This window comes from Ranitomeya imitator, chromosome 2 (assembly GCF_032444005.1).
Source record: "Ranitomeya imitator isolate aRanImi1 chromosome 2, aRanImi1.pri, whole genome shotgun sequence".
NCBI classification, from domain to species: Eukaryota; Metazoa; Chordata; class Amphibia; order Anura; family Dendrobatidae; genus Ranitomeya; species Ranitomeya imitator.
The window spans coordinates 332,822,655-332,929,558 of record NC_091283.1 but is presented as its reverse complement, the minus strand read 5'-3'; the positions used below and the strand labels follow the sequence as shown (position 1 = coordinate 332,929,558).

Below are 106,904 nucleotides of genomic sequence, written 5' to 3'. Positions count from 1 at the left end.
AAATCAAAATTTAAACGAGACACAGAAGACTATATTGCTAACAAAGTCTATAATTGGAATATGAAACCGCACTCGATTCTAAAAAAACAAGTACAGAGACGGGATCTTGTTAAAGGAAAAGTGAGCTTCAGAGATAAAGACTACTCCTCGGATATTTCTTCCTTTTTTTCCACCACAGAGGAACTTTCTGATTCATCAGTAGGCTCCACAAATAGCACATATTCAATGCAGCAGAGATCAGTTCCTAATATTCCGAGTACTAGTGGAGCGATTCCAAAAAACGCAGGAAACGTGCAGGCCGGAAGCACAAGAGGAAGAAAATATCCAACTCGGAACAGGAATCCCCGCCACTACTAGAGGCTCCAGTGTGGAATTTATCCAGCTATGTGATCTCGGAAGAACAGATAGCAATTCTCAGCAAGGGATTAAGCTTTTCTCCAACTATTGACTTTGATATATTTAAAACCTTACTTGACTTGAATAAATTTGCACGTAACCTGACAGTAAAATGCCATTTTCTTTCAGATGCTGCTAGTGAAAATGCTGTACGTATAGAGAATCTTGATTATTCCACTACTGATAATATATGCATGTTTTATGAACAAAAAGCACTTCTCAGTTTAAAAGCGTTGGAGAGAGAATCTTTTTTAGGTTCTGTCTCTCTTAATGATTCTTTTCCTGTCAGTAATCCATCTTTTTATCCATTGAAATCCAGACCAGTAGTCTTGGATCAATTTCAGGACCTTGTTGAAAAGGAATTAGTCGATCTGAATAAATCTGTTTTAGATTCCAAAACTAACTATTCTAATCTGACAAAAAAGGAAAGACAAGCGCTGAAAGAGCTGCATGATAACCAGGATCTTATAATAAGACAATCAGATAAAGGAGGCACTATTGTGTTACTAGACGCAGGGCTGTATAAAAAACTGAATTTACAAGACTTGGAAAATAAGGAGATGTATTCTGAACTTAGTTCTAACCCTACCGAAGAATTTAACTCACTGTTGCACAACCTATTACAGGAAGGTATACATATGAATGTTATTGACGATAGAATAGTAGAATTTTTAAAAAATGATCATCCAGTCACACCAATTTATCATTCATTCCCTAAAATACACAAAAATGTGTTTCCTCCCCCAATGAGACCAATAGTTGCAGGTATTGGTTCCATAGGGGAAAGATTGGGATCTTGGGTGGACCATTACCTGCAACCATTGGTGCAAAATACCCCTAGCTTTATACGTGATTCAAAATATGTAACTTCAGTTGTTGATCAATTTTACTGGAAGGAAGAATATGCATGGCTTACATGTGATGTGGTAGGCTTATATCCATCAATTCCCTATTCAGTGGCATTGTCGAGTTTGTCATACTATCTGGATACATACTCTCCCTACAATAATGATACAAAAAGTTTTCTAATATCTGCAGTGGACTTCTTACTTAATCACAATTATTTTTGTTTTGACAATAGGTTTTTCAGACAACTAACGGGAGTGAGTATGGGCGCCAAATTTCCGCCTTCTTTAGCGAATATTGTTATGTTGAAATGGGAAGAGAGCCATATCTACAATGATGATAATGATATATGCAAACATATTGTATGGTATGGTCGCTATATAGACGACCTGATCCTAGTATGGAGGGGTTCACAGGAGGAAGTGACTAAATTTGTTGATCATATCAATAATAATAATTTTAATTTAAAATTCACCCATTCCTTTCAGAAAAAAACACACCAATGTTTTGGATTTGAATCTCTCAGGTAATACACTAAAACATACTGTTGAGATTACTCCCTATAGAAAACCTACCTCAAGTAATTCAATTCTTAGAGCCAATTCCTGCCATCCAAATCATGTCATAAATAACATTCCTTATGGTGAACTTATCAGAACAAGAAGGAATTGCTCTGATAATGACGTCTTTTTGGCAGAGACAGAGAAAACCTGTGAGCGTCTTTCTCATAGAGGGTATCCTAAATGGAATCTGGACAAAGCACGTAGAAAAATCTCCAAAGTAGATCGCAAAAATTTATTAACAACGAAAAATTATAAATCTACCTATAATAATCCCCAGAAAAACAACAATAATGTAGTATTCAGTACCCCATATAGCTCACAATACAGGCAGATCGTGGATATTGTCAAGAATCATTTACCCATGCTAAAACAAGATGACAAATTAAAACGAATTTTAATACAGAGCGATATCAAATTCGTTGCTAAACGAGCTCCCACCTTGGGCTCGATCCTATCTCCAAGCCTATTCTCCAGCTCTCTACGGGACACTAACAGAGCTACATGGCTCAACGCCACAGGGTTTTTTAGATGTGGAGCCACTCATTGCAAAACATGTAACTATGTGCATAAAACTAACAAATTCTCATCTTTTCACAACCATAAACAATTTGATATACATGACTACATTAATTGTAACACCAAAAATGTAGTGTATTTAGTAGAATGTATTACATGTAAAGTTCAGTACATAGGCTGCACTACATGGCCACTTAAAGTACGAGTGAGACGGCATCTATCAGATGCAGTGAATTCTAAAGCCCTCTCTGCCTCAGCTGTGTCCAGACACTTTTACAACGTGCACAAAGGTAACCTAACTAGTCTCAGATTCTGTGGAATAGAAAAGGTTTACAAACCTCCGAGAGGAGGGAATTTACAGCAGAAACTTTTTAATCGGGAAACGTATTGGATGTTTATGTTAGACACACGTATTCCCTATGGCCTCAATGCTAGACATGATTTAATAAAGCAATATTAATTAATGTTCAAGTATGATCTAGCAATGTCTCTCAAGGGTATTTCATATATCAATCTGTTATTTTTATGATTACTTTAACTGGTAATTCCCCTTTTTCTTTCCCTTTTTTTTTTTGCTTTTTTTTTTTTTTTTTTGCATTCTTAATTGTTTGTCCAATCAATGCCTTGTGCACACTATATATATATATATATATATATATATATATATATATATATATATGCTCTTATTGCACTACTAGGTAGATCATGAGTAAGACTTCATAGTTGAAACGCGTTGATCCTCCTCACTGGTGTGCCAGGTGTTTGCTATGTAAAGATTTTTCTTGTTGAAGAACTTTTTATCGCTTTAGTTGTTTAAAAAAGTCTCACAAATTCTGAACTGCCTCCACCTCCAGCTGGATCATTTCTCTTTTTGTCTTCATTTGCTGTGGGCGCTCACCCCGAACCTTGCTGGGCGTTGGCAGGTCTGGAGATTTCGTCTAAGACCGGTAAGCTGACTACATTCCTTTTTTCTTTAGTTATTCATTGTGAGTTTTTTAGTCGTGCTACTACCGAGTCTGTTATCCCTCTGAATCTGACTTTAAGGACAAGTCATTCATATCATAGCATATAAACACCTTCCTCCTCTTGTTTTTTTTTATATATATCTTTTGAAACATGGATCCTCAACATACGAACTTTATAGACATAGATGACCATACAAACAGACTTAATAAAGTAGCCTCAGTGTTCAGTAGTGAAACACCTGATATAGTAACTGAAACTGATGAACTGAGAACCCTCATGCTACTATTAGAAAAGAAAATGGCTAAAGAGATGAAAACATGGTGGGACTGGACTACTTTGAAAACATATGAATCAAAAAATATGATTCCTAGAGGACTACGTTTAAAAAAAGTTCCTACAAAGATTTTTAATGAGGATTTTGAAAAAGAATGGTACTCTATTTTGAGTCAATGCTCCCTTAAACTCATCTCTTTGATAATTAAGTATGAGGACATGGAAATAAACAATATTAAACAGGACATTAAGAGTTTGCAACGCTCTTTGGAGGGGCACACCAGTTCAAAAGATTTTAATTTTTATAATGATAGATTGAAGACGAACATTACCAAGTTGGAAAATCAAATTATGGACATAAAAAAATCAAAATTTAAACGAGACACAGAAGACTATATTGCTAACAAAGTCTATAATTGGAATATGAAACCGCACTCGATTCTAAAAAAACAAGTACAGAGACGGGATCTTGTTAAAGGAAAAGTGAGTTTCAGAGATAAAGACTACTCCTCGGATATTTCTTCCTTTTTTTCCACCACAGAGGAACTTTCTGATTCATCAGTAGGCTCCACAAATAGCACATATTCAATGCAGCAGAGATCAGTTCCTAATATTCCGAGTGCTAGTGGAGCGATTCCAAAAAACGCAGGAAACGTGCAGGCCGGAAGCACAAGAGGAAGAAAATATCCAACTCGGAACAGGAATCGCCGCCACTACTAGAGGCTCCAGTGTGGAATTTATCCAGCTATGTGATCTCGGAAGAACAGATAGCAATTCTCAGCAAGGGATTAAGCTTTTCTCCAACTATTGACTTTGATATATTTAAAACCTTACTTGACTTGAATAAATTTGCACGTAACCTGACAGTAAAATGCCATTTTCTTTCAGATGCTGCTAGTGAAAATGCTGTACGTATAGAGAATCTTGATTATTCCACTACTGATAATATACGCATGTTTTATGAACAAAAAGCACTTCTCAGTTTAAAAGCGTTGGAGAGAGAATCTTTTTTAGGTTCTGTCTCTCTTAATGATTCTTTTCCTGTCAGTAATCCATCTTTTTATCCATTGAAATCCAGACCAGTAGTCTTGGATCAATTTCAGGACCTAGTTGAAAAGAAATTAGTCGATCTGAATAAATCTGTTTTAGATTCCAAAACTAACTATTCTAATCTGACAAAAAAGGAAAGACAAGCGCTGAAAGAGCTGCATGATAACCAGGATCTGATAATAAGACAATCAGATAAAGGAGGCACTATTGTGTTACTAGACGCAGGGCTGTATAAAAAACTGAATTTACAAGACTTGGAAAATAAGGAGATGTATTCTGAACTTAGTTCTAACCCTACCGAAGAATTTAACTCACTGTTGCACAACCTATTACAGGAAGGTGTACATATGAATGTTATTGACGATAGAATAGTAGAATTTTTAAAAAACGATCATCCAGTCACACCAATTTATCATTCATTCCCTAAAATACACAAAAATGTGTTTCCTCCCCCAATGAGACCAATAGTTGCAGGCATTGGTTCCATAGGGGAAAGATTGGGATCTTGGGTGGACCATTACCTGCAACCATTGGTGCAAAATACCCCTAGCTTCATACGTGATTCAAAATATGTAACTTCAGTTTTTGATTAATTTTACTGGAAGGAAGAATATGAATGGCTTACATGTGATGTGGTAGGCTTATATCCATCAATTCCCTATTCAGTGGCATTGTCGAGTTTGTCATACTATCTGGATACATACTCTCCCTACAATAATGATACAAAAAGTTTTCTAATATCTGCAGTGGACTTCTTACTTAATCACAATTATTTTTGTTTTGACAATAGGTTTTTCAGACAACTAACGGGAGTGAGTATGGGCGCTAAATTTTCGCCTTCTTTAGCGAATATTGTTATGTTGAAATGGGAAGAGAGCCATATCTACAATGATGATAATGATATATGCAAACATATTGTATGGTATGGTCGCTATATAGACGACCTGATCCTAGTATGGAGGGGTTCACAGGAGGAAGTGACTAAATTTGTTGATCATATCAATAATAATAATAATTTTAATTTAAAATTCACCCATTCCTTTCAGAAAAAAACACACCAATTTTTTGGATTTGAATCTCTCAGGTAATACACTAAAACATACTGTTGAGATTACTCCCTATAGAAAACCTACCTCAAGTAATTCAATTCTTAGAGCCAATTCCTGCCATCCAAATCATGTCATAAATAACATTCCTTATGGTGAACTTATCAGAACAAGAAGGAATTGCTCTGATAATGACGTCTTTTTGGCAGAGACAGAGAAAACCTGTGAGCGTCTTTCTCATAGAGGGTTGTTATGAACTGGTGATTCAGAAACACAATAGACCTGGTGGTTAAGAGCACACAAAGTGACCTGATAGTTAATAATAACATAGGACGAGCTCTGGGACGTGGGAACTCTGCTGACCGCAATCCCTAATCCTATCACACCACACTAGAGGTAGCCGTGGAGCGCTCCTGACCAGACCTAGGCACCTCGGGCACAGCCTGAGAAACTAGCTAGCCCTGAAGATAGAAAAATAAGCCTACCTTGCCTCAGAGAAATTCCCCAAAGGAAAAGGCAGCCCCCCACATATAATGACTGTGAGTAAAGATGAAAATACAAACACAGAGATGAAATAGGTTTTAGCAAAGTGAGGCCCGACTTACTGAATAGACCGAGGATAGGAAAGATAGCTTTGCGGTCAGCACAAAAACCTACAAACAACCAAGCAGAGGGCGCAAAAAGACCCTCCGCACCGACTAACGGTACGGAGGTGCTTCCTCTGCGTCCCAGAGCTTCCAGCAAGCAAGAAAAACCAATATAGCAAGCTGGACAGAAAAAATAGCAAACAAAAGTAACACAAGCAGAACTTAGCTTATGCAGTGAAGACAGGCCACAAGAACGATCCAGGAGAGAGCAAGACCAATACTGGAACATTGACTGGAGGCCAGGAACAAAGAACTAGGTGGAGTTAAATAGAGCAGCACCTAACGACTTAACCTTGTCACCTGAGGAAGGAAACTCAGAAGCCGCAGCCCCACTCACATCCACCAGAGGAAGCTCATAGACAGAACCAGCCGCAGTACTACTCATGACCACAGGAGGGAGCTTGACCACAGAATTCACAACAGAGGGTATCCTAAATGGAATCTGGACAAAGCACGTAGAAAAATCTCCAAAGTAGATCGCAAAAATTTATTAACAACGAAAAATTATAAATCTACTTATAATAATCCCCAGAAAAACAACAATAATGTAGTATTCAGTACCCCATATAGCTCACAATACAGGCAGATCGTGGATATTGTCAAGAATCATTTACCCATGCTAAAACAAGATGACAAATTAAAACGAATTTTAATACAGAGCGATATCAAATTCGTTGCTAAACGAGCTCCCACCTTGGGCTCGATCCTATCTCCAAGCCTATTCTCCAGCTCTCTACGGGACACTAACAGAGCTACATGGCTCAACGCCACAGGGTTTTTTAGATGTGGAGCCACTCGTTGCAAAACATGTAACTATGTGCATAAAACTAACAAATTCTCATCTTTTCACAACCATAAACAATTTGATATACATGACTACATTAATTGTAACACCGAAAATGTAGTGTATTTAGTAGAATGTATTACATGTAAAGTTCAGTAAATAGGCTGCACTACATGTCCACTTAAAGTACGAGTGAGACGGCATCTATCAGATGCAGTGAATTCTAAAGCCCTCTCTGCCTCAGCTGTGTCCACTTTTAAAACGTGCACAAAGGTAACCTAACTAGTCTCAGATTCTGTGGAATAGAAAAGGTTTACAAACCTCCGAGAGGAGGGAATTTACAGCAGAAACTTTTTAATCGGGAAACGTATTGGATGTTTATGTTAGACACACGTATTCCCTATGACCTCAATGCTAGACATGATTTAATAAAGCAATATTAATTAATGTTCAAGTATGTTCTAGCAATGTCTCTCAAGGGTATTTCATATATCAATCTGTTATTTTTATGATTACTTTAACTGGTAATTCCCCTTTTTCTTTCCCCTTTTTTTTTTTTTTTGCATTTTTAATTGTTTTTCCAATCAATGCCTTGTGCACACTATATATATATGCTCTTATTGCACTATTAGGTAGATCATGAGTAAGACTTCATAGTTGAAACGCGTTGATCCTCCTCACTGGTGTGCCAGGTGTTTGCTATGTAAAGATTTTTCTTGTTGAAGAACTTTTTATCGCTTTAGTTGTCTAATAAAGTCTCACAAAGTCTGAACTGCCTCCACCTCCAGCTGGATCATTTCTCTTTTTGTCTTCATTTGCTGTGGGCGCTCACCCCGAACCGTGCTGGGCGTTGGCAGGTCTGGGGATTTCGTCTAAGACCGGTAAGCTGACTACATTCCTTTTTTCTTTAGTTATTCATTGTGAGTTTTTTAGTCGTGCTACTACCGAGTCTGTTATCCCTCTGAATCTGACTTTAAGGACAAGTCATTCATATCATAGCATATAAACACCTTCCTCCTCTTGGTTTTTTTTATATATATCTTTTGAAACATGGATCCTCAACATACGAACTTTATAGACATAGATGACCATACAAACAGACTTAATAAAGTAGCCTCAGTGTTCAGTAGTGAAACACCTGATATAGTAACTGAAACTGATGAACTGAGAACCCTCATGCTACTATTAGAAAAGAAAATGGCTAAAGAGATGAAAACATGGTGGGACTGGACTACTTTGAAAACATATGAATCAAAAAATATGATTCCTAGAGGACTACGTTTAAAAAAAGTTCCTACAAAGATTTTTAATGAGGATTTTGAAAAAGAATGGTACTCTATTTTGAGTCAATGCTCCCTTAAACTCATCTCTTTGATAATTAAGTATGAGGACATGGAAATAAACAATATTAAACAGGACATTAAGAGTTTGCAACGCTCTTTGGAGGGGCACACCAGTTCAAAAGATTTTAATTTTTATAATGATAGATTGAAGACGAACATTACCAAGTTGGAAAATCAAATTATGGACATAAAAAAATCAAAATTTAAACGAGACACAGAAGACTATATTGCTAACAAAGTCTATAATTGGAATATGAAACCGCACTCGATTCTAAAAAAACAAGTACAGAGATGGGATCTTGTTAAAGGAAAAGTGAGTTTCAGAGATAAAGACTACTCCTCGGATATTTCTTCCTTTTTTTCCACCACAGAGGAACTTTCTGATTCATCAGTAGGCTCCACAAATAGCACATATTCAATGCAGCAGAGATCAGTTTCTTAATATTCCGAGTGCTAGTGGAGCGATTCCAAAAAACGCAGGAAACGTGCAGGCCGGAAGCACAAGAGGAAGAAAATATCCAACTCGGAACAGGAATCGCCGCCACTACTAGAGGCTCCAGTGTGGAATTTATCCAGCTATGTGATCTCGGAAGAACAGATAGCAATTCTCAGCAAGGGATTAAGCTTTTCTCCAACTATTGACTTTGATATATTTAAAACCTTACTTGACTTGAATAAATTTGCACGTAACCTGACAGTAAAATGCCATTTTCTTTCAGATGCTGCTATGCTGTACGTATAGAGAATCTTGATTATTCCACTACTGATAATATACGCATGTTTTATGAACAAAAAGCACTTCTCAGTTTAAAAGCGTTGGAGAGGAGGAAGTGACTAAATTTGTTGATCATATCAATAATAATAATTTTAATTTAAAATTCACCCATTCCTTTCAGAAAAAAACACACCAATTTTTTGGATTTGAATCTCTCAGGTAATACACTAAAACATACTGTTGAGATTACTCCCTATAGAAAACCTACCTCAAGTAATTCAATTCTTAGAGCCAATTCCTGCCATCCAAATCATGTCATAAATAACATTCCTTATGGTGAACTTATCAGAACAAGAAGGAATTGCTCTGATAATGACGTCTTTTTGGCAGAGACAGAGAAAACCTGTGAGCGTCTTTCTCATAGAGGGTATCCTAAATGGAATCTGGACAAAGCACGTAGAAAAATCTCCAAAGTAGATCGCAAAAATTTATTAACAACGAAAAATTATAAATCTACTTATAATGATCCCCAGAAAAACAACAATAATGTAGTATTCAGTACCCCATATAGCTCACAATACAGGCAGATCGTGGATATTGTCAAGAATCATTTACCCATGCTAAAACAAGATGACAAATTAAAACGAATTTTAATACAGAGCGATATCAAATTCGTTGCTAAACGAGCTCCCACCTTGGGCTCGATCCTATCTCCAAGCCTATTCTCCAGCTCTCTACGGGACACTAACAGAGCTACATAGCTCAACGCCACAGGGTTTTTTTAGATGTGGAGCCACTCGTTGCAAAACATGTAACTATGTGCATAAAACTAACAAATTCTCATCTTTTCACAACCATAAACAATTTGATATACATGACTACATTAATTGTAACACCGAAAATGTAGTGTATTTAGTAGAATGTATTACATGTAAAGTTCAGTACATAGGCTGCACTACATGTCCACTTAAAGTACGAGTGAGACGACATCTATCAGATGCAGCGAATTCTAAAGCCCTCTCTGCCTCAGCTGTGTCCAGACACTTTTACAACGTGCACAAAGGTAACCTAACTAGTCTCAGATTCTGTGGAATAGAAAAGGTTTACAAACCTCCGAGAGGAGGGAATTTACAGCAGAAACTTTTTAATCGGGAAACGTATTGGATGTTTATGTTAGACACACGTATTCCCTATGGCCTCAATGCTAGACATGATTTAATAAAGCAATATTAATTAATGTTCAAGTATATTCTAGCAATGTCTCTCAAGGGTATTTCATATATCAATCTGTTATTTTTATGATTACTTTAACTGGTAATTCCCCTTTTTCTTTCCCTTTTTTTTTTGCTTTTTTTTTTGCATTTTTAATTGTTTGTCCAATCAATGCCTTGTGCACACTATATATATATATATATATATATATATATATATATATATATATATATATATGCTATTATTGCACTATTAGGTAGATCATGAGTAAGACTTCATAGTTGAAACGCGTTGATCCTCCTCACTGGTGTGCCAGGTGTTTGCTATGTAAAGATTTTTCTTGTTGAAGAACTTTTTATCGCTTTAGTTGTCTAATAAAGTTTCACAAAGTCTGAACTGCCTCCACCTCCAGCTGGATCATTTCTCTTTTTGTCACAATAGTTGTTGTCCAATTTATCCCGAGTACACTGATGTGCCATATGTGGGGGTAAACCACTGTTTGGGCGCACGGCAGAGCTCGGAAGGGAAGGAGCGCTGTTTTGGAATGCAGACTTTGATAGAATGGTCTGTGGGCGTTATGTTGCGAATGCAGAGCCCCTGATGTACCTAAACAGTAGTAACCCCCACAAGTGACCCCATTTTGGAAACTAGACCCCCAAGGAACTTATCTAGATGTGTGGTGAGAACTTTGAATGCCCAAGTGCTTCACAGAAGTTTAGAATGCAGAGTCGTGAAAATAAAAAATATTTTTTTTCCACAAAAAAGATTTTGTAGCCCCCAAGTTTTTATTTTCACAAGGGTAACAGGAGAAATTGGATCCCAAAAGTTGTTGTCCAATTTAACCCGAGTATGCTGATGCCCCATATGTGGGGGTAACCCACTGTTTGGGCGCACGGCAGAGCTCGGAAGCGAAGGAGCGCTGTTTTGGAATGCAGACTTAGATAGAATCGTCTGTGGGCGTTATGTTGCGTTTGCAGAGCCCCTGATGTACCTAAACAGTAGTAACCCCCCACAAGTGACCCCATTTTGGAAACTAGACCCCCCAAGGAACTTATCTAGATGTGTGGTGAGAACTTTGAATGCCCAAGTGCTTCACAGAAGTTTAGAATGCAGAGTCGTGAAAATAAAAAAATATTTTGTTTTCCACAAAAAGATTTTGTAGCCCCCAAGTTTTTATTTTCACAAGGGTAACAGGAGACATTGGACCCCAAAAGTCGTTGTCCAATTTATCCCGAGTATGCTGATGCCCCATATGTGGGGGTAACCCACTGTTTGGGCGCACGGCAGAGCTCAGAAGGGAGGGAGCACCGTTTGACTTTTTGAGCGCAAAATTGGCTGTCGTGTTTGGAGACCCCCTGATGTAACTAAACAGTGGAAACCCCCCAATTCTAGCTCCAACCCTAACCCCAACACACCCCTAACCCTAATCCCAACCCGATCAATAATCCTAATCACTAACCCTAACGATAATCACAACCCTTACCCCAAAACAACCCTAATGTCAACCCTAACCATAACCCTAATCAAAACCCTAAATCCAACACACCCCTAATCCTAATCTCAACCCTAACCTCAAACCTAACCCTAATCCCAATACACCCCTAATCACAACCCTAACCTTAACCCTAATCCCAAACCTAACCCTAATCCCAAGCGTAACCCTAATGCCAACCCTAACCCTAATACCAACTCTAATCCAAACCCTAACCCCAAATCTAACCCTAACCCTAGCCCTAAGGCTACTTTCACACTTGCGTCGTTTGGCATCCGTCACAATCCGTCATTTTGGACAACAAAAAACGGATCTTCCAAATGTTCCCGCAGGATGCGTTTTTTTGCCCATAGACTTTTATTGCCAACGGATCAGTTGTGTTTTGGCGGACAGTCGGCACAAAAAACGTTCAATGTAACTTTTTTTGTACGTCGCGTCCGCCATTTCTGACCGCGCATGCGTGGCCGTAACTCCGCCCCCTCCTCCCCAGGACATAGATTGGGCAGTGGATGCATTGAAAAACTACATCCGCTGCCCACGTTGTGCACAATTTTCACAACGTGCGTCGGTATGTCGGGCCGACGCATTGCGACGGCCCCGTACTGACGTAAGTGTGAAAGAACCCTAACCCTGAATTTAGCCCCAACCCTAAATGTAGCCCCAACCCTAACCCTAGCCCCAACCCTAGCCCTAACCCTATCTCTAGCCCTAACCCTAGCCCTAACCCTAGCCCTAACCCTAGCCGTAACCCTAGCCCTAACCCTAGCCCTAACCCTAATTTTAGCCCCAACTGCTCTTCTCCTGTCGGCCGGCAGATGGCGATAGATGGCGGGCGCATTGCACATGCGCCCACTATTTTCTTTTCCCCGGCAGCCAGGAGGAGCAGCAGGAGGAACCAGGGACAACGGTGAGTATGATAGGGTCCCCGAATCCCCCTATTTCTCTGTCCTCTGATGTGCGATCACATCAGAGGACAGAGAATTACACTTTGATTTTTTTTTTTTTTTTTTGCGGTCGCCGGTAAACAGTTAATTACCGGCGATCGCAAAACAGGGGTCGGTGAAACCGACCTCGATCATGTTCTTTGGGGTCTCGGCTACCCCCGGCAGCCGAGACCCCAAAGATTCTCCAGGTGCCGGCCGGCGGGCGTACTGCGCATGCGCCCGCCATTTTGAAGATGGCGGCGCCCACCGGGAGCCACGAGGAGCACCGGGGGAGATAGGTGAGTATCGGGGGGCTACCTGGGACCCCTTTACTCTGTCCTCTGATGTGCGATCACATCGGAGGACAGAGAAATTAAAAAGAGATCGCGTTTTTGTTTTTTTTGCGATCGCCGGTAAACGGTTAATTACCGGCGATCGCAAATGCGGGGTCGGTTAAAAAACCCCCGAATCATGTTCTCTGGGGTCTCGGCTACCCCCGGCAGCCGAGACCCCGGAGAAAATCCGACTCTGGGGGGCGCTATTCACTTTTTCCACAGCGCCGTTAATTAACCGCTGTGGTTTAAGTACCCTTAACGGCCGCCGTTAAAAGGCGTATCGGCGGTCGCTAAGGGGTTAATATACATGTATTCTTATTCTTTGTATGTGAAATATGTAGTTTCAACGTCTATGTGTGTCACAGTCTGAGTGACAGATGACAGATTAGCGTATGAGCAGCTGCTAAGAGTGAAGTCAATGTAAGAGTGACTATAGCGTGGAATGTGAAATGTGCAGTATGACAGAGGCCTCATGATTTATGGTATGTTGGGAAAAAGAAAAACTTGTGTTTATGGGAAATAAGATTCAGTTAAATTATTAGAATATTAAGATATTTTTAAATATTATTTACTCAACATATATTTCTATATTTATTTAGTAATTATTATGTCTTGATTTAGTTAATAGTGAATAAGTACAATCACACATCAATATGGTTTATCAAGAAAATCTACAGTTAGAACATTTTTATTATAATTTTATGATATTCAGGTTTTTTTTTAATAGTTACATAGATGAGTACACATCTTCAAACAAATATATGGCACAAGCTGATATGACAGTTATAAAATTAATTATTTTTAATTTTGGTTTTTACAAATTAATTTTTTCATAAAATAATATTTGTTGATATTAACCCCTTTCTGCCATTAGACGTACTATTGCGTCCATGTGGGGTGGGCTTTACTTCCCAAGGACGCAATAGTACGTCATATGCGATCGGCAGCGCTCACGGGGGGAGCGCCGCCGATCGCGGCCGGGTGTCAGCTGTTTATCGCAGCTGACATCCGGCACTATGTGCCAGGAGCGGTCACGGACTGCCCCCGGCACATTAACCCCCGGCACACCGCGATCAAAGATGATCGCGATGTGCCGGCGGTACAGGGAAGCACCGCGCAGGGAGGGGGCTCCTTGCGGGCTTCCCTGAGCCCCCCGCAGCAACGCGATGTGATCGCGTTGCTGCGAGGGTCTCACCTCCCTCCCTGCTCCCTCCAGCCCCGGATCCAAGATGGCCGCGGATCCGGGTCCTGCAGGGAGGGAGGTGGCTTCACAGAGCCTGCTCAGAGCAGGCACTGTGAAGCAGCCTGCACTCCTATCAGATCAGTGATCTGACAGAGTGCTGTGCAAACTGTCAGATCACTGATCTGTGATGTCCCCCCCTGGGACAAAGTAAAAAAGTAAAAAAAAAAATTTCAAATGTGTAAAAAAAAAATAAAAAAAAATATTCCAAAATAATGAAAAAAAAAATAAAAATATTATTCCCATAAATACATTTCTTTATCTAAATAAAAAAAACAAAACAATAAAAGTACACATATTTAGTATCGCCGCGTCCGTAACGGCCCGACCTATAAAACTGGCCCACTAGTTAACCCCTTCAGTAAACACCGTAAGAAAAAAAAAAAAAAAACGAGGCAAAAAACAACGCTTGATAATCATACCGCCGAACAAAAAGTGGAATAACACGCGATCAAAAAGACAGATATAACTAACCATGGTACCGCTGAAAACGTCATCTTGTCCCGCAAAAAACGAGCCGCCATACAGCATCATCAGCAAAAAAATAAAAAAGTTATAGTCCTGAGAATAAAGCGATGCAAAAATAATTATTTTTTCTATAAAATAGTTTTTATCGTATAAAAGCGCCAAAACATAAAAAAATGATATAAATGAGGTGTCGCTGTAATCGTACTGACCCGAAGAATAAAACTGCTTCATCAATTTTACCAAACGCGGAACGGTATAAACGCCTCCCCCAAAAGAAATTCATGAATAGCTGGTTTTTGGTCATTCTTCCTCACAAAAATCGGAATAAAAAGCGATCAAAAAATGTCACGTGCCCGAAAATGTTACCAATAAAAACATCAACTCGTCCCGCAAAAACCAAGACCTCACATGACTCTGTGGACCAGAATATAGAAAAATTATAGCTCTCAAAATGTGGTAACGCAAAAAATATTTTTTGCAATAAAAAGCGTCTTTCAGTGTGTGACGGCTGCCAATCATAAAAATCCGCTAAAAAACCCGCTATAAAAGTAAATCAAACCCCCCTTCATCACCCCCTTAGTTAGGGAAAAATTAAAAAAATGTATTTATTTCCATTTTCCCATTAGGGCTAGGGTTAGGGCTAGGGTTAGGGCTAGGGTTAGGGCTAGGGTTAGGGCTAGGGCTAGGGTTAGGGCTAGGGTTAGGGCTAGGGTTAGGGCTAGGGTTAGGGCTAGGGTTAGGGCTAAGGTTAGGGCTAGGGTTAGGGCTAGGGTTAGGGTTAGGGTTAGGGCTAGGGTTAGGGCTAGGGTTAGGGTTAGGGCTAGGGTTAGGGCTAGGGCTAGGGTTAGGGCTAGGGTTAGGGCTAGGGTTAGGGCTAGGGCTACAGTTTGGGTTGGGGCTAAAGTTACAGTTAGGGTTTAGATTACATTTACAGTTGGGAATAGGGTTGGGATTAGGGTTAGGGGTGTGTCAGGGTTAGAGGTGTGGTTAGGGTTACCATTGGGATTAGGGTTAGGGATGTGTTTGGATTAGGGTTTCAGTTATAATTGGGGGGTTTCCACTGTTTAGGCACATCAGGGGCTCTCCAAACGCGACATGGCGTCCGATCTCAATTCCAGCCAATTCTGCGTTGAAAAAGTAAAACAGTGCTTCTTCCCTTCCGAGCTCTCCCGTGTGCCCAAGCAGGGGTTTACCCCAACATATGGGGTATCAGCGTACTCAGGACAAATAGGACAACAACTTTTGGGGTCCAATTTCTCCTGCTACCCTTGGGAAAATACAAAACTCGGGGCTAAAACATATTTTTTGTGGGAAAAAAAAAGATTTTTTATTTTCACGGCTCTGCGTTATAAACTGTAGTGAAACACTTGGGGGTTCAAAGTTCTCACAACACATCTAGATTAGTTCCCTGGGGGGTCTAGTTTCCAATATGGGGTCACTTGTGGGGGGTTTCTACTGTTTAGGTACATTAGGGGTTCTGCAAACGCAATGTGACGTCTGCAGACCATTCCATCTAAGTCTGCATTCCAAATGGCGCTCCTTCCCTTCCGAGCTCTGCCATGCGCTCAAACGTTGGTTTCCCCCAACATACGGGGTATCAGCGTACTCAGGACAAATTGGACAACAACTTTTGGGGTCGAATTTCTCCTCTTACCCTCGGGAAAATACAAAACTGGGGGCTAAAAAATAATTTTGGGGGGAAAGATTTTTTTTTTTAATTTTCACGGCTCTGCGTTACAAACTGTAGTGAAACACTTGGGGGTTCAAAGCTATCACAACACATCTAGATGAGTTCCTTAGGGGGTCTAGTTTCCAAAATGGTGTCACTTGTGGGAGGTTTCTACTGTTTAGGTACATTAGGGGCTCTGCAAATGCAATGTGACACCTGCAGACCATTCCATCTAAGTCCTCATTCCAAATGGAGCTCCTTCCCTTCCGAGCCCTCCCATGCGCCCAAACAGTGGTTCCCCCCCACATATGGGGTATCAGCGCACTCAGGACAAATTGGACAACAAATTGTGGGGTCGAATTTCTCCTTTTACCCTCGGAAAAATACAAAACTGGGGGCTAAAAAATAATTTTTGTGGGAAAAAATTTTTGTTTTATTTTTACGGCTCTCCATTATAAACTTCTGTGAAGCCCTTGGTGGGTCAAAGCGCTCAGCACACATCTAGATAAGTTCCTAAGGGGGTCTACTTTCCAAAATGGTGTCACTTGTGGGGGGTTTCTACTGTTTAGGTACATTAGGGGCTCTGCAAACGCAATGTGACACCTGCAGACCATTCCATCTAAGTCTGCATTCAAATGGCACTCCTTCCCTTCTGAGCCCTCCCATGTGCCCAAACAGTGGTTCCCCCCACATATGGTGTATCATCGCACTCAGGACAAATTGGGCAACAAATTTTGGGGTCCAATTTCTCCTGTTACCCTCAGGAAAATACAAAACTGGGGGCTAAAAAAATAATTTTTGTGGGAAAAAAATTTTGTTTTATTTTTACGGCTCTGCATTATAAACTTCTGTGAAGCACTTGGTGGGTCAAAGTGCTCACCACACCTCTAGATAAGTTCCTTAGGGGGTCTACTTTCCAAAATGGTGTCATTTGTGGGGGGTTTCAATGTTTAGGCACATCAGTGGCTCTTCAAACGCAACATGGCGTCCCATCTCAATTCCTGTCAATTTTGCTTTGAACAGTCAAACGGCGCTCCTTCCCTTCCGAGCTCTCCCATCCACCCAAACAGTGGTTTACCCCCACATATGGGGTATCCGCGTACTCAGGACAAATTGTACAACAACTTTTGGGGTCCAATTTCTTCTCTTACCCTTGGGAAAATAAAAAATTGGGGGCGAAAAGATAATTTTTGTGAAAAAATATGATTTTTTATTTTTACGGTTCTACATTATAAACTTCTGTGAAGCACTTGGTGGGTCAAAGTGCTCACCACACCTCTAGATAAATTCCTTAGGGGGTCTACTTTCCAAAATGGTGTCACTTGTGGGGGGTTTCAATGTTTAGGCACATCAGTGGCTCTTCAAACGCAACATGATGTCCCATCTCAATTCCTGTCAATTTTGCATTGAAAAGTCAAACGGCGCTCCTTCCCTTCCGAGCTCTCCCATCCGCCCAAACAGTGGTTTACCCCCACATATGGGCTATCAGCGTACTCAGGACAAATTGTACAACAACTTTTGGGGTCCAATTTCTTCTCTTACCCTTGGGAAAATAAAAAATTGGGGGCGAAAAGATAATTTTTGTGAAAAAATATGATTTTTTATTTTTACGGTTCTACATTATAAACTTCTGTGAAGCACTTGTTGGGTCAAAGTGCTCACCACACCTCTAGATAAGTTCCTTAGGGGGTCTACTTTCCAAAATGGTGTCACTTGTGGGGGGTTTCAATGTTTAGCCACATCAGGGGCTCTCCAAACGAAACATGGCGTCCCATCTCAATTCCAGTCAATTTTGCATTGAAAAGTCAAATGGCACTCCTTCGCTTCCGAGCTCTGCCATGCGCCCAAACAGTGGTTTACCCCCACATGTGGGGTATTGGCATACTCAGGACAAATTGTACAACAATGTTTGGGGTCCATTTTCTCCTGTTACCCTTGGTAAAATAAAACAAATTGGAGCTGAATTACATTTTTTGTGAAAAAAAGTTAAATGTTCATTTTTATTTAAACATTCAAAAAATTCCTGTGAAGCACCAGAAGGGTTAATAAACTTCTTGAATATGGTTTTGAGCACCTTGAGGGGTGTAGTTTTTAGAATGGTGTCACACTTGGGTATTTTCTATCATATAGACCCCTCAAAATGACTTCAAATGAGATGTGGTCCCTAAAATAAAATGGTGTTGTAGAAATGAGAAATTGCTGGTCAACTTTTAACCCTTATAACTCCCTAACAAAAAAAAATTTTGGTTCCAAAATTGTGCTGATGTAAAGTAGACATGTGGGAAATGTTACTTATTAAGTATTTTGTGTGACATATCTCTGTGATTTAATTGCATAAAAATTCAAAGTTGGAAAATTGCGAAATTTTCATAATTTTCGCCAAATTTCCGTTTTTTTCACAAATAAACGCAGGTACTATCAAATAATTTTTACCATTGTCATGAAGAACAATATGTCACGAGAAAACAATGTCAGAATCACCAGGATCCATTGAAGCGTTCCAGAGTTATAACCTCATAAAGGGACAGTGGTCAGAATTGTAAAAATTGGCCCGGTCATTAACGTGCAAACCACCCTTGGGGGTAAAGGGGTTAAGGGGGAAATGTGTTTTGATCCAGATTACATCATCACATTTCATCAATACCTCTTTTTCACACATTTTAATAAAAAAAAAATATGAATAAGGTATTATTGAGTATAACAACGTTAAGTATTATAAAAGTCATTTTTTTTTCTCTAATGAAGGTTATTATATGCAAAGCTGCATAATTTCAATATTTTGGTAATCCAAGGTTATGACAACATCTAGATAATGGAAATATTAAAGGGAATGTGTTATTGAGACATGACCTCAGCATTTGTCATAAATATATAAAGGCGTTATTTTTATTCTCATTTTTATTTTTCATTTTTCACTTTTTCTTCTTAATTTTTATTTTTTAGCTCAAGAAGAAAAATAATATTTAATAAAGTAATGTCTATACAAGAATATTGCTTTATTAAATATCATGAGCAAATGGTTTCATTATATAAGGAATGTTTCAATTCTAAGTTAAATACGACAATTCTTTCACTCATTCATTCATTTATTCATATATATTCTTATTTTGGTTCATGGCTACACATTCTTACATATTATTGTTCTAATAAATATAGTTTATTAATAAAGTTTTAATAAAGATGAAAAAAAATACTTGTTACATAATAAGACACACTGACATCTATGGGTTCAAAAAGAAATTACACCTATAACATAAAAATGTCCTATCACATGAAGAATATGGTTAATAATGTATTATCATTTATTATTATTATCACTTTATTTTATTTTTCCAAATATGAATTCCATATTAATATTCTGATAATAATTATATGGATATTATTGATTGCTATGGTACGCTGTGATATTATAAGTTAGGAAAATTACCAGATTTGGTATAGAATAGAGAATGAAGACTTCAATTAAGATACTGAAGTTACAACTTTTCATATTTCTAAATTCAATTCATTCTTAAAAATTGCAAGAAAAAAAAGCCGTTATCCAGAAGTTCCACAAGATAACAATGCTATGATTTCTGAGTAATAATAGACTGTGTCAAATACAATTCATGTCACCACTCACGACTGCAGCATCCATCACTGACAAATATTAGTACAGTATCAAAGATGAACTGTGTTATTATGTTTTATCATGTTCCAGTGGTTTCCTATCACCTATAAGACTTCCATGAAAGCTGGTGAACAATCAGGTAATTGTCAGGACGCTACAACCCTAACATGTGTCCTGTGCACTAAGGACTGGTTATGGTGCTATGTTTAGCAAGGAAGAGTCAATGTAACCCTTGCTGTGCTGACCAAAGATGTCACACCTGTTCCAAGACCAATGCGGATGATATGGAAGGATTCCAGATGATTTCCAAGGCAAGCCAATGTAAGTCCAGGTCTCTAAAGGTGACACTGCACAGATATTAAAGCTACATTTCATCTATGAACTTTGTTTTCTTATCAACATTTGAATTTATGGACTTTGATTGACACATGACACACAGTCTCTACAATATCTACATGCTATCATCTATTTCAAAAGAATTATAATAAAGATTGTTTTAAAATAACCAAGAAGAAGACACCAAGATGAAGACCAGATGACATCAGATGATGATCAGACCTGAGATGCTTCAAGTAGATATAGGGAAGTATAATCATATATTTTATATGAATATTAGTCACGGCTTACCATAACATGAATTTACATATCATTATATTATTGAGTACGTATAACAATATTATTATTATTTTTATTAAATTATTTTGCCAAAGAAGAAAGAAGATCTTATTAATTTGAGGGTTCCAATCAATGCCTGTCACCCTCTGCTGTCTACCGGGGTCTTAACCAGGTAGCGTGCAGTCATCCTGCTGCCACGCTGTTCCACGTGATTCTCTCACGCTTCTCGGGCTCTTTCTTCTACAGTGCCTCCTGCACTTTCTTGCCAGCTCCCTCCGGGGGCAAACCCATCCTGGTGACGGACATCTTTGTTTAGCATTGCAGTCTCTGTAGGGGGTGGATCAGAGCCGGACTGGGACTAAAATTCAGCCCTGGCATTTGAAGTTACACAGGCCCACTTGCCACATGGTGACTGTATAATATCTTTGTACACTTGTAGGTTACAAGAAGTGAGGGGAGTGTAACTTGACTATATAACATATAATCACAGCTGTATCCAGCATTACAGGTCAGTCCTATTTATTGTTTTTGATGCAGTACCAAGAAAAGCCGCTACTTTACCTGCATAACTGGATGTCATAGATAATGAAGGGATTGAGATGACCAAAGGCTATGGAACCTCATTCTGATGCTCCATAAACTTTGCCTACAGCCACTTTTGGTTCCGCTGCGCAGCACGAGACCTGGTAACTCTGAAGAGCGGTGACATCAGTAATGTCACCGCTCTTCAGATATTCTGGGTCTTGCGTGGGGCTCGACGACTGTGAAGAGCGGTATTGTTACTACCATCACCGCTCTTCAGAGTCGCTGGGTCTCGCCAGGTCTGGGCTAGTACTGGGGGTGTCTGATAGACACCTCTCCATTACTTACACCAGGGATTGATAGCAGTTGACATTACGCAGCTGACATCAACCCTAAAAATCATTACACATACCAGAATTAAATGCTCTGGTGGCTGGAAAAAGCAGTAGAGTTAGCGCTATTCCCAGGTGCCGGGTGCTAACTACAACTGTCATCATCCTTGCCTGGTCTCCCTGTGAAGCATTTCTCCTGTATTTACATGCGCTGATCTCAGGCCGCTAAACGAGTGTGATCGACAATACTGAAGTCGTTCGCTTGTTTCCCGGCCTCTTTACACCAACTGAGAAAGAAAGAAGGGAACAGAACAATCACAATTAGATCAATCTGTCCCCATACAGTATCATGTTATCAGCAGCACATCTACAGTTTACACCGGCGATGTGCTGCTGAGAACAAGGATTTCTGTTCCCACATAAACAATCCAATCACTCGATGAATAGGCAGCATTTTGCTTGTTTAGTATAATACACCCCATAGTCCTCCATATATTATAATGTGCACCTCAGTCCTCCATATAGTATAATACACTCCTCAGTCCTCCATATAGTAGAATACACTCCTCCATATAGTATAATGCACTCCTCATAGTCCTCCATATAGTATAATACACTCCTCATAGTCATTCATGTAGTATAATACACTCCTCAGTCCTCCATAGAGTATAATACACTCCTCAGTCCTCCATATAGTATAATATGCTCCTCATAGTCCTCTATATATTAAAATACACTGCAATTCCTCCATATAGTATAATACACTCCTCAGTCCTCCATATAGTATAATGTGCTGCCACAGTCCTCTATATAGTATAATACACTCCTCAGTTCTCCAAATAGTATAACACATTCCTCATAGTGCTCCATATAGTATAATGCCCCGCAATTGTCATCCATGTAGTACAATTCACTTCCCATGGTATAATGCACCCCATAGTTCTTCATATAGTATAATGTATTCCCCATAGTCCTCGATACAGTATAATGCAGCCCACATATAGTATAATGATGCCACCCCAGAGTATAATGCAGCCACCCCACAGAATATATTGTAGCCCCCTGAGTATAATGTAACCCCCCAGAGAATATAATGCAGCCTCTGCATATATAATATATGGTAGCCCCTCCACAGAATATAATACAGCATCCCATAGAATGTAATACAGCCCCCCATAGAATGTAATACAGCCCACCTCCCCATAGAATATAATACAGCCCCCATAGAATATAATGTAGCCCCAGATAATGTAATTAACCCCCCATAGAATGTAATACAGCCCCTCATAGAATGTAATACAGCCCTCCACATAGAATGTAATACAGCTCCCCATAGAATGTAATGCAGCCAGCCCCATAGAATGTAATGCAGCACAGCCCCCATAGAATGTAATACAGCACAGCCCCCATAGAATGTAATGCAGCACAGCCCCCATAGAATGTAATGCAGCACAGCCCCCATAGAATGTAATGCAGCACAGCCCCAATAGAATGTAATACAGCACAGCCCCATAGAATGTAATGCAGCACAGCCCCCATAGAATGCAATGCAGCCAGCCCCCATAGAATGTAATGCAGCCAGCCCCCATAGAATGTACTGCAGCACAACCCCAATAGAATGTAATACAGCACAGCCCCATAGAATATAATGCAGCACAGCCCCCATAGAATGCAATGCAGCCAGCCCCCATAGAATATAATGCAGCCAGCCCCCATAGAATGTAATACAGCACAGCCCCCATTGAATGTAATGCAGCACAGCCCCCATAGAATGTAATGCAGCACAGTCCCCATAGAATGTAATACAGCACCCCCCATAGAATGTAATACAGCACAGCCCCCATAGAATGTAATGCAGCCAGTCCCCATAGAATGTAATGCAGCCAGCCCCCCATAGAATGTAATGCAGCCCGCCCCAATAGAATGTAATAAATCCCCCCATAGAATGTAATACAGCACAGCGCCTATAGAATGTAATACAGCCCCCCAATAGCCCCACAATCCAGTTATCACTCATTGATATATTTAAAAAAAAACTCTCCTCACCCCTCCTCATGCCCAGCGCTGCTCCCAGGTCTGGTCTCAGCAGCTGCAGTCTGCCCGCCCGACACACAGCAGGTATGCGGTGATATGACGTCATCGTGCGCCCGCAGTGTCAGAGGCAGAGTGGGGAATGATGGGAGAAGGAGCGACAGCAGACGCTCTCTCCTCCATCATTGCATTCAACTGTACAGGCATAATAGATGCCGGTATAGTTGAATGCGGCGGCGCTGGCTGGAGGGTGAGTGGAGGTGAATTACAAGCCATTGTTCTTCAGATGGACATCTAGTCTCAGGCCTAAATGGAGTGCCTCCAGACACCAGGACTTTCTCCTAAATCTAAGGACGCCATCTAGGGGAAGATGATGACCACTACAATCATAATATCTCATTACCAGAAGATTAGACACTCACCTACAAAGGATACCGGAGCAAGGGTGGAGTCACGGCTTGTATGTGGGTGTGGATGTGTATTGGTATATCAGTATATATATAAAGATCAGTTATATATCTCTCTCTTTCTGAAGACATCCGTGGTGGATAAGTATGCAGATTATTTAGAGTGAAATTAGTACAAATACATACTAGTATTTGTATATTCTCTAATTATAGGACATTGAAGGAAGGATTTATTATCTACTTTATCTGAATTTTCTTATTATCATCACCTTAATGTTATTTTATTAAATTTTTTTTTATTATTTTGAGTTTGGATAATTGATTATATAGGAGATACTTAGGGTTGGATAGCCAACAGGAAATTGGAACCAACACCAGTACACACTTTGTTTTTCACAGAATGTACCAAACTGTTCATTTGGCCACTCCCAACATTTCTGCTATCTCTTTGATGAATTTGAATAAAAGAGAAAAAATAGCATATGGACGGCACTGCCCCAACTAAATCCATAATCTTCAGGAAAGCCGATACTAAAAAGCTATATCATGTCAGCAACAGCCATGGCATCTGCAGACCCGTTGAAGCGCAAGGACCGCGCGAAATGGCCGTCGTCTGCCCTACTCGCACGAGCTCCTTTTCTTCTCCCCCGGACATGAAGTTTTAATTGTGAAGACTCAATAAAATTTGCTACTTTGAAGATTGGTGAGTGCATTCTGCTTTTTTCTTTTGCTACCTGGATCTTTGATGAATTTAATCCTTTTATTCAGCAGAATGATGGTCTGTTTCACTTCCATTGAGAACTACTTTCCGTGTTATGAGTTCACAGCAATAGCTTCCAAATACAAATGCCACACCTGGAATCAGCTCCAGACCTTTTACTTGCATAATTGATGATGGATTAACGAGAGAAGAGCCCATGCAGTTAATAATGGTGCTTTTGAGATAATTGTCCCATTAATTTTTGTCCCTTGAAAAAGAGGCAGCTCCATATTAAAGAACATTAATTCCTAAACCCTTACTTCATTAGCTGAAGACTACAAATAAATATTAAACAACAGCCACAAAATAAATGGATTTCATCAACCCAAGTATCATTTTAATCAGTGTAATGGCACCAGCCTGACAGTGTGTGTAGTTTACTGAGCAAAGTACCGCTGACAGGTTTGCTTTAAATGGATTTTCCAATGAACAAAACTTCATTTTAATAAATAGATCTGGAAATAATAATAGGTTTCACAAATAAAAGTGCTTAAATAAAATGTTCCTGTGCCGAGATAATCTTATAAATGTGTCCCTGCTGATTACTGGGGGTGGGGGGGGGAAGAAGACAACGGTCTTGTAAGGAGTGCTAGGGCAGAGAATGGGTCCAGACCACAGAAATTAGAAGGCACAAACCTTTATTGTCCACTATGTATATAAGAAGACAGTGTGGTCTTGTAAGGAGTGCTAGGGCAGAGAATGGGTCCAGACCACAGAAATTAGAAAGCACAAGCCTTTATTATCCACTATGGATATAAGAAGACAGCGCAGTCTTGTAAGGAGTGCTAGAGCAGAGAATGGGTCCAGACAACAGAAATTACAAGGTACAAACCTTTATTATCCACTATGGCTGATAGTGGATAATAAAGGTTTGTGCCTTCTAATTTCTGTGGTCTGGACCCATTCTCTGCCCTAGCATTCCTTACAAGACCGCGCTGTCTTCTTTTCCCCTTCACATATCTCTCTCTGAGGGTGCGCGACAGGAGCTGCTCTGGGCGAGACGATCTAAAAATCCCAACACCAACCACAGCTACAGGACCTGCGGTCGTGCGGTCACGTGTCTCCAGGACCTACCATCACATGACTCCAAGCGTGCAATACAGGAGGACCTGATGCCAGCAGTGTGTCTCACCGCTGTGCCCGGAACAGACTGGACCACGCTTCACCAGGCGCCATAGCCCTCCTTTCCTCACTCACCACCGGGGTTATGCAGGGATGCATAACTCTAGGTTAGTGGCCTCTTGGCTCAGTTACCAGCATTTTTTCTAGATCTCTAATGGTCCTGCTCATGTGCGATCCCTTTTCTCATTTTTTTTCTGCCTGCTGAGTGCTGTGTAATGGCTGTGTCTGATCTTACAGGAACATGGTCTGATGCAACCACATCTCCTGAGCAGAGGAGGAATCAAAAGTCGTTATACAGACATTACAGCAGGGGATCACAGCTGATGCTTTCCTTGAAGTAAAACATTGTTTAAGAACAGGCAGGGAAATGTTTTACCTCGCAGAAAGATGTAATGTGTGCATCTTATTTTGCTTCTTCTCCTGCCCAAGAAATGTGGTATGATCAGACCATGTCCCAGCACGGTCAGACACAGCCATTACAAAGTACACAGCCAGGGCACATTTATAAGATTATTTTAGCACAGGAACATTTTATTCAAAAACATCCAATTGTGGAGCGTATTATTATTCCAAGATCTGTTGATTAAAATGAACTTTTGTTCGTGGGGAAAATCCCTTTAAATTAAAGCTGAGAGTTTGGCACTTTACACCCAGATTGTGTCACTGTCCAAATATTTTCTAGACTTCACTAACTAAATTCTCAAAAAATGTCGGCAGTAACCCATCCAATTCACACAGGCAAAGAAATCAAACCATAGATAGGCAAAGAAATCAAACCATAGATAGGCAAAGAAATTAAACCATAGATGGCCATACATTAAGTTATATGTAATAATGAGAAAAGACGCAGAGAAAAATTATTGAACTCGCTTACCTATAATACATTTTTTTATGCAAAAGCCTTTGTTGGTGATGATGACAGTTTCAAGATGCCTCCTTTATGGAGAAACTAGTCGCATGCATTGCTCAGGTGTGATTTTCGTCTATTCTTCCACACAAACTTTCTTCAAATCCTGAACATCCCGTGTGCTCCTAGGAACTCTGAGCTTTAGTTCCTTCCATAAATTTTCTATTGGATTCAGGCCAGGTGATTCTACCAGCTATATTTTCTTTATCTGAAACCAACTGAGAGTTTCCTTGACTGTGTTTGGAATCATTGTCTTGCTGAAATATTAACCCTCATTTCATCTTCATCATCCTGGTAGATGTCAGCATATTTTTAACAAGAATGTCTCTGAACATTTGTCCATTCACCCTTCCTTCAAATAGCTGAAGTTTGCCAGTGCCGTATACTGAAAAACAGCCCCACACCATGATGTTCCCACCTCCAAACTTCACGGTTGGTATGGTGTTTTGGTGGTGATATGCAGTGCCTTTTGGCCTCCAAACATGGTGTGTATTATGGCATCCAAAGACTTCAATTTTGGCCTCATCTGACCAGACTATATTGTCCCAGTATTTACGAAAGGCTATTATGTTACACTATTATGCTACACTATTAAGAAAAGAAAGAAAACCTTTATATTTTTCTTTTGTGCAGGCAGATATGGTATTGATGTTTCACTAATACGTGATGCACAATTTTTGTTTAAGATAATGTTATATAATTCAATGATGATGCAATTGTGTATCAGATTCATTTGTAACTTCTCAGAAAGTTGGATAAGAAATGTATGAAAGAGAGAATATACATCTTTTTCTATGGGTATGTATCAATTAACTGCTAGTGTTTTACCTGTGAAAATGTGCAGCTGTTTGCTAGCTTGCTATACCTTGTAACTAACTCACCATGGTCTCAAATGAGACAGATTATTTTTCTCCTTTTTTTCTATGCAGAAATAATCTTCTTCAAAAAGCTGCCGAAACAGCATGGTAAATAAGATATTGTAACCTTTTGTAAGCAATGTCTGAAGTTGAGTATGCAATCATCAAACTTTTTAAGAACGAAGTGAAAAGCATTGCGTCAACTTTGTATGTTTCATTACTATATACACTGCTAAAAAAAATTAAGGGAACACTTAAACAACAGAATATAACTCCAAGTAGATCAAACTTCTGTGAAATCAAACTGTCCACTTAGGAAGCAACACTGTTTGACAATGAATTTCACATGATGTTGTGCAAATGGAATAGACTACACATGGAAATTATTGGCAATTATCAAGACACACTCAATAAAGGAGTGTTTCTTCAGGTGGGGACCTGTTGTGAATTCTGCTCTTGGGCTCCCTCCGGTGGTTGAAAGTGGCACTTTTGTGAGTTCTGCTCTTGGGCTCCCTCCGGTGGTTTTAAGTGGTATGGCTGCTCCTTGGATTTAGCAGTCTGCAGCTGCTTCCACTGATTGTCTTTCTGCTCGGCTATTTATGCCTGGCTCTGTCTTCAGCCAGTGCCACTTGTCAATGGTTCCTGGTTGGATTCACATCTCTTTGGATTTCCCTGTTATCCTGACCAGTTCAGCAAAGCTAAGTCCTTGCTTGCTCTTTTCTGTCCACAGGTTGTGGACTTATCCGTTCTGTGCTTTCTATGTTTGTCCAGCTTGTCAGTATGAATTAATTCTGTGTAACTGGAAGCTCTGGGAAGCAGATTTACCCTCCACACCTTTAGTCAGGTGTGCAGATTTTTGTAAACTCTGTGTGGATTTTTTGTAGTGTTTTATACTGACCGCACAGTATGCCATCCTGTCCTATCTAGCTAGCTAGACTGGCCTCCTGTGCTCATCCTGGTTTCATTCTGTGTATGTCATTTCCCTCTCCACTCACAGTCATTACTTGTGGGGGGCTATCTATCCTTTGGGGATTTTCTCTGAGGCAAGATAGTTTTCCTGTTTCTATCTTTAGGGGTAGTTAGTTCTCAGGCTGTGACGAGGTGCCTAGGGAGTGTCAGGAGCATCCCACGGCTACTTCTAGTGTTGTGTTGAGCTTAGGGACTGCGGTCAGTACAGGTACCACTTCCTTCAGAGCTCGTCCCATGTTGCTCCTAAACCACCAGATCATAACAGTACAAGTGGCCAAAAATGAATTAAATGCATCTCAAAAGAAGGAAAAAATTCTGAGCCATTTTTTTTTTCTGTGCTCTGTTCTGTCTTTTTTTTCCTCTTGATCTCTGGGTGGTTCAGGATTTATGCTCTGGCATGGATGTTCAGGGTTTGTTTTCTCGTGTGGATCAACCTGCTGCAAGAGTACAGAGTATCCAAGATTATGTGGTCCAGACTCCGGCTTTGGAGCCTAGAATTCCTACTCCTGATTTGTTTTTTGGTGACAGATCCAAGTTTTTGAACTTTAAAAATAACTGCAAATTGTTTTTTGCTTTGAAACCCCGTTCTTCTGGTGATCCCATTCAGCAAGTTAAAATCATCATACCCTTGCTGCGTGGTGACCCTCAGGACTGGGCATTCTCCCTTGAATCAGGGGATCCGGCATTGCTGAATGTAGACGCATTTTTTCAAGCGCTCGGATTATTGTATGACGAACCTAATTCTGTGGATCATGCAGAAAAAACCCTGTTGGCCCTGTGTCAAAGTCAGGAAGCGGCAGAATTATATTGCCTGAAATTTAGGAAATGGTCTGTGCTCACTAAATGGAATGAGGATGCTCTGGCTGCTATTTTCAGAAAAGGTCTTTCTGAAGCCCTTAAAGATGTTATGGTGGGCTTCCATACGCCTACTGGTTTGAGCGAATCTATGTCTCTAGCCATTCAGATTGATCGGCGTCTGCGCGAGCGCAAAGCTATGCACCATATGTGTTGTGAATTCTGTGGCAGAGTTCACTCCTGTGGTCACAAGTGGTACTTCGGCTGATTCTCTCTGGGATCTTCCGTTTGTGGAGGAAAGTGGTACTGCAGCTTCTGAGTTTCCTCCCTCAGGTGATCTGGTGAGCTCGTTAGCTTCTTCTCTACTTAACTCCACCTGATGCTTTGATCTATGCTTCCTGTCAATGTTCCAGTGTGGGACTTGTTTTTTCCCTGGATCATTCATGTGGCCTGCTGCTCTGCAAAGCTAAGTTTTGCTTATGTTATTTTGTTGCTATTTTTCTGTCCAGCTTGCTTTATTGGTTTTTCTCGCCTGCTGGAAGCTCTGAGACACAGAGGGACCACCTCCGTACCGTTAGTCGGTGCGGAGGGTCTTTTTGTCCCCTCTGCGTGGTTTTTTATAGGTTTTTGTGCTGACCGCAAAGTTATCTTCCCTATCCTCGTTCTGTTCAGCTAGTCGGGCCTCACTTTGCTAAATCTGTTTCATCTCTATGTTTGTGTTTTCATCTTACTCACAGTCATTATATGTGGGGGGCTGCCTTTTCCTTTGGGGAATTTCTCTGAGGCAAGGTAGGCTTATTTTTCTATCTTCAGGATTAGCTAGTTTCTCAGGCTGTGACGAGGCGCCTAGGTTCTGGTCAGGAGCGCTCCACGGCTACCTTTAGTGTGGTTTGATAGGCTTAGGGATTGCGGTCTGCAGAGTTCCCATGTCTCAGAGCTCGTTCTATTATTTTGGGTTATTGTCAGTTCACTGTATGTGCTCTGACCTCCATGTCCATTGTGATTCTGAATTGCCTTTCATAACACATATGGCAGTGTCCTCTGAGCAAAGTCCTGAACCTATGCAATGTGATAGGACTTTGACTAGAACAGAACGGCAGGAATTCAGACGTCAGAATAGGCTGTGTTTTTACTGTGGTGATTCTGCTCATGTTATTTCTGTTTGCCCTAAACGTACTAGGAGGGTCGCTAGGTCTCTTACCATTAGTACTGTACAGCCTAAATTTCTTTTATCTGTGACCCTGATTTGCTCATTGTCGTCCTTTTCTGTCATGGCATTTGTGGATTCAGGCGCTGCCCTGAACTTAATGGACTTAGAATTCACCAGGCGCTGTGGTTTTTCCTTGCAGCCTTTGCAGAGCCCTATTCCTTTGAGGGGCATTGATGCTACACCATTGGCCAAGGATAAACCTCAGTACTGGACGCAGATGACCATGTACATGGCTCCTGCACATCAGGAAAATTGCAGTTTTCTGGTGTTGCATAACCTGCATGATGTTGTTGTACTGGGTTTTCCATGGTTACAGGAACATAATCCGGTGCTGGATTGGAAAATTATGTCTGTGACTAGTTGGGGTTGTCAAGGGGTACATAGTGACGTTCCTTTGATGTCAAATTCCTCTTCCCCCTCTTCTGAGGTCCCTGAGTTTTTGTCGGATTTCCAGGATGTATTTGATGAACTCAAGTCCAGTTCCCTTCCTCCACATAGGGACTGTGATTGTGCTATTAACTTGATTCCTGGTTGTAAGTTCCCTAAGGGCCGACTTTTCAATCTGTCTGTGCCAGAGCATGCCGCCATGCGGAGCTATGTTAAGGAATCTTTGGAGAAGGGGCATATTTGGCCGTCTTCGTCACCATTGGGAGCGGGTTTCTTTTTTGTTGCTAAGAAGGATGGCTCCTTGAGACCCTGTATAGATTATCGCCTTCTTAATAAGATCATGGTCAAATTCCAATACCCCTTGCCTTTGCTTTCTGATTTGTTTGCTCAGATTAAGGGGGCTAGTTGGTTTACTAAGATTGATCTCCAAGGGGCATATAATCTTGTTCGTATTAACCCCTTTACCCCCAAGGGTGGTTTGCACGTCAATGACCAGGCCACTTTTTACAATTCTGACCACTGTCCCTTTATGAGGTTATAACTCTGGAACGCTTCAACGGATCCTGGTGATTCTGACATTGTTTTCTCGTGAGATATTGTACTTCATGATATTGGTACAATTTCTTTGATAGTACCTGCGTTTATTTGTGAAAAAAATGGAAATTTGGCAAAAATTATGAAAATTTCGCAATTTTCAAACTTTGAATTTTTATGCAATTAAATCACAGAGATATGTCACACAAAATACTTAATAAGTAACATTTCCCACATGTCTACTTTACATCAGCATAATTTTGGAACCAAATTTTTTTTTGTTAGGGAGTTATAAGGGTTAAAATTTGGCCAGCAATTTCTCATTTTTACAACACCATTTTTTTTTAGGGACCACATCTCATTTGAAGTCATTTTGAGGGGTCTATATGATAGAAAATACCCAAGTGTGACACCATTCTAAAAACTGCACCCCTCAAGGTGCTCAAAACCACATTCAAGAAGTTTATTAACCCTTCAGGTGTTTCATAGGAATTTTTGGAATGTTTAAATAAAAATGAACATTTAACTTTTTTTCACAAAAAATTTACTTCAGCTCCAATTTGTTTTATTTTACCAAGGGTAACAGGAGAAAATGGACCCCAAAAGTTGTTGTACAATTTGTCCTGAGTACGCCGATACCCCATATGTGGGGGTAAACCACTGTTTGGGCGCATGACAGAGCTTGGAAGCGAAGGAGGGCAATTTGACTTTTCAATGCAAAATTGACAGGAATTGAGATGGGACGCCATGTTGCGTTTGGAGAGCCACTGATGTGCCTAAACATTGAAACCCCCCACAAGTGACACCATTTTGGAAAGTAGACCCCCTAAGGAACTTATCTAGAGGTGTGGTGAGCACTTTGACCCACCAAGCGCTTCACAGAAGTTTATAATGCAGAATCGTAAAAATAAAAAATCATATTTTTTCACAAAAATTATATTTTTGCCCCCAATATTTTATTTTTCCAAGGGTAAGAGAAGAAATTGGACCTCAAAAGTTGTTGTACAATTTGTCCTGAGTACGCTGATACCCCATATGTGGGGGTAAACCACTGTTTGGGCACATGGTAGAGCTCGGAAGGGATGGAGCACCGTTTGACTTTTCATGCCAAAATTGACAGGAATTGAGATGGGACGCCATGTTGCATTTGGAGAGCCACTGATGTGTCTAAACATTGAAATCCCCCACAAGTGACACCATTTTGGAAAGTAGACCCCCTAAGGAACTTATCTGGATGTGTGGTGAGCATTTTGACCCACCAAGGGCTTCACAGAAGTTTATAATGCAGAGCCATAAAAATAAAACAAAATTTTTTTCCCACAAAAATTATTTTTTAGCCCCCAATTTTGTATTTTCCCTAGGGTAACAGGAGAAATTGGACCCCAAAAGTTGGGGACGCCATGTTGCCTTTGGAGAGCCACTGATGTGCCTAAACATTGAAATCCCCCACAAGTGACACCATTTTGGAAAGTAGAACCCCTAAGGAATTACCTGGATGTGTGGTGAGCATTTTGACCCACCAAGGGCTTCACAGAAGTTTATAATGCAGAGCCATCAAAATAAAACAAAATTTTTTTCCCACAAAAATTATTTTTTAGCCCCCAATTTTGTATTTTCCCTAGGGTAACAGGAGAAATTGGACCCCAAAAGTTGTCCAATTTGTCCTGAGTACGCTGGGGGGGAACCACCATTTGGGCGCATGGGAGGGCTCGGAAGGGAAGGAGCGCCATTTGGAATGCAGACTTAGATGGAATGGTCTGCAGGCATCACATTGCGTTTGCAGAGCCCCTAATGTACCTAAACAGTAGAAACCCCCCACAAGTGACACCATTTTGGAAAGTTGACCCCCTAAGGAACTCATCTAGATGTGTTGTGAGAGCTTTGAACCCCCAAGTATTTCACTACAGTTTATAACGCAGAGCCGTGCAAATAAAAAATATTTTTTTTCCACAAAAATTATATTTTAGCCCCCAATTTTGTATTTTTCCAAGGGTAGCAGGAGAAATTGGACCCTAAATGTTGTTGTCCAATTTGTCCTGAGTACGCTGATACCCGATATGTGGGGGGGAACCACCGTTTGGGCGCATGGGAGGGCTCGGAAGGGAAGGAGCATCATTTGGAATGCAGACTTAGATGGATTGGTCTGCAGGCGTCACATTGCGTTTGCAGAGCCCCTAATGTACCTAAACAGTAGAAACCCCCCACAAGTGACCCCATATTGGAAACTAGACCCCTCAATGAACTTATCTAGATGTGTTGTGAGAACTTTGAACCCCCAAGTGTTTCACTACAGTTTATAACGCAGAGCCGTGAAAATAAAAAATCTTTTTGTTTTCCCACAAAAATTATATTTTAGCCCCCAGTTTTGTATTTTCCCAAGGGTATCAGGAGAAATTGGACCCCAAAAGTTGTTGTCCTATTTGTCCTGAGTACGCTGATACCCCATATGTTGGGGTAAACCCCTGTTTGGGCACACGGGAGAGCTCAGAAGGGAAGGAGAACTGTTTTACTTTTTCAACGCAGAATTGGCTGGAATTGAGATCGGACGCCATGTCGTGTTTGGAGAGCCCCTGATGTGCCTAAACAGTGGAAACCCCCCCAATTATAACTGAAACCCTAATCCAAACACACCCCTAACCCTAATTCCAACGGTAACCCTAACCACACCTCTAACCCTGACACACCCCTAACCCTAATCCCAACCCTATTCCCAACTGTAAATGTAATCTAAACCCTAACCCTAACTTTAGCCCCAACCCTAACTGTAGCCCCAACCCTAGCCCTAACCCTAGCCCTAACCTTAGCCCTAACCCTAGCCCTAACCCTAATCCTAGCCCTAACTCTAGCCCTAACCCTAGCCCTAACCCTAATCCAAACCCTAGCCCTAACCCTAGCCCTAACCCTAACCCTAGCCCTAATGGGAAAATGGAAATAAATACATTTTTTTTATTTTTCCCTAACTAAGGGGGTGATGAAGGGGGGTTTGATTTACTTTTATAGCGAGTTTTTTAGCGGGTTTTTATGATTGGCAGCCGTCACACACTGAAAGACGCTTTTTATTGCAAAAAATATTTTTTGCGTTACCACATTTTGAGAGCTATAATTTTTCCATATTTTGGTCCACAGAGTCATGTGAGGTCTTGTTTTTTGCGGGACGAGTTGACGTTTTTATTGGTAACATTTTCGGGCACGTGACATTTTTTGATCGCTTTTTATTCCAATTTTTGTGAGGAAGAATGACCAAAAACCAGCTATTCATGAATTTCTTTTGGGGGAGGCGTTTATACCGTTCCGCGTTTGGTAAAATTGATAAAGCAGTTTTATTCTTTGGTTCAGTACGATTACAGCGACACCTCATTTGTATCATTTTTTTATGTTTTGGCGCATTTATACAATAAAAACTATTTTACAGAAAAAATAATTATTTTTGCATCGCTTTATTCTCAGGACTATAACTTTTTTATTTTTTTGCTGATGATGCTGTATGGCGGTTCGTTTTGCGGGACAAGATGATGTTTTCAGCGGTACCATGGTTATTTATATCCGTCTTTTTAATCGCATGTTATTCCACTTTTTGTTCGGCGGCATGATAATAAAGTGTTGTTTTTTGCCTCGTTTTTTTTCTTACGGTGTTTACTGAAGGGGTTAACTAGTGGGCCAGTTTTATAGGTCGGGTCGTTACAGACGCGGCGATACTAAATATGTGCACTTTTATTGTTTTGTGTTTTTTTTTTAGATGAAGAAATGTATTTATGGGAATAATATTTTTTTTTTTTTCATTATTTAGGAATATTTTTTTTTTAATTTTTTTTTTTTACACATTTGGAATTTTTTTTTTTTACTTTTTACTTTGTCCCAGGGGGACACATCACAGATCAGTGATCTGACAGTTTGGCCAGCACTCTGTCAGATCACTGATCTGACATGCAGCACTGTAGGCTTCACAGTGCCTGCTCTGAGCAGGCTCTGTGAAGCCACCTCCCTCCCTGCAGGACCCGGATCCGCGGCCATCTTGGATCCGGGTCCAGCAAGGAGGAAGGAGGTAGGAGACATCACATCGCGTTGCTGCGGGGGGCTCAGGGAAGCCCGTAGGGAGCCCTCTCCCTGCGCGATGCTTCCCTGTACTGCCGACACATCGCGATCATCTTTGATTGCGGTGTGTCGGGGGTTAATGTGCCGGGGGCGGTCCGTGACCGCTCCTGGCACATAGTACCGGATGTCAGCTGCGATGAGCAGCTGACACCCGGCCGTGATCGGCGGCGCTCCCCCTGTGAGCGCTGCCGATCGCTATGACGTACTATCCCGTCCACGGTCAGATAGGCCCAGGGCACCTAGACGGGATAGTATGTCTAAGGTCACAGAGGCTCTCTAATGCTCCATCTGTGTTCCAATCCTTCATGCATGATATTTTCCGCAATTATCTTGATAAATTCATGGTTGTATATTTGGATGATATTTTGATTTTTTCCGATGATTGGGAGTCTCATGTGAAGCAAGTCAGGATGGTGTTCCAGATCCTTTGTGATAATGCTTTATTTGTGAAGGGGTCTAAGTGCCTATTCGGAGTTCAGAAGGTCTCTTTTTTGGGTTTTATTTTTTCTCCCTCGTCTATAGAAATGGATCCTGTTAAGGTCCAAGCTATTCATGACTGGATTCAACCCACATCTGTGAAAAGCCTTCAAAAATTTTTGGGCTTTGCTAATTTCTATCGCCGTTTCATTGCCAACTTTTCCAGTGTGGTTAAGCCCCTTACTGATTTGACGAAGAAAGGCGCTGATGTGATGAATTGGTCCTCTGCGGCTGTTGAGGCCTTTCGGGAGCTTAAACGCCGATTTACTTCTGCCCCTGTGTTGCGTCAGCCGGATGTTTCTCTTCCTTTTCAGGTTGAGGTTGACGCTTCTGAGATTGGGGCAGGGGCCATTTTGTCTCAGAGGGATTCTGATGGTTCTTTGATGAAACCGTGTGCTTTTTTTTTTCCAGAAAGTTTTCGCCTGCGGAACGCAATTATGATGTCGGCAATCGGGAGTTGTTGGCTATGAAGTGGGCGTTTGAGGAGTGGCGACATTGGCTTGAGGGAGCTAAGCACCGCGTTGTGGTCTTGACTGATCATAAGAATCTGATTTACCTCAAGTCGGCCAAGCGGCTGAATCCTAGACAGGCTCGATGGTCCCTGTTTTTCTCCCGTTTTGATTTTGTGGTCTCGTATCTTTCGGGATCTAAGAATGTTAAGGCTGATGCCCTCTCTAGGAGTTTTTCGCCTGATTCTCCTGGAGTCCTTGAGCCGGTTGGCATTCTTAAGGAAGGGGTGATTCTTTCTGCCATCTCCCCTGATTTGCGGCGGGTGCTTTGGGAATTTCAGGCTGATAGGCCTGACCGCTGTCCAGTGGGGAAGCTGTTTGTTCCTGATGGATGGACAAGTAAGGTGATTTCTGAGGTTCATTGTTCAGTGTTGGCTGGTCATGCTGGGATTTTTGGTGCCAGAGATTTGGTTGCTAGGTCCTTTTGGTGGCCTTCCTTGTCGCGCGATGTGCGTGCTTTTGTGCAGTCCTGTGGGACTTGCGCCCGGGCCAAGCCTTGCTGTTCCCGCGCTAGTGGGTTGCTTTTGCCTTTGCCGGTCCCTGAGAGGCCCTGGATGCATATTTCCATGGATTTTATTTCGGATCTTCCTGTTTCCCAGAAGATGTCTGTTATCTGGGTTGTTTGTGTTGTGACCGGTTCTCTAAAATGGTCCATCTGGTACCTTTGCCTAAGTTGCCTTCCTCCTCAGATTTGGTTCCATTATTTTTTCAGCATGTGGTTCGTTTGCATGGCATTCCGGAGAATATTGTGTCTGACAGAGGTTCTCAGTTTGTCTCTAGGTTTTGGCGGGCCTTTTGTGCTAGGATGGGCATTGATTTGTCTTTTTCTTAGCCGTTTCATCCTCAGACTAATGGCCAAACTGAGCGAACTAATCAGACCTTGGAAACCTATTTGAGATGCTTTGTGTCTGCTGATCAGGATGATTGGGTGGCTTTCTTGCTGTTGGCCGAGTTTGCCCTTAATAATCGGGCTAGTTCGGCTACTTTGGTTTCACCTTTCTTTTGTAATTTTGGTTTTTATCCTCGTTTTTCTTCGGGGCAGGTTGACCCTTCTGATTGTCCTGGTGTGGATTCTGTGGTGGACAGGCTGCAGCAGATTTGGACTCATGTGGTGGACAATTTGACGTTGTCTCAGGAAAAGGCTCAACGTTTTGCTAATCGCCGTCGGTGTGTTGGTCCCCGGCTTCGTGTGGGGGATTTGGTTTGGTTGTCTTCTCGTCATGTTCCTATGAAGGTTTCTTCTCCTAAGTTTAAGCCTCGGTTTATTGGTCCTTATAAGATTTCTGAAATTATCAATCAGGTGTCTTTTCGTTTGGCTCTTCCAGCCTCTTTTGCCATTCATAATGTTTTCCATAGATCTTTGTTGCGGAGATATGTGGTGCCCGTTGTTCCCTCGGTTGATCCTCCTGCCCCGATGTTGGTTGAGAGAGAGTTGGAATATGAGGTTGAGAAAATTTTGGATTCTCGTTTTTCGAGGCGGAGGCTTCAGTATCTTGTCAAGTGGAAGGGTTATGGCCAGGAGGATAATTCTTGGGTTGTTGCCTCCGATGTCCATGCTGCCGATTTGGTTCGTGCTTTTCACTTGGCTCGTCCTGATTGGCCTGGGGGTTCTGGTGAGGGTTCGGTGACCCCTCCTCAAGGGGTGGGTACTGTTGTGAATTCTGCTCTTGGGCTCCCTCTGGTGGTTGTAAGTGGCACTTTTGTGAGTTCTGCTCTTGGGCTCCCTCCGGTGGTTTTAAGTGGTATGGCTGCTCCTTGGATTTAGCAGTCTGCAGCTGCTTCCACTGATTGTCTTTCTGCTCGGCTATTTATGCCTGGCTCTCTCTTCAGCCAGTGCCACTTGTCAATGGTTCCTGGTTGGATTCACATCTCTTTGGATTTCCCTGTTATCCTGACCAGTTCAGCAAAGCTAAGTCCTTGCTTGCTCTTTTCTGTCCACAGGTTGTGGACTTATCCGTTCTGTGCTTTCTATGTTTGTCCAGCTTGTCAGTATGAATTAATTCTGTGTAGCTGGAAGCTCTGGGAAGCAGATTTACCCTCCACACCTTTAGTCAGGTGTGCAGATTTTTGTAAACTCTGTGTGGATTTTTTGTAGTGTTTTATACTGACCGCACAGTATTCCATCCTGTCCTATCTATCTAGCTAGACTGGCCTCCTGTGCTCATCCTGGTTTCATTCTGTGTATGTCTTTTCCCTCTCCACTCACAGTTATTACTTGTGGGGGGTTATCTATCCTTTGGGGATTTTCTCTGAGGCAAGATAGTTTTCCTGTTTCTATCTTTAGGGGTAGTTAGTTCTCAGGCTGTGACGAGGTGCCTAGGGAGTGTCAGGAGCATCCCACGGCTACTTCTAGTGTTGTGTTGAGCTTAGGGACTGCGGTCAGTACAGGTACCACTTCCTTCAAAGCTTGTCGCATGTTGCTCCTAAACCACCAGATCATAACAGGGACCACAGACCACATCTCAGTACCAATGCTTTCTGGCTGATGTTTTGGTCCTTTTTGAATGTTGGTTGTGCTTCCACACTCATGGTAGCATAGCATGAGAAGGACTCTACAACCCACACAAGTGGCTCAGCTAGTGCAGCTCATCCAGGATGGCACATCAATACGAGCTGTGGCAAGGTTTGCTGTGTCTGTCAGCGTAGTGTCCAGAGGCTGGAGGCGCTACCAGGAGACAGGCCAGCACACCAGGAGACGTGAAGGGGCCATAGAAGGGCAACAACCCAGCAGCAGGACCGCTACCTCAGCCTTTGTGCAAGGAGGAACAAGAGGAGCACTGCCAGAGCCCTGCAAAATGACCTCCAGCAGGCCACAAATGTGTCTGCAAAAACGTTAGAAACTGACTCCATAAAGATGGTCTGATTGCATGACGTCCACAGATGGGGGTTGTGCTCACAGCTCAACACCGTGCAGGATGCTTGGCATTTGCCACAGAACACCAGGATTGGCAAATTCGCCACTGGTGCCCTGTGCTCTTCACATATGAAAGCAGGTTCACACTGAGCACATGTGACAGACATGACAGAGTCTGGAGATGCCATGGAGAGTGATCTGCTGCCTGCAACATCCTTCAGCATGACCGGTTTGGCAGTGGGTCAGTAATGGTGTGGGGTGGCATTTCTTTGGAGGGCCACACAGCCCTCCATGTGCTCGCCAGAGGTATAGCCTGACTACCATTTGGTACAGAGATGAAATCCTCAGACCCCTTGAGAGATCATAGGCTGGTGCGGTTGGCCCTGGGTTCCTCCTAATGCAAGGCAATGCCAGACCTTATGTGGCTGGAGTGTGTCAGCAGTTCCTGCAAGATGAAGGCATTGAAGCTATGGACTGGCCCGCCCGTTGCCCAGACCTGAATCCAAATGAACACATCTGGGACATCATCTCTCGCTCCATCCACTAACATCACGTAGCACCACAGACTGTCCAGGAGTTGGTGGCTGCTTTTGTCCAGGTCTGGGAGGAGATCCCTCTGGAGACCATCCGTCTGAGCATGCCCAGGCATTGTAGGGAGGTCATACAGGCACGTGGAGGCCACACACACACTACTGAGCATCACTTCCTTGTCTTGAGGCATTTCCACTGAAGTTGGATCAGCCTGTAACTTCATTTTCCACTTTGATTTTGAGCATCATTCCAACTCCAGACCTCCGTGGGATATTAGTTGTGATTTACATTGATAATTTTTAGGTTTTGTTGTTCTCAACATATTCCACTAGGTAATGAATAAATATTTACAACTGGAATATTTCATTCAGTGATATCTAGGATGTGGGATTTTAGTGTTTCCTTTATTTTTTGAGCAGTGTATATCTGATACATTTATTGCACAGGGTATTTCAGCAAGGTTTTTTTTTTGCGGCTAGTGCATTAAAAGTTCCTTGATCATGTTGCCTTTTCAGAATATTTTCCAGTTTATGGGAGGCATTCACATTCATTTTTAAATGCTTGTATTGTCTTTTCACCTTTTTATAATTTTTCTTTATAATGTTGAAATTAGAATAATGTTGGAATTAGAAAAATTGCAATAATGATTGAAACACCATAATTGCAAATTTTTTACATATACAATAAAAATATTCTTTTAATATAAATCTTATAATAATATTTTATTTGAAAGAATTCACATTCAATTTCATAACATGGTATTATTATATCATGTCATTATTAAATACACTATGGGGTTTTTATTCTGGTGTATGATTTAATTTTTCTTATTTCAACATCACACTATTGCATGTGTTTTTTATAATTTTGGTGTGTGACTTTATTTATATATAATTTTTTCACTTGCTTTGTAGATAATTTCATGGACACTAATAATTTGCTGTTTTGTAATGTCATTCCAGTATTTGCTACATCACTTGCCAAACATAACACCTAATTGTTAAGTGAATTAAGAACATCTGTGTTATACCTTGTAAAAGAATATATAAATGGCTGCATGGTATGTGACCATTAGTCATGAGTAAGACTGCTTAGTGCTGTCGAAACCCGTCGGCTGGGTCATGTCGACCATGTAAATTTTTCTTTTGTATGCACCATATTTTCTTTTGAAAAGTAAAAAAAAAAAGGAAAATCCAGTCCTGTTGAGCTGGACTCCAATTTTTTCTATTATCATTGTTGAACATACTTTTTGTTTATACAATTGAGTCTTGCAAGGTAAGAGTTCATACAGGCCATGTAGGTTGAGTGCATTACTTAGCTTTCTGTGAAACAATTGCCCCTGCTGATTCCAGGTCTTTCTGTAGCTCTTCTCGGGTAGTCTTTGGCTCTTGGACAATTTTTTGGATAATTATTTTCATTCCTCTTTCTAAAATTGCCTGAAACCTGGTCATGGCTTGTTTATGGTGAAATAATGTTCTTTCAACTATCGAATTATTGCTGAAACAGTACTCACTGAAACCTTCAGTTCTTTAGAAGTTCTTCTGTACCCAAAGCCATCAGTTTGTTTTAATATAATAAGGTTGCAAAGGTGTTGAGACGGTTCTGGCATTCTGGTGAAGTTTTCATGTCAACAGCACCTTTAGAAATATATTTACTTAGAAAATTGGTGACGTGTGTGTGAAGGAAATATATCATTGCAAGAGAAATGTAGAACAGCAGTAAAATAAGTAGTTAAGTCTGCATCAACATGACTGTCTCCATAAAAAGTACATAATGCCTTTCTACTCTTATTGCAGGAACTCAGAACCATAGTGGGATCTCTTGGAAGAATACTGAGAGGTACCAATCGTGACACCTCAATCTAGTGAGCCAAGCTTCAAAGTGTTGACAGATGGTGATTGTAGCCAGGCTGGATAGTCCTTTAGTTACTATGTTGAGGGGGTAGTCGGGGGCACAAACTATTTTAAATGCAAGGTGCTTGATCCTAAATTAGCCCAGGATCCCGTGACAGACCACAAATTGTAATATTATAATCCAGGCCAAGGCCATATTTGCCACTAGGCACTCGAGGGCACGTGCCTAGGGCAGGGACGATGCGGGGGGCGGCACCTGAGCAAGTGAGCAAGTTTTTTTTGTTTTTTTCACCTCCCAACCGACCGCCCCCACCTCCCACCCACCCTCCTTGAAGACAATACTCACCCTGACCCTGCTCCAGCGATGCCTGGTCTCAGCGTCTGTAGCGCGTCCTGAGTGAGCGGTCACGTGGTGCCGCTCATTAAGGTCATGTATATGCGCATATTCATGACCTTAATGAGCGGTACCACATGACCGCTCACTCAGGAAGAAGGTGCTGCGTCGGGAGTCGGGACAGAGCCAGAGGGATGTTGGCGTGGCCACGCGGTGTTGCCGTGGGACAGCTGACAGGTGAGTATGAGGGACAGAGGGGGATGAAGGAGGACGGTAAGCCGCCCGCGCCATGCAAGATGGGAGAAGGAGTGGGGGGGTGGAGAGATGAGCCATGCATACGGGGGAATATGAGCCATGCATACAAGAGGTGGGGGGGTATATGAGCCATGCATACAGGGGGGGTAATTATGAGCCATGCATACAGGAGGGGGGGATATAAGCCATGTATACAGGGGGGAATTATAAGCCATGCATAAAGGAGGGGGTGGTGGTGGAATATGAACCATGCATACAGGAGGTGGGGGGGGAATTATGAGCCATGCATACAGGAGGGGGGATATGAGCCATGCATACAGGGGGGAATTATGAACCATGCATACGGGGGGGGGATATGAGCCATGCATACAAGGGGGGGAATTATGAGCCATGCATACAGGAGGAGGAGATATGAGCCATGCATACAGGAGGGGGGGGAATATGAGCCATGCATACAGGAGGAGGGGGGAATATGAGCCATGCATATGGGATGGGAGGGAGATGAGCCATGCATACAAGATGGGAGGGGGGCATTATACACTATTGAGCATCATGTGGGGTCATTATACAGTATGGAGCATCATGTGTGGCCATTATACAGTATTGAGCATCATGTGTGGCCATTATACAGTATGGAGCATCATGTGGGGTCATTATCCCTTATGGAGCATCATGTGTGGCCATTTTACAGTATGGAGCATCATGTGTGGCCATTATACAGTATGGAGCACTGTGTGGCCATTATACAGTATGGAGCATCATGTGTGGCCATTATACAGTATTGAGCATCATGTGTGGCCTTTGTACAGTATTGAGCATCATGTGTGGCCATTATACAGTATGGAGCATCATGTGTGGCCATTATATAGTATGGAGCATCATGTGTGGCCATTATACAGTATGGAGCATCATGTGTGGCCATTATACAGTATTGAGCATCATGTGTGGCCATTATACAGTATGGAGCATCATGTGTGTCCATTATACAGTATGGAGCATCATGTGTGGCCATTATACAGTATGGAGCACTGTATGGCCATTATATAGTATGGAGCACTGTATGGCCATTATACAGTATGGAGCATCATGTGTGGCCATTATACAGTATGGAGCATCATGTGTGGCCATTATACAGTATTGAGCATCATGTGTGGCCATTATACAGTATGGAGCATCATGTGTGGCCATTATACAGTATGGAGCATAATGTGTGGCCATTATACAGTATGGAGCATCATGTGTGGCCATTATAAAGTATGGAGCATCATGTGTGGCCATTATACAGTATTGAGCATCATGTGTGGCCTTTATACAGTATTGAGCATCATGTAGGGTCATTATACAGTATTGAGCATCATGTGTGCCCATTATACAGTATTGGGCATCATGTGTGGCCATTATACAGTATGGAGCATCATGTGTGGCCATTATACAGTATGGAGCACTATGTGGCCATTATACAATATGGAGCATAATGTAGGGCCATTATACAGTATGTGGAGCACTGCATAGCCATTATGCAGTATGGAGCATCATGTGTGGCCATTATACAGTATTGAGCATCATGTGTAACCATTATACTGTATGGAGCACTGGGTGGCCATATTTTTTGGGGGGTTATAATTATTGTATATGAAACAGTGTGATCAGCAGTGCTAAATGGGTGTGGTTGGGACTTGGATATGGGTGTGACTAGTTGTGAAATGGGTGTGGTCAGAGGCATGGCCTAAAATTTGCCAGACCTCTTTAGACCTCTTTCCCTTCTTCAAAAGTTGGGAGGTATGGTACCGCATTTGCCAGATCACAGCTAGTGCCGCAAATCCCATAGGGAATGAATGAAGCCAAACGCAGTGTTGCCGTAAGTGATCCGTTACGCGGCAGATGTGGAAAAACTGCTGGATCTGCTGCAGAAGGCTACTTTCACAACAGCGATTCTTGCCAAAGTCACTGCCGATAGTGTCATACTCACCAAAGGGTGGCAGCACTAAAAGTGCCTAGGGCAGCAGAAACTCTAAATACGGCCCTGATCCAGGCCATCCTGGAAACATGAGCCCAGGATCAGGCATATAAAAGATGGGTGCCCAAAAGAAAGTTGTTCACATGTGAGGGCCTGCATATGCCAACGTGAAACATAATTCATTCTCCTTCCCTCAAAGAAGCAGAACATAACTGTAGATGGAAACATTAAGGTATTTGTTATTTCTCCTTTTTCTAACCATTTTGCATATTTGTATGTTATTTTATTTTTACCTTTTTATACCTTTATTTGTAGGCACTGCCTATTTTTATATTAAAGCTTGGGATCAAAGGGGTAAGATTTCTCCAAGTGCAGCATGACATGCCAGGCCTGGCACGCCAGTATAAATGGACTTAAAGGGAACCTGTAACCCCCCCCAGGGCCTATTAAGATAAAAGAGCCACCTTCAGCAGCACTAAGGCTGCATTCTGTGAACGTGGCTCTGATGTTTAGTATCCCTAGGAATGCTGAAATAATCACTTTTATAAATTTTGTGCCATATCTGTATTGCGTCAGGCAGGTATGATTTTTCCCTGACTCAAGCGCCTCGCAGCTGTCCATCATCCCACCGGGCACCGCATCCTCTCTGTTTTGTGCAGTCACAGACGCCTGCACTCTGCAATTATTTCACGGGCATGCGCTGTGGATGCTGCCCTGGAACTTACATCAAGTGATGTAAGTAGATCGCGCTTGCGCACAGCAGATGCCCCAGATCCTGCCCTGCAGTCTGTTATGATGTACTCACACTGCGGGGCTGGGAATCTGGCGCTGTGCGCTGGTGCGATCTACTTACATCACGTGATATAAGTTCCAGGGCATGCGCACGGCGCATGCCTGAGAAATAATTGCAGAGTGCAGCTGCTGGCAGAAGGCAGAGAGGAGGTGGCACCCGGTGGATGATGGACGGCTGGGAGGCGCTTGAGTCAGGGAGAAATCATACCAACCTGACGCAATACAGGTATGGAGCGAAATTTATAAGTGATTATTTCAGCATTCCTAGGGATACTAAACATAAGAGCCACATTCACAGAATGCAGCTTTACTGCTGCTGAAGGTGGCTCTTTTACCTTAATAGGCCCTGGGGGGTGGCAGGTTCCCTTTAAACATCTTGCAAGTTTCTCTGGGAAATTAAATACGCAAAGTGTCTCTTCAGAGAGGAAGAGGAGTAGAACTCTACTGCCACCTATTGGAAGTAGCAATTCTACAAGACAATGTTGACCCTTTAGTGAGCCTTGCAATATGACTTAGGATAAAAGCCAAATCAGAATCACAGACACAGTGCTTTAGGGTATTGCCCCTCGTCCGTACAAAGTATGAGATCTGATTTGTCATGGTGTCTGAAAATTGAAATTCCATAAATCTTACCCCTTAGATGCCAGTCTTAGTCTCTCACCATGCCAAATCTGATCTCATACTTTGTACTGACGAGGGGCAATACCCCGAAACACAGTGTCTGCAAATTGAGGTTCTAATTTGGCTTTTATCCTAAGTCATATTGCAAAGGTCAGTATAGGGTTAATATTGACTTGTAGGATTGCTGCTTCCAATAGGTGGCACTAGAGTTCAAGTCCTCTTCCTCTCTGAAGACACAATATGCTGTATTAAAGGGCCACTGTCACCCCCCTCCAACTGTTATAAACTAAAAGAGCCACCTTGTGCAGCAGTAATGCTGCATTCTAACAAGGTGGCTCTTTTAGTTTTTTGTTCATGTATTCCCAAAATAAAGCGCTTTGAAACTTATCCAAAATACCTCTCTATGTCCATGGAGGCAGGTCCTCACTCCCCAGCTTGAACCGGTACTCTGCCGTCACTCACATCTTCAGGGGCTTTCGGCGCCGCCCCCTCCGTGCTTTTTTCGCTTCAAAACCGGCGCCTGCGCTGTGTACAACTGTGTGGGGCAGGCCTACCTATGAATCCCAGCCCCGCACTGTGCATAATGCATAACACACTGCGGGGCTGGGATTCCCAAGGTGGGGGGTGGCCGCACTGCCCGCACAGGCGCAGCCTGCAAGCCTGGCTGGGACGTCAGACGGTCAGAGCTTACTGCGCCTGCCCCACACAGCGCAGGTGCCGGTTTTGAAGCGGAAAAAGCATGGAGGGGGCGGCGCCGAAAGCCCCTGAAGATGTGAGTGACGGCAGAGTAATGGATCAAGCTGGGGAGTGAGGACCCGCCTCCATGGACAAAGAGAGGTATTTTGGATAAGTTTCAAAGCGCTTTATTTTGGGAATACATGAACAAAAAACTAAAAGAGCCACCTTGTTAGAATGCAGCATTACTGCTGCACAAGGTGGCTCTTTTAGTTTATAACGGCTGGAGGGGGTGACAGTGGCCCTTTAAAGCTTAAGATCTTTAATAAGTTTGAACCTTGCGCACTCTAAAGAAAAGATAGCCTTTCAGAGCGTGTGGCATAATTGATTGTCGGACAGTAAAATATATAACAGGGGTTCATCTCCCCGGTTTGTTTGAGGAGTGGTGGCAGCGCGTTCTGTAACTGAGGTGTGTCTACTGTGTCGGGGTGTGATATACGCTAACATTATAGCCTTGACCTGAGGTTGAGTGTTGTATTGAGTGAGAGGATATAAATTAGCCCTTGCAGGCGCACCCCACGTCACATGCTGAAAAGTCTGTACTTGATAACGTGTTCAATACTTATTTCACCCTCTGTGTAACAATGTGAAGTATTGACTGCAAATTGACTATTGCTTTTTATTGCGTTTTGGATTAAAAACATTACTAACTGCATATATTTTTAATCCTAATATACTTTATTTATGGGACTATAACACATACCTAACCATAAGAAGTATCCAAGGTTTACACAGCAGAAAAAAGGGAAAACACTTTTTCTACTAATTAAATCTTCCCCGAAGGTGTAAAGTGGAAGGGTGGATATTACAAACTTTAAAGCACTAGAATAGAATATGGAAGTAATAAATCTTTTGTTCGTGTTTCTCTGCACCATGTGTTTTATTCACAGATAGCTTCACAGTACGAATATTAATGAACACTCTACAGCGCACAAATATACACACACAACACTGCTGCATGGACGGTGTACGCACTCAGCTCTGCTACATATGCACATTTACATACCCATACATCTCTGCTTGCTACATAAGCACACAGCTCTGCTACCAGGGCTGCGGAGTCTGAGTTGTGGAATCAGTGTCCATTTTGGTGCAGTCGGAGTTTGCATAAAATGGACCAACTCTGAAAATATATTATAAATTGGGTACAGGAGTACAATGCAGAATGTGCTGTAAATGTTTTCATAAGAATTTTGGAAAGTTATGAAATGTCCTATAAATGTCTGTTCTCTTGAGATGAATCTGTGCTGCACTTTATGTACATGCTCAGTAGTGAGGTAATGCTGTGGAGCCGAGAGTCAGGGAAATTGAGGAGTCAGAGGTTTGGAATAGACTCCACAGCCCTGTCTGCAACATATGCATATCTTCATAAACACACAGTTCTGCTACACATGCACACTTACATACACACACATCTCTGCTACAGATGCACATTTGCATGCACAGTGAATTATATTGATTTCCATTGTGTGCCGGAGTTACTTTTTTGGACATTTGCATGCACATACATGTTCGGTTCTGTTAAAATAAAAACACAAACTAATCTCCCATGCCAGTGCCATTCCAGTAGTGTCAACACTTGCATTCTTGGGGGTCATATAACATTGTTATGTCATGTGATCTCTGAGCCCAATCAGCTCTGGCATCACTGTCCCCACCTTTGGACAAATCGGACATCAAGAAGAAGAGAGCAGCCGCAGCCACATCCTTGGCTTCCAGTTGATGTTCAATAAGTCTGAAGACAGGGACACTGAAGCTGGCGCTTATTGGGTGAAGGGCTCATGTGATGTAACAACCTAACTTGACCGAATGCCGACACCGCTGAAACACCACCAAATTGGAAAGGGAGTATGAGTTTTTATTTTAACCAGGCCAAAAATGACGAATGACAAGGGATTGCCCCAATAGTGGACAACCACTTTAAGAAGATATAATTTTTCAGTTAAAACATCTTACATTAAGAACATGAAAAAAAGCTTATCCCATGTGTGATTTCTTTGGCAACTACGAAGAGTTGATTTCTGTACAAAACATTTTTTCACATTCTCAACAGGAAAAAGTCTTCTCACCTGTGTGGGTTCTCTGGTGTCTATCAAGATGAACTTTCTGGTTATAGCATTTTCCACATTCTGAACATGAAAAAGGTTTCTCCCCTGTGTGAGTTCTCTGATGTGTGATAAGACTTGATTTCTTTATAAAACATTTTCTACATTCTGAACATGAAAATGGCTTCTCCCCTGTGTGAGTTCTCTGATGTGTGATAAGATTTGTTTTCTCTGTAAAAGGTTTCCCACATTCTAAACAACTAAAAGGCTTCTCCCCTGTGTGGGTTCTCTGGTGGCTAGCAAGATTTGTTTTCCATTTAAAACATTTCCCACATTCGGAACATGAAAAAGGCTTCTCCTCTATGTGGATTCTTTGGTGTCTATCAAGATTCGTTTTCCATTTAAAACATTTCCCACATTTTGAACATGAAAAAGCCTTCTTTCCTGTGTGAGTTCTCTGATGTTTGATAAGATTTGATTTCTTTGTAAAACATTTCCCACATTCTGAACATGAAAAAGGATTCTCCCCTATGTAGGTTCTTTGGTGTCTAACAACATCTGATTTCTGGTTAAAACATTTCTCACACTTGGAACAAGAGCATCTATTTTCCACTGTGTGAATTTTTTGATGTTTGAGAAAAGCCTTTACAAAGGGAAAACTATTTCCATGTTCTGAACTTGAAAATGACTTCTTTGCTTTAGGAGCAGTTGGTTTTCTAATGCTTATTTCTTGACTTGCATTTTCCTTAGTAGTCGGTAATGAATCAGAAGACAGGACTTGTTTCAAAGGATCAGATGACAGCGCCTTGGTGAGAAGGGATGATGTAATCTCTGGAGTAATGGCATTCACTTCAATTGTATCCTGTGATACATCAAGATCATCTGGTTTAAAAATTGTAGATGTCAGCTGTCCCTCTGATCTCCTGGTACAGTCATCTGTCAAGAAAAAAAACAAATATTTTGAATAAAATATTCTTAACATTTTATATTTTTGTACATTTCCATTTAACCCCTGACGTTGGGCATAAATTTATGCCAACTTCAAACTCCCTTCCTTGAATGGGGGCTCTGTCGGTGAGCTCACATCTTTCCTGGGACATCTCAACTGTTTTGAACAGCTGATATGAGCCGGGAATAGCTGCAGGTGGAATCGCGATCCACTCTCAGCTATTAACCCATTAAATGCCGCTGACAGTGGCATTTAACTTGCGCTTCCGGCCATCGGGCCGGAAATCCACCCACCGGTGACCACCAAGACATGATCGCGGGTCAGTGGTTCATTGGCATGACAACCAGAGGTCTCCTGGAGACCTCTATGGTTATCAGTGCTGGCTTGCTGTTATCGCCACCCAGTGTTCGGTGCTCATAGCAAGTGAGTAATTCTGCTATACAGAGGTGATCTGATCATCGCCTCTATGTAGCAGAACCAATCGGACTATTGCAGCTTCTAGTCTCCCATGGAGACTATTGAAGCATGCCAAAAGTGAAAAACGTTTAAAAATATAAAAAAATAAATAAATAAAAGTTCAAAGCACCTCCCTTTCGCCCTATTCAAAATAATAATTAAAAAAAAAATCTAAACATACACATATTTGGTATTGCCGTGTTCAGAATCACCAGCCTCTGTACACTACGCTGACAAACACAGCAAACCTTCTTGCCACAGCTCGCATTGATGTGCAATACTGGATGAGCTGCACTACTTGAGCCACTTGTGTGGGTTGTAGAGTCCATCTCTTGCTACCACGAGTGTGAAAGCACAACCAACATTCAAAAGTGACCAAAACATCAGCCAGAAAGCATTGGTACTGAGATGAGCTCTGTGGTCCCCACCTGCAGAACCACTCCTTTATTGAGTGTGTCTTGATAATTGCCAATAATTTCCATCTGTTGTCTATTCCATTTGCACAACAGCATGTGAAATTGATTGTCAATCAGTGTTGCTGCCTAAATGGACAGTTTGATTTTCACAGAAGTTTGATTTACTTGGCGTTATATTCTGTTGTTCAAGCGTTCCCTTTATTTTTTTGAGCAGTGTATTTTATATAAGGGGAACACAATTGTGAAGTTGAACAAAATTTATTGGTTATTTTAAATTTTTGTGGAAATTAAAAAAATGAAAGTGGGGCGTGCAATATTATTCGGCCCCTTTAACTTAATACTTTATGGCACCACCTTTTGCTGCGATTACAGCTGCAAGTCGCTTGGTGTATGTCTCTATCAGTTTTGTACATTGAGAGACTTAAATTCTTGCCCATTCTTCCTTGGCAAACAGCTCGAGCTCAGTGTTGTTTGATGGAGATCGTTTGTGAACAGCAGTTGTCAGCTCTTTCCACAGATTCTCGATTAGATTGGGGTCTGGACTTTGACTTGGCCAATTTAACACTTGGATAAAATAATTTGTGAACCATTCCATTCTAGATTTTGCTTTATGTTTGGGATCATTGTCTTGTTGGAAGACAAATCTCCATCCCAGTCTCAGGTCTTTTGCAGACTCCAACAGGTTTTCTTCAAGAATGGTCCTGTATTTGGCTCCATCCATCTTCCCATCAATTTTAACCATCTTCTTTGTCCCTGCTGAAGAAAAGCAGGCCCAAACCATGATGCTGCCACCACCATGCTTGACAGTGGGGATGGTGTGTTCAGGGTGATGAGCTGTGTTGTCTTCACGCCAAACATATTGTTTGGCATTGTTGCCAAAAAGTTCAATTTTGGTTTCATCTGACCAGAGCACCTTCTTCCACATGTTTAGTGTGTCTCCCAAGTGACTTGTTTCAAACTTTAAACAACCCTTTTATGGATATCTTTGAGAAATGGCTTTCTTCTTGCCATTCTTCCATAAAGGCCAGATTTGTGCAGTGTACGACTGATTGTTGTCCTATGGACAGACTGTCCCACCTCAGCAGTAGATCTTTGCTGTTCTTCCAGAGTGATCATGGGCCGGCACCTCTCTCTTGATACTTTACCTTGGACATTCTTATCCGAACAGCATAACTTTGAGCAGTTTTTTTTTTCTGCATTAGTGCCGCTAATATTACACCACGTTCAATAGACGCTTTTATATCTCCTCTATGGAACTGTTACTGAAGAAGGCCAGGCATTGAGGCCGAAACATTTATTTTGATGACTACAATAAATTTACAAAAACCTAATTTAAGTTGAGTGCCTAAGTTTATCTCTCTCTGTATATGGTTTTGGACCCTACTAAGGCACCATATCTGGATAGTGCATGCAGTTTTCTCTTATTTTGGTAGATTTGCAGTGGTTTTATACTCCTTCCATTTCAATATGATCGCTTGCACAGTGCTCCTTGGGATGTTTAAAGCTTTGGAAATCATTTTGCATCCAAATCAAACTTTAAACTTTTCCACAACAGTATTACGTACCTGCCTGTTGTGTTCCTTGTTCTTCATGGTGCTCTCTGTGCTTCAAACAGAACCCTGAGACTATCACAGAGCAGGTGCATTTATACGGAGACTTGATTACACACAGGTGGATTATATTTATCATCATTAGGCATTTAGGACAACATTGGATCATTCAGAGATCCACAATGAACTTCTGGAGTGAGTTTGCTGCACTGAAAGTAAAGGGGCCGAATAATATTGCACGCCACACTTTTCAGTTTCTGAATTTCCACAAAAATTTAAAATAACCAATACATTTCGTTCAACTTCACAATTGTGTTCCACTTGTTGTTTATTCTCTACCAAAAATTTACATTTGGTATCTTTATGTTTGAAGCATGATATATGGGAAATGTTTGAAAAGTTCCAGGGAGCCGAATACTTTAGCAAGGCACTGTATATAACATGTTAGGACATGTTAGGTTAGGCTATGGGTTGAACTAGATGGACTTAAAGTTTTCCTTCAATCTTAATAACTATGTTACAATATATATATATATATATATATATATATATATATAGAATGTTCACTTATATTTGCTTTGTGTGTGTAAACATTATACATTTGGACATGGTGTGTTATGATATTATGGTCTTCAATGGAGAATGAAAAAGAAGAGGTTAACAAGGGAAACAACATCAATTTTTTTTTTCAATAATATATCTTTATTTAGCTTACAAAAATGCATACAATACTGTATGAAATACCGCATCAAAAACACGCTTCTGTGTTTTCTGCCAAGAGATGAAGAAACTGCGCAGAAGTTTCCGCAAGCAAATTCACAATGTGCACACATAGCCTTATTGTTATCGAACATAAAAGCGAGGGTTTGACCAGAAAGACTGGACCTGGTCTTGTAGGAACTATATGAGCACATTCAGCAGGACAGATTGGAGAGAAGCAATGGCATATCTAAAGTCTGATGTGCCCCTGGTGTAAGATTTGGACCAGGCCCTCCCCATCATTAAATATATGTGCCATTCATTTATCCTGATGTATATCCCCCATCCTGGCATATGTCCCTTATCCTGGGCCCTATCCTGTATATATCTGTATGTTAGGTGCTGGGATTCTCCTTCTGCACAAGGTGGATCCCAAGCCTTGTCTCCCTCTGCGCGCCCGTCGGTGCACAGGAATTCACATAGCGCCATTTTCCTCTAGTGTGGCAACTAGCTGCGCCATATTGATACTGCCCCTCTGTGAAGCTATATATAAAAAAAATTAAACCATTATACTCACCAGGGGAGAACATAGAAATCATAAGATGCCACAGCAGAAGTTTAATGCACAGACCATAGTTCTCCATATAGTATAGGCACACAGCCCATAGTCATACATGTACTATAGCACACAGCCCATAGTCCTCCATATAGTATAGCGCACAGCCCATAGTCATACAAATAGCAAGTGGTATAATGTACAGCCCATGGTCATACACGTAGTAATATGATCACAGTGTATTTAGAAAAATAAATACTCACCTTCCCTGCACTCTACTGCCACATGGTGTCCACTTCTGAAGCCGGTAGCTGACTTCAGCATACTAGCGAAGGGAGTGATTGACGTCACTTCCATGTGCCCCCCGGCATATGCACGCTGACATCAGCTATTCGCCTCTGATTGGCTGGCAGCGTGTATTGTGGGGCATGGACCTGATGTGTTTGTGCGCTGCAATACACTTCAGCTGAATGTATGTCCATGCACATCTAGCTGAAGAAGAGGCTGGGGTCTGCCTGGCTTGGACGCAGTGGAGACTACTACAACCCCAGTCATTAGGACCCTGAGGACAAGGTTGTTTCATCCAACAAGATATCAGGGATCTAGAAAAGCAACAGCATCATTACCCTCTACTTTTTCTTACGGGCTGTTACAGGGTTACTGACGTCATACTTGAGGGGATATATGTGTCTCAAAGATTTCTTTCCCGTGTGATGTGAAAGCTGTAAGTGTTTTCTCCAGCATGATATGTCCTGAGAGCAATCCAGTCGCTGTATGGGCATGGCTTCCTTGGTGGGTAGGTCAGAGTTGGGAGGGACGCCTACCCACCATATCTCCACCACCAGTGTGTAGCTGGAGGGAAATAAATGTCCAGTCAGTTTTTTTTGTGTTCTGTATTGTGTAGGAGCAAGCAAGCCCTAGGCTGATGCTCCTGAGAGAGCTGCCATATGTGTTGGCCTAGGAGTGCTGGGCAGGATTGTTTAAGGACTTTTTATTTCCTTTTGAGCCAGAAAGGCTGTTTTTTCTGTTACCATTTTGTGGTTCGTGATACAATAAACCATCCAGAGACTTTAACCCACATGTGCCTGTGTCTACCTCGAGGAGCAGCTAAGTGAGCCAACCTGCCATAGGGTCCATCATAATATTTTTCTTCAAGTGATTTTCTAACTTGTCAGCACATTCTACGTACGCTGTCATTTGGCTTTGAAGTTTACAAATCTGGGCAGGTAGCAGTCAGCGTCTTCTAATCCCAGGGTATAGGTGGATTCTCCAGGTTGTAAGTTCTATAGAAAAGAGCTTTCAATGTCCAAAGTCATTTGAACATTTTTGGGTGGAGGAGAATGTTGTGGTCTAGAAGGAAAACGGTCATCACACAATTGGGATATGGCCGGACTACACCACCAATAAAGCAGCCACAGCCAGTGACGGAGAAGAATCTGTGACTTCTCTACATTTAGTGGTTACTACTCACCTGGGTAGTCATAGGTAGGAATCTCCTCTTTACACCGCTCATCACCCCTCACATATGTTCCTGTAGTATTAATATGGGTCAGATCTTTACCCTATAACAAATATTGTAAAAGTCACAGCCAGATGGAGAAGAAACATCTATGATCAGCTCTAATCCTGCCAGCTCTACCATTCTCATTACACAAGTATAAAACATATAATACTGGTGGATAAAACAAGACTGCGCACAAGACCTTCACAGCCACCTACACATCATAGGGGAGATCTCATGACACCTTCTCTCCATCTACCTGATGATCCTGAGGCACATTGGTATTTTCTTGTTTACAGTCTTGTGGAAGAAGAGGACGAGGACATCTCTCTGGTGTTGTCCTCTCACTGGATAGACCTGGAGGAAACACATACAGGGACTGAATTCATTTTATACATACAGATAATTATAGGCCGTGTGTATTGAGTCTTGTCTATTACCTGGTGATGTGAGGGGCTGGAGAACCTCCATTATGACGTCCTTGTACAGATCTTTGTGTCCTTCTAAATACTCCCACTCCTCCATGGAGAAATAAATGGTGACATTTTGACACCTTATAGGAACCTGACAAATACAATGATACCGTCATTCCCCCCATCCCTTCATAGTGTTACTGTATAATGTCCCAGCATTCCCAGCAGTGTCACCTCTCCAGTTAGCAGCTCAATAATTTTGTGGGCGAGTTCTATAATCTTCTGGTCATTCATGTCCTCATGTATCAGGGGGTGAGTTGGAGGCCCCGTGATTGGGCTCAGGGGTCTTCTGCATCCCTCAGAAACAGGGTCCTGACAGCGTTCACTAGAGGTCTTCTTCACTACTGTGTAATCCTGGTTACAGAGAGACACATTAATAAATCTCACTACAGACATTTCCGAGTCCTCACCTCTCCAGTTCTGTCCATCTCTTATTCCCATAGATAAGAATGACGCAATGTGACGTCATCCGAATTTCTCACCTCTCCAGTAAGCCGGAAGAGGATCTCTAGGGTGAGATGTATTATCCTCTCCGCCATCTTGTCTCTGTCCATATCCATCCTTGATGGGTCAATCAGGAAAAGTCTCTTCTATAGAAGATCTTCACTGAGAAGATCTGATATCGTAGAGACCTGAATGAGAAGATGAGCCGATGTAACATCATAAAAATCATGTGGAATAATACAATTACTGGAGATAATAAGGGAAACATATGAGGAGATTTATTATTTTACAGTATTTAGTTTTCTTCTTTACATCTACTAATAAAACCTATATATTTTAGGCCACAAACAACAAGCAGTTTCTTCCTTGGAGTCGGCGGCTGAATACGTTTCTCAGAGACTCATCTCCCATAACGCTAATTCTCGTCTCATTTACCGACACTGGAATCGGCATTAGCAATACTGCAGAAGATATTCATTACACGTGAAAGGAGAAATAACTACTTCATGATGAGGACGACATCTTCATCTTCTACTACGGCTCTAGAAACAGATTTGTCCAGAGTCCATCACTGACTCCATCACCATCGGCCGTCTATATGAATGATTCCGGACAATACTGTCTGTGGTGGCCAAGGAACAGTCTCCGTACTATGAGAGTAATACATGTTTCCCTGGTTCCCGTCTTTCATAGTTGGGTCGTTTGTATCTATCAGAGGGAAAGGAACAAAACCATTGTGATTCCTATAAGGAGTAGTTATAAGCGAGTGCACTCGTTACTCGAGTTTTCCAGAGCATGGTCGGGTGACCTCCGAGTATTTTTTTAATGCTCGGAGATTTAGTTTTTATCGCCTCAGCTGAATGATTTACAGTTATTAGCCAGCATAAGTGCATGTGGGGGTTGCCTGGTTGCTAGGGAATCCCCACATGTAATCAAGCTGGCTAACAGATGTAAATCATTCAGCTGAGGCGATGAAAACTAAATCTCCGAGCACTAAAAATACTCGGAGGTCACCCGAGCGTGCTCGGGAAATCTCGAGTAACGAGTATACTCGCTCATTACTAATAAGGAGACAACACAAAAAAATCCTAAATATGACATTTTATAACAACCCCACAATTTGTGATTCTTCAGGGTAAATCGCTTTCTCACAATTTGATTAGAGCTGATACTATGAAGCTAAAGTGACTAAACAGACTTTCTGTCACCTCCATAAAGGGGCACTTTTCCGTATTTATCAGAACTGTCTGAGGATTATTAGAGGTGATAGTTTCCCCAATTAGGCTTCTTTTACACTTGCCGTGATTTTGCGGCCCCAATAGATTTCTATGGGGCCGCAATAATGGGCAGCAATAATTCCACCGAGCGCCGTACGCCATATGGCCTTGAGGGCAGTATTTATGGCCGTGAACAAAATATGGAGCCCTTGAAGCAATGCCAGGGGGACCACCACGGTGCAGGAAGACTACTGTACACAAGATGAGGTGAAAACAACAAAGGGTAGATTTATTGAAAGGCAAGGAATGAAGTGGATGAGGAAGATGCAAACGGGTATGCAATGGCAAAAGATAATTTACAAGAGTTATATTCTTTAGCTTGTCCGTAAAATAGCACGGTGCTCCAACTGTTACAGGCTCAATATATGTCACACAAGTGAATGCAAACAATAAACAAAGAATGATGCCACTCTACGTATAGCCTCCCTGGCCTTTACTAAGCAGGCCTCATGGCTGCCGTGTTCTGACAATTGAAGCCTACACTAGGTCCTGGCATGTGCACAAAACAGGAACAAACTCATGGTGATGTTGGGGACTCAGATCCAGTCCCAGGGGGGCCCCTACAGTCTAGTACAGTGGTGCGCACGGCTTGATGCCAGCTCCGTGGAACGTGGTCTTCTCCTTGCTTCAGGGTCCTGGAGGTGCTCCTGGAAACTGTAAATCCCATTCTAGGTATCTTCGTGGCTCCTCGAACTAACACAGGACAGCCACCCTCGCTGCACCTGGAAAAGTCGGTGAAATCTCACAAGTCCACTACGTTGGAGGCTGGGGGTTCTTTCTTGCAGCTATAAGCACAAAGTTCTCTCTGCAGCAGCCTCAGCTCACACACACACGCTGTTCAGGCTCCACCCCTGCCATCTGCACAGTCCAGTTCATTTGCACAGTATATCCCAGGGGAGAAGCAGAACATTCCATCCTGCCAGATAAGGGGGGTGCAGTCTCTAACAGCGTGTTCCTTACTGTCCATAACAGCACCACCCTCCTACACCTGCTTGATATTTTTCACGGAAAACGAACACGGCCCTCATTGAAAATCAGTGGGGCAGCAAAAACAACAGAATCTTGTTTTTGTGGTGCACTGTGAATTCCAGTTTTGTGGAACGCCGTTTTTTTTCCAATACTTTTGCCATAGTATTGGAAACTCGAAAAACGGCTGTCAGCAAGTTTTTTGCGGTTCGTTATTGCGGCAGAACGTGAAAATTACGGCAATATGGCCCGCAAAAAAATGGTAAGTGTAAAAAAAGCCTTAGAAGGAACACGTGTGGGTATTGGGGTCTTTACCTGCTACACTTCTGGTGGGATTTACTTGGTAAAGTGCTGGAATCACTTTCAAAGGGTTAAATGCAGTTTGTAACTTCAATGTCTTTCTATGAAGCTTCTTCTCTGAACTTTCTTACTGTTTTCTGCCGTATTTCTATTACTCTCCGGAATCAGGAATGTATTAAGTCCTATAGAAACTGCGGAGAAAGAATCATTTCTAATTCTGTGTTTCCAGGATTCTTCTTGTGGGAATTGGCTGCGATATCCCCTGTTCAATATATTTCTAGTATTAATGCGCCAGTAATGGGGAATCTCCACAACCCTCCACCTGCAGAGCCGCACTCCACATAGAGAATAATGGAGCCTCCAGCACAGACCTCCACCCGCAGAGCCGCACTCCACATAGAGAATAATGGAGCCTCCAGCACCGACCTCCGCCTGCAGAGCCGCACTCCACATAGAGAATAATGGAGCCTCCAGCACCGACCTCCACCCGCAGAGCTGCACTCCACATAGAGAATAATGGAGCCTCCAGCACCGACCTCCACCAGAGCCGCACTCCACATAAAGAATAATGGAGCCGCCAGCACCGACCTCCACCCGCAGAGCCGCACTCCACAGAGCATAATGGAGCCTCCAGCACCGACCTCCACCCACAGAGCCGCACTCCACATAGAGAATAATGGAGCCTCCAGCACCGACCTCCACCCGCAGAGCCGCACTCCACATAGAGAACAATGGAGCCTCCAGCACCGACCTCCACCCGCAGAGCCACACTGCACAGAGAATAATGGAGCCTCCAGCACCGACCTCCACCCGCAGAGCCGCACTCCACATAGAGAACAATGGGGCCTCCAGCACCGACCTCCACCCGCAGAGCCGCACTCCACATAGAGAATAATGGGGCCTCCAGCACCGATCTCCACCCGCAGAGCTGCCCTCCACATAGAGAATAATGGGGCCTCCAGCACCGACCTCCACCCCCAGAGCCGCACTCCACATAGAGAATAATGGAGCCTCCAGCACCGACCTCCACCTGCAGAGCCACACTCCACATAGAGAATAATGGGGCCTCCAGCACCGACCTCCACCTGCAGAGCTGCACTCCACATAGAGAATAATGGAGCCTCCAGCACTGACCTCCACCCGCAGAGCCGCACTCCACATAGAGAATAATGGAGCCTCCAGCACTGACCTCCACCCCCAGAGCCGCACTCCACATAGAGAATAATGGGGCCTCCAGCACTGACCTCCACCCGCAGAGCTGCACTCCATATATATGGCTGCTCTGTGCGCACAAGATCTGTGATGAGGTCAAAGGAAGGGAGGAGTCAGGCGTCACATGATCAGGGGCCGCAGTGTATGCGCATCAGGGGGGACTCATTAGGGAGATTGACACTAAACTCCCACGTGAACAGTAATGTGGTGGATTATGGCATAACAGACATGGACCCAGCAAACATAAATGCCTTTATAGACACCCCTGAAACCCACTTTCAGGCCCTGAAAGGAAAAGTGTGCAGAACCTTCTATGCTATCAGAAGACAACTGCACCTCCTCAATGCACTGGAGAGTGTTTGGCTTAAGATATTCGATAGCGTCGTCACTCCTATACTGCTGTATGGTAGCGAGGTTTGGGGTCAGTGACTTACCCAGACCACACAAAGTGGGATTCCAGCCCAACCGAAGTCTTTCACCTGGAGTTCTGCAAATATCTCCTCCAACTACATTTCAGCACCTCTAACGTAGCCTGTCGCGCAGAGATGGGCCGATTTCCCTTATTGCTAACTATAAAGAAGAGGGCGCTATCACACCAGGTGCACATACAGAGCAGCAACCGCAGCTCCTACCATCATAAAGCCCTACTGAGCCAAAGCCCAGAGCAAGCCACGAACCCCAGCAGCCAGTTCCGCCAAAATCAGCAACACAACCTGACAAAAGCCGAAATAAAGAAGATCTCAGAGAGTTGGATGATGCAATGTATAGAGGGGTTGGCAGAATGAACTAGAGAACTCCCAGAAACTCACTATCTACCGGTCACTGCAGAGGGACTATACTCTGGCCCCATATCTGGAGAGGTTACACCACCCCAAAGACAGGCAGACCCTGAGCCAATACAGACTGAGTGCCCACAGTCTAAAGGTGGAAACAGGGCGGCACCGACAGACATACAACCAGAGAAATAACACGTCACTCCTATTGATGGTAATGGTGCTCAGATAAGGGTTGCCAAACCCGATATAAATAATCATGAAAAAAATCCGGCACTCCACGAAAAAAATCTTTTTGAATAGATATTTATTGAATCATAAATCCCAGCATATATGTAACGTTTCGGTCATTATGACCTTCATCAGACAGAAGTCTATACAAAATACAAGCAACACTGTAATTAAAGTGGGCCCGACAATCAGACAGAGGGCTCCAAGAACTTACACTATAAGTGCCGTGGACAAATATCCGGGCTGTGACAAGGGGAGACCCACATATGCGTAATTAGACTCCAAATAGGAGCACGCTATAACCTCCTATGGTAAGTAACACAGCCGACCGCGTGCAGAGTCCAGGGTGATCTCCCTGGACTCTGCACGCGGTCGGCTGTGTTACTTACCATAGGAGGTTATAGCGTGCTCCTATTTGGAGTCTAATTACGCATATGTGGGTCTCCCCTTGTCACAGCCCGGATATTTGTCCACGGCACTTATAGTGTAAGTTCTTGGAGCCCTCTGTCTGATTGTCGGGCCCACTTTAATTACAGTGTTGCTTGTATTTTGTATAGACTTCTGTCTGATGAAGGTCATAATGACCGAAACGTTACATATATGCTGGGATTTATGATTCAATAAATATCTATTCAAAAAGATTTTTTTCGTGGAGTGCCGGATTTTTTTCATGATTACCGACAGACATACAAGGCACGGGAGAAGAGACTGTGCCAGCACTGCCAGCTGGGGGCACTGGAGGACGAGGCGCACTTCCTGCTTCACTGCAACAAATAGCAGTGAGGGCCTCCCACTTCCAGAGACTTTCCATTCACAACCCAGACTTCCCATCCGTGGACGAGGAGAGGAATCTCTGCATCCTACTGGGGGGAAGAGGAATCAACAGTGGAGATCACCACCCGATACATCACCATAAGCTGAGAGGAACTTAAAACCCCCACATGGACTATTATTTCCCAAACTGTGCCTCGAACACCCCATTCCCATAATCCCCAATCCCCTCCACTGTCACATCTATTTCCTTGCTTTGGCAACGCTAAATTTATTTTGGTCCTGCCAATAAAGCCTATTTGAGTTGGAACTTTATACAGTATGCAGGGATATGGTGGTATTATGAGGTGATCGGGGTATGTTACCATGTATGTTGTGGGGGGTTTACTACATTATACATTATGTGTGGGGGATGGGGGATGTTACACTGTACAGTTATGTCAATAGACGATTGGTGCTCATCAAATAGGTGACACAAAACTAATATGTAAATCTAAAGTGCATCATATGGAAGAGTATTATCCCACATAGACCAGGTGACCACAGAGACAACTTGTAGAGAATATCTGCACATAAAGAACATAACAGACACTGATAATGGTTGATAAAATCAGGAGCTTCTAGTGTGATAGACACAAGGAAATTGTACCCAGCGCATGTGAGTAATGACATCCTACACAACAATAGTGTCTCCCTACTTACAGAATACAGTGCTACAAATGGAGACAGTAAGACGAGATGCAAATATAGATGGCAGGGAAGGGCCCAAACATGGTGTCAAATCCAGCAATAAGAATATTACAGTGCATAGTGCGTATGTATACAAGTCTCTATTAAAGGGAACCTGTCAGCAGTTTTGAACGATATAAGATGTGGCCACCGACTTTCAGGGCTTATACACGGCATTCTATAATGCTGTAGAAAAGCCCCGGTCTGACCTGAAAGATAAGAAAAATAACTTTATTATACTCACCTGCAGGGCAGTCCAGTCCAATGGGTGTCGCAGGTCCAGGTCCGGCACCTCCCATCTTCTTATGATCGCCGCCCTCCTGTTGCTTCATGACTCCCCGACATTGCGCTCCTGCGCAGGAGTACTTACCTGCCCTGTTGAGGGCAGAGGAAAGTACTGCAGTGTGCAGGAGCTGGGAAAGGTCAGAGAGACCATGATGCCGGGGAGTGATGAAGCAACAGGAGGGTGGAGACCATAAGAAGATGAGAGGTGCTGGACCTGCGACACCAATCGAACCAGACTGCACCATTCCCCCTCCCCCCTGTTTGAGTACAATTAAACTTATTTTTCTTATCTTTAAGGTCGGATCTAGGACTTAGGGTACCGTCACACAGTGGCATTTTGATCGCTACGACAGCACGATTCGTGACGTTCCAGCGATATACTTACGATCTCGCGGTGTCTGACACGCTACTGCGATCAGGGACCCCGCTGAGAATCGTACGTCGTAGCAGATCGTTTGAAACTTTCTTTCGTCGTCAAGTGTCCCGCTGTGGCGGCATGATCGCATCGTGTAACAAAGGTGTGCACGATATTGTATACGATGTGCGCATAGTAATCAACAGCTTCTACATCACAAACACGTCATGAAATTATTGCTCCAGCGTCGTGCATTGCGAAGTGTGACCGCAGTCTACGACGCTGGAGCGATAATGGTGCGATGCTGGAGTGTCACGGATCGTGCCATCGTAGCAACCAAAGTGCCACTGTGAGACGGCACCCTTATCCACAGCATTATAGAATGCTGTAGATAAGCCCTGAAAGGCGGTGGCCGTATTTTATATTGGCCAAATCTGGTGACAGGTTCCCTTTAACTCCAGTGAGATCATGTAATCCTGTGGTAAGGAGAACAGAAGAGCTGATTAACTTGCACAACAAGTGTAACACAACACGCTGCCAACGATCTGTAGCATTAGAACAAGAAATTGTATTTGCCATGAATGGATGAATCATTCCAAGTGGCAACCAACTTGGGGACCACTATGTATACTGAAAAGATAGAAGAACAACTATTTCAGCTGTAAAGGTAGATAGTTATGAGCAGTGAAAGTGCAAAGTATCGAGGTCATAGTAACGACGGCACTGCGTGCCAGCAGGGTCCGATAGCCGAAGACAAGCAAGTCAAGAGGCATGGTCCAAAGAAGAGTGCGCTCCATTATCCCAAGCCTGGATATATAATGTGCCGTCAGTAAATAGAATGACAAAGGAATGTATAATGGGTACTGGGCCTAATATGTATGGAGATAAACATGAAAAAGGATGCATTATACATACAGAGGGGGGAGTGGTGAAGAAAGTGATTCCTCTATGAGCCACCTATTAGTGTGTGTGAATATTAGCGGTGAGTAGTGTTGAGCATTCCGATACCGCAAGTATCGGCCGATATTCGCCGTATCGGAATTCCGATACCGAGTTCCGATACTTTCAGTATATCGGATACCGGAATCGGAAGTTGCCATAATGCCAGTTTCATTTAATTCAGCCAATGAGTCATCATTAGAAGTGTGGGCACATCCTGTTCTGCATGTTAGTCATGTAACTACTGGCATGGCTGTGATTGGCTGCTGAAATGATGTCATGATGCACTATAAAAGTCGCCGCCGCCATTTTGGGTTCACTCTGCTGTGAATTAAGTTAGGGACAGGACGCTGTGTTCTGACTGAGAAGGCCAGTTTGAGATAGCGATTTGCTTCATTGTGCTTTACTCAGGCTAATTTAGCAACGCTGTGTGAGAACCTTGTTTTTGCCTTGCAGCGCTGTTCACGGCTGTCTGCAAGGTCTCTGTGTGAAAGCAGCTCACTCTGTAGTCTGTTCTGCAGCCACAGCCAGTTGTAGACAGCTCAGTGTGCGTCACTGCCTCATACTGTTCCATTGTCCTTTTTTGAATTAGTGCTGCCTGCTGCACATTTTGTCCAGATTTATCCTATTAGTGGGTTTCCATCTGTATCCTGCTAGATTGTGGAAAAACACTATATAGGAGTAAATATAGGAGCTTTTTTTTGGCCTTGCAGCACCGTTCACGGCTGTTTGCAAGGTCTCTGTGTGAGAGCAGCTCACTCTGTAGTCTGTTCTGCAGCCACAGCCGGTTGTAGACAGCTCAGCGTGCATCGCTGCCTCATACTGTTCCATTGTCCTTTTTTGAATTAGTGCTGCCTGCTGCACATTGTTCCAGATTTATCCTATTAGTGGGTTTCCATCTGTATCCTGCTAGATTGTGGAAAAACACTATATAGGAGTACATATAGGAGCTTTTTTTTGGCCTTGCAGCGCCGTTCACGGCTGTCTGCAAGGTCTCTGTGTGAGTTTAGCTCACGCTGTAGTCTGTTCTGCGAAAAAAAACAAAAAGTTAATAAAGTTCACCAAACACTCCACTTTACAGTTGTGTAGGCCACATTAGCTCATATTAAAGTCTAGTCCACACTTTATAAAATTAGTGTTTCTTATACCTGTTAGCAGCTGTTCAGGAATAAGCACACTAAGCCCTTAGTACTTTTCTGCCTATCTTTATCAGTCTACCAAGATGAAGAAGGCAGGGAGTAAGGCACGTGGGCGTGGAGGTGGAGGTGGAGCAGGGTGAGGACGTGGGGATTCTGTGCCTGCTGCGGGCACCGGTGACTCATCATCCACCAGTTTTAGCAGGGAACAGTCCTTCATGCGCATCTTTGTAGGAGCTCGCTGTACCCCGCTGCTGCGGATGAACAAATTGAAGCCGTTGTCGGATGGATGGCAGCTAATGCATCGACTTCAATTAGTGCCACATCCTCTCAGGCACAGAGCTCTGGAGATCACCCATCTGTCTCTTCACCACCTGCCAAATTGCCCAGGCAGTCAGAGAGCCCAGCACAGGAGCCATCTCTACTTCTGTTCTCTGAATCTCTTGGCTTGGAAAGAGGGGGCCAGCCAAGCAGCATTTGAGAAATGGAAGAAGAGGCAGTATGCAGTGATGCCCAACAGCTTTGTCTCTCTGAATCTGAAGAGGCGGGTGGGCCAGTGCCTCCAGTCAGCACACCTCAGTATGCATCTGATGATGAGACTCAGGTGCCACTTTCTGGTGCGTACTGTGCTGCCGAAACTACCCAGGAGAAGCAGTTGGTGGAAGAGGGTAGTGTAGATGATGACGTCCTTGACTCATCATGGCGTCAGGTACAGGAAGGTGGTGGGAGCAGCTCTGAGGAAGAGATTCCCTGAACGGCGCAAAAAGGAGCGAGAGGGAGGGGGAAGACTGCATTGCCTGTAGCCTCCACTTCGGCACCCATTAGGAGCATGCCTCTTCCAAAAGCCAAAACGGCACTCCCAAGACTTGCAGTGCCTGGTCCTTTTTTGACACAGTTGCAGATGACATTTGCTGTGTCATCAGAAAGTCAAAAGAGGGAAAATTGTCAGCAACCTCAATACCACAAATATGTGGAAACATGTGTGGACCAAGCCCGCGGTGGAGTTACAAAAACACACTGAAGACCTAGGCCAACCTACAGTGGCACCGACCAGCTCGTGTTGTAGCCTCTTCCTCCAGCTCACACACAGCTGGTTCGGCTTCCTCACAGGATCGCCATGGGAGAACCTCTGGCACTGTTGTCCAGGGACCCAGTGTAATTCCTAGAGACTCTCAAGAAAAATGACCAGTTAATAATTAAACCCTCTGACAAGGGAGGGAACCTGGTGATTATGAATCACATGGAGTATCGTATGATGTGCAATTCCATTCTGCGTGATGAACTGACATATGAGATACTGGCCCATAACCCATTGGGGACATTTGGTGAGGAGTTAAAAACACTCCTAGAGAGGGCTGGCTCCCTGGACCTTATCTCAAAAAATGAGTTTGATTTTCTGTTACCCAAGTTTCCGTTGGTAGCTACTTTCTATGCGCTCCCTAAAATCCACAAGGGGCTGGATCCTTTGAAGGGACAACCTATAGTGTCAGGAGTCGATTCCATATTACAGAACTGTGGTATCTATATAGACCAAATTTTACGCCCCTTTGTGATTTCCATTCCGTCATATTTGAGAGACACGGCGGACCTATTACTGAAACTCGAAGTGATTCATTTGGAGGACTCCTGGCTGGTATCCATTGACATAGAGGCTCTGTAAAGTAGCATACCACATCAAGCAGGGATTAGAGGTGTGGAATACTACTTACAACAGAGATCAGAGGCCAAGAGGGGGAAATATAGATAAAACCATTCTGAGGAGAGAATGTGAATGGATATTTAGAGTGGATAGCCTTGAGCAAAAAGGGATTAATGAACAGTTGTCATTTGCCTGTTTTTTGTAATTGGGCCCAAGTCAGATGAGTGAAATATTGAAAAGGACATTCTATGTATTTTGAGAAATGCCAGCTTCAATTTCAATTTTTGTTGAGTCTTCCTTAGTGAATGGGAGCTCTGCAGATTGCTGTATGAGATTTATCATTTTATTGTCACTCCGTACTCCTACTAAAGTGACAAACCCCCAATCACCCCCCTCCCCCCTAAAACCAATTCCCAGCCATCTACATTATGGAGGCATGTGGTAAATGGGATCAGATGGATGTGCCCCTTTGGACACATCCAGAGAAATATATGGGGGAACATTGGGGGCTATTAAAACTATCAAGGATATATATAAAAAGTATCAGGAGGGGAAAGTGTCTGGGTGGAAGCGATAGCACCAATTATCTAGAGGAATTTGACCCGGACTGTACCGGCATGGCATATAAGGGGGATATATCCCTTGATTTACCGCATAGACTGGGCGAGGGATATGCGCTATTTGTGTATAGAGCATTGCGGCAATTTTGGCAGTGACCGGGATGGTGCTCTGGAGTGATGATAGTGGGATGCGAATGAGCTCCTACGTCACACAGTACAGGGCTGGAGGGGAAAAGAGGGCGCATGCATGGATACACCGCTGCGCTACGTTCTGGCAGTGACCGGGACTGGACGTGAGATATGTGCTATGTGTGTACAGAGTATCACGGTAAATTCGGCAGTGACCGGGATTGTACTGTGGAGTGAGGATAGTGGAATGAGCTCCTACGTCACACAGTACAGGCTTGGAGGGGAAAAGGGTGCGCATGCGTGGATATACCGCTGTGCCTCACAGATCGGGCTGGAGGGTTTGAGCATGCGCTGTGGCTTGGCGCGAGGAGACCCACTGCGACCCGGAAGTAGTTTGAGACGCGGGAGTCACATGTCAGAGTTGAAATCGCCGCATTAGTCATTATGCTGCGGATGTGGCTGCTGGATGTATGCGGTCCAGCTGGAGCATGCGCCGTGAGATATAGAGGTGCATCAGCTTCCGGGATGAGGTGAGGATCGGACACGCCTCCAAAACACGGACATGGTGGTAGGTTTAAAAAGGAGGATGTATCAGATTTATTTAGTTACTACACCGCATCAGGACACATGCTATCTGTGAATCAAGCCTCCTGAGGAGCCCAATGGGGCGTTGAGGCGCTGTGGATCTGTATGGCAAATGGCGGGTGAAGGGAGATAAGTGTTTGGATGTTTGTTACTGAGGATATATCTTGATGAGCTTGTATCTGAGACTAATATGTTGCATTGGAATAGGTTTATCCATAACAGCTGTACTAGACCTGTAAATAATTATTCCTAGACTCCCTCACCGGTACGCCACTACTATGCCTTCTGTGTTCTATGGATACTATTGATTTTATGTGTGGGGACCTAGGGTTCCTTTAGTGCAGGAATATTTCTGTTTATCGACAGTGGTTTCCTTAGACTGTGGGTAGTGGGATTTCCCAAGTGACTACAGGGTACAATAGGGCCCCCAGGGATAGCCATTGTGGAGCGGGGGCGCCATAACGCTCCCCCCCCTAGGGTGTCAACCCCCGCAGACAGTTAGGTGTGAGATTAGTACACACCAGGGACACCTAGTATACCCCATTTTTAAATTTTAGTGTTTATGCGCGAGCACAGTGTTTGTGTTTATTTTTGTCAATTTTTGTGGTGTGAACCAATGTGTAGGTTCTGGTTATCAATAAAGATTTAGTTTTATAGGGATTGATTATGATAATATTTTGAGACCCTGGGTATAATTGATTTTCTTAAATCCAGTGTAATTCCACCCACAGCACCACGTTCCCTGCCATCCTCACACTCCCAGCCCAGTCTACAGCCATCGGTAGCACAGGCATGGGAGAAAAGGCGGCCATTTTCGGCAAACCACCCCTGAGCACAGGCTCTGTATGCTGGCATTTCAAAACTACTGTCCCTTGAAATGCTGTTGGATCGCCCCCACGTAAGGGTGATGGGGTACTCGGTACCGGGTCCTTCAGTTCCCTCAGCGAGGATGTCACGGTGGCCCGACCCGGACCGTGACCCTATGAGGGGCGCCCAATAAAAGACAGAGTTCGTAGATAACTGTAGTGTTCATGACGCCAGCTGTGGTATTCGGTCAGAGTGACCGACGCTGCTTGGGGGACCGCTGGGGTGATCGAATGGCAGCTAGATGGTATACCTTCCCACAGGTGAAGTATATCCCCAGGGCTTCCCAGAAGTGTAGATGGTGATGGTGGGTGGTGCAAGGCGCGGCGAATAACGAGGACACAATGGGTGCAGTCTCTTTACCTTTACTGAAGGCTTCAGGATCCACAGTCCAGGGTGCCAGATGACAGGCAGAGTCCAGCCGGTCTGATGGCAATTCCAGAGTCCCCTTATCCAGGTGGAAATCAGTAGCCTTCCCCTTGCGCACAGTAACGTAGTAGGTCCCTACTTGCATTAGCTACCATAAGGTCCTCATTCTTGTTACTTCTCTCTCTCTCTGTCCCCCAGATGGATATGACTTAACCCGTATGACGGTGGTGGCCTGAGGCTATTTTATAGTGACCCTAGAGACGCCCCTCCTCCGCATTGCCACCTTGTCTGCTTAGGTCGGACAGCCAACTTGGAATAGACTGTCCTGCCGGTCTCTGAAGTAAAGCGTAGAGTCTATTACTCCCTCGGTGTTCCGGCCACCGGATCTGCGCTCAGATGGAGGCAGCCTGCTTCTAGCTGGTCTCCCGCTGTTGTTTTACACCTGTTGCTATGACTTCTGTGCTCACTCACTACGGCACACTTCCTTTCGTGTCCTTCCTTAGGAGGCTGCCACATGGGTTGCAGGCGCAGCTCCGTGTCCTTCTTTCCCTTTACCTGGGCCAAGCCCAGTCTGCTCCTCTCCTCCTCCTGGCTCACTCTCCTGACTTCCTAACCAACCCCCAGTTTTACCCAAATGTGAGGAGTGGCCTAATAGATAGAACCTTTTGCTCCCCCTGGTGGCCGGCGTGTGAAGTGTGTTTGTGGCTGTGATACCTGGCAGGGTGAACTCCTTTGGTGCCATCAGACGCAACATCGCTCCCCCTGGTGGAAGAACATCATTAGTGCAACGACCAGGACTCTGGGGCGCTGCACTATCATTCAGGCTGGTGGAGACTGACACCTTCCGTAACTTGATGGCATTGGCAGTCCCACAACATGTCCAGCCGCTTTTATTTCAGCAGGCAAGCCATCCCTGCCCTGCAAAAGCATGTAGAGGGAAACATTAAACATGCGCTACTGAACGCCATCAGTAGCAAGGTCCACCTCACCACCGATGCGTGGACCAGTCACCATGGACAGGGACGATACCTTTCCCTCACTGCCCATTGGGTACATTTTGTGGAACCGGGTACAGATCTTGAGAGTGGCGCTGTACGTGTTCTGCCAACTCCAAGGATTGCAGGAATCCAGTCTGTATGCATTGACTCCTCCTCATACTCCAGTTCCTCTGAATCAGCGCTGCAGGAGCCGTCACAGTCCACCTCCACATGGACCCGTGAATGTTTACCTGTTATGACCAATATGAGCACAGCCATGGCCAAACGTCAACAGGCCGTATTGAAATTAATTTCTTTGGGGAATCGAAGCCACACAGCGCAGGAGCTCTGGAATGCCATCAAGCAGGAGAGCGATGTGTGGTTTGTGCCAGCGAATCTCCAGCCAGGCATGGTAGTGTGTGACAATGGCCGAAATCTAGTGTCAGCTCTGGGCCTAGGCAACCTCACTCACATCCCATGTCTGGCACATGTGCTCAACTTGGTCGTACAGAGTTTTTTGAGGGACTATCCGGATCTTGATGCACTGCTGAACAAGGTCCGCCTAGAGTGTGCTCACTTGCGGCGTTCCAGCATGGCAAGATCGCGTTATTGCAGCTCTGCAGCGCCGATTCCGACTTCCGGAACATCGCATCATATGTGACCTACCCACCAGGTGGAATTCAACGTTACATATGTTGGAGCGGTAATGGAGTACCAGCTGCATCAGGAGCAATGAAGACACACTGCGCGCCGTTCAGACTTCACAACCACTGAGTGGGCCACTATGAAGGACATCTGCCAGGTTTTGCGTGCCTTCGATGATTCTACGCGGATGGCGAGTGCAGATGATGCACTAGTCAGCATGACTATCCCCTTATCTGCCTGCATGAAAAAACACTGCAAGCGCTAAGGGATTATGTTGTGGAAGAGGTGGAGGATGAGGAGTCACAAATGCTATCTGCTTCTGGACAGTCTGCGCAACGTGGTTCCTCACAAAGGCCTAGGCAGGGGACACTTTGTGAGGAGGATGAGGAGGAGTCAATGGAGGAGGAAGACATCTGTTCAGAGGAGGGAGTTACACAATTCTCCAGTAGTCAGTATGTAGAACGAGGGTGGGGTGATGCAGAGCAGGCAGAGATCATGCCTCAAGCAGGGGACAGCGTTTCTTGGCCAGTTGGCAGTCTGCAGCACATGGTCATGCTGCAGTGCCTGAGAAACGACCTCCGCATCGCCCACATTCTCAACACGGCTGATTATTGGGTGTACACCCTCCTAGATCCTCGCTACTGGGACAACTTTCAAAGCCTCATAATATCATTGAACCGGGAGCGTAAAATGTGGGAGTACCAAGACACACTGGTGCAGTCCATCATCTTCTCCAGTACAACTGAGAGCAGTGCTGCTAGTGCTTTACAAAGCAGCTCAGTGCGTCGAGGCAGTGGAGGAAGCTCTGCACAAAGAGGGAGCAGAAGCAGTGCCTCAGCACAAGACAAGACCAGTATGACCCAACTGTGGCAAAGTTTTGCGTGCCCGCCACAAATGTCTACACTATCACAGATGGCTCCAGTCTGCAGGAGGCAACGTTTCCGTCAGATGGTGACAGACTACATGTCTTGCCCTCTCAGTGTACTCCCAGGTGGCTCTTCCCCCTTCAAGTTTTGGGTCTCTAAGCTGGATACATGGCCAGAGCTTAGCCAGTATGCATTGGAGGTGCTGGCTTGCCCTGCTGCTAGTGTATTATCAGAACGCGTCTTTAGTGCCGCAGGTGGTGTACTAACAGACCGTCGCATGCGACTATCCTCCGATAACGTTGACCGTCTTACTTTTCTGAAAATGAACAAGGCCTGGATCTCGCAGGAATTTGCCACTCCCCTTCCAGATTAAATAATTTGTTGGCAACAGTATCCAGGTCTCCTGTTGTGTTCATGTTTCTACCACCTGAACTGTAATCCCTGGGCTCCAACACCGCCAGTTGCTGCTCAGAAGTGCCGTCTGCACAGTCAACACATGACCCAGTGTTATTGGGTTTCAGTAACGTCAGCTGATCCCCTGCTGTGCATCTGGCAATTTCTCCTGCTCCATCCACACTCACACTACAACAGATATTAAACTGCCTTGAGTGTAGGCCTCAGCCTACACTCTTGTTTCTCCTGGATTCCCTGGGCTCCAACACCACCAGTTGCTGCTCAGAAGTGCCGTCTGCACAGAGAAAAACACTTGCTCCTGTGTTAGTGGGGTTCATTAAAGGGAACCTGTCACCCCGTTTTTTCAAGAAGAGCTAAAAATAGCGTTAAATAGGGGCAGAGCTGGGTTTTACATTAGTGTATTTTGGAGCCTTTATTCCCCACCTATGCTGCCGAAATACCTTTGTAAAGTCGCTGTTTTGGGCTGTCACTCACGCTGGTCAGGTCATATGGGCGTGGTGACAGCGCTGTTTCTCCCCCAGATCTCCGTTGGTGGTGTAGTGGTGTGCGCATGTCCAAGTGGCGAATCCACTGCGCAGCTTCAAGGAAAATAGCGCGATCTCGACGGCCATTTTCCTGAAGCCGAGTTCGCATCTCGGCTGCAGGAAAAAGGCCACCACGATCTCCATCTTCGCACGCGCGGCATCCCGCGGCCATTTTCCTGAAGCCCCGGGAAGCCGAGAAGAACCATCTGCGCACGCGCGGCCTCACAAAGATGGCTGCGCCCACCGATAAACGGCTGAATAGCGCAGATCACGCTATTTTCCTTGAAGCTGCGCAGTGGATTCGCTCCAAAATACACTAATGTAAAGCCCAGCTCTGCCCCTATTTAACGCTATTTTTAGCTCGTCTTGAAAAAACGGGGTGACAGGTTCCCTTTAACGTCAGCTGCTCCCCTGCTGTGTATCCGGCAATTGCTCCTGCTACCTCCACACTCGCACTACTTCAGATATTAAACTGCCTCGAGTGTAGGCCTCAGCCTACACTCTTGTTTCTCCTGGATTCCCTGGTCTCCAACACCGCCAGTTGCTGCTCAGAAGTGCCATCTGCACAGAGAAAAACACTTGCTCCTGTGTTAGTGGGGTTCAGTAACGTCAGCTGCTCCCCTGCTGTGTATCCGGCAATTGCTCCTCCTACCTCCACACTCGCACTACTTCAGATATTAAACTTGCTCCAATTAGGCCTCGGCCTACACTCTGCTTCTCATGGATTTCCTGGGCTCCAACACTGCCAGTTGCTGCTCTGAAGTGCCGTCTGCACAGTCAAAACTTGCTGCTGTGTTATTGGGTTTCAGTAATGTCAGCTGATCCCCAGCTGTGTAGCCGGCCATTGCTCCTGCTACCTCCACACTGACACTACTACAGATTTGAAACTTGCTCCAATTAGGCCTCGGCCTACACTCTATTTCTCCTGTAAATCACTGGGCTCCAACACTGCCAGTTGGTGCTTGGAAGTGCTGTCTGCACAGAGAAAAACACTAGCTCCTGTGTTAGTGAGGTTCAGCAACGTCAGCTGCTCCCCTGCTGTGTGTCCGGCAATGTCTCCTGCTCCCTCCACATTCACATTACATCAGATATTAAACTTGCTCCAATTAGGCCTCGACCTACACCCTGATTGACCCTGGGCTCCAACACCGGCAGTTGCTGCTCGGAAGTGCTGTCTGCACAGTCAACACTTGCTGCTGTGTTATTGGGTTTCAGTAACATCAGCTGCTCCCCAGCTGTGTATCCGGCAATTTCTCCTGCTACCTTCACACTCACACTACTTCAGATATTAAACTTGCTCCAATTAGGCCTCTGCCTACACTCTGTTTCTCCTGTAATCCCTGGGCACCCAACACCGCCAGTTGGTGCTCGGAAGTGCTGTCTGCACAGAGAAAAACACTAGCTCCTGTGTTTGTGGGGTTCAGCAACATCAGCTACTCCCCTACTGTGTGTGCGGCAAGTTCTCCACTCAGTCTCTAGCATTGACCCTGGGCTCCAACACCGCCAGTTGTTGCCCGGAAGTGCTGTCTGCACAGTCAACACCTGCTCCAGTGTTATTGAGGTTTAGTAACGCCAGCCGCTCCCCTGCTGTGTGTGCGGCAAGTTCTCCACTCAGTCTCTAGCATTGACCCTGGGCTCCAACACCGCCAGTTGCTGCCCGGAAGTGCTGTCTGCACAGTCAACAGTTGCTCCTCTGTTATTGGGGTTTAGTAACGCCAGCCGCTCCCCTGCTGTGTGTGCGGCAAGTTCTCCACTCAGTCTCTAGCATTGACCCTGGGCTCCAACACCGCCAGTTGCTGCCCGGAAGTGCTGTCTGCACAGTCAACAGTTGCTCCTCTGTTATTGGGGTTCAGTAACGCCAGCTGCTCCCCTGCTGTGTGTACGGCAAGTTCTCCACTCAGTTCCTAGCATTGACCCTGGGCTCCAACACCGCCAGTTGCTGCCCGGAAGTGCTTTCTGCACAGTCAACACCTGGTCCAGTGTTATTGGGGTTCAGTAACGCCAGCTGCTCCCCTGCTGTGTGCGGCAAGTTCTCCTGCTCCCTCCACACTAACACTACTACAGAAATGAAAGGGAACCTTTACCCCGCCAGGCGTTTGTAACTAAAAGAGCCACCTTGTGCAGCACTAATACTGCACAAGGAAAAGGTGTCACTTTTAGTTATGCTCCTTGCACACGCTGAACTAAACACTTATAAAATGTGGCCCCTCATACCGTGAAAGTCCCGGAGGCGGTACTTTCCTTCTTAATGAGACGCAGCACAGCCGTCATTCATACCCCCTTGGCGCCGGGCACCGCCTCCTCAGCGTTGTTTGAATCTGTCCCGGAGCCTGCGCTGTTATGTTGTCCCTTGGGCATGCGCAGTTAATGCTGCCCGTCTTCTGACATCATTTGATGTCAGGCTAACTGTGCCTGTGCCGATGCGCTTCCTGAGATCCCGCATGCGCAGTGCATATCTTCGCCTCTCATTCATCTCCCTCCGCCTTCTTCAGACTGTGCGGCATCAGCTGATCCATTCTCGCCGTGGCAGGCGCTTAGGGATCAGCTGACACCACAAAGTCTGAAGAAGGAGGAAGGAGATGAGTGAGAGGTGAAGATATGCACTGCGCATGCCCATGAATCCCAGCCCCACAGTGTGAATAAATCAGAAGACACTGTGGGGCGGGATCTCGGGCAGCGCGGCCGCACAGGCGCAAGCAGCCTGATGACAAATGATGTCAGAAGATGGGCAGCGCTAACTGCGCATGCCCAAGGGATAACATAACAGCGCAGGCTCTGGGACAGATTCAAACAACGCCGAGGTGGCGCCCGGCGCCAAGGGGGTATGAATGACGGTTGTGCTGCGTCTCATTAAGAAGGAAAGTCCCGCCTCCGGAACAGTTTCATGGTATGAGAGGTACATTTTATAAGTGCTTAGTTCAGCGTGTGCAAGGAGCATAAGTAAAAGAGCCACATTTTCCTTGTGCAGCATTAGTGCTGCACAAGGTGGCTCTTTTAGTTACAAACACCTGGGGGGGTTACAGGTTCCCTTTCAACTTGCTCCAATTAGGCCTCAGCCTACACTCTGCTTCTCCTGTAATCCATGGGCTCCAAAACCGCCAGTTGCTGCTCAGAAGTGTCTTTGGCACGGGTACTCCCTCCTGTCCAGCCTGGTTCCAGCACGCCAGCTGTTTCCGGGTAGTGTCAAGGTCACTTTGCCTCCAGTACGTTGTCCTGTCGGGTTGCGGTCGGGTTAGCCAATTCTATGGTGCCTGCAGTTTAGGTGCTTCCTATGTGGGCTGCAGGAACTGGAAATCAAGGCTGGTTCCGTAATGCCAATAGGACAAGCTCCCCCTGTAGGACTGTGGGTTTTCGGTAACTACGGCCAGCTCGCGGCCTAGCATTTTTTTTTCCTGTGGACCTTCTGCTGCTTATCTGAGTTCCAGCACCATTAGCTGGTTCTTTGGAAGACACTCTTGAATAGGTCCCCCTGGTTCCAGTACCGTCAGCTGGTTCCAGGCAGAGCCTTTGGCTTAGGTGCCTCCTTCTGGGTATATAAGTTACACCAACGTCTGGTGGTCCTTGGTAGTGCTTTCTGGCACGGGTACCTCCTGCTTAGAAACCGGGTTCCAGTACCGTCAGCTGGTCCTCGGTAGCTCCATTGGCTCTTGTACGTTCTGCTACCCATCCGGGTTCCAGTACCGTCAGCTGGTTCTCAGCAGTGTCTTTTGCTCTTGTACCTTCTGCTCCCCATCCTGGTTCCAGTACCGTCAGCTGGTTCCAGGCAGAGCCTTTGGCTTAGGTGCCTCCTTCTGGGTATCCGAGTTCCACCAATGTCTGGTGGTCCTTGGTAGTGCTTTCTAGCACGGGTACCTCCTGCTTAGTAACAGAGTTCCAGTACAGTCAGCTGGTCCATGGTAGTTCCACTGGCTCTTGTACCTTCGGGTAGCCATCCGGGTTACAGTACCATTAGCTGGTTCTCGGCAGTTCCTCAGCCTTCTTATACCTTCTTTCTAATCACTCTGGATCTCCCTGACGATGACCCTAAATACGACGACCCTGAATACCACCTCAAAGGAGATGACGACCCTGGAGACAATGACCCTGAAGACCACCAAGAAGACGACGACCCCGGAGACGACGACCCTGGAGACTAAGTAGCAGAAGAACAAGAAGCTGCAGAACTAAAAGTAGAAGAACATTAAGCATAAGACTAAAAATCAGAGCAAAAGATATTATCTAAATTACTAGATGGTGGCCCGATTCTAACGCATCGGGTATTCTAGAATATGTATTTATGTATGTATATAGCAGCCACATAGTATATAGCACAGGCCATGTAGTATATAGGAGCCATGTAGTATATAGCAGACAAATACTACGTGGCCTGTGCTATATACTATGTGGCTGCTATATACATACATATTGTAGAACACCCGATGCGTTAATACAGGCCACGCAATATACAACAGTGGCCACGCAGTATATAACACAGCCACGTAATATATAGCACAGCCCATGCAGTATATAGCAGCCACATAGTATATAACACTGCCGACGCAGTATATAACAGTGGCCACATAGTATATAGCACAGCCCACGCAGTATAGAACACAGCCCACATAGTATATAACACTGCCTATGTAGTATATAGCAGCCACGTGGTATCTAACACAGCCCACGTAGTATACAGCAGTGTGGCCACCATATCCCTGTTAAAAAAATAATTAAAATAAAAAAAAAAAAGTTATATACTCACCCCCTTGGATCCACCGAAGCTCCAGCGATACTCGCGCGGCTGCCGCCATCTTCCGTTCCCAGGATGCATTGCGAAATTACCCAGATGACTTAGCAGTCTCGCGAGACCGCTAAATCTTCTGGGTAATTTTGCAATGCATCGCCGGGAACGGAAGATGACGGCAGGCGCGAGCTCATCGTCGGACGACGGAAGGTGAGAATAGCAGGTTTTTTGTTTTTTTATTATTTTTAACATTAGATCTTTTTACTATTGATGCCGCATAGGCAGCATCAATAGTAAAAACTTGGGGACACACAGGGTTAATAGCAGCGGTAAAGGAGTGCGGCACCCGCGGCCCGTTACCGCTGGCATTAACCCTGTGTGAGCGGTGACTGGAAGGGATTACGGAGTGGGTGCCGGGCAATGACTGCGGGGAGTAAGGAGCAGCCTTTTTCTTCCGGACTGTGCCCGTCGCTGATTGGTCGTGGCTGTTTTGCCGCGACCAATCAGCGACTTGGATTTCCATGACAGACAGAGGCCGCGACCAATAAATATCCGTGACAGACAGACAGACAGACAGAAAGACAGACAGACGGAAGTGACCCTTAGACAATTATATAGTAGATAAGCAGAAGAAGACTAAGCAGTGTATGGGGGTGAGTCCGTTCCTCCTCGTGGTGCCCCTGGGAAAACCCTGCTGCTGCAGGCCAAACTGAATGCGGACAAATCCTGTTGTAAATCTTTTGGGACAGGCAGAACGGAAGATGTAATCTTCAAACATTTATAGATAACAACTACAGGAATGCCTGTCACAAATAAGAATATGATGAAGAAGAAGATGAAGAATATGAAGTAGAATATGAAGAAGAAGAATAGTTGAATAAAAAGAATATGAAGAATGTAAAAAAAATAATAATAGGAAGAAGGTGAAGAAGAAGAAGATGAATAAGGTGAAGGAGAAGTTGATGAAAAAGATGCTGCTGCTGAGGATGTTGAAGAAGAAAGTGTGGGAGAAGTAAAAAAGAAGGTGAAGAGCGTGGAAGTAGTGAAACAAATATCTGACAAAATGTAAAAAATCTTAACAGTCAATATCTTTGTAACTCCGAATGACTTAAAAAAAAAATAATTCCTGCTATTCCATTTGATTGGGCTAAACCTCTACGCCTTTAATGTCTCTTCCACCTCCCCCAATACATCCTACATTATTCTTAGTTGCTTTCCTTCATGAAGAATTAAACTGCAAGGAAAGAAAGGGTTTATTTTAATTCCGATATTTTTGTCCCATTGATTTGCATTGGTATCGGGTATCGGTATCGGCGATATCCGATATTTTTGGGATATCGGCTGATCCAATCCGATACCGATATTTTTGAATATCGGAAGGTATCGCTCAACACTAGCGGTGAGCTGTTTAAAGTGTGGATAAACACTTAAGAAACATGAAGATATGGGGGGAGCGTGGCTTGAGCTGTGGCTATGTAGGAGGCAGAAGGTCTGAGCTCCCACCCTGACATCTTAAAAGTGACTCACAAAACCAACAAGAAGTTTAAATAACTGGCCCTTCCTGATCCAGAACCGTTTCTCATCGTGCCTGGACCATTTTGATACCAAAATTGGGTTTTTTGGACAAAGAAATCAGAAGACACCATTTTAAAAGCTGAGGACAACAGCAATGAAGGAGAGGCGGAGGGATCCTCTCTCTCATCATTTAATCTTTCTGGAGCACTTCTGCGCCATAGTGCCAGTGTTACCCACCCAGATGACCCACAAGACGGACTTCCCTAGCATCAAAGGACCCACAGCAACCTCTTAATCTGAGGCACAATGGGGATCTCACTCGATAACCGCGGCGGGCCTACAATGCATCGGGCTGTGCTTACCGCGCTGTGCAGAAAGTAGATCGGCTGCGTCCCGGCACCATCTTACAACAGGCCCAGGCACAGATGTGACAGCGGCTCTCAGCACTCTTCACATCTAGCTGCAGCACGACACAGATGAGACTGCAGAGTCTGCCGGTGAGCCTCTTGTGAGGAGCCCTGTGGTCAGTGACAGATCCGGTGTTGCCCACCGGGACCCATCAAGGAGCGATGTAAAGAATCCGGCAGAGGCAGACCCTAAGGTATAAGTGAACACTCCCAGCAGGACTAACCGAGGGACGGCGTAGGGAAAGCCCCAAGCATAACAGAATAAAGGGGGACTCGGTGCTGCTCAGTGCTGACATGGAGGATAAGCCTGAAAACCAATAGGCCTGCATTTCCTCCTATAAGATTCACACAACACCCTGTTTGGGATGACAGTCAGATAATCACTGAAGCAATTTAGCCTATATACTGGAGGCAACAGTACTGTAGGGAGCGCCTAGGTTAAAGACCTGAGATACAACTAACTCTGCGAGTCCTAATATATATTATAAATAAACCAGAGCAGACACTCTACTTTGTCTATATTGCCTTAACCCCTTTCTGACCTCGGACTGGATAGTACGTCTGAGGTCAGATCCTGCTCCGGCGGTGAGCCCGTATCAAAGCCAGGACATGTCAGCGGTTTTGAACAGCTGACATGTGCCCACAATAGCGGTGGGTGGATTCACCCGCCGCTATTAACTTGTTAAATGCCGCTGTCAAACGCTGAGATCGGGCGTCATGAGATCGGGGGTCAGCGATGCGTCGGCATGACAACCAGAGGTCTCCTTGAGACCTTTATGGTTGTTGATGCCTGATTGCTGTGAGCGCCAACCACAGGGTGGCGCTCATAGCAATGCAGCAATTCTACTACATAGGAGCAATCTGAGCTTCGCTCCTATGTAGCAGAGCCGATCAGGCTATGCCAGCTTCTAGCCTCCCATGGAGGCTATTGAAGCATGGCAAAAGTAAAAAAAAACTTTAAAAAAAAAAAATATGAAAAAAATAAAAGAAAAATAGAAAAGTTTAAATCACCCCCCTTTCGCCCCATTCAAAATAAAATAAAAATAAATCAAATATACACATATTTGGTATCGCCGCGTTCAGAATCGCCCGATCTATTAATAAAAAAGGATTAACCTGATAGCTAAATGGTGTAGGGAGAAAAAAATTCAAAACGCCAAAATTTTTTTTTCTTTTGTCTCCGCAACATTGTATTAAAATGCAATAACGGGCGATCAAAGGAACCTATCTGAACCAAAATGGTATCATTAAAAACGTCAGCTCAGCACACAAAAAATAAGCCCTCACCCAACTCGAGATTACAAAAAATAGAAATGCTACGGGTATCAGAAAATTGCGCAATTTGGAATTTTTACCACTTAGATAAAAAATGTTTGGTGTCTATGAACTCGTAATGACCTGGAGAATCGAAATGGCTGGTAAGTTTTAGCATTTAGTGAACCTAGCAAAAAAAACAAACAAAAAAACAGTGTGGGATTGCACTTTTTTTGCAATTTCACCACACTTGGAATTTTTTTCCCCCATTTTCTAGTACATGACATGGTGAAACCAATGATATCGTTCAAAAGTACAATTTGTCCCGCAAAAAATAAGCCCTCGTGTCACGATTCACACCGTGCTGCCAACACTATGTCACGGATTCCAGCAGTATGTTAGGGATCCCAGGGAGGATATCTTTATCGTCCCCACTACTCACACCAATTTGTCACGAACCGGGGTTGTTTGGGTAGCCCCTGGTTCCTGCTGACGGGGATTTATCTATATCCCACTTCCCAGTTCTGGTTTGGAACTTGCAGCTCTCTGGCACCCCCCTTGCCCTCAGGTCAGATTAGGTACTGCACCTAGGGTAATTAGTCGACAGAAAGGCTGCCTGCTATGTAATGGCTATTGGGCACGATGCAGCGAGGGTGATATAACTACTGTCACTCAGGCAGGAACAATAAGTATCAACGCCGTCCATCGATACAACGATTCCCAATTGCACAGAACAAGTATGCTGCCACCAGTTCCGATTAAATGGGTCCAAAGCCAAACCAAATCAGTAGCGCAATTCACTTCAGAGGACACAGTTCGTTTATAGAGCAGAAGAGCCAAGCTAGTAGAATTATATATTTTACTCCGAAAAAGTAGGCAGTATTTACAAAAATATTAAAAAGGTATTTGAAGCTCTAAAAAACTATAGGGAGAAAAATACTTTATCTAAAAAACTAATTAAAGCTGCCAAAAAGGAAACAGAGAAGCACATTGCTAAGGAGAGTAAAACTAATCCCAAACTGTTCTTCAACTATATCAATAGTAAAAGAATAAAAACTGAAAATGTAGGCCCCTTAAAAAATAGTGAGGAAAGAATGGTTGTAGATGACGAGGAAAAAGCTAACATATTAAACACCTTCTTCTCCACGGTATTCACAGTGGAAAATGAAATGCTAGGTGAAATCCCAAGAAACAATGAAAACACTATATTAAGGATCACCAATCTAACCCAAGAAGAGGTGCGAAACCGGCTAAATAAGATTAAAATAGATAAATCTCCGGGTCCGGATGGCATACACCCACGAGTACTAAGAGAACTAAGTAATGTAATAGATAAATCATTAGTTCTTATTTTTAGGGACTCTATAGCGACAGGGTCTGTTCCGCAGGATTGGCGCATAGCAAATGTGGTGCCAATATTCAAAAAGGGCTCTAAAAGTGAACCTGGAAATTATAGGCCAGTAAGTCTAACCTCTATTGTTGGTAAAATATTTGAAGGGTTTCTGAGGGATGTTATTCTGGATTATCTCAATGAAAATAACTGTTTAACTCCATATCAGCATGGGTTTATGAGAAATCGCTCCTGTCAAACCAATCTAATCAGTTTTTATGAAGAGGCAAGCTATAGGCTGGACCACGGTGAGTCATTGGACGTGGTATATCTCGATTTTTCCAAAGCGTTTGATACCGTGCCGCACAAGAGGTTGGTACACAAAATGAGAATGCTTGGTCTGGGGGAAATTGTGTGTAAATGGGTTAGTAACTGGCTTAGTGAAAGAAAGCAGAGGGTGGTTATAAATGGTATAGCCTCTAACTGGGTCGCTGTGACCAGTGGGGTACCGCAGGGGTCAGTATTGGGACCTGTTCTCTTCAACATATTCATTAATGATCTGGTAGAAGGTTTACACAGTAAAATATCGATATTTGCAGATGATACAAAACTATGTAAAGCAGTTAATACAAGAGAAGATAGTATTCTGCTACAGATGGATCTGGATAAGTTGGAAACTTGGGCTCAAAGGTGGCAGATGAGGTTTAACAATGATAAATGTAAGGTTATACACATGGGAAGAAGGAATCAATGTCACCATTACACACTGAATGGGAAACCACTGGGTAAATCTGACAGGGAGAAGGACTTGGGGATCCTAGTTAATGATAAACTTACCTGGAGCAGCCAGTGCCAGGAAGCAGCTGCCAAGGCAAACAGGATCATGGGGTGCATTAAAAGAGGTCTGGATACACATGATGAGAGCATTATACTGCCTCTGTACAAATCCCTAGTTAGACCACACATGGAGTACTGTGTCCAGTTTTGGGCACCGGTGCTCAGGAAGGATATAATGGAACTAGAGAGAGTACAAAGGAGGGCAACAAAATTAATAAAGGGGATGGGAGAACTACAATACCCAGATAGATTAGCGAAATTAGGATTATTTAGTCTAGAAAAAAGACGACTGAGGGGCGATCTAATAACCATGTATAAGTATATAAGGGGACAATACAAATATCTCGCTGAGGATCTGTTTATACCAAGGAAGGTGACGGGCACAAGGGGGCATTCTTTGCGTCTGGAGGAGAGAAGGTTTTTCCACCAACATAGAAGAGGATTCTTTACTGTTAGGGCAGTGAGAATCTGGAATTGCTTGCCTGAGGAGGTGGTGATGGCGAACTCAGTCGAGGGGTTCAAGAGAGGCCTGGATGTCTTCCTGGAGCAGAACAATATTGTATCATACAATTAGGTTCTGTAGAAGGACGTAGATCTGGGGATTTATTATGATGGAATATAGGCTGAACTAGATGGACAAATGTCTTTTTTCGGCCTTACTAACTATGTTACTATGTTACTATGTATTATAAAGGAGACAATCATATGCACATTACAGAGTACAAAATAAAATAGGGATTAAAATAGACTCACATGTTGCTTAAGTCATTGCAGGCTAACCATGCTGGTTGAGGATCCAGACATCACAGTGCATGACCAATGGTCTTCATGGATTAAGCTCCCAGGCAAGAATAAAAGCCAGGCTAAGTGCAGGAACAGACACCTCTGAGCTTGTGACATTACTAAAGGTGCTGGTTAATGATATGCACTGATGAGACAGTTCTTTATGTTCTCCAAGGTCTGAGACAAAAGAAATTCCTGAGTGAGAAGGGAGGGACAACAGGTGGCTTTGCAGGATTAGTAACCTGCAGTTTAAAGCCACACCCTGCTCACACACTAGCTTCAAGTTCCAGTGTTTCCACAATTAAGGTACCATCACATTTAGCGACGCTGCAGCGATCTAAACAACGATCCCGATCGCTGCAGCGTCGCTGTGTGGTCGCTGGAGAGCTGTCACACAGACAGCTCTCCAGCGACCAACTATGCGAAGTCCCCTGGTAACCAGGGTAAACATCGGGTTACTAAGCGCAGGGCCGCGCTTAGTAACCCGATGTTTACCCTGGTTACCAGCGTAAACATAAAAAAAAAAAACACTACATACTTACATTCCGTTGTCTGTCCCCCGGCGCTGTGCTTCTCTGCACTGACTGTGAGCGCCAGCCGGAAAGCACAGCAGTGCTCTGCTTTCCGGCCGGCCGGCGCTCACAGTGCAGAGAAGCACAGCGCCGGGGGACAGACACCGGAATGTAAGTATTATAAACAGGGTACCAGACAAACACATAATGCTTTAGATATTGCGTACAGTTACACCATAGGGAACAAAGTTACCCCACTCCATATAAATATAGAAGATCAGAGGAAACAGGAGTATTTAGGGTTAAAAAATAGTAAGCTTTATTACAAAAACATATCAAGTCATATAAATATATTCCAAAAAGTGATACTAAAACCGGATGATGTGCCAGATCAATAGCGCCACCTATGCCCCAGTAGTACATAATACATAGTGAGAGGTAAAGGGGAAAGTATGTTCCAAAAAAAAAAAAATTATCTATGTACTGACCAAGTGGTCAAAAATGTGCAAATATGCAGCAGGAACAACACTCACCAAAGGATAGATGGGGGAAGTGGCACTAGATCGCATCCAAGAGCGCCCCAACGTACGTTTCGCTTTTTAGTATGTCAGCTTTATCAAAGGGATAGCTCTATGTCCCTGCAAGGACCTTTTATATCCCATTGGTGGTGATTGTGGGGCCGGTCACATGTTGTGAACCGGCCAATCACTCCAGCGTAGGCGGCGCCTGTGCACTGTGAGCCGCAGGTCCTGCACCGGCCGTCGGCGTCAGGCGTAACTGCGCACGTGCAGGAATAGTAATTCACTGCGCAGCTGCAGAAAGCCTAAAGATGCCGAGGCAGGGGAAGGAGCCGCCGCATCAACAGCGGGCATGCGCACGGCTGGGTAAGATTAACCCATACAGCTCCCCACAGCATGTAACCACCGATACAGAGTATGTGCACATAAACGCATATAGAAAAAAAAAAAAAAAAGGTCAATCGTTCTTATTCTGTTAGCGGTCAAGGGAAGATCCTCTGTTCATCAGATGTTGTGTGCATCTTAATGGAAGTAGAGATGCCTTTGTATCAGGCGCATGCATTGGAGACTTTAGGGTCCGAGTGGAGGCACGTGAGGAAGTATCTGGGATATGTTGATCCATGCATAAATTCATAAAAACTAAAGAAATAGTGAAAAAATAAAAGTTAAAACCATAAAGAGCTATACTAGGATCCGATTGTATGATCCAGGGGGAGCATAATGATGTCAAAAGAGGGGGCGAACAGATGAGCCCCAGAATACGGTCACTTATATTATAAAAAGGACGAAAAACTTAGTGCCTCATTGAGCCCACTGCTCATTGAGCCCTAGCGATATCGTTCATTGTGACGGTACCTTAAGGCTTGTTTGTTTGCCATGTGCTTTCAAGACCATGGTCACATGTGCAAAACTCCTTCAGCTATGGTATTTTACATTATCGTGACACCTCACATGGCCATATTGACAGAAAAAGAAAAAGTTATGGCTCTGAGAAGGAGGGGAGCAAAAAACGAAAATGAAAAAAACAAAAATACCCGGGTCATGAAGGGGTTAACCTTGCAGACTACTTAAAGGCATATTCATTATAAATCTTATCCTGTGGCACCACATGGCTTGAGGAGTAAAGTCTACCTGGCATTATACTACACAAGAGTATGACCCTCTTACACCTGAGACACTTATAAATAAGACATATAAGCCTGTATCAACGAAAAGATTGGTTGTCTATCTTCACAGAATATATCTCCTTATTGGGAAACAGCTATCTACAGCATCGCAACCTCTCTATCTACTTAAAGGGATCACTCACCTGACCTACTTGCCTACCTACCACCTTTGCAAATAATGTATGGTCATAGTGTACCCACGTGTCTATTTGTCAACTTTAATTCTATTGCAAGTATATTGAAATCTCATTTGTATTATTCTATATTGCAGGTTAAAAATTCTACATATATACACTGAACTGTACTAACATATACAGCTCTCGTGAAAATTATTGGTTGACCGCTTGTTGGGGGCAGTGGACTTAAAATGGAGCCAGCTGGAGGGAAGTTCAAAAACAAATCTCAAAAAACAGGCAGACCTCCCTGGTAGCTCTCTCAGAATCATATGAAGTCTTCCCAAACCTATTAAGTCTTATTAAATCTAGGTCTCCACTAAAAGGAGATGAATCAAAACCTTCCTATCCAAAGCAATCAAATATACCGACATATAATAACACAATAAAAAGAGGGGTTGGCCCAAAAAACCCAACAACTAAAACAAATCCCAGCTCACTTTCTTTCAAAAGTGACACTAAAGGAGACACCAAACCGCTGACGCCATATACATAGTAACATAGTTAGTAAGGCCGAAAAAAGACATTTGTCCATCCAGTTCAGCCTATATTCCATCATAATAAATCCCCAGATCTACATCCTTCTACAGAACCTAATAATTGTATGATACAATATTGTTCTGCTCCATGAAGACATCCAGGCCTCTCTTGAACCCCTCGACTGAGTTCGCCATCACCACCTCCTCAGGCAAGCAATTCCAGATTCTCACTGCCCTAACAGTAAAGAATCCTCTTCTATGTTGGTGGAAAAACCTTCTCTCCTCCAGACGCAAAGAATTCCCCCTTGTGCCCTTCACCTTCCTTGGTATAAACAGATCCTCAGCGAGATATTTGTATTGTCCCCTTATATACTTATACATGGTTATTAGATCGCCCCTCAGTCGTCTTTTTTCTAGACTAAATAATCCTAATTTCGCTAATCTATCTGGGTATTGTAGTTCTCCCATCCCTTTTATTAATTTTGTTGCCCTCCTTTGTACTCTCTCTAGTTCCATTATATCCTTCCTGAGCACCGGTGCCCAAAACTGGACACAGTACTCCATGTGCGGTCTAACTAGGGATTTGTACAGAGGCAGTATAACGCTCTCATCATGTGTATCCAGACTTCTTTTAATGCACCCCATGATCCTGTTTGCCTTGGCAGCTGCTTCCTGGCACTGGCTGCTCCAGGTAAGTTTATCATTAACTAGGATCCCCAAGTCCTTCTCCCTGTCAGATTTACCCAGTGGTTTCCCGTTCAGTGTGTAATGGTGATATTGATTCCTTCTTCCCATGTGTATAACCTTACATTTATCATTGTTAAACCTCATCTGCCACCTTTCAGCCCAAGTTTCCAACTTATCCAGATCCATCTGTAGCAGAATACTATCTTCTCTTGTATTAACTGCTTTACATAGTTTTGTATCATCTGCAAATATCGATATTTTACTGTATAAACCTTCTACCAGATCATTAATGAATATGTTGAAGAGAACAGGTCCCAATACTGGTCCCACTGGTCACAGCGACCCAGTTAGAGACTATACCATTTATAACCACCCTCTGCTTTCTATCACTAAGCCAGTTACTAACCCATTTACACACATTTTCCCCCAGACCAAGCATTCTCATTTTGTGTACCAACCTCTTGTGCGGCACGGTATCAAATATCTGTGATATCTACTGAGGAAATGGACACTTCTAACCGTAGAAAAGAAAGGGTCTTAGGCTAGGTTCACATTGCGTCAGTGCAGTCCGTTCAACTCGGGTCCGTCACTCAAATGATGGCACATCGCTAGCGCACGCCAATTGTGGGCGTGCGCTAGCAATGCGTCCGACATTGCATTCAATGGTGGCGTTAACGGACTACGTTACACCGCATTATGCCGCGGTGTAACGTAGTCCGTTTAACGGTGTCACTGAACGCAATGTGAACCCAGCCTTAGTGACCAGGGGAATAAAGCTAACCCTTCTACAGATGAGTCAGATAGCCTTTCAGACAATTACTCACCTAACAATAGCCCAGAGAAGCAGAGGACTAACCCCAAGGGTGGTTTGCACGTTAATGACCGGGCCAATTTTTACAATTCTAACCACTGTCCCTTTATGAGGTTATAACTCTGGAACGCTTCAACGGATCCCAGCGATTCTGACACTGTTTTCTCGTGACATATTGTACTTCATGACAATGGTAAAAATTCTTTGATAGTTTCTGCGTTTATTTGTGAAAAAAACGGAAATTTGGCGAAAATTATGAAAATTTTGCAATTTTCCAACTTTGAATTTTTATGCAATTAAATCACAGAGATATGTCACACAAAATACTTAATAAGTAACATTTCTCACATGTCTACTTTACATCAGCACAATTTTGGAACCAAAATTTTTTTTTGTTAGGGAGTTATAAGGGTTAAAAGTTGACCAGCAATTTCTCATTTTTACACCATTTTTTTTTAGGGACCACATCTCATTTGAAGTCATTTTGAGGGGTCTATATGATAGAAAATACCCAAGTGTGACACCATTCTAAAAACTGCACCCCTCATGGTGCTCAAAACCATATTCTAGAAGTTTATTAACCCTTCTGGTGCTTCACAGGAATTTTTGGAATGTTTAAATAAAAATGAACATTTAACTTTTTTTCACAAAAAATTTACTTCAGCTCCAATTTGTTTTATTTTACCAAGGGTAACAGGAGAAAATGGACCCCAAAAGTTGTTGTACAATTTGTCCTGAGTACACTGATACCCCATATGTGGGGGTAAACCACTGCTTGGGCGCATGGGAGAGCTCGGAAGGGAAGGAGCGCCGTTTGACTTTTCAATGCAAAATTGACAGGAATTGAGATGGGACGCCATGTTGCGTTTGGAGAGCCACTGATGTGCCTAAACATTGAAACCCCCCACAAGTGACACCATTTTGGAAAGTAGACCCCCTAAGGAACTTATCTAGATGTGTTTTGAGCGCTTTGACCCACTAAGGGCTTCACAGAAGTTTATAATGCAGAGCCGTGAAAATAAAACAAAAATTTTTTCCCACAAAAATTATTTTTTAGCCCCCAGTTTTGTATTTTCCCGAGGGTAACAGGAGAAATTGGACCCCAAAATTTGTTGTCCAATTTGTCCTGAGTGCGCTGATACCCCATAAGTGGGGGGAACCACTGTTTGGGCGCATGGGAGGGCTCGGAAGAGAAGGAGCTCCATTTGGAATGCAGACTTAGATGGAATAGTCTGCAGGCGCCACATTGCGTTTGCAGAGCCCCTAATGTACCTAAACAGTGGAAACCCCCCACAAGTGACCCCATATTGGAAACTAGACCCCCCAGGGAACTCATCTAGATGTGTTGTGAGAACTTTGAACCCCTAAGTGTTTCAATACAGTTTATAACGCAGAGCCGTGAAAATAAAAAATCTTTTTTTTTTCCCACAAAAAATATTTTTTAGCCCCCAGTTTTGTATTTTCCCAAAGGTAACAGGAGAAATTGGACCCCAAAAGTTGTTGTCCTATTTGTCCTGAGTACGCTGATACCCCATATGTTGGGGTAAACCCCTGTTTGGGCACACGGGAGAGCTCGGAAGGGAAGGAGCACTGTTTTACTTTCTCAACGCAGAACTGGCTGGAATTGAGATCGGACGCCATGTTGTGTTTGGAGAGCCCCTGATGTGCCTAAACAGTGGAAACCCCCCAATTATAACTGAAACCCTAATCCAAACACACCCCTAACCCTAATTCCAACAGTAACCCTAACCACACCTCTAACCCTGACACACCCCTAACCCTAATCCCAACCCTATTCCCAACTGTAAATGCAATCTAAACCCTAACCCTAACTTTAGCCCCAACCCTAACTGTAGCCCCAACCCTAACCCTAGCCCTAACCCTAGCCCTAATTGGAAAATGGAAATAAGTACATTTTTTTAATTTTTCCCTAACTAAGGGGGTGATGAAGGGGGGTTTGATTTACTTTTATAGCGAGTTTTTTAGCAGATTTTTATGATTGGCAGCCGTCACACACTGAAAGACGCTTTTTATTGCAAAAAATATTTTTTGCGTTACCACATTTTGAGAGCTATAATTTTTCCATATTTTGGTCCACAGAGTCATGTGAGGTCTTGTTTTTTGCGGGACGAGTTGACGTTTTTATTGGTAACATTTTCGGGCACGTGACATTTTTTGATCGCTTTTTATTCCGATTTTTGTGAGGAAGAATGACCAAAAACCAGCTATTCATGAATTTCTTTTGGGGGAGGCGTTTATACCGTTCCGAAGAATAAAACTGCTTTATCAATTTTACCAAACGCGGGTCAGTACGATTACAGCGTCACCTCATTTATATCATTTTTTTATGTTTTGGCGCTTTTATACAATAAAAACTATTTTACAGAAAAAATAATTATTTTTGCATCGTTTTATTCTCAGGAGTATAACTTTTATTTTTTTGCTGATGATGCTGTATGGCGGCTCGTTTTTTGCGGGACAAGATGAAGCTTTCAGCGGCACCATGGTTATTTATATCTGTCTTTTTGATCGCGTGTTATTCCACTTTTTGTTCGGCGGTATGATAATAAAGCGTTGTTTTTTGCCTCGTTTTTTTTTTTTCTTACGGTGTTTACTGAAGGGGTTAACTTGTGGGCCAGTTTTATAGGTTGGGTCGTTACGGACGCGGCGATACTAAATATGTGTACTTTTATTGTTTTGTTTTTTTATTTAGATGAAGAAATGTATTTATGGGAATATTTTTTTTTTTTCATTATTTAGGAATATTTTTTTTTTTTTTTTTTTTACACATTTGGAATTTTTTTTTTAAACTTTTTTATTTTGTCCCAGGGGGGGACATCACAGATCGATGATCTGACAGTTTGCACAGCACTCTGTCAGATCACCGATCTTACTTACAGCACTGCAGGCTTCACAGTGCCTGCTCTGAGCAGGCTCTGTGAAGCCACCTCCCTCCCTGCAGGACCCGGATCCGCGGCCATCTTGGATCCGGGGCTGGAGCAGGCAGGGAGGGAGGTAAGACCCTCGCAGCAACGTGATCACATCGCGTTGCTGCGGGGGGCTCAGGGAAGCCCGCAGGGAGCCCCCTCCCTGCGGGAGGTTTCCCTATACCGCCGGCACATCGCGATCATCTTTGATCGCGGTGTGCCAGGGGTTAATGTGCCGGGGGCGGTCCGTGACCGCTCCTGGCACATAGTGCCGGATGTCAGCTGTGATAGTCAGCTGACACCCGGCCGCGATCGGCGGCGCTCCCCCCGTGAGCGCTGCCGATCGCATATGACGTACTATCCCGTCGGTGGTCAGAGGCCCACCCCACCTCGACGGGATAGTACGTCTAATGTCAGAAAGGGGTTAAAAAGTATCACGCTGCCTCCATTTCACCAACGGCAGCCCCAACTCCATTGGTTAACCTAGATGAATATCTTGGTTCCAGTAAACAAGTTACTGAGGGATTTTTGGCTGGCCTCTTTAAATCCTTCAGTGACTCTATGAGAATCGGGTTTGAGACACAAGCTAAAGGTACCGTAACACTCAGCAACTTTGCAACGAGAACTGCAACGATCCGTGATGTTGCAAGCATCCTGGATAGCGATCTCGTGGAGTTTGACATGCAGCAGCGATCTGGATCCCGCTGTGACATCGCTGGTCGGAGGTAGAAGTCCAGAACTTTATTTGGTTGTCAGGTCGACGTGTATCGTCATGTTTGACATCAAAAGCAACGATGCCAGCAATGTTTTTACATGGAGCTAACAACCAGCGAGAACGATAAGTGAGTCGCCATTACGTCACTGGATCGCTCCTGCATCGTTCTGGTGTTGCTGTGTTTGACGTCTCTACAGCGACCTAAACAGCGACGCTGCAGCGATCGGCTCATTGTCTATATCGCTGCAGCGTCGCTGAGTGTGACGGTACCTTAACTCTCTCCAGGAGGCATGCAGTAGTTTCAATCAGAGGTTCGAAAAAAATAAAAAAAGGCCTACTCTGTTGGAGAAGGATACCATTTATCTTTCCAAACAGAACTCAAACCTGCAGGCAGAAGTTTTGTCTCTCAAAAACAAGTTAACCGATCTGGAAGATCGTAACAGGAGGAACAATTTAAAGATTAGAGGCATACCAGAATCAGTTCCTCAAAATGATCTCTCAGGCTACACAAAAAACTTATTAAAAAAATTGGTACCCAATTTGTCAGATTTGGAACCAAATATCGACCGTATCCACCGTCTCCCGCTTCCCCACGGGATTCCCCAGGATAAACCAGGAAATACCATCCTCAGAATTCATTTTTTGACACCAAATAAAGAATTTTAAAAAGCATCAGAGAGAGGGGCTCCTTTCCTGAACAACATAAAAATAGTAAGATTTTCTCAGATTTCTCAAAGGCAACCATGGACAAAAGAAGGTCCTTCAAAGAAGTGACTTCAAAACTCAGAGAACTTAGGGTTCCCTACAGGTGGGGTTTCCCCACCATGCTCCTGGTTTGGTAAACAACAAAAATTACCCAATTAACTCACCCCAAGAGGGTTCAAGGTTCATAAGTTTTCTTATGGAAGAACCAGCGTTTAAGGATAAGGGTTAGGAGGGGAAAGCATTCTCTTTATATTGTCAATCAAACTCTGAATAATGATGTCTTGGTGGGATCTTAGCCCCAAATTATTGGGTTGCTTTTTATCCCCCACACTAAGGTGAGGCACCAACTGGTTTGGAGTCCTCCAGTAGAACTCCTATTGTATGTAAGTTAAACTGTTTTGGCACACGTTAAAAGGCCAATTGTAGTCTGTAATTTTTTTCTCCCTTTTTCCTTTACTATTAATGCATTGTCTTTTATTTGTGAATAAATATTTTGTCATACATTCTTAGGGTTCTCAATAGCCCCAATAAGAGATTTGCTGTATGGAAAGAGATTAACCACACCCATGCTGATCTTGTATGTTTGCAGGAGGTTAAAATGGCAATTGACAGCCAACCAGTCTTCCAACCTCAAAATGTTCCCCATGTATTCAAATCGTTGTGTTCTTCCAAAAAAGCTGGTGTCATCACGATGGTAAGTAGCCCTGTCCCATTCCAGTTTGTCAAGGAGATAATGGACTCTTTGGGTAGGTTTAATATCCTTATATGCCTACTAAATAACAGGCCTTGCACAGTAGTGAATATATATATATATATGTCCCAAACACGAGACACATATTTCATTCCTGAACAAATTCCAAAAGAAAGTGAACAAAGTCAAATCCGGGGATCTTTGTTATGAACTGGTGGTTTAGGAGCAACATGGGACGAGCTCTGAAGGAGGTGGTACCTGTACTGACCGCAGTCCCTAAGCTCAACACCACACTAGAAGTAGCCGTGGGATGCTCCTGTCACTCCCTAGGCACCTCGTCACAGCCTGAGAACTAACTACCCCTAAAGATAGAAACAGGAAAACTATCTTGCCTCAGAGAAAATCCCCAAAGGATAGATAGCCCCCCACAAGTAATGACTGTGAGTGGAGAGGGAAAAGACATACACAGAATGAAACCAGGATGTAGCACAGGAGGCCAGTCTAGCTAGATAGATAGGACAGGATAGAATACTGTGCGGTCAGTATTAAAAACAACAAAAATCCACACAGAGTGTTATGATCTGGTGGTTTAGGAACAACATGAGACAAGCTCTGAAGGAGGTGGTATCTGTACTGACCGCAAACCCTGAACCTAGCAGCGCAACTAAAAATAGCCGTGGGGGGTACCTGACGCTCCCTAGACCCCTCGGCACAGCCTAAGATCTAACTTCCCCTAAAGATGGAAACAGGAAACCTATCTTGCCTCAGAGAAAATCCCCAAAGGAAAGATAGCCCCCCACAAATATTGACGGTGAGAGGAGGGGAAAATAACATACGCAGAAATGAAATCAGATTTTAGCATAGGAGGCCAGTCTAGCTTGATAGATAGGACAGGAAAAGCTACTGTGCGGTCAGTATAAAAACTACAAAACAATCCACATAGAGTTTACAAACATCTCCACACCTGACTAAATGTGTGGAGGGTAAATCTGCTTCCCAGAGCTTCCAGCTAACAGAAATAATCCATACTGACAAGCTGGACAAAATATAGAATGCACAGAACAATAAGTCCACAACATGTGGACTGAAATGAGCAAAGCCAGGACTTATCTTGCTGAACTGGTCAGGAAACCAGGGAAATCCAAGCCGAGATGTGAATCCAGCCAGGAAACATTGACAAGTGGCACTGGCTGAAGGGAAGAGCCAGAAATAAAAGCCGAGCAGAAAGACAATTAGTGGAAGCAGCTGCAGACACTAAATCCAAGGAGCAGCCATTCCACTTAAAACCACCGGAGGGAGCCCAAGAGCAGAACTCACAAAAGTGCCACTTACAACCACCTGAGGGGGCCCAAGAGCGGAATTCACAACAACAGAGTTTACAAAAGTCTCCACACCTGACTAAATGTGTGGAGGGTAAATCTGCTTCCCAGAGCTTCCAGCTTAACTGAATTAATCCATACTGACAAGCTGGACAAAACATAGAATGCACAGAATGAATAAGTCCACAACATGTGGACAGAAAAGAGCAAAGCAAGGACTTAACTTTGCAGAACTGGTCAGGATATCAGGGAAATCCAAGAGAGATGTGAATCCAACCAGGAACCATTGACAAGTGGCACTGGCTCAAGAGAAGAGCCAGGCATAAATAGCCGAGCAGAAAGACAATCAGTGGAAGCAGCTGCAGACTGCTAAATCCAAGGAGCAGCCATTCCACTCAAAACCACCGGAGGGAGCCCAAGAGCAGAACTCACAAAAGTGCCACTTACAACCACCAGAGGGAGCCCAAGAGCGGAATTCACAACAGATCTTATACTGTTAGGAGATTTAAACATGGTTCCCGACAGAACTTTAGACTCCTCCTCAGTTCGCTACAAGGCACTGGCGCTGAAAAGTTGTCTAGTTCAGAATGAGCTCTACGATACCTTCCGATGCTTAAATACCTCGTTCTGCGAATATTCCCACTTTTCAGATGTGCATAATAATAATAATCTTCATTTTTATATAGCGCTAACATATTCCGCAGCGTTTTACAGTTTGCACACATTATCATCACTGTCCCTGATGGGGCTCACAATCTAAATTCCCTATCAGTATGTCTTTGGAATGTGGGAGGAAACCGGAGTGCCCAGAGGAAACCCACGCAAACACGGAGAGAACATACAAACTCTTTGCAGATGTTGTCGTTGGTGGGGTTTGAACCCAGGACTCCAGCGCTGCAAGGCTGCTGTGCTAACCACTGCGCCACCATGCATAAGACGTCCTCCCGCATAGACTTAATTCTTACAAATATATTTACCCTGACCAAGTTTAAAAATATAAAATATCTGAAGAAAACTTTATCTGATCATACACCAGTGCTTTCAGAGTTTCTCTTGGGCCCCTCTCCTGAATTTACTCATCTCTGGAAAAACAATCCAACATTATTTAAAATCCCAGAATTTAAACTCGAAATAGAAAACCTTATAAACAACTACTTTAAAGAAGATTTGTCTGACCAGATAGACGCTTTCACACTGTGGAATGCAGATAAGGCAGTCCTCAGAGGAGGCCTTATTCAGATCTCAAGATACAAAAAAAGGAACAAAGAAAAAATTACTAATCTGCAAGCCCAAATAAGTGAAAAAGAGGAACAACAAAATAATCTGAAAGTACCTTCCCCTACTATCCAGGCAGAAATTTTAAATCGAAGACAAAATTTAAGATCAGAAAATTTCCAAGAATACGAATCAGTTATCAAAGCTTCAAAGTTTACAGTATACTCATCTTTAAACAAGCCAACTAAATACATGATGGCAAAACTAAAAAAAGAAAGAATTAATAGAAGAATAAACAAAATTACCTCCCCTTCAGGCGAAGCCAAGACGCACAAAAGGACATAGTCAAATCCTTTGCAGAGTTCTTTCACAACTTATATAACCTGAAAGATAACCCTTGAACTCCTACCATAGATCCAAACTCCACTAATGTCTTTTTAATGGAAATCAATCTCCAAAGCTTCATACTTTAAAATTAACTCCCATGAATCCAAGTTCCTGACCTTTAACATTAGTGACTCTCAGATTGAAAATTTAAAGAAGCAAACAGAATTTACATGGGAGAGAATGGGGATAACCTATTTAGGAATCACTATAGCAGACATGATTAAAGCAACCGTCAGGATCATCCTGGATAATATCATTAACACTGTTTCCCAAGATATCTCATATTTTGCGCAATCAGATCTCTCTATATTTGGAAGAATACTAACAATCAAGTCTTTAATTCTACCCAAGGTCCTGTAACAACTCTGCTGGCATCACGGCATGGCCTCACATCTCTCACACAATCTTACCCACTGCTCCAGGCCATGATGTGGTTTCTGTTTCATGCCAGCTCCATGTTCTGTGTCTCTGCTCTCTGCATGCTTCATGGCTATGTGTATAGGGGGCCGGCGCCTGAACTCTCTGGTTCTTATAGGAATCAGGTGCATCTGTCTAATCAGTTCCTGACCAATTACCAAGAGGCCCCCTGTATATAGTGCAGCTCCACCCTGTGGTCTGGGCCTGTGCAACTTTCTCCCTCAGTCAGTTCTTAGCTGCTGAGGTGCCAGGTCCTGTCTCGGTTACTCTCTCTTGTCTGCCACCCAGGGGGGCGTTGTACCCTGGTCTGTGTCCTGTGTAGCCACCCAGTGGGGCTTAGTACCCTGGTCTCTGTCTTGTGTAGCCACCCAACGGGGCTTCGTACCCTGGCCTATGTCTGCCACCCAGAGGGGCATCATACCCTGCAGGGCCGGCTCCAGGTTTTTGAGGGCCCCGGGCAAAAGAGTCTCAGTGGGCCCCCCCCCCCCCCTTTAACACATACCACGATTCATGATGCCCAGATACAGCAGAGAAATATAGGTATAGTCCAATGCCATAATTCACTTCTTACATGAGTGATAGCTATTGTAAATTCTGCAGTGTATATATACAGGACAGGAGGAGTGGTACTGTGCGGTGTATATATACAGGGGAGAGGTACTGTGCAGAGTATACATAGAGGGGAGTGGTACTGTGCAGTGTATATATACAGGGGAGAGGTACTGTGCGGTGTATATATACAGGACAGGAGGAGTGGTACTGTGCGGAGTATATATAGAGGGGAGTGGTACTGTGCAGTGTATATATACAGGGGAGAGGTACTGTGCGGTGTATATATACAGGGGAGAGGTACTGTGCGGTGTATATAGAGGGGAGTGGTACTGTGCAGTGTATATATACAGGGGAGAGGTACTGTGCGGTGTATATATACAGGGGAGAGGTACTGTGCAGTATATATATACAGGGGAGAGGTACTGTGCGGTGTATATATACAGGGGAGAGGTACTGTGCAGTGTATATATACAGGGGAGAGGTACTGTGCGGTGTATATATACAGGGGAGAGGTACTGTGCGGTGTATATACTTCAACAGCCGCCCAGCCCAGGCCCCCAGCACTTGTCCTGTATATATATTATATACACTGTATCTATACAGGCTGTGCTGGGGGCCTGGGCTGGGCGGCTGCTGTAGTATATATATATATATATATATATATATATATATATATATATATATATATATATATATATATATATATATATATAGTATAGTATATACTATAGTATATAGTATAGTATAGTATATATATATATATATATAGTCAGCTGCAGCTGACTATATATATATATATACATATATATATATATATATATATATATATATATATATATATGTATATATATATATATATATATATGTATATATATGTATATATATATATATATATATATACACTATACTATATACTATAGTATATACTATACTATATATATATATATATATATATATATATATATATATATATATATATATATATATATATATATATATATATATATATATACTACAGCAGCCGCCCAGCCCAGGCCCCCAGCACAGCCTGTATAGATACAGTGTATATAATATATATACAGGACAGGTGCTGGGGGCCTGGGCTGGGCGGCTGTTGAAGTATATACGCCACACAGTACCTCTCCCCTGTATATGCCATGGGCTGGGGGGCTGCAGCTGACTATATATATATATATATATATATATATATATATATATATATATATATATATATATAGTCAGCTGCAGCCCCCCAGCCCATGGCCGCCCCCCCAGGTCACCCAGACTGTCAGAATATACAGCGATATAGCATGGCACTCACTCAGGTGCCGGTAGCAGCTCCTCCAGTCCGGAATCTGCCTGTGCCTGATTAGTTCAGCACTGCACACAGCCAGGAGAGCAGAGCAGGAGAACTCTCTGCCCACAATGTCACGCTGGCTGTGTCCTTAACCCCTATGTGCCTGGCCCTGCACTGACTGAGAAGATGCTTGTGCCAGGCAGGGCAAATTGAAAGGGTAGAAAGGGTTAAAGCGGCCAGATGGATGTATGACTGCGTGAGTGGGCCCCCCTGTCTTGTCAGGGCCCCGGCACTTGTCCGGGTGCGCCGGGTGCTGACGCCGTCCCTGATACCCTGGCTTGTGTCTATGTCTCTGTGTCTTGTCTCGTTCCTGACTCTGTCTTAGATATAAACAGACAGTGGAATAGGACTAGACTGTCTTGGTTTGCCTTTTCTGCTCTGTTCGCCACTGTCTGTGGCTCTGCTTCTCTTTGCTCAGTTCTACCACAACCTGTGCTTCTGTGTCTCTCAGCTTTTCCCCCAGCTCTGCTCTCTGTAACTTTGCTCTGCACTCTGACCTTGCTTTACACTCTGTGGCTTTGCTCTCAGCTCTGCACTCAGACCTTGCTCCGCACTCTGTGGCTTTGCTCTGTGGCTCCAATCTTTGCGGTTCTACCTGGCTCCACTCTTTGCGGTTCTACCTGGCTCCGCTCTTTGCGGTTCTACCTGGCTCCGCTCTTTGCGGTTCTACCTGGCTCCGCTCTTTGCGGTTCTACCTGGCTCCGCTCTTTGCGGTTCTACCTGGCTCCGCCTCCTGCGTTTCTGCACTTGGCTCTGCCTCCGCTCTTGGCTCCGCCTCCAGCGTCTCCGCTCCGCCTCCAGCGTCTCCGCTCTTGGCTCCGCCTCCAGCGTCTCCGCTCTTGGCTCCGCCTCTTGCGGCTCCGTCCTTGGCTCTGCCTTCTCCTTCTCTTCTCTTAGTTCCACCTTCTACTCGTACTCAGCCTTCTGCGTTTCTGCTCTTGGTTCTAGCTCTTGTGCTTTCGCTCTGCATCCGCTCTTGCGGTCTTTCTCTACTTGTTACTTAGTCCTCCTGTCTGAACAGGTTCCTACCTGTTTCACATACCTGCCTGCAGACCGGTCCCTACCGGTTCTTCCTATGTTCCAGCCGTACCCGCCTGCCTACCAGAGAGCCAGCCGTGTCCGCCTGCCCGCCAGTGTCTCTGTTGTACCCGTCTGCCTGCCTGTGTCCCAGCCGTGCCCGTCTGTCAGCCAGAGTGCCAGCCGTGCCCGCTCCGTTCCTTAGTGGGATCAGCAGCCACAACCAGACATCACCCTGGAGTGGCACCTGGTAGCTTCCTATTGCACAAGTCTGACCTCACCATCAGAGGCTCCAGCGAACACCTAGGAAGCTACTTAGTTACGCCCCTTCCAGGGAAGTTTGGTCTGTGGTCCAGTGGGGCCACACCCCGGTATGCCCGCGCCAACCAGTCTGGGCGCGTGCGTGACAGTTTGCACAGGCCATGGTCCCCGCTGAGTCCCATGAGCCTTCGCTCTCGGAGCAAGATGAACTCTCTTCTTGCCAGTATTGGCCTCCGAGGAAAATGTTTACCCAGTCTGAAAGCCAGTCCTTCACTGCTCCATCCCCAATTGTCATCGCTAATGAGCTGTTGGATGAACTTCAAGCCTGCGCTCCTAATGTTGAATCCATGCCAGCAGATCCTCCATGCTATGATGGGGACCCAAAGCAATGTCGTGTGTTCCTGGAGCGGTGCTTGCGTTATTTCAAGTGGCATGCTCCCCAATTCCCCACTGACTGGTTGAAAGTAGGTTTCTTAATGGCCTACCTTAGAGGAGATGCTTTGATGTGGTGCGACCCCCTTTGGAAAGCAGGGGACTCCATCATCTCGAATCTGCCGGCCTTCCTGGTGGCCTTCTGTAAAGCCTTCGATGAGCCAAGTACTGCATCTCTTGAAAAGTCTTCCCCTTCAAGCTCACAGAGACGGTCCAGACGAAAGAAACCTGTAGGTAAACCGTCACTTCCGTCCATGACCATCCAAGACTCATCTGTTCCACAAACCGCCAAAACGGCCACCCGAGCAAGATCCAAGAGGTCTAATAAGAGGGGTCTGGCAAATCTGCAGCCTGAATCTGGTAGTGAGATTGAAATACGGTATCCCTGTGGTTGTAAAGAACATTCAGAGGGTCCTTGCCCTGTGAAGCCTGTACTCCAAAACCCTGGGCCAGTAGGAGAGGCTGCCCCTGGCGAGAGTACTTCCTCTCCATCAAAGTTAATGACTGTTTCTCTGCCTTCTGGGAGCTTTGGTGTGTTTAAGCCACCTATCATTCGGAGTCAATGTATGGTCTCCGTTCTACAGCTCCAGAACCCGGTGTGGGCGTTACCTGATAATGGCCGAGCCCTGCTAAAGAGCAGTCTAGTCCTGCAAGGACAACTAGAGCTCCAAGTTGGAGCCTTATACACGAAGAAGTTTGTTTTCCGTATGCTGTCTTATGTACATGGGTCATTCTGAGCCAAGGACTCTACCACCCGCTCTGGTCAAGAGTTCCAGTAAAGTGCTTCATTTGAACTTACCCAGTCTTGAGAAGTGTCTGGTTCCCATGCGTCAAAGACACTCACCAGTGTCATCTTCTTCAGCTGGTCTGCTAGTCGTCGAGTCAAGGTGTGCTGACGTCACTGAAGATGGGGAAACGGTGACGATGTCTCCACACATCTCCAGCGACTATACCAGTAAACAGTTAGTCGTCGAGTCAAGGTGTGCTAACGTCACTGAAGATGGGGAAGCGGTGACTATCTCTCCACACATCTCCCACGACTATTCCTGTAATCCGTTCCTAGGAACATCCCCGCCGTTTGGATGATTTCTTCTGCATAACGGGCAGAGGATGGTTCCTATGTGGATACCTTCAGCGTCCTTGTGGCCGGCTGGTGAAGATTTCAAAACAGAAGTTTGTTCACCTCAATTTTTCTCTGACCTGGTGGAGCTGTTATTCTCCACTCTCATCTCGAATGACTTTTCTTGTGTTCCATATCTAAGAACATCTCTGCTACCTGTCGGGCAAAAGTTGAATCCTATGAGAAGGCTTCCAGTTTCCATGTGTCCGGCTGGTGAAGATGTTAAGACAGCAGCATTCAATTCCCTGTTACCTGTCTACCTGAAGGAGGTGGTCCAGCTCATTGTGGAAGCTAACCTTGTTGAGCACCAAGAGACTTTGTTTTATGAGATTCCTGGTGACCCGCCTGCCTTATTCTACCCTGAAGATGTCATGTTGGCCTGGACTATGTGTGCTCCTATCCTTCTTCTACAAGTTATTCTGGCGGGCTTGAAGAAGAGGGGCCGTAAAGGAAGGGGGACTGTAACAACTCTGCTGGCATCACGGCATGGCCTCACATCTCTCACACAATCTTACCCACTGCTCCAGGCCATGATGTGGTTTCTGTTTCATGCCAGCTCCATGTTCTGTGTCTCTGCTCTCTGCATGCTTCATGGCTATGTGTATAGGGGGCCGGCGCCTGAACTCTCTGGTTCTTATAGGAATCAGGTGCATCTGTCTAATCAGTTCCTGACCAATTACCAAGAGGCCTCCTGTATATAGTGCACCTCCACCCTGTGGTCTGGGCCTGTGCAACTTACTCCCTCAGTCAGTTCTTAGCTGCTGAGGTGCCAGGTCCTGTCTCGGTTACTCACTCTTGTCTGCCACCCAGGGGGGCGTTGTACCCTGGTCTGTGTCCTGTGTAGCCACCCAGTGGGGCTAAGTACCCTGGTCTCTGTCTTGTGTAGCCACCCAACGGGGCTTCGTACCCTGGCCTATGTCTGCCACCCAGAGGGGCATCATACCCTGGCTTGTGTCTATGTCTGTGTCTTGTCTCGTTCCTAACTCTGTCTTAGTCTAGTCCTATTCCACTGTCTGTTTATATCTGTCTTGGTTTGCCTTTTCTGCTCTGTTCGCCACTGTCTGTGGCTCTGCTTCTCTTTGCTCAGTTCTACCACAACCTGTGCTTCTGTGTCTCTCAGCTTTTCCCCCAGCTCTGCTCTCTGTAATTTTGCTCTGCACTCTGACCTTGCTTTACACTCTGTGGCTTTGCTCTCAGCTCTGCACTCAGACCTTGCTCCGCACTCTGTGGCTTTGCTCTGTGGCTCCGCTCTTTGCGGTTCTACCTGGCTCTGCTCTTTGCGGTTCTACCTGGCTCCGCTCTTTGCGGTTCTACCTGGCTCCGCTCTTTGCGGTTCTACCTGGCTCCGCTCTTTGCGGTTCTACCTGGCTCCGCCTCCTGCGTTTCTGCACTTGGCTCCGCCTCCGCTCTTGGCTCCACCTCCAGCGTCTCCGCTCTTGGCTCCGCCTTCAGCGTATACGCTCTTGGCTCCGCCTCCAGCATCTCCGCTCTTGGCTCCGCCTCTTGCGGCTCCATCCTTGGCTCTGGCTTCTCCTTCTCTTCTCTTAGTTCCACCTTCTACTCGTACTCAGCCTCCTGCGTTTCTGTTCTTGGTTCTAGCTCTTGTGCTTTCGCTCTGCATCCGCTCTTGCGGTCTTTCTCTACTTGTTACTTAGTCCTCCTGTCTGAACAGGTTCCTACCTGTTTCACATACCTGCCTGCAGACCGGTCCCTACCGGTTCTTCCTATGTTCCAGCCATACCCGCCTGCCTACCAGAGAGCCAGCCGTGTCTGCCTGCCCGCCAGTGTCTCTGTTGTACCCGTCTGCCTGCCTGTGTCCCAGCCGTGCCCGCCTGTCAGCCAGAGTGCCAGCCGTGCTCGCTCCGTTCCTTAGTGGGATCAGCAGCCACAGCCAAACATCACCCTGGAGTGGCACCTGGTAGCTTCCTATTGCACAAGTCTGACCTCACCATCAGAGGCTCCAGCGAACACCTAGGAAGCTACTTAGTTACGCCCCTTCCAGGGAAGTTTGGTCTGTGGTCCAGTGGGGCCACACCCCCGTATGTCGGCGCCAACCAGTCTGGGGGCGTGCGTGACAGGTCCTTTACGTTTTCAGGATCCTTCTAGTAATCCTTCCATACCATTCTGTCCATAAGATCCAAAATCTAATAAATTCTATCATATGGAATGGTAGGAGGGCTAGGGTGTTGCTAGACATTCTCCATAAACACAAAAGGTAGAGGAGGAGCATGTTTGCCAAATGTGCACGTGTAATACTTGGCTTCATTAGTCAAGCAAAGTTGGCACTGGTTTAATATCAACAAGGTGCACCCCGCTTGGTGTTGCCTGGAGAGGGACGTCAGTAATATGGACTCTGTTCGAGAACTTTTTTCAATTTTCTGTTCCATAAATCACAAAAGCAACCATCACATCCCATTTTTCAATCTGCAATTTCTGCCTGCAGAACATTGGTTAAACCATACAAAAACTTTAAAGGGAACCTGTCACCCCAAAAATGGAAGTTGAGCTAAGCCCACCGGCATCAGGGGCTTATCTAAAGCATTCTGTAATGCTGTAGATAAGCCCCCGATGTATCCTGAAAGATAAAAAAAAAGGTTAGATCATACTCACCTGGGCGGGCGGTCCGATCTGATTGGTGTCGCGGCCTGGTCCAGGGCCTCCCATCTTCTTACGATCACGTCCTCTTCTTGTCTTCACGCTGCAGCTCCGACGCAGGCGTACTTTGTCTGCCCTGTTGCAGGCGCCGGGAAAGGTCAGAGAGGCCCAGCACCTGCGCACTGCAGTACTTTGCTCTGCCCTCAACAGGGCAAAGTACGCCTGCGCCAGAGCTGCAGCGTGAAGACAAGAAGAGGACTTCATCCTATGAAGATGGGATGCCCCGGACTGGACCGCGACGCCCCTAGGACCGGACCGCAGCGGGAACGCCCCTGGGTGAGTATAATCTAATCTCTTTTCTCATCTTTTAGGATACATCGGGGGCTTATCTACAGCATTCCAGAATGCTGTAGATAAGCCCCTGATGCTGGTGGGCTTAGCTCAACTTCCATTTTGGGGGTGACAGGTTCCTTTTAATAAAATTGAACAAGTTATGAAATTTCCTCTACACTTTTTAGCTTTAATATTTAACCTCCCTATGATCGAATCATGGAACAAATCTGGCATTAAGAGAAATGGGAATATTCACAATGGGATTAAATTCCTTACATTCAGAGAGATAACATCTAAATACAACTTAAGTCCCCGTCACACTTAGCGACGCCAAAGCGATCCCGACAACGATACGACCTGTCAGGGATCGTTGCTGCGTCGCTATGTGGTCGCTGGTGAGATGTCAAACTGTGAGATCTCCCCAACGACGCAGCAGCGATGCGGCGACCTGTAGCGACCTGTACAACGATGTCACATGGCAGCTATTTCATGACGATTAACAGACCTCAATGAGGGACGTCCTGTCATGAGGTCGTTGGTAAGGTGTCAAACACATCGATGTGTGCTACCCAGCGGGACCTCAACGATCAAAAAAAGGTCCAGGCCATTCCGACACGACCAGCGATCTCACAGCAGGGGCCTGGTCGCTGCTACATGTCACACATAGCGAGATCGCTACTGAGGTCGCTGTTGCGTCACAAAACTTGTGACTCAGCAGCGATCTCGCTAGCGATCTCGCTGTGTGTGACGGGGGCTATACCCTCTTCTGAACTGGTCCTTTTTATTATGCTAAAGGACAGTATACAAAAACTCCTGACTGGTAAAGCCTTGAATCTTGAAATCCTTTCTTCACTGCTGTGCAACCTAAACAATAAAAACATTCGGAGCCTAAGTAACCTATATAGTTACTTTATCAAGGACAATGTTAGCTCTAAAAATGTATATATGAAGAGGTGGGAGTCCGACCTTGGTACAGACTTGTGAACTGAACAATGGGACAGAGCTATAAAACACATACCTGTCAAACATTTCAATGGCGCTCCATGAGTCCTACTTTAAAATAATGACAAGATGGTATCTAACTCCCATCAGATTGTCACATATAAACCAGGAACACTCTCCCTTATGTTGGAGAGACTGTGGACAATGGGGTAATCTCTTTCACTTACCGTATTTTGGGGTTGTCCAATAATAAAAAATCTCTGGTTCCAGGTATCACTCCATATTAACTCGTTTTCTGAAAACTTTGTGATGACCCCTCAAAGGGCGCTTCTTTCCCTTAACATGAAGCAATTTGACCCCTCGGTTAGAAATGTCATTATATAGATCCTCCTAGTTGTCAGAAATGCATTGGCACTCTGGTGGAAAAAAACCCAAATTCTCAGATATTTTGGACAAAATTCACCAACATAGCGCTCTGGAATGGAGATTTGCAGCTAACAATAGCAGTGTTTACAAATATTCTAAGAAATGGAAGATCTGGAACAGCAAATTTAAGGTTTAAAATTGCCATTTTGTGCCTCTTTCCTCGGAATTGTATACATTTAAGTATGACATCTACGTACAACATTCTTCAAATTGCAAATCAGTATTTGTTAGAGACTGTTATTAGGGTTCTCTAATTTTATGGATCCCTTCCTCTGTCCACTGTTAACCCTTCCCTTCCCTCATTTCCCTAATCCCGGTTTTTAATACAAAACCTAATAAAAATATTTTAAAAAGAAAACTGAACATATGGGACTATTGTATGCAAAATTACTGTGCAAAAAGGGAAATAATAAAAGTGCAGATGTTCTGCTGCATACTAAACTGAATATTATCCCAATCGTAAAAGATATTTTTTGCTGTTATTGTGAACAGATAAAGATTAAATGATGTCAAAAAGGCCTAAAGTTAAAGATGACACATGTGCCTTGTATTTTAGGTATATACCACACTGTTTTTCAAATTTTAAAAAGTACAAAAAGGAAAAGGGGGTGATGAAAACGTTTGGCCACGCTTGGAGATTTGAGTGCTCAGTTTAAGGGAGTCTGTCACCCCCAAAATCGTATATGAGCTGCAGCCACCGGCATCAGGGGCTTATCTACAGCATTCTGTAATACTATAGATAAGCCCCTGATGTACCCTGAAAGATGAGAAATAAAGGTTATATTGTACTCACCCATGGGGCAGTCCCACTGAGGTCCGAGAAAGATCAGAGAGGCCCGGCGCCTGCGTACTGCAGTACTTTGCTCTGCCCTCAACAGGGCAGACAAAGTACGCCTGCGCCAGAGCCATGGCAGGAAGACAAGAAGAGGACATCATCTGATGAAGATAGGAGGTGCTGGACTGGACCGCGACGCCCATCGGACCCGGACCGCAGCGGAACTGCCCCTGGGTGAGTATAATCTAACCTTTATTTCTCATCTTTCAGGTTACATCAAGGATTTAGCTCCAGTATTACAGAATGCTGTAGATAAGCCACTGATGCCGGTGGCCACAGCTCATATACAATTTTGGGGGTGACAGACTCCCTATAACTTTGACCCAGGTTTCACACCTAAATTAGCTTGTTAGGGATACGGCTTGTTCACTATCATTGTTAGGAAAGGCCAGGTGATGCAAATTTCCCAGTTTTGTAAAAACCCAGCCTTCTCTAGTGCCAAAAACGTCATGGGTTCTAAGCAGCTGCCTAGCACTCTGAAAATGTTGGAGGCCCACAAAGCAGGAGGATATAAAAAGATAGCAAAGCGTTTTCATGTTGCCCTTTCCTCAGTTAGAAATGTAATTAAGAAATAGCAGTTACTAGGAACAGTGGAGGTCAAGATAATGTCCGGAAGACCAAGCAATATATTTCTAATATTAATGCGCCAGTAATGGGGAATCTCCACATACCTTCACTTGCGGAGCTGCACACTGACCACATATATGGCTGTTCTGTGCGCAGGCACAGGACCTGTGATGAAGTCACAGGAGGGGAGGAGTCAGTGGTCACATAATCAGGGGCCTCAATGCATGCAGGACTCTGCTGTGCTGGTTATAATGTATAAGCTGAAGTGTATGTGTGGGGTCAGAAGGGGTTTATAATCTTGATGTAGCCGTGTGTGTATGAGGTGTGCAGAGTTGAGCCATGTGTGTACAACATGTATGGAGCGGAGCCGTGTGTGTACGAGGTGTACGGAGCGGAGAAATGTGTACGAGGTGTACGGAGCGGAGCCATGTGTGTACGAGGTGTACGGAGCAGAGCCACGTGTACGGAGCAGAGCCGTGTGTGTACGAGGTGTATGGAGCAGAGCCATGTGTGTACGAGGTGTACGGAGCGGAGCCATGTGTGTACGAGGTGGACGGAGCGGAGAAGTGTGTATGAGGTGTACGGAGCGGAGCCGTGTGTGTACGAGAAATATGGTGTGAAGCCGCCTGTGTACAGGGTGTGTTGAGTGGAACTGCGTCTGCACGGACTGTACGGTGCTGAGCCACGCGTGTACAGTATGTACAGAGGAGAG

General features: G+C 44.1%; 1 protein-coding gene across 1 annotated transcript; it reads right to left on the bottom strand.

The window, feature by feature from the left end:
* Positions 1-47,416: 47,416 nt before the first annotated feature.
* LOC138663604 (oocyte zinc finger protein XlCOF8.4-like) lies at positions 47,417-106,352 on the bottom strand. The gene is made up of 7 exons (XM_069749867.1): positions 106,297-106,352; positions 55,680-55,829; positions 55,372-55,551; positions 55,165-55,288; positions 54,984-55,081; positions 54,695-54,785; positions 47,417-49,533 (listed from the first exon to the last, which is right to left on the bottom strand). Exons 2-7 carry the CDS (start codon positions 55,755-55,757, stop codon positions 48,599-48,601), a joined length of 1,506 nt encoding a protein of 501 aa, XP_069605968.1. The 5' UTR covers positions 55,758-55,829; positions 106,297-106,352; the 3' UTR covers positions 47,417-48,598.
* Positions 106,353-106,904: the final 552 nt, after the last annotated feature.

Bases quoted from the DNA above. Each gene is read 5' to 3' on its own strand.
- LOC138663604 (XM_069749867.1), bottom strand. From the start codon at position 55,757: ATGGATATGGACAGAGACAAGATGGCGGAGAGGATAATACATCTCACC. The intron at 54,786-54,983 runs GTAGATGGAGAG...TATTTGTTATAG, and splicing joins ATGTGCCTCAGGATCATCAG to GGTAAAGATCTGACCCATAT. The intron at 49,534-54,694 runs GTGAGTAGTAAC...TTTTCTTGACAG, and splicing joins TCCTACCTATGACTACCCAG to ATGACTGTACCAGGAGATCA.